At 35.9% G+C, this 144,179-nt stretch overlaps 1 protein-coding gene across 10 annotated transcripts; it reads left to right on the forward strand.

Moving 5' to 3' along the window:
• Positions 1-19,982: 19,982 nt before the first annotated feature.
• Positions 19,983-81,782, forward strand: FOXA2 (forkhead box A2). 10 transcript variants are annotated; one of them, XR_007950387.1, is made up of 5 exons: positions 27,588-28,380; positions 42,550-42,608; positions 70,496-70,539; positions 77,605-77,724; positions 81,464-81,782. XR_007950387.1 is itself a non-coding variant. In XM_051975846.1 (3 exons), the coding sequence occupies exons 2-3, from the start codon at positions 21,903-21,905 to the stop codon at positions 24,587-24,589; spliced, it is 1,383 nt and encodes a 460-aa protein (XP_051831806.1). In that variant the 5' UTR covers positions 19,983-20,664; position 21,902; the 3' UTR covers positions 24,590-25,259. The 10 variants fall into 10 exon arrangements, 2 of the variants coding, with proteins under 2 accessions (XP_051831806.1, XP_051831805.1); XR_007950381.1 differs by having other exon boundaries at positions 27,590-28,380; positions 70,487-70,539; XR_007950386.1 differs by lacking the exon at positions 70,496-70,539 and having other exon boundaries at positions 27,592-28,380.
• The last annotated feature ends 62,397 nt before the right edge of the window (positions 81,783-144,179 follow it).

Consider the following 144,179-nt stretch of genomic DNA (forward strand, 5'->3'; position numbering starts at 1 on the left):
TATGGTGTTAATGGTGGAAATAGAAAGGAGGGATCATAGGATCACAGAGCTAGAAAAACAACTTTAATAATTATTTAATGTCTTGGTTTTTTAGATAAGTGAACTAAGGTAAAGACAGGTTAAATGATTTGTACAGAGCCACACAAATGACAAAAGACAGAACTAGTGATCTGATTCAATATTCACTGAATGAAGTGAAAGTGTCATATATTGCCAAGTTATAAACAAGAAGACTATACAAGTGATTAAATGTGAGTAGTGAGAAATAGGAAAGAGTCAAAGCTAACTCCTAAATATCCAAAATGGAAACTGAATAAATGTCAATATGTCATTCAGAAATTGTGAAACTAGAAGATTTCATTTTGGGGCATGATTAACTTGAGCTTATATCAAACTGTCCAGGTGAAGATACCGTGGGAAGTTGGAAATATGGGCCCAGAGCTCAGAAAAAAAAATAGACTAAATACATAAATTTAGTAGTTATATGAATGAATTTATTATTGAAGCCCCCCAAAATGTAAATGATTGACAAAAAGGAGAAAATTTAGAGAAAAAAAAGTCAATGACAAAACCTCAGGGAATTCCCTCCTTAAAAGATGTGTAAAGTCAGTCATCCTAAGCCATCAAATTATAGAGAAGAAAAGTCACAGAAGTATAGATCTATAGCTAGAAGGGAACTCAAGCCATCCGGCCCAACCTATTCATTTTATAGCTGAAGAAACTGAGGCACAAGAAATCTAAATTTCTCAGAGTCACGCAAAAAATAAGTATAAGGGATTTTCTTCCTCAAGTGATAGAATTCTTAATAATCTCATTGCCTCCCTTCAGTGTCCTGTGCATGAAATTAAAATATTGTGAATTTTTTAACCATTATGTATTCAACAAGCCCTATACCAAAATGAAACAAGAACTTATAGTTTTATTCTTCTCAACTGGGTCCTTCTGATCATTTCCATTTGATCCTTTTGCTCAAAATTAAAAGAGAATACAGAAATAGTGATTTAAATGAATTCCAAGTCACCACTCCAGAACCCCTGGAGAATACATTATTTGGGTTTGTTCCCTGGAAGTACTATTTTAAGCATGCAAATCCTGTCAATGTTTCTGTATTTGTGATTGAATTGAATATGAATCAAAGGCTTAGGCCATCTTTTTCATTCTTCTCAGATTATAAAGTCTGAAACGGCTAAAAATGTTTTACCCCATGGAAGTTTAGACTTTGCTTATATTCATCACTGTCACAAATGAGCTCAGGGAAAGAGAAAGTCCTGGCCCATCAGATGCTATCTAGATCTGGAAATTAGAAATTAAAATGATTAATGTCTAGAACATAAAACTCAATTATAGAAGAGGTCATTGGGGTAGTGATAACACACAGTGAGGATGATGGGATTATATACAAATTCTGAAGCTTCTTGTGACTGGTTTTTTAGTCATTTTATCCTCATGGGCAACTAATCAAAGAATTTTTCTTTTTAAAAAGCTCCTTTGACTCTTAGTTGAGATTTCTTGCATTGTTAGAAGAAATTCTATCAGTGCATTGTTGAGATGACTTGGTGTCCTGTGGAGAGCTCTTATCACACTTCATCTGAATCATCATCCTCACTAAGTCATTTTACACAATATTGTGGGACACATTATTAAATTTCCACCTCTCTAAACCAGGCTGGCTCCTCCTTTAAGTACCCTACTCTTTTGTTTCCTGGTTTCTGTTGTCCCTAGAGCACAGCATTCTAACATTCTTCTATGTTTGTCCCTTGAAACTCATTTAATGTGGGGGTTTTCATGACTTAAGATTTTATCCACAGTGTCCATTCATTGTAAGTGAGTCACCTTACCTGGAATCTAAAAACCCTCCCTCTATCCAAGAAGAGAACAGAAGTAATTTATCTTTTGTTTAATAGGGAACAAAGTTCATCTCTCAGACTTAATTTGTTTAAGTATTTGGAATACATAGGATCCAAAATGTTTTTATCTGCCATTTTGAAAGTATTATGAATATAATTCTGGCCAAATAGGCAAAGGAATGGATCTTCAAATTCTTTTCATCCTCTGTTGGTCTTGAGTTGATTAGTAATGTCTCGTACTTCATGATCCTGTTTAGGGCTTTTCTTGGTAAAGATATAGGAAAGGTTTGTCGTTTCCTTCTCCAGTTTCTGAGGAAACCAAGACAAACAGGGTTAAGTGATATGGCCACAACTACACAGCTAAGAATTGTCTGGGGCCAGATTTGAACTCAGGAAGAGGAGTATTCCTGACTCTAGGGATCAGTGCTCTATTAACTGAGCCACCTAGCTACCCTTCCATCCTCTTTCTATGAGTAATTTAGTGAGTGATATACACTTCAATATACCTTTCTATATCAATCAATCAATAAAATAAGGGACTATATAAATGAATTATGTTGAGTCTGTGATAAATCATTATAAAATAAAAAGGTTTTAAAGCATTTCAAGAAAAAAAAATCCCTGTAAAATAATAAACTTGATTGGCTCATGAAGGGGCATTCTTTCCTTTGGGGAAATGCAATCTTACTGTCATATAGCAGACAAATCAGGGACCTGAAAATCCAATGTGGAACAATAAAAAGGACATTTGCTATGCAATGAGAAGAACTAGGTTTCAAGTACCATTTTGGTCACCTACTACCTGGGTGATTGTTGACAATTCACCTCCATGGACCTCCTTCTGTTTCCAATTCAAACACATGTAGTGAACTTAATTGCATCTACCAATAGCTGCAGGAATGGGGCTGAGGTTATGTACTGACAAAAGGTATTCCGATTGGCTTGCCACCCAGAGAAACCAATAACTCAGGAAGCTCTAAGAAAGAACTGAGTCTGAATACAAAAGTTTAATGTGATTGACCCTCAAGTAACTCTCTCCTGAGCTTTTCCTTCCCTTCAGCAAGTGAAATGGCACTTGAAATCCAAGTAGAAGAATAATAGCTGCCTTATTTTCCACCCAACTACTATGTATACAAATACAGATGCCACCAGGTTTCTATTTCTTTTGTATGTTTTTTTTCCAATCTTAGATGAACACATATGTGGAAATATAATCAACCAGTTTTTATCTTGTTAACTTTGAAAGGTGGAAGGTACCATTAGAAGTCTGATTCAAGGCAATTCCAGTAGACTTGTGATGGAAAGAGCTATCCACATCCAGAGAGAGATCTATGGAGACTAAATGTGGATCAAATATATTTTCACCTTTTTTGGTGTTATTGCTTGTTTGCTCATTTTTTTTTTCTTTCTCGTGGTTTTTTCTACTTTTGATCCAAGTTTTCTTGCATTGCAAGACAAAAATGGAAATATATTCAGAAGAGTTGCATATGTTTAACCCATACCAGATTACTTGTTGTCTAGGGGAGGTGAGGGAGGAGAGAAAATTTGGAACACAAGATTTTGTAAAGGTGAATGTTGAAAACTATCTTTGCAAATATTTGGAAAAATAAAAATGTATTATTTAACAAAAAAAAAAAATAGAAATCTTCCATCCCCTCCTAGCAACTGTAGTTGGAAGCAGTCTACCAGAAATGGTAGTACATCTTAATGTCAGAGGAAGCTCCTGAAGATAAAAGTGGAAAAATAATAATCCAAGGACCACCAGCAGCATCAGAGTTTTGATAAAGAGTTAACTATAGTCTCTCTAATGGTACAGGTAGTTGATTCTCAGTCCTTTCTCCCCCAAGAAGTATACTTAAGGAGACTATAATACATTCTTAAGAAAGGGAGAAAATTGCTCTACTCCAGGGAGTGGAAAATGACTCCCGTGGACCCTGACTCCATATTTGTTACATGTATTTAAGTTTAAGCAAGCATGCTCTCCTCAGGTATCTTATGAATGCAAAGGGAGAATGTGTGCCTCTTGGTTTGGAAGCACTCTTTCTTAGAAGTTAATTGATATTTTATGGTTGATTGATACTCTCAATGTCTAATGGATCCTTATAATAAGCAATATTAGAAGACACAACCACTAAGGTTTACTTTCTAAGATTCAAAGTAGGGAGAAGTAGGAGGCATTTTCCTTCAAGAACCCAACTTATCACTATGATTGGTGAATTGGAAGTATGAACTCAGGAGATGCTATTCTACTACCAAATGAAAACCAAAAATTCCTCTAACATCTCTTGGGGATTATATTTTCTTTTATAAGGTCATTTGACTGGATATTTTGTATAGAGGAGAGATTTTCCCTCACTGTGAGTGAGATTTCAATATTCCTATGGAAATAAGTAGTTACAACCTTCATCAAGAAAGAGACTTTTCAAATTTTCTGAAAGTGATCCAAGAGGAAGTCTTTATCAAAATGAGTGAAACTTGGCAAGAGGACTATCACTTGGGGCAGGTCCACCAAGTTGGACTGAATTCAAGATAGCAAAGTGAAACTAGATGGCAGAAGGAAGATTGGTAAAGCTAGCTCAAAATTTTGAAGTGGATAAGTTGTTTTGAAGACAAATGTGGGTGGACAGAGGGCTGGTGTGTAACCTATATAACATATCTCCCAGGGATAACTATGTAACAGCTAGGAGGAAAAAAATTTAAAAAGTATTTTCAAACTTTACAAATTATTGGGATATTTTGGTTGTGGGAGTTCAAAAGTTTTGAGTCACTGGAAGAGGTTGAGGATCTATTGCCAGTCAGGATACTCAATACAGGAAAAAGACTGAAACAAAAGGAGACCAATTTAGCATATTATCAATGATAGGGAGTAAGGAAGATCCAAAAACTGGAAGAGGTTAAGGTTTATTATCATTAGGAAAGCTGAAATCATGCATTTAGCCTTCAAAGGGTCAGGAAAAAGTAAAGTAGAACATTGAAGTCAAAGTGTTTTCTAAGAAGGACATTGAAGTCAAAGTGTTTTCAAAGAAGGGTGGTAATTGAACAGATCCTTTCAGTTAACTTAGTCTATCTAGTCTTTGTCCTAAAACTACACATGCCTGTAGTGCCTGAGGGTAGCTCTTTGTAGTAAAGAACTTGTTCCATTTATAACACATTTCTTCCAAAAAGACCATGCAAATTAATTATCACCTATTAGAAATATATGGAAAACCACATTGTTCAAATTTAGATTGGGAACAAAAGGAGAGAAAAGAAATTGAGTAAAAATTCAGGATTTTTAGGATTTTCAGGATTCAGGATCTCGCAAGTAGCACTAAGATAATAATCCTACTCTTCCAACTCCCAGTTGTATAATAATCCACTAAACTAGATAACAAAGTAAAAACTCCACATAGGAACTGATTTTTCAGCTTCATGCACAATTAATTTGAAAGGTGGTTTAGCATAGTGAGAAGAAAGGCTTTCCTCAAAGTCAGAAAAACCTAGATATAAGTTTTGCTTCTTATGAACACTTGCTGTTTGATTGTGGACTGACCATTTAATTTCTCAGTGACTCAGACAATTCTGTAAGATTTAAGTTATTGAGAAAAAGCAATATGACTTATGACAAAATCAGGAAGATTAGAATTTGAATCCTGTCACACATTTAACCCATCTATCTTCTTCAATAATTAGTTAGTCCATCTGCAAAATAAGAAAATAATAACACCTGACACAGTTGTTGTGTAAAGCACATAGGATATGATTTGCAAATCTTAAATTGACACATCACTATCACCTTTTATTATGATCTGCTTTGGTGGGGGAAGTTTCCACACACAAGATGTTAACCATCCTAATGAAACTTCAAGTTCATACTAGGGATATGCTGGAGCCAGCTCCTACTGACTTTCTAGAGTATGAGAATTTACACCTTTATACAAATCAGGGCTTGATTTTTTTTATTTGTATATGATGATTTCAAGATGTAAGAAATATTAATAATGCAGATAAAACTTAAAAGTTTGATATGTATACAGTTTGTTTGAAGAGCTATTTGACAAACATTTATCAGAATACTCCTGGTTTCCACTGTATTTTTTTATACATTCATAACCCCAGAACCTGGGGAACTAGGTGGCTCAGTGGAGAAAGTTCCACATCTGAAATCAGGAAGACTCATCATTCTCACCATTCTTAGCCACTTCCTATCCTTGTGGTCCCAAACAGTAACCCTGCATGACTCAGTTTCCTCATCTGCAACATGATCTGGAGAAGGAAATGGCAAACACTCCAGTGTCTTTGTCAAATGGGATCACACAGAGTCTGACTTGAACTGAAAATAACCAAACACCAACAACTTAGTCCCAAAACCCATTGGTATGGGCACTCTCTGTAATAGTATCTATATCATTAGCAAATTAATATTCAGTCACAAGGTCTTGGCAAGCAAAAAGTGCCAAAGAGATGTCCGAAAGTAATAATTCCCTCTTCTCTTTTGGAGATGTTAAGAGTGGGATTTTCATCCAACATTAAGGACTAAAACCAGGAAAGGAAAAGAACTTAAGTTGTAATCAATGGTGAACTCTCACTTCCTGCCTCTGGATATGTCTAAGCCCTTCTAACCAGGTCCACAACCTGTCTGAAATTATACCATTTGCTTTATTAAAACACATACAGCTTGTATTTCAATCCTCAAACTTCATGAAGATTCTAAGTAATTAAGATCTCTCACAATCCAAGAATTAGGATACTTCTTCAATCCTTCAGTCCTTCAATCCTCATGCTCCTGTTTGTTAAATTGGATTAAATCAGGACAATCTTAACATTCTACTGATTTCTAGTGACTTCTAACATGTGATTTTATCTTGAATACCTTGTTTTTTGTGTAAGCTACTAGAGGACAGGAATCACCTCTATGTTTGCAAAAGTACAAAGTAGTACTGATAAGATTGATAGGATAATATAGTGATGGAAGGCATTTTTAAAGCCTTTGAAATCATTAATTTATCCCTCTCATTTTTCACAGAAGTGAAGACTGGATAAGAGATTTGTACAATCACAGTTACTTATAATGCCTGAAGCAAGATTTGAACGAAGGGCTTCCTTTCCCCAAGTCCAGTGCTTTACCACTACACCATAAAATCTCTACTCAAAACTATCTCAATTCAACAAACACTTGTTAATTGCACACCATTTGCAAAGCACTGCCCTCTAGAAGCTCAACAGTAAAAGTGAAATGTCAGTGCTTTCATGAACTTTTCATTCTACTTGAGATATAACATGTACATAAGTAAATAAATATAAAATGTATGCAAATAAACTTTCAAGATCACAGAATTAGAGTAGATGCAAGTTACAAGAAAGGGCATTAAAGGGCATCTAGTTCAACCTCCCCATACACTTTATAATTAAGGGAAATGAGGACTTGGTACAAAATATCCTTGCCTGTATTTCCACAGGTTAAGTCAAAAGGAGTGTTTGAACACCAGCCTCCTGAATGGAGACTGTTCTTATAAGATCCAATGTCTTAAGAGAATGTGTTATCCTTACAGTAGAAAATATTATCTCTCCCCTTTTTTTGGAACTCAAATTTATATAACAATTAAAGGTAGGCAAAACTCTTTCCTTAGCACAATGCTATGGAATAAATAGTGCAATTACAGCTGAAGAAACAGAGGTTTTAGAAATGATTTGTCCATGGCTAAGCAGTTAGTAAGTATCTAGTAGAATTAGAAGCTGGGTCTTCTGATCGATTCCAAGTATGTTGATACTTTTCAGCAGATGATGGCAAAATTTAAACTTTCACTGATGACCTGGACATTTAACCACTAGGCATTTTTTTTTTATCATTACCACCCAAGTCACTTCTTCATCTATCTGTAATTCCTATACCTAATTTTTTTTTTGTTTGTAAGTTAGTAACTGTAATGATAATATGATTTTTAAATGCTAGAATGTATACTTATTAATCAAATTATTTTGATATGTGGACTGTGAGTGGAAAACAAGCTGGGAAATAAGCGATCCAACTTTTTTTTTAGTACTATATTATTTTTCCAAATACATGTAAAGATAGTTTTCAACATTCATTTTTGCAAAACTTGGTATTCTAAGTGGTTCTCTCTCTATCCTTCCCTCCCCAAGACAGCAAGCAATCCAATATAGGTTAAACATGTGCAATTCTTCTAAATATATTTACAATAGAAACTGAGTGGATGCCCATCAATTGGAGAATGACTGAATAAATTATGGTATATGAATGTTATGGAATATTATTGTTTTATAAGAAACTATTTGCAGGATGATTTCAGGGAAAGGTTTAAATGAACTGATGCTAAGTGAAGTGAGTAGAACCAGAACACTGCACACAACAGCAAGATTGTAAAATGATCCATTCTGATGGGTGTGGCTCTTTTCCACAGCAAGGTGATTCTGGCCAGTTCCAATGGTCTTATGATGAAGAGTGCCATCTGCTCCCAGAGAGAGAACTGTGGGGACTGAGTGTGGATCATAACATAGTATTTTCACTTTTTTGTTATTGTTTGCTTGCATTTTGTTTTCTTTCTCATGCAGCATGATAATTGTGGAAATATGTATAGAAGAACTGCACGTGGTTAATATATATTGGATTAGTTGCCATCTAGGGAGGGGTGGAAGGGAGGGAAAATTTTTTGGAACATGTTTTGCAATGGTGCTAAAAATTACCTATTAATTTGTTTTGAAAATAAAAAGCTTTAATTTAAAAAAAAGAAATAAAAATAAATGAACATATTTCCATATTTGTCATGATACACAAGAAAAATTTGACCAAAAGGGGAAAAAAAAACACAAGAAGGAAGAAAAAAACAAGTAAACAAACAACAACAAAAAAAAAGGTAAAAATACTATATTTCAATCACATTTGGTCCCCATAATTCTCTCTCTGGATGCAGGTGGCACAAATCTATTGGAATTGTCTTGGACTACCTCATTGTTCTTCACATAATCTTATTGTTACTGTGTGTAGTTTTGGTTCTTTTGATTCTGATAACTTCGTTTAGTATCTGTTCATGTAAGTCTTTCCAGGCTTTTCTGAAATCAGCCTGCTCATTATTTCTTATAGAACAATAATATTCCATTACATTCATATTCAGCCATTCCTAAAGTGATGGACATACACTCAATTTCCTATTCTTTGTCACTACAAAAAGAATTGCTAAAAACATTTTTATGCATGTGGATCCTTTTCCTTCTTATGATCTCTTTGGGATACAGATCCAATAGTGATACTACTAATAATCCAATCTTTCTTACAGAAGGAAGACTTCTCTCCTCTGAATTCCCCTGTGTTTGACAACTTGGAAGAACAGATTTTTGTTTTAACTCTTAGAAATAGGGTTTGGCCAACAGTTAGTAGCTATTTTAGAAAGACATGTCCATCAATTGGGGAATGGCTGAACAAGTTGTAATATATTATTGTGATGAAATACTACCATGCTATATTATGCTAAGAGAAATTATGAGCTTAATGATCTTAGAAAAACATGGAAAGACCAAAGAAACCAAGAAACCAAGAAAATATTGTATATTGTAACAATAATATTGTTTTAAGAATGACTTTGAATGAATGAGTCATTTTTCTATTATAAATACTTCAATTAACCAAAAAGGACATATGAAGAAAGATACTATATGCATCCAAAGAAAGAACTGATAAATAGATGTACAGAATAATTTTATACAAACACACACATATTTGCAACCAAAATGCGAGGGGAAGAAAAAAAGAAATATATATAATAACCTTATATACTTAAAAGTAATAAGTTTTACACAATTGATTTGCAGTTTCATATGCCATCATCTTTTTATTATACTATGTTATGGAAAAGCCTGTTTTGTTCCACAATTTTTAAAAGACATATGATGTATCTATTCATCTAAGACTATTTATTCTGTGACGTCTTGAGTAAAAAAGATTTTTGTTTTTAAAGAGTTTTTCCCCTCTTTTTCAGGGAAAAGTTCAATATATAAAATATATCTGAAGCACAAAACCTTGATTTTTTTTCATAGACACTAAAAATTCCTTGAGCAATTTTCATTCTATGAAAAGGACCCACATCATATGTTTCAACACTAGGTTCAAGAGAAATAACAATGATGCTAATTTAGTAGTTAATAGAATGTCTTGTAAGAAATCTGACCAGTGTTAAGCTCTGAAAAGTTTAACACTATTACTTTGAGAACATTATTAATTCCCACACAGTTGGGAGAAAATGAATTAGAGAAGCATTCTCTATTTCCTTTAAGGAAGCTAAAGGATGAAAAAAATGACAACAGAACTAGGAAAAATTCAATGTGAGAACCCTTTTTCTTGAAGTGTCTTATTTAAATTTTCCAAAGGAGAAATGAATTGGTATAAATAAGAGAAGCAGCAAAAAAAAAGAAAAAAGGGCTAGGAGGAAGATGAGGGGAATGCTTATTTAAGATTCTAAAAGCTACTATAGCTTTACATAACAATACAAGAAATGATCCAAATTCTTTTCTACAGATGGAATTTTAATGATTTATAGGGAAAATTCTGTAGTGAAAAAAATGAAAGACAGAAGACAGTTGACTCTGTAGTCAAAGATCCTGGGTTTCCTATTACCCAAGTAATCTTGGGCACATTTGACTTCTGTCCTGATGCTAAAATTAGGAGATAGGAATAGATGACTTCTAAGGTCTTTTCCAAACTAAATATATAATTCTATTAAGACAATCATTACTGTTTAAAAACTGTGAAAATTATTTAGATTTCAGGGTGGGGATAGAGAGCATTTTTTTTTCCTCATGGGTCTATATATATATATCTCCTCACTACTATTAAGGATTTCTCTCTTCTCATTGGTTAAAAAGGACTCCCCAATTCAAGGGTTAGATTTGATTATCTCTTCCAGCCTCAGATTCATACCTTAAGATGTCTAAGTTCTCAAAAGGGAAAGTTCAAACTTCATTTGAAATATGAATTCATAACCAAAGAATAAGTTTGTTTGTCTTTTTTCAAATGCACGATGGGATCTATCAAAAGGTATAGGTAGCATTGAGAAGATATGCATTATAGACGCCCTTCATTTGCCAACAAGTTACTATAGTTGCTTTTATGGACCAGCATGAGAATAAATATTAGCACTTTTCCACTCCCAAGAGGACACATCCTTAAGAAACATTTTTGAAAGAACTTGGTTGGACATTTCCTGAAAAATCTGTTTTTCATCCAACATGTTTTTCATTTTCTTAGAAGATAATTAATTTCTGGCTTCTAATTTATATCATTTCAGCAACATACCTTGTTCCCTCCTAAAGTCTGGGAGGTCATAAAATCACTGGAGCACAGAATTAGAAGAGTCCTTAGAGACAGGATTCTTTTTTTTTTTTTTTTTTTTTTTTTTTTTAGAAAAAGTAAAAAGCTATTTCTTATAATCTTGCAAGAAAGGGCATCTCCCATCTGACAAGGTGTTTGTCAGTAAAGGAGTGCAAAGTAAAAACTGCAAAACACAACATTAAGTAACCTGAACACAGAAGACACCTCCCTCCCCCCCAGCTTGACCTTTTCTCCCATTTTTTGAAGGAGTCCGACTTACATTCTACTTGATGTAATGTGGCTTCTAGGGGAGACCCCTGATTTTAGGAGGGCTTCTATTCTAACAATAAGTCAGTAATTCTAAATCTTCTGGCTTTGGAGTCTGACTCAGGGACGTCCCACATCCAGTCTGAGAAGAACAATCTGATTCTGAATAGACCATTCCTTCATTCACTGCTGACTGTCAGATAGCCTCGGGACTCAGGATAGTCCTAAAGACCAAACTCCTGAGATAATCATGATAATTTGTTGGTCAGTGAGAACCAAATTCTGGAGACCACTCCCTGGCCCTATCCCTGGGCCATAGAATTAGCATGTCAATGATAGAAATCTGGATAAAACTGAGAAACAGGATTCTTAATCTGGAGTTCATTCACTTTAAAGATAAGTGAGAGATAAAGAGAGACAGAGAGACAGAGACATAAAGAGAGAGACAGATAGAGACAAAGGGAAAGATAGAAACAGAGAAAGACAGACACAGATAGAGAGAGAGAGAGACAGAGGTAGGCAGAGATACAGAGAAACTATATTTCAATATCATTGGCTTCCTTTGTAATCCTTATTGTATTCCCATCTTTGATACTGACTTTGTACATCTCTGCTTCATTCAAATTCAATTCATTCATAAGTCAAAATATTTCCTTCCCAATGTCATTCGTCTTCTTCAACAGCTAAGGTCAGACAATAACAATATTTTACTTCATACATTTAAAAACATTATTTGTATTAAGATGTCCGTAGGCTTTACTACCAAAGGGGTTCCATGACACAAAACTTGGCTGTAGAATTAGTCTACTTCCAGTAGAGTCCAATCTCCACAAAATTTATTGGTAACAACTTCATTTATGTAAGAATGTTTAGATTTACAAAGATTAAATGACTCACTCTAGAATGCCCAAAGTGATAGAATTAGGACTGGACTCCATGTTTTTAGACATCTAATTATTTTGCATTACTTTCAGCAACTTGATGCTTACTTATATTTTCCCCAACATTGAGTTAGTTTCTTGAGAAGAGGAGTTGTTTCATTATATTGCTATGTCCCCACATCATCTGGTACCTTGCATATAGTAAGCTCTTAACAAATGTTTTCTAAATGGAATTAAATTGAATTTTGACTTATATTCTTATGGTTATCTATCAGACACACAGAGAGAGTGATAATAGCAAAAGAAGGATAGACAGCAAAATACTTGCTAGCTTAAATCTTTAAGCCCAGTTCTTTCATCCATAAAATGGACCAGATAGTCTTTAAAAATCCCCTCCAACTCCATATATCTATGTAATCTTATAATCAGAGATCTATAGAATGAAAGTATTTTGATTTCTATCAGCTTTTAACAGCTGAGAAAAAGATCATAGATATAATGAAAAACTACAGTCAGAAAGGCCAAGCATCCACTCATTTCTGGGAACAAGGTCTGAACCAGAAAATGTGGAGATTTATTTTGAACCTTCACTTAGCCAAAATTAACAAACAGCCCTTGTGACCCTGAAAAAATGAGGATCTTGCTCTCTCAGTTTTTTTCTGACTCTATCCTTCCTTCCATACTAAAAGCCCTACCCTACCTCTCCTTCTTCTCTCTGTGTGTACCTCTGTGTGTGTCTCTTTTTGTCTATCTGTTTCTCTATTTCTGTGGCTTTCTACATGTCTCTCTCTTTTAGTTTCCCTCTCAGTGTCTATCTCCCAGTTCCTGTCTTTGTCTCTCTGTTTCTATCTCTGTCTGCCTGCCTGTGTCTCTCCCTCTCCCTTTTCTTCTCCCCCTCCATTTTTCCTCTTCCTCTCCCTCTTCCTCTCCCACTCACCCTCCCTCTCTTCCTCTCCCTTTCCTTCTCCCTCTCTCCTTCTCCCTTTCCCTGTCTCTCTTCTTCTCCCTCTTTCTCTCTCCTTCTTCCTCTTTCCCTCTCCCCTACTTTCTCCTTTTCTTCCTTTCTCCCTCTCTTCTTCTCTTGCTCCCTCTCTCCCTCTCCCCTTGTCTCTCTCCTTCTATCCCTCTGTTTCCCCTCTCATACCTGTCTCTCTCCTTTTCCTACCGAACTTTCCCCTCCCCCATCCAAACTGCCTTCACTGTAGGACTCTGAATTTCCCCTATCCTCTGCCTCAGTATGGGAATACTGCTTTAGGAATAGCTCCTTAACTCACACAGCTGGAAGCTGGGGCGGGGATTTGAGGTGGTGGTATTGAGAAGGGGAGACAATGATGACTGAGATGCACAAGGTGGCACGTAGCCAAGATACTGAACTGCCCTTAGAGACAATTTACTCCCAACTATACGTAAGAAGAAAGGAGGACTTGTTTGGGGATAAATTGAATATAAGGAGTAAAAGGCAGCTGTGGAAGCATCCCTTAATCCTTAAGAAAAGGGGAAAGGTATAAACACACACACACACACACACATTCATACCAGAGGAGAGGGAAACCCTTCAGTTTTATTTCACTTTAAAATCAGTCCCTTGGAGTTACATGTAGAATGGATTTGACAATCAACAATCCCTGCTTCCTGGCTTAAGATATTCAAAATATATGATATTCCCAAGGAATCTCCTATCAGGATAGTCTGGAAATGATACCTGATTTATTTAGGAACTTCAATAAGTAATCATCTTGAAACTCATCTTATAATAAAATCTGTCTTTTTCTCTTTAAGATACACTCCTGTACTTGAAATCAGAACATTAGAACTCCCTCGGTCTTTGGAATTTGCAAGGGCTAGAAGTATAAGAATATAGTCTGAGAGAATGGACTGCACACTGGACACACATTCAAAAGACCTTAATTCTAATGTTTCACTCTTTGAGAGTCCATAGATCCATAAATGAAGTCTATAAATCACTTGATTCAACAAACATTTATTAAACCTTTGCTGTATACAGGACATTGTGTTAGACCCTAGGGAGAAGACACAAATGAAATGCTGTACATTGTCAAGGAGCTTACAGGTTTTATTTTGAGAATAGGGGAAGAGAATAGCTATTTACTTACTATGCCTACTATATGCAAGGCACTCTATTAAGAGCTTTATAAACATTACCTCATTTTATCCTCACAATAACTCTGAAAAGTAGATGCTACTATGTTCTCCATTTTATAGATGAGGAAACTGAAGCAGAGTTTTTATATGACTAGCTTTGAATCACACAACTAGTGTCTGAGGAGAGATTTGAACTATCTTCCTAACTTTAAACCCAGCACCCTATCCACCTCATTATCTAGCTGCCTAAAATTGTATACATTGTACATATATGGGTGTGTGTGTGTGTGTGTGTGTATATATATATACTCTCCTGGATTAAAAGAAATAATATTCATATCTTTCCTGGATTAAATTAAATACTATTAATAATTTCATAAATGTAATAGCACTATATAAAATGCTTGCTATTATTATTGTTGTTATTTATTATATTGTAAGTATGAACAAAGTTCAAAGGGGAGATATAAAATTAACAAGTAACTGGATGGGATAATGTTTATGGTTAAAGTCTCATTTAGAAGTTGGTATCTGAGCTATGCTTTGAGAGAAGATAAAAATTCTAAAATATTGGGGGGGGATATCCTAGACCAGTTAGACTAGCTGTCCAAAGTCTAGCTGAGCCTCAGTGGTAAGGTATCATTTGTTAAGTAAGGATAAATTAGCAATACTTCTCATATAGTTTTATTATAAGGAACTTGATTTTGAAAGTGCTATATAAATATGAGTTACTTGGAGTTGCAAGGAAACTCAAAGTTTTTTTGGACCTTTAGGCTAGCACCTTAAAAAAGAGAGAGAAAGAAAGGAATCACATCCTATTCTGATCATTTCCCAAAAGTGCAAGAAAATACCTTGTTTTAATTTATTCTTAGACCCTATTTCTCTCCAAGATGAAGAAAAAGAATTAGTCCCTTCCAGCATAAAGTATTCTGAATGATCTAGATACATGAGACATGACACATCCTTTGATATTCAATTAGAATACCTGAATTTCTTATTTGAATTAGAAATCTGCTTTTCAATCAGTCCAGTGTTGAAAAGTAAAGATGCCTCAGGTAAACCTCTAAGGTATCCTGCTTCTGCTATGCATTTTAGATGTCTTAATGAATCCTTCTAACTTGGTGCAATAAAAATAAATAAGTAAAATGAAAGTTGATGGATCTTGGTTTCATATCCCAGTTTTGCCAATTTCTACCTGTGTGACTTTGGTCATGTCTCTTTAGACCTCAGTTTCCCCAAGAAAATGAAGAGTTTAGACTAGATAACTTCCACTTCCATCACCCTCTGGTCTTTAGTAACTTAAGTTTAATGAAAAAAAAAAAAAATCAGTACCTTGTATGTTCCAAGACAACATATTAGGCACTGCGGATGTAAAGGCAAAATGAAAAATAGTAACTTCCCTTAAGGTTTAATATTATATACATATTCATATACACACATACATGCATACATATATGACATAGATATAAATAGATAGATATAGATATAGATTTCCTGTACTTTTCACAATGAATCAATCACATAAATGCAACTACTCTGATCAACATCCTGGGCTCTACTTTACTGACATGAGATAAGGAAATACTTTTAGTTGTTTCTTTTCTAGGAAAAAAAAAAAAAAGCCTTATCAAATGAAGCTTTGTCTATTATGAAACTTTTTTGTTTTGTTTTTCAGTCATTTCAGTCCAGCTCTTCATTTCAGGTTTTCTTGAAAAAAGGTACTAAAGAGATTTTTCAACTCCTTCTTCAGATTATTTTACAGATGAAGAAACTGAGGCAAATAGGATCAAGTGACTTGCCAGGGTTACACAGCTAGGAAGTGTCTGAGGCCAGATTTGAATTCAAGAACTTTGAGTCTTCCTGCCTCTAGATCCAACACTCTACTTTGCTATACAGATATATAATTTGCAATGAAAGGATTTAATAAACACTCAAAACAGACAGAACTACTTGAAAATACCTACAACTATAATTTCATCAGACTTTTTCCAAGAGCCAATTCTAAGTGAATGAAATTGTTTGGTACCACAAGTGAAATCAATAGACGATTTTGATATTTGTATATATATCATGCAACTTAAGCCAAGGCAATTAACATTTTATTATTGCTTCCTTGAGAGTCAGTCAGCAATCATTTATCAAACACCCAGTATATGCTAAGCACTATGCTAAATTCTGGAGATACAAAGAATGGCATAAAGGTCCCTGACCTCAAGGTGATTACAATATTATGTCTACTCCTTGATTTTAACCTTTTCTAATTTTTCTAATTATTTACTACAATTGATCCACATCTCCAATTGTGCACACGACATCATGGAGAGATGGGCACATGTCACAAATATTCCATAAATACTTGCCAGAAAACTAAGTCATGAAAGAATAATATTATGCCATTATTATGTGCAGAAAGGTAGTACTCAAAAAATATTTTCTCTCTTTCTGTTCAAAACCAAACCACATCCTACCTTAAGTGTCTAATTGTTAAACTGAATGTTGATTGGAAAGTTTGAAGGTGTTTTTCATGAGAATTCAGCAAATTATTGTCTTCTTTGCCTAACATCAACTGCAGAAGTGACAACCATAAAAGTGCCTCAGTATCTCAAAAAAAAAAAAAATCATTCTGAAACTTCCAATAACATTTTCTTGAAATGTATATATCAAACATTGATCAACAAAAATTATTTGAACAATGTTTTAAGTAATCATATCCTGCAAAAAGGTTCCAGGAGGAAAGAGATAAAAAAAAGAATGATAGATATTTTTTTATTTACAATGTAGATATAAAATGAGATATGTTATCTCATAACTTCTTTGAATTTATGGCAAAATTAAGATTGAAAACATAAAATCATGAATATAGTCAGTGCAGTGTTTACTCTAAGGTATTGGACATTATAAGACATCTTGGAATTAATTAGAATAGAGAAGAGAAGAAAAAGGAAGGAAGGAAGGAAGGAAGGAAGGAAGGAAGGAAGGAAGGAAGGAAGGAAGGAAAAGAGAAGGAAGGAAGGAGAGGAGAGAGAGAGAAAAGGCAAGTGGAAAGAAAGGAAAGAAAAGAAAGAAAAAAGAAGTAGGTAGACTAGTCTCTGAACAGTAAATAAGGTGGGGTAAATTTGTCTGTTCATTGCTGACTTCCAGAGAAATATTTCCTGGATAGAAAGTCGATGGAGGAAGTCATTTGCAAGTTTCAGACTGAGACTTTCGAGCCAGACACTGAATAAAGCTTCCGAAACCAAAACCAAAGAAAGGGGGAGTAGACTACCGTGAAGAACTGTCGGTTCCAAAAACATAGTGTATTTGGGGAAGAAACAAGGTTCAGAACTTTTTTCTCCTCCCTTTCATTCACACGAGATATTTATTCCCTGAACAGCATTCATTAACCAACAACCTTGTTTTCCTTTAGGAAGAGAGGATATATTTTATTACCTCCCTGCCTGCTCTGCTTGCCGGCGGTAACCCTCAGGACTCACGGTCCCCTCTGCCAATTCCTCCACTGCAGGAGGGTGGAGTAGGGTGGGGTGGGGGGCTGGAATTCCCCTGGCCACAAGAACCGCCAGGAGGGGTTCTGGTTCTGGCCTGCACAGAGTTCCAACAAGCTACAAAGAAGCACCAGGAAATAGCGGATATCTTACGAGCCTACGAAAGAGAGCTGATTATCTTGGGTGGGAGGAGCCGGTGCCCCCACATAAACCTAATCAGTTTCCCTAAACCAGTCTTCAAGCCAGTGGCCAGTGGTGAGTATGAAACACTCTGTGTCCAGAGAGAATGGACGAAAGGGGGCGCTAGACCTCTATTTTTAAGCCTTTTTCTCTGGGGTTGCTGAAAAACATCTACCCTGGGAATTCAACAAGACTCCCAAAGAGCGCCAAACTGGTGGTAGTCTGTTCCTTCACTTGTGAGTTTTCTTTCGTAGTGCCTCTCTTCCTTACTCTTTCTCTTTTCTAACTTATTGTCAATATAGGGTGTAGGAAAGGGGTAGAGGGAAGGGGGAAATCAAAAAGTGTTCCCAAAGAGAGCAGATTGATTTTGATAGGGGTAGGCATTTTTTTTTTAAAACTAGAAGCCAGTAGGAAAAGTTTAGCAAACAAGTTTAGGTAATTATATTTATTTGCTTTTATAAGAGCGATTCTACTACTGTTTCAAGTTTCTGAACACACAAATATAGTGTAACGTAAAGAGAAACTTTGCCTTGGAGTCGAAAAATCCGGAATTGTCTTGATTCTGATTCGTCCAAGCAGCATTATTTTCTCAGTACCGGGAGACAACTCTCTAATTTTGAATTATAGTGGAGTTGCAAGTGTGCATACTTGGAGGGAGTTTCCTCAAGGACAGTTCCCTAAATCAAAGATATCATGTGACAGGAATACACACACACACACACACACATATTAGCACACCTAATTTACTTACTGAGAGCTATGCATATAACACGGCTATGTTTATCTAGGTTTTCGTCATGTGTATAAATATTATGTGATCTCACCATTTTGAGTCCTTAACACACATTGTGACCCATTCCCTTTCAAAATTCTTTGGAGTATGATTCGAGAATAACACAAGGAATCCCCAAAGTGTTAGTGCACCTTTAAGAGCTGGTGGCTCCTAACTGCACTTAAAGACTTTTGAGATGTCCGGTACAGAGCTTTTAAAAGTACACCAAGCTCCTGTATGTGCATTATTTCATTTGCTCCTCACAATCTAATGAGATAATACCATTGTTCCGATCTGACAGAATCGGAAATTAAGACTCAGGGAAATTAAGTGTCTTTTCCCATGATCACATTACTTGCAAGTGTGTAGCAGGCGACATTTGGACCCAACTTTGCCCTGACTGCAATTCCATCATCATTTCCAATAGATCTCCTGGTTTCATTCTTTAACCTCTGGTAACTGAATAGTAGGAGTGTGGCTGTTCCCTTTCTGTTCTCCAGCCATCCACTCTAATGGGTCATCTAGTACCATCCCCTCTGGCACTCCCAGACTCGGGGAAAAATGCCCAGTGCTAAGGCTGCAAGAGAGCACAGTTATCCGCACAGCTTTAGAAGGGACCTTGGACTTTTCTGGGGCCAATGGATTGGCCCTCGTCTAGCAGCTCTCCTAGAAATGTGCGCAGATGTTCAAATATACTGGGCAAACTGAATTTGGTTTAAATATTTTCAACTGCAAACTTGTCCTGTCGCAATGGTGTAGGTCCCAAGTTGACTGGGATCTGTACACTGCAAGCGGGAGAGCGGTTAAGGGTGTGTGGGCTGAGCAGACGAGTATTTGTCCTTCTGCTTTTGCTGGCCACTTGGCTTAAGGGCTTTTCTCCGTGTCGTCCTCTTGTCCATCTTATTTTTTGTTCATCTATATACAGTCTATATCAAACCCTCTTTTTTATCCACCATCTGTCTGACTCTACCTCTGTGTAACCTACTACAGTCTATCTGTCGGTACTAGCTGTACACTTATATCAATGAGATGTCTCCCAGTTCGTCTATCTGCTGGCGTCTGTCTATCTCTTCACTTGTCTATCTCTCAACTGCCTATCACCGATTGATCTCCATTTGTCTTCGACTCTTGGCAGGGACTGCAGAAATTGACCGCGACGACTATAGGCGGATTTTCAGACCTTGGGGTTCTGGGAGGGGTGGATGTGAAAGCAGAGGCTTATCAGGAGTCCCCTCTTCCTCGACTGGACTGTAGTCTGGACTCCAAAGAATGAGTTTCCGTGGACTGGCTGAACTGGGCTGGTTCCTGCTGCTCCAGGGCTGACTGTCTGACCTGGTAAATCTAAAGAATAGTACGTAGTGCCAGGGGTCGACTGGAACAGAAAGCAAAGAAGGCGTGTGTGAGAGAGATCTGGGTGTTTTTTTTTTTTTTTCTTTCACTCTCTCTTTTTAATCTCTGTTGGTTGGGAGGGAGGAGAGAATACCAGAGGGAAGAACATTCCTATGGCCCCAGTCTATTTCCGTGAGATTTGTTTGCTTATTTATTTATTTCTTCCCCTTGTCGGTTTGTTTTAGTTACGAAACTCTTTGGGTACCTTGGTTGTAACTGGGTAGTAACCTTGCAACCGACTTTTCTGAGTGTCAGAGACAATCGAAGATTCCCAAACCCAGGGACTTCTGCCTCTACCCAGCACCAGACCTTTCTCCCTGGCCTTTCGCAGCCGCCGGGTTCGGAGGCAGAAAATGTTCCCACCATGCACCATAAATGGCTGTTTGGGGTCTTAATTGTAATAGGGAGGTCCCTCCAAGGAGCAGCAGCAGGAGAGTTAAAGGTGTGTAAACAGTTTTTCTAAATATGACAGGGCTTTGCAAATTTACTCCTTAGTCGGGTTGTTTTGACAGGGAATGATCGCCCAGAGCAAAGAAACCCGGAATAAATAAATCCAGGGTTTATAAGCCGCTTCGGAGAGAAGCCCGGGAGCCAGTCTGTGTGGCTGGCAAGCGCAAACCAGCCGTGCCAAGTAGCCTAGAGAAGCATGACCGTGGAACTGCTGCCCAGGGACCAGACACTAGCTCCCGGGGGCACTGGCCCCCCTTTTCCTGCTACCTTGTCCCCTTATTCACAGCCAGCGTACAAATGGAGAGGGAAGAAAGAAAATGGGCAGTCAAAATTTCTCTCTCTCTCTCTCTCTCTCTCTCTCTCTCTCTCTCTCTCTCTCTCTCTCTCTCTCTCTCTCTCTCTCTCTCTCTCTCTCTCTCTCTCTCTCTCTCTCTCTCTCTCTCTCTCTCTCTCTCTCTCTCTCTCTTTCCATTTCCTCTTGATTATCTCCTCTCCCCCTCTCTTCTTCCCCTTTCCTGCCTGTGGGATAGTTCCTTGTAGCAGGAATGGAATGGTGTCTGTTCAGGCGGTCCGGTTTTTGCGAAGGGGCAGGTGTAGGGTAGGGGGGTAGAAGCTCTCAGCCTCACGCCTAGGTGTGAGCTGATTATTCAAATAGGCTGCCGGGGACCTGGGGATTGGAGGCCAGCCCCAGCGCGCTGTGCTATATCACCAGGCACTAACGTCACTGCAGCACTCGTCCTCCTCCTCCTCTTTCTACACCTCCTCTTAGTCCTCCTCCTCCTCCTCCTGGTCGTCCTCCCCCTCTTCATGTAGAGGGTTTTCCGTCGCCTTAGGGCATCTTTTCACTGCTAGCCACTGCCACCCACCCAGGCAGCAGCAGCAAGAGCCGGGAGAACAGCAGCAGCCTCTATACCTACAGCAGCACACTCTCTCTCCCCCCCCCGCCCCATTTTCCCCCTCCCCCTCTTCCTCCTCCTCTTCCTCCTCTCCCTCCTCCACCCTCCCTGCTAGCCCACCCCTCCCATCCCCTTCAAACCACCACCTCCGGCAGAGGGAGAAAGAGGGAGTGAACCAGAGAGAGTGTGTGTGTGAGGGAGAGGGAGGGGAGGGTGGCTTGCCTGTTTTTTTTTTTTTTTTTTTTTTTTAGGGGTGGGGTGGGGGTGGGGGGGTGATTGCTCGTCGTTTGTTGTGGCTGTTAAATTTTAAACTGCCATGCACTCTGCTTCCAGTATGCTGGGAGCTGTGAAAATGGAAGGGCACGAGCACTCAGACTGGAGCAGCTACTATGGAGAACCCGAGGTAAGAACTTGTCTCCTTTCTCACACTTTTTTCTTTCTTTATTTTTTCTTCCTTTTTTGGATTCTGTGGGATGGTGGTAGTTGCTAGTGGTTGGTGGCGGTGGCGGTAGTGGTTTCTTTTCCCAATTTAGGCGGCTGCCGCCACCGCCACTACCCCCACCCCCTTTCCAGCCTCCCCCACCCCCAACTTCTCGCTACAGCCTCCTTTTCCTCCCTTCTTAGGCTAAAATGGGTCTCTTTTTTATACGACACTGTGTTAGCCTTGAGATAATATTAACTTTGTGATCAAATATTGACTTGTGGCGCCTCCAAATCCTCTTCCGTGGCTGAGCCACACTATCCTAACAAAGTTGTGTTTGGCAGAGATCGGTTGGGGAGGGGGTGGGAGGGTGAATAAGGGGAGGGGAGGGGAAGGTGGGTAGTTGGAAAAGAAGAGGACTGGAAGAGGAATGGAGAAAGAAAGAAAAAAGAAAGTTTTAAGATTTCTAAGTAGGGAAAGAGTTCGCATTATTCACTGTACCCCGGATTAAGTGCAATTTGATTGTTTTCAGATTTGAATTATCTAGCTTCAGCCCCGGGGGGAGGGGGAGAGGAGGGGAAAGACTTCAGATTGTTTCTAAATCAGGTAACCCCAAATCTGTGCTTGTGGCCCCGGCCAAACGGCGTTTTGCAGGCTTCCGTTGCTGGGTAGCGAAATGTGAATCTTCCCCCTCCCCTCCCCATCTCTTCCTCCCTCCCTCCCCCCCGCCCAATTCAAGTTGGGAGCTGAGTTGCTAGATGCCATTCAGTGAGTTTGGGGCGGCTTTAAGAAGAAGAGGAAATGTTAAAAGACATTTAAGTGGGAAATAAAGAATCTCTGTGCTAAATTTGGGGCGATTGGCCTGACCAACCCGAAGTGTAAAAAGTCTCAGGCCACTGCTCGCGGCTCCCACGCCTCCCTCCACACACCACCCCAGGGCGATCAAGGGACGCTTTGTGGGATTGAAGTTGGAGAAGCAGGTCTGGAGGTGGCTGCCCCAGATAGTCGCCTAGCATTCTTCTGGGCTGGAGGAGAGGGAAGGGAAGGGAACTGAATGCACGGAACGGGGAAGCTCAACTGCCTAGCTGGCACTTTCCTTAGTGACCTGGGGTGGGGAGGGAAGAGGGTCCTTCTAGTGCTTTGGGGGAGAACATCGCTTGTGAAGTCCATTTCTGTGTTAATACTCTGTCCCCTTCTCCCCCTCCCTCATTTTTTCTTCATTCCTCTATTCCTTGTTCTCTTTATCTCCCTCCCTCCCTCCCTGCCTTACCCTGGTGTCTCCACAGGGCTACTCCTCGGTGAGCAATATGAATGCGGGCCTGGGCATGAACGGCATGAACACTTACATGAGTATGTCGGCTGCCATGGGCAGCAGCTCGGCCAACATGAGTGCCAGCTCCATGAATATGTCTTCTTATGTGGGAACTGGCATGAGTCCCTCCCTGGCAGGCATGTCCCCAGGGGCTGGGGCCATGGCAGGTATGGGGGGCACAGCCGCCCCAGGGGTTACTGGTATGGCTCCCCATCTGAGCCCCAGCATGAGTCCACTGGGGGGACAGGCCCCTGGGAGCATGAACAGTCTGGCTCCCTATGCCAACATGAACTCTATGAGTCCCATGTATGGGCAGGCCAGCCTCAACCGATCCAGAGACCCCAAGACTTACCGGCGGAGTTACACACATGCCAAGCCTCCCTATTCCTACATCTCCCTCATCACTATGGCCATTCAGCAGAGTCCCAACAAGATGCTGACACTTAGTGAGATCTACCAGTGGATCATGGACTTGTTCCCCTTCTACCGACAGAACCAGCAGCGCTGGCAGAATTCCATCCGCCACTCACTCTCCTTCAATGACTGTTTTCTGAAGGTGCCTCGCTCACCCGACAAGCCTGGCAAGGGTTCCTTTTGGACTTTGCACCCAGATTCTGGTAACATGTTTGAGAATGGCTGCTACCTGCGTCGGCAGAAGCGCTTCAAGTGCGAGAAACAGTTGGCACTGAAGGAGGGAGGGGGAGGCCCAGGGGGTGGAGGCAAGAAGCCAGGTGGAGGAAGTGGTGGAGCTGGAGGGCAGCAAGCACCATTAGGGGAGGGCAGTGGGGGTTTGCCCCCCACTAGCGGCTCTGACAGTTCTGCTGGCACAGAGTCCCCTCACTCCAGCGCCTCCCCCTGCCAAGAGCACAAACGAGGTGGTTTGGGGGAACTGAAGGGCACCCCAGCAGCCCTGAGTCCTCCTGAACCTGCCCCATCCCCAGTCCAGCAGGCACACCTGCTGGGTCCACCCCACCACCCAGGCCTGCCCCCTGAGGCACACTTGAAGCCGGAACACCACTACGCCTTTAATCACCCCTTCTCCATTAACAATCTCATGTCATCTGAGCAACAGCATCACCACAGCCATCATCACCATCACCACCACCACAAAATGGACCTTAAGGCCTATGAACAGGTGATGCACTACTCTGGCTACAGCTCCCCCATGCCTGGCAGCCTGGCCATGGGCCCCATTACGAACAAAGGGGGCTTAGAATCCACACCCCTGACTGGAGACACAACTTACTATCAAGGGGTATATTCTCGGCCCATTATGAACTCTTCCTAAGAGTTGGGGTTTGGAGGTGGGCAGAAGGACCTCTGCCTATGGAGGTGGGAAAAGAAGAGAAGGGATGACTATGGACTTTTTGGTTGTTTTCTGAGAGGAGAAGGGAGGAATGGGGGAATCAAGGACATGTTGTCCATATCTGCAGAGAACACCAGTTCCTGTCCCCTAGCTTTTGGCTCCCTGGCTCCCCATTATTGTGTAAGGAGGAAAAGGAAAATGTTTTTAAAGTCTCCAGTTTTCCACTACTGTTTAGACGCCCCGTTTCTCCCAGCATCGTTTGAATTTTGATTTTTGTTGTTGTTGCAGGGAAGTCTTACCTTTTTTTTCTTTGTGAGAGAGTGATGATAAAAAAAAAAAAGCAAAAAAAAAAAAACTGATTTTGGTGTAAAAACTTGTAGTTTTAACTAAGAACCAAAAGGTTGTGCCTGTTGTTTTGTTTTTAAAAAAAATAGAGGGAAAAAAAAGCAAATAGAAAAAGTAAGGGTCTGTTGTTGTAATTGACCCACCCCTCATTCATGTTCCTGGGAGAGTGAAATACAGTACTTGGCTCTGATTAATTTATGGTTTCTGTATGCTTTATTTATGGCTTATAAATGTGTATTCTGGTGGTAAAGAGCCAGATTTTTCATAAATCTCTATTAAAGTGTTATTGCCAGTTTTCCCCACTGAATCTTTTCTTCCCCCTCTTCATTACATTAAATAAAATTTAAATGTTGGCATCTAGAAATAAGTTTTTAAAGTGTTGGGAAAGAAATGAGGAGCGCCTTTTTAAGCCTGCACTCATAATCTATGTCAGTGCTCAGGTATACACGATACCCTAGCAGCCCAAAATACTGACAACAGAAAAGAACAACCACATTTATAGAATATTTGCCAGGAAATTGTTGGGGAGGGCATTTGTGTGTGTATGTGTTTTTAACCGGCCAAAGGCTATTTAAACATGTCGAAGCCATTGAGCACTAAATTGTGGGAACCTTTAAAATATTCTCAGATAGAAGGCTCGTTTATTTTTTACTCATCTCAGTACATAAAAGAGAAAGGCTGGAAAGTTTTAGACCATCTTATTTCCCAGTTCATTTATCACAAAGCTGGCTTAGCATATAGGGAGTTTTAAAGGTATGATTGGAAAGTAGACTTCCCTATTTTTCTCCCCCCTCCTCCTTCCCCTCACTATCCAAAAGAGTCCTTTTATTGGGAGTGAAGCTAGTCAGATCTACCGAATGTCCACCAGGTTAAAAAAAAAAAAAATCCAAAGACCTTTGTAAAACCCTGACTCTCAGTCTTGCTGGCGCCAGGCTGAAATTTCGGAGCTTTCTCCATACACATCTCTCCCTTCTTACCCCACCTCCCCAATTCTCCAACTATCACAACCTTGGAAGTATTGCTTAGTCTGGGAGGGGAGAGGTGACTGATGCAAATCCTGTTTTGCAATCCCTCAAACGATTAGCCTTGAGAAACCAAAGTACTGATTAGAGTCATTTCGATTGGAGCACAATGAATTGATGACTTTGGTTTTTAAATAAATTTTGAGAAATATTGATAAAAATCAACTTCCTAATAGTAGATTAAGTGGAAGCGTGGGGAAGAGGTATTAGCCTAAAAACCACCTAAAAGATTACAACAATTGGGCAGTTTCTGGATTTTACTAAAAAATCAGGCATCCCTGAATGTGGGGGTGGGTGGGCGGGGACGATGAGGAGAAGGGGGAGAAGAATTGATTCCAAAGACGATCAGAATTTGGCTTTCCCCTTCAAGACTGGATTACATCAGATACCTGGAATGGGCTTTGGAATCCCCTGACAGAGTGGACTGGCTTGCGAAGATTCGGGAAGATAGTAGGGCATTCTGCGTTCCTGGTTCCAGAAGTCCAAAAGGATCATAATGAACAAATCCTTACAAATATGCTCTGTTATCTCTAGCCCTAGGGGAAAGAAAAAAAAAAGATTGACTATATTTTGAGCTGGAAAATGAGAGGAAACTATGCCCAGAATCCTTTTAGCTGCCACTAGCTCATTTCTGCTAACTTTGGGCTGGTGAAGGAAAAACTAGTCCTAAGAGGTTTTCAGAACCCAATCCCCTTCCTTGTTTCTTGGAAACAGAGAAAAGGTAGGTGTTTCTGTTTCTCTACTGTACCATACACTGGGGCTACCATTCTGGCATTAATTCAGTTAAGGCCAAATCTCAGAACTAGCTTTTATCAAGTCTCAGATGATTGTCCCTGTAACAGACAGGACAGTCAGTAAAAACCTGAGTAAGAAAAAAACCTTTCTCTTTTATGTCCTGAGATGAGCAAAAAATGTGTGGCAATAATCCCATACATCAATCTAATGATAAAAGAACCGAGGCAGCAGGCTTAAAATCAAGACATGGGTTCAAACACACTCTTGTCATTTGCTAGTTGTGTGACCCTAGGCACATCATTTAACTTGGGGGAGTTTCGCTTTCATCTGGAATATGGGAATCAAAATAGCTCTCACGTTCTTACTTTGTTGTGAGACTCAAATAAGATGACAAAGCACTATGTATCCTCCCTTATTAGGATTTGATCCTCTGAGCCAGTTTTAATTGAAAAGAAGCCAAAGACTTAGTAACTTTACTTTCTTAGATTATTCAAAGGTAGGCCTTAGGTCAGTTTCTGAAAAGCTGTGCATCTCAGTTCGTTGGCCCAATTAAGTGTCTACCTCTGTAGTCAGAAAAAGAGAAGACTCCAGCTCTGCGCCCAAACCCCTTCTTATGTTCCCACGCGTTTAGGGGGAGTCCTAGCTTTGCTGTCCCCCAAACCACCTTTAAATCCCTTCTTAACATGCTACATTGTCCTACGAACAAGGAAGGGAAAAAAATGTAAAAAGGAGGCTCTAGCCAGAAATCTGTCCTGTCTCTATATGGCAAGGACACACACGTTGTGAGCCAAAGCATAAAATGTGTTTCATTATCACATAAAAGGCTCCCGTGGCGAAGCAGCAGAGAGGCAGGGAATGGGGCTGATTTGGAAACAATGGGGCCTGAATGCGATGCTCTAACCTGCTATGTTCCATATCACAGGCCCATTGTTGGCTGGCCGTTTTAAACTACTTAGTGTTCTCCCCTCCACTGATCCCAGTAGATAAGATATAGTTCGACCCTAATACATAAAAAGGATGTCATTGGGGATGGCTGCCATAGAAGCCGAGCTCTTTCTGTCCCTGTTGTCTCCTTATTCACATCCCCCCAAGTCCCTACACACCCACATATTCACAAACCCATCTCCTCTTCCGTTTCTTCTCCTAGCTAGAACGCAATCTAAAATAATCTCACAGATCCAAAGACTACAGGAAAATAATTTCAGTGCCCTTCCCCCCAAAATTTTTACTCCATGTATTGTTTGGGGTTGGATTTTCCCCCCTCCAAGTGCTTTCTGCCGCTGCCGGTTTAAGCAACCGTGATCTGTGAATAAACAAAGTCAGTAAACAACGAAAAAAAAAATCTAGATCCGAATTCCAGGAGGGTAAACTTTGCAGCCACGTCACACGTCAGCAAATTTGCACAGATATTATATTGCCTCCCCCCCTTTTTTATTTTTTTTTCGGAGCCCATTGTACTTAACTGAATTTTATAACGCTGATCGATATCTTGGTAAAATATTCATTTTTAAACTAGCGGGCAGTGAAATCTTTGCTTTGTGTGCTAAAGTCAACAGTCGCACAGTTCGGGCTCCAATAAATGCGGCGATGCTGCGGCTTGGAGCAGTCAGGGCGTCTCCCAACGCAAGACAGTCCTCGCCGGGCCGTGGGCTGAGGAGGGCCCCGCACCAGGTAGGGATCGCGCCCACCTGCAGGGCCAGCTGAGAACTCCGACGGGTGGCGCCCTTATTCGGAAACGCGTGTCCCCCACACACCCTCGCCCTTTCCGCCTGTGCGGAGGGCCTGGGCTCTAGGAAGAGTTGAGGGCCTTGAAGAGCTGGGGTTTGTTAAGAGGTTGGGTGTAGGGAGCCCAAGACTGAAAAGTCCCTTGAATTTCGGTGAGAAGAGGGGAAGGAAGAGCGCGCGTGATTGGGGGGGGGGCGGGGAGAAGGGAGCGCGAGAGGAGAGGGAAGAGTTCGAATTTCTTGCTAAGAGAGTGGGGGGAAGGCGATTTGCTTGGTTCCAAAGCTATCTAAAAGCAAAGAGCTTTTATTAGGAGCTAGGAAGGAGCACTATTAGGAGCTGTGAAGGCCAGAACTAGCGTAAGCCGGTCTTTCGGCTGGCTTGGGAAAACTCCAAAAGGGCAAGAAGTCCCTGCAGAACAGGCCCGAGGCTGAGGTCCCAGAGACTTCCCTAGAATGGCACTGCCAGTTAGATTGGGAGGGGCAAGGAGAAGGAACCTGATTTAGTTTCCGAAATCGTCTGGGCAAGTTATACACGGAGCAGGTTAAATCATTTGGGGAAACATAGGCTTGAATTTAGGGACTAGCTGAGAGACAAAGGCGCCCCATCATTCTGCCCAAACCGAGGTCCCTTGCCCCTCCCATCTGTTGCCCAAACTCGAATCTTCGCTGTTGTCTTTGCCCCAGGAGTCCTGGGTCTGTTCGGATCTGCTTCTCAGGGGGCAAGATTGACTAATTTCGGGGAGAGGGGTATAGATCCACTGAAACCCGAACCGAGAGGTTCTGAAACCTAAAATAAACGTGGTGTAACCGAGAGGGTTCTGAAGCCTAAAATAAACGTGGTGTAATGGAAAGAACCTTTTGTTAGGAATTGGGGGGGGGGGGAACGATTGCGCCCTAACAAGATCTTTACGGCTGGGTTGATCGCTTCACTTATCTGTGGACCTCGGTTTTCTCACCTGTTATATGAATAGATCAGACTAGATCATCTTCATCCTCTAACGTTCTAGATTCTTTTTCACCTGGACAAGTTATCAGATTGTGTAAGAGATTGTAGGATTCAGTGCACTCCCACCACTCCCTATTTTTCTCTCTTTATTTTCATTTAGCAAATAAGCTCTGTGTGCAAAATTCCTTTTCCTCCTTTCTGCAGGTTAGTCAGAGCCCTGGGGCTTAAATATAGTTCCGTCATTTTTCTGCAGCCCCCACAAGGTTTGAAGGCACACTTTTTTTTTTTTCTGCATTCTCTTCCAACTAAAATAACACAAAAGGTGATTTCCCTTCTCTCTTCCCTCCACATCTGCAACACTCAGGAGGAGCAACTTAATACTAAAGGATTCTGGGTCTGAATGGGAGCAGGTGCCTGTTTTGTGGTCACAAATGACACCCACAAAGGCACATTGCACAAGAGTTTTGCATAGTCTTGGATACCTCCCAAATGATAAAGAAAAACCCGGCAGGGTGATAGGGAGAACCAGCTACTGGGATAATCCGACTCTGGAATTGTTTCTCATATTAGATTAAGTAAAGGGAAGTATCTTCCCCTCCCCCCTCATCATATCATTATCAGCAGCTCCCTTCACCCCCACCTCCATTCTCTTCTCTCCGACACCACCACTCCCAGAGCCTCAGTTCATAAACAGAATTGGTGACTTTGGGCGGCTGGGACTAGGGCTGGAGTGTAGAGAGGCTGGCTTTTCCTGCGAGCCATTGGTTTGGAGAGAGAATGATCAGTAACAAGAAAGAGAGGGTCTGTTTGTTATATCCCTCTGAAGTATGAGGATACTGTATTTTGTAATTGAAATAGTCTTCTGGTTGGTTTGGTTGCCTCCTTCCAGTAACTGGAAGGTGGGAAAGCAGGATGTTAAAATGTTAGCTTTCTTCCTGGAAGGACATAGTAGAGGCCATATTGTCCAATTCCCTTAAGTTTACAGATAACAAAACTAAGGCGCAGAGGGTTATGTGACTTGTCCAATGTCACACTGGTAGTGAGCAAAGACAGAGATCTGAAACCAACACTTCTGACTCCAGACAGAGCACTGTTACAGTTCAACCAAAGCACTCCTACCCCTTCACTCCCTCGTTATCTCTCTGAGGGTGGGGTAGATGTGCAGGTATGAAAAAAGTTATAGCCCATCATGGGCTCTTGGTCAATGGATCCTGTGTATTTTTTCCTGAGCTCTCAGAAATGGCCATGAACGTGCTCTTGCAGAAGCTAGGGAGGGAGAGAGGACAAACTGCAGGGGTGGCTGGTGGCTGGCCTGGCCACTCAGCTCCCCATCTCTGCTGCCGTGACAGGTTATATGTATTTCCCGAACAAGATGGAATCTGTGCAGGACACACAGAAAGGCTAATCGTTTTTAAATAATTAATACCTTCCTATTCCCCTAGTAATGCGAGGCCGGGATTTGTCAATTACTTGTCATTAAATGAGTGTCTTTCCTTCTAGGCTTTTGATAGGGGTTGGGGTGGGGGTGGGGGAAATAACCTCCGGCAAGTCCACTCCAAGTCTAAATTCAATGCGGATGGCCTTTTGATATCTAAGTTCAGAGTGGCTGGGGGGCCTTGATTCAGTAGGACTTTTGAAAGAAAGCTCGGCGTGTTAGAGAGATGTAATCTGCCAAATGACCAATTTAAACTCCTGATCTTTATCGTTTGGGTGCTCTTTTAGTTTATAAAGAATGCGAGGCGTGGGGACGGAGTTGGGGTGGGGAAGTGGGTGAAGAAAGTCAACCTTTCCTGGCTCACAGCTTTGCAAGATCAAGGAGTGGAAAATGAGTTGAAACGGTGGACCACCTCCTCCAAAGGCTTCTACCTACTCTATGGAGACTTTGGAGTCGCCTGGTGAACTGGCCTTGGGGATTGAGGTTGGATGGCTATAAATTGTGGGCTCTTTTATAGATTATATTAAAAACAACAACAACAAAAACAAACAAAACAAAAAATAACAAAAACCCAAGTATCCGGATGATTGAGGTGTGGTGAATTGGAGTTCAAATGGATGGACCAGGGTTTGGAGGGTCGGTGGGTTCAGTGATTACATTCTTCACTGAGCTAGAAGGAAAAAAAAAATTTCCCAGTGTATCAGCGACACTGCTCTCTCGTCCCCCCCTCCCCATTTTCCCTCTTGTCCTCTCCCAAATAGAAAACAGAATTGTAAACCTGCAATGATTACTCTGGTTTAACAAACTCAAGATGAGACAGCCTGGTTCTCTTTTTACACCCCCCCCCTTACACACACGCACACAACTCCCCCACTCAACTCTACCCCCAATTCCATCCGTCTCCCTCTGCCCCAGCCCCCCACCCACCCAGCCTGAATTAGACAGTGAGTTCACAGGCTGCCGGTGCCGCCTCCGCAACTGCAGAAGAAAAAGGTTTCAAATGTCACCTCGGAGCCCCACATGCCTTTGGTGTGGGTTGGAGTACATCACCCACGGTCGCGTCCCCAGCACCATGGCAACCCAGGCCAGCACTGGACTAGCAGCTACCAGGTTTTTGTTTTGGGGTTTTTGTTTTTGTTTTTGTTTTGTTTTGTTGTTTTGGTTTGATTTTGGGTAGGGTTTTTTATTTTGTTGTTGCTTTTTTTGTTTTGTTTTGCTTTGTTTTTTACTTTGTATCTCAATTTAATTACATTTCTTGCCAAATCCCGCTTCCTCTCTTCTCAAATTTGCATGATCTAGTAAACACAATCTGGACCTCCCCTATCCTTTCTGCCTTTTTTTGGCTGAAACAATGCCGGATATATTTAACCCTGTTTGACTGCAGAGCCATCTCCTTCCATGAGTTCGGTAGGGGCTTCAAAACAAGATTTTGCTTTGCCACCTCCTCTGCCACCCACTCAGAATCTTAACAAGCTCATTTTATTCTTCGAGAAGGGAAAGATTTTTTTTTTTAATTCAGAGAAGTGGGGAAAAGATGGTAGATAAACAAAAGGAAGTAACAGTAAAAGAGAAAAAAATTGAAGTAAGAGGAGGATTTCAGGAAAGGGGGTATTGTGAATGTTATGGTGAGGATATACATCTATCTGAACTAAGCTTTTGGAGCAACCTTAAGTATTAACTTGGTTTGCTAGAAACCCTTTTGGTTCCTATACATTTTGGTGATTAGTAATCTTTGAAAGATGCCCCAATTAATAACTTCCCGTTATCATCTAGAAAAACATCAAAGAAATAGGATGTGATCCCTCTACCTGTGGTGGAGTAGAAAAATGGTCAGAGAATCCCCCTTTTTAGGTCTGATTGTCACAACCTAGTACAGAAGGAAGAGGCAAGTCATATTTCTCTGGGTTTACATTACTAATATATAAGATAAGGGGGGGTGCTGATGGAATAAATGATCTTTATGTGAGCTAAAGCTCCTATTATTATAAGATGACACCTCATCTCCTATCCTCAGTAGACCTAACCTTGCCTCTTCTGCCTTGAACAAAATTGGCATCATCATTATACTCTGTGTTTATCTAGTACTTTGTGTTAAGCAATTGCCTCCCCCTTTCCTTCATCATCTTCCTGCCTACTGTTTTATCCTTCCCCCCTTTCTTCCTTAAAACAATCATATGGAGGGAGAGAATGCATGTGTTGATGACCTAGCACACAAATGCACACCAAATACACCCCCCACATACAAAACCAACAACAACTTGGGGAGGGAGGGGAGACTAATTATTACTGCTGCTAACAAGGCCTGGAACACCCAAGTAGATCCGAGCTGTCTCCAGGGAGACTGATGGAGTCCTATTTTACAAGCTGTAATTCTGTCTTAGTCCCTATTGCAAGAATCCAGGCCGTTCACACTCTCCTGATTTAGTCCTCCTCTCCCCCCACCCCATCCCTTTTCAACCTTTCTAATATTCCTAATCCTAAATTTCATTCAGTTGGAGAAGCTGCTACCCAGGAACCAGAAGGCACTTCTAACATACAGGTGGGGGGGAAAAGATCATATCTTAGAGATCCCAAATTTAAAATCACCTTTTCTCTTTTTTCTTTTGGGAACTCTATGATTAACCTTCAGATAAATACTTATTCTGTCAATTTTCTGAAATAATTTATGTGAGCTTGTGGCTCTGTTATTGATTTGACAGTTTCAGGGATGACTTCTCTTCATCCATGCTTCCTGGAAAGGAGGTAGTCAGTTTTGTCGCATTTCACTTCTCCTTTCTCCTCTTCTCCTTTTGACATAAATTCTCTTTGAACCTCAGAGTATAGAAAGATTTGATAAATAAAAAAGAGAAGGAATTATTCTGATCTATATATTTGTATTTTAAATGCCATAAACAAAATACACACACACACACACACACACACACACACACACACACAACTCAACTGAACTCCAGAATTGAGAACCACCTGGATTTTGACTCTTTCTGCCTTTTAGGCCACAATAAAGTAAGAAAATTTCCCACAAAATGTCAGTGGCCAACTCTTCCCTCCTAATCAATTATTGAATTTTATGGTAGGAATGAAATTTTATGCTCATATAAACTTTTTGGAGGAAGGAATACAAAACAAACTATAAATATATATTAATGGGAAATTTTATTTAGTTATTTGATTATAGGAGATATGGGGTCCTTTTATGTTATACTTTCTCCTACACATGAATACTTTTAAATTCACTTACTTTGATAGTTCTACTTGATTAAAATAATTAGTGAACAGAGCACTTTTGTGGGGAAAATAGGCAGAGGGGCTATTCTTTCCCAATACCCTTTCATAGAAAATAGCCACAAAAATAAGCAAAATGAAAGTCTCATTATATTAATCTGGCATATTAATTAGTGAGATCAGATTTGGTAGATTGCTTCTTCACTCGATACATTTTTATTCTGATCTTTCTTTTATGCAACTTAATAATGGGTTTAATTTGATAGAATATTTGGCTTACTGCAGGGGAAGGAGAGAGGGAGAGAAGAAAGGGGGGGTTGGACAGAGAGAGAGAGAGATCAACTATGTTGAAAATACATGAGTTGCAAATATAATTTAGTTCTGATGTCTTCAATATAGGTGAATGTGAGAATACACAAGGTAGGAAAATTAAAAATAAATGAAAAGCTATTGAGAATTTGGGAATTGAGAAATATTTTATTAAATTTCATTGGGGAGGGGCACAAAGCAAGAAGAAATATGGGACAATTGTTGGAAGGTTGAATGTAAGGTAGGATACTAACGCTGAAACAAAAACACTTCACTCCTATTCATTTTATACTTTAAAACCTCATCTTCAGAAACAAATAACAAAAATAACCCCAAGAAAAACACCTTCTTATGCATTTAGCTAAACTCTTTCCCAATGATGATGTCATGCATTTTTATGGATTATCTTTTTCTTTCAAAGGGCTCATATTTTATCATTGTTTACATCCACTTAATATTCATACTCCATTCATCTTAGGATAAAGGTATGTTAGAGTTGAAAGGAGTTTTAGTTGACCTGTCTGAAGGAAGTTGGACCAAATCATCTCTAAAGACCCTCCAGTTTATGATCTTCTGATCTCTAAAAAATTTGTCTAAAGTCATATAAATGTTAAAAAGAAGAGATAGATCTTCCTATTCTAAACCAAGAGCACTTTTTGCTGTAATCTATTGTTTCCCTCCATGTCTCCCCTTACACATACCCAAGAAAGGAGACAATCAAATATTTGGGTTCAGCAATTTATCCCCAAAAAGTGAGTTAAGTTCTCAGAAAACAGGTCATTACTTTCAGGTTTAGATACAGTTCAAATAAGCAGTTATTGAGCACCCAATATTTGTCAAAAATTGTTTAAGACATTAGACAAAAAACAAAAATGGAAGAATTTCTGCCTTTTAAGGAGCTTCCATCATCATGGGGGGATGACAATTTACGTGTATGTACATACATTATATATAGTAATTATGGAAGGGGATGAGTAACAACTGGGAGATGAAGATTCTTAAAAGGAGGAAACATTTGAAATTTATCATGAAGCATGAAGGTATGCTATGAGATGAATTGAATACAGTGAGTATCCTAGATATGGTGGACAGCCCATACAATGACATAGATTTGGAAGATGGAATGATAGATATAGGAAATAGTAAGTAATCTATATTTGGTCAGAATGTTAGGATGTGTGAAGGGTAGTACTGAGATAAATTTAGAAAGATTGGTTGAGGCCAGTTTGTAAAGGGCTTTAAAATGAAAGGGTTTCATTGTATTTAAAAACACCATCATCAACTACAACAATACTTAAAGCCTCTTTTCCTCACGTTTGTTTTTCCTTAGTGCCTTCCCTTTCCATTTTACCTAGCCTGGTTCCAAACTTAGAGGACCAAAGGACCTAGAGCTAGAATTTATCTAATAATTTATTTCAGCCTCTTTATCCAGCTCTCCCCATGAAAAGGAAGCGATGGCTAATAGAGATGGAATGACTTGCTTCATATTTTACACAAGCAGTAAATAGAAAACAGGATTGGAAATAGCAAATCCAGTGCTTTATACTTATCTATTTCTATCCAAGTCAAGAGTTCCTCCAGAAACTGAAATCATCTAAAGAATTGATTTGTTTTGTTTAAAAAGGGAAAAAAAAAAAAAAAAAACAGGTTCCAAAGACAGAAAGCCTAATTTCTTCCAACTAAAAGAACTAGATCTGACAAGCTGATCTAAGCCATGTACTCTAGCTTGAGAAAGTAAGAAAGCATTGCTAAGAGATCTGAAGGGAGACAAGGTGTCATTGTAAGGACAAGTGAATGAATCCCATTCTATAGGATACAAGACAGCATGACTCCTGGCTTCTAAGAAGACTGAGGTAATGTAATAGGCTAGATTATTTCTCTTCACATTTTTTGGCCCTTTCTAGACTGACCCACTACAAATTCTTATGATTGACTCATTTCTGTCTTAAGAATCACATCCTTATTCCTTTGTGAACTTAGCCTTATTTCTGGGGCTACCTAGGAAAAACTCCCAAGTATTCTGGACAGAGTTCTGTCCCTGCTTCTGAGGAGATCTTTGACAATAGAGGGATTGGGGAAGAGATAAATACAAATCCATATTAATAAAATGGCCTCAGAGTGATTTTTGCAACAAAGTATAGGACCAAGGAAAGTTGAAGGAGAGAGGAAAAGATGGTCTTTACTTTTCCTTTGGAGCAGGAACAATCACATTTTAACTATACATGAATGAATTATGTATTCAACACATGCTTTTAATTATTAGGACTAAAGGGAGGTTTTAGGTCAATTTGTTCCTTATATCTAATGGAATTTGTTTTAATAAGTGACATGAAAGAACCTTGCCTCTGAACTCCCCCTGACCTGCACCTGAAGGGCTGGACAAACCGAAGTCATACCTTTTGTTGGAGTTGCTGGAATGAAATCTCCAGCTAACCTGCACTCTCTCCCCCCCCACCCCCCAATCCGACTCTCTGTTAATTCCAAGGTATACACTTTCTCATAGTATATATGCATGTACTTGTCTGTTCATACATTTGTCTGTATGAATATATATATTTATATATGCATTGTATAGACACTAACAACTTGATACAAATCAACAACCAGACTAAAAGAATGATGCGTATACTGGAATAGGGGGGATAACAGTACAAAATAACAAATCAATTTAGCATCTTAAGATTCTAAACCCCATAAAAATGAATTAAGGACAAGTAAGGGCTCTCACTTGCACATCATTCCAGCTGGATTCCTTCAGGCACAGGTTATTCTCAAGGTATTACCTTTTTATTTTCCTCCCAAAATCCTTAAAGAAAAAAACTCCCTAGTCCCTTATTACTACTGTTTCAGTCATGACCATCATTTAAAGTATATAAATTTCTGCAAAAACTAGTCAGTCCCACTATTTCCCCTCACAAGATCAGTGTTTATTTCAGGGACTAAATTCTTAGTATCAAAGATTTGGATAGAATCTTTTTACCTTGATTTGGGAAATCAGTTTGGTAGCTTGAAAAATTATTGATAATTTGATAGTCTAACCCTGGGCTGGAGATGAATTTTTAGAAATAACCTCTTTGGGGTAAGGAGAGAGACTGAGAGTTTTCAAGTATATCAATAATTCTCTTTGTGTTTTGTTTTAAACGGGAGTTTATGCAAGTATTGTCCAGTATATAACTTTCTTTCAAGCTCAGCTTTAATGAACATTTCACTCTTTCTTGCTGTACGGCCCCGACTCCTTCTATTTCTTCTATTTCCTTAGACATATATACAGGGGAAAGGCAATTAAGTCTCCCTTCAACAGCTCCTGTACAAGGCGCTTCCCTATCTCTAAGCATCAAGCCATTTGGAGGAGTTTATCTCAGGTGCCTAACCTGCAGTTATCAGAATGCCAGACTAATTTAGGGAGCTCAGCTCTGTAACCCAAGGCGATCCCTTCATTGATTGTTTAAAGTGCTGTTTAGATTCTGCTCTTCCTTGGTAAACAACTAAAAGTAACTGCCCTTATTTGTGGTCCCTTGCACACAAACCCTATTAAGTCATTCTCATTCTCTCTCTCTCTCTCTCTCTCTCTCTCTCTCTCTCTCTCTCTCTCTCTCTCTCTCTCTCTTTCTTTCTCTCTCTCTCTCTCTTTTTCTCTCTTTCTCTCTCTTTCCCTCCCCCCTCTCGCTTTCTCTCTCCTCATCCCTGATTTCTTTATCCCTCCCTCTCCTTTTCTTCTTTCCTCTCTATTCCTCCCCTATCCTCCCCCCATCTTCACTTTGATAGACTAAGGGAAACTGAGATCTCTCCATGACATCTTCTTGGAATGAGACTGCAGTATTACTAAGAAATTTGAAAATCTGAGTCAGAAATTGGGCCAGTGATTGTCAAGTCCCTAATTCCTCTGTGTGGCCAAGAGATGCTATACCTTATTTAAATCTTTTTTTTTTTTCTTAAAGAGATTGCCATAGCAATCAGTATTATATTACAAAGATCTCTCCTAGAAGAATTACTTTTCCTTTATGATTTCCACAGTTGCAGTGCATTCTTATAGAAGGGCTAATATTATAATTAGTTATACATGGCATGTGGCATTCTGTTTTCTTCTATCCTTTCTTCACCCTACCTTTTTTTTTTTCCCTTTCTGCATCCCAGCCACAAGTGCTCTCACCAACTCTAGCAGGTGACCCCAAAATGAAATGATATTTCTTATTTAAAATTTTATTCTGCTTTCCCCCTATTCGGAAATACAAATAATTTTATTTTTAAACCAGAGTTAAAAGAGAGAGAATGTATACAACCTGTGACTCAATCTAAAGCGACCTACTATTAGGGGAACAAAATCTTGATTAATAAATTATAATGGATATACCAGAATTGGAGGATTCTAGATAGACTAAGGGGCATATTATATTGAGTAGATATTTTATTGAAACATTCTTTTAATGAAGTTTGTAATATTGGATTAAAGAATATATTAATACACATCTTCATGCACACATTTCACGAAATATGTAATATATGCATAATATATACATGTATGCCTTTCAGATATTATGGTTTATTAATTGCTTTATATTTATACAAAACGAAATGTGAAATTATGGTTAACCTGTCTTTTTGTATAAAAATTTTTAAACTAATAATTGTTCATGCTAATTGGAAAAGAGAATATGAATCCCTAATATTTTATACTTAACAAATATAAGCAGTAGCTTATTTAAAACGGTAGGCAGAGGAAGACTAGATTTTACAGAGTGGTATTATTTCTGTTTTTAGAAATCACTTTAAAAAGCAGCTTTTTCTTTTAATGTCTTATTTCAAGTGAAATTTCTTTGTTATTTGTCCTTAGGATTCCATTAGCTAGATAATATTTTGAAACATCATCTCAATTTCTAAATCAATTCCTTATTACCTTTGTCTCTTATCCGTCCATCCTCTCAAGCTAATTCCAGGAGCTTCCTTTACAATTTGATGTCACCTATCTCTCACTCTTGAAAATAAGAAAATGCATCAAAATCGAACGAGTTAAATCTCCGTAGTACTTAGGCGCGAAGGGACTAGAGGTTGAAACTTTTTCTTCTTTTTTGGTGCTGCAGAATCTTCTCTTTTGGGGAAATAAAAAGGAGAAAGCCGGGAAGCTATAGACTAGAGAGGATCTGTTAAACCTCAGGGAAAGAATTGAAGGGTATAAAATGCAATTTGATTATGTAATTTTCCCAACACCAGTTACCAAACATACCAATAAAAACTCACCTGTCGTTTTCCCTTCCTTTTCTAATGTTCTTTTGCAAAGATTTTGTGTACAAAATCACATCTGTCGGAAATATTATATTTATTTTTTACAAATCAATCTACAGATTTGGTGAGAATCATTCATAAGAACAAAGTAAAGATTATATTTTTTATGAAGGATACTGAGAAAAATGTAGAAAAATAATGGTCACGAACATTACATATGGGCTGGTGATTACTATGGATTGTTAATATCAACTAAGATTTATGTACATCATTCTCAATATTATTAGCATTGTTGCTTCAAATATCAAAATGAATGTAAGCAATCCAAAAGCTATGCAAACTTCCACTGTTATTATTTTGTTCATTAAGAGTTTTGCTTTCAACTAAATTATATTTGAATTCCTTCTAATAGAAAGATTCCGGCGGTGGAGAATTAAGGGAATAAGGAATATTGACGTGAAAGTGCCAATTTAAAACGTCTTCCGATTTTGGATTATTTCTCGATATTTCTTAAATTTTGTTGTATATTTTATTTCTAATCATAATATTAATTACTTTAGAAAATCTCTGTCCTAGAGGAAAGTAAAATCTTCTAGTAGGATTTGTATTGTTTTGAAATTGTTAATATGAAGAAGATATTTTTGGGTTCTTGAGAGATTCTACACAGTTTGCACCTGAATTGTTTCTACGTAGAGACGGCATTCATTTAACTCTCCGCCTCTGCCCACATATGGATTAAGTGTGGTTTTATCCTTTTTTTTCCTTTAATATCAAAATCTCATCATTATTGACTAATGAGCAGGGTTAATGCCAGTATGGAGGAGGGTGGGGAAAGTTGGGGACCAATTTGAATGTGTTAAATTTTCAGGTCTAAAGCTAACAATTAGATTCGTGTGTGCCCGTTGTCCCTTAAGCTCAAATCCCCGTGCTCGGGCTCGGGTGCGGGTTCACAATCATACTCACAGGCACGGCCCACGGTAATTCGGGGGCAGGGTGGTGATGGGGGTTAGGTGTGTGTTATATATGAGAGAGGTAGGGGCAGAAAGGTCTGGTGAAGGGAGAAAACGACCTAACGGTATTTACATGTGTATTCAGCCATGAAATTGAATGTTACCAAAGTTGAAAAAAAATCAAATTAAAACCGGTAAATTGTCTTTTGATTTGCAATAGCGTTTGGCCCACAAGTGTTTGCTTAGAACTAGATTTTTTTTTAATTAAAAAAAAATCCAGGGGAGGGGGTGTTGTGTAGATCCAAGGAATAGATACTCGCTCTTTAATTCCAGATTAAAACGTTTCAGGACGGCTCTTCGGCAATTCTCAGGATCAGATGCAGTATAAAAGCAATCATTCCTTTTCATGCATTTCTCCCTTAATTCACCGAAATCAAGAGACCTTTTAAAAATTCTTAAGTTTTTGCGTTTCTCCGGACGCATGGACTGGGCTAAAAATGACTAAACTTTTTTTTTCTAAAAATTATTATTTATTATTATTTTTAAAAATCTAATCCCCTCTCCAATCCGCAGAGTTTTTATCCTTATCCAGTTATTCTAGGAGAAGCTACGAACAGAAAGTTCAACGAAGCCAGCTGTAGCTTGGGGATCTTCCTCTCCCAGAGCCCCAGTTCAGAGCTTGGCTCCGCAAAGGACATTTATGCTTGGAACACGGGGAGAGACGGATCCCAGAGCATTGGTTATTCTTTCACGCAGACAGCCAAGCTCCGGAGAGCCTTAGATCTCTAGGTGCAACAGCCTGGAGGTGGGGGTGGGAAGCAGCGTATAGTTACGCCTGCTTTTCAAAACTGGTTCCTCTTCTAATCTTCTCACTCCCTTTGGTCCTAAACTCCCAGAGTGCGTTTGTGCTCAAAATACAATGATGTATGTCAGGTGATTCACAGGTCTGCAAAGAAGCTGACCCAAATGTGGTCCTACACTACTAACATTCTTCCCTCCCCATGTTACCATAATTTCTATAATTCGGGAAGTGGTAATCGAGGGGGAAAAGGATGCTGTGAAAAAAAACCACGGTATGATTTTTATTTTGTGGTTGGGGAACTCAGACTTATCAAACCCACCACTAAGCTTTCAATGTTAATGGCAACATGTCTGCATTTTAAAGAATCTTCTCCATTCAGTCTTATTTATTCTCCTTCCTTCAGCTCACTACATCGTCCAAATCCAAATCCATCCAAAGCCATCTGTTTTTCCGGATATCAACATTTGTTCGTACTGGAATGGACGACAGGTTTAACCATCCTATCCTTAGGTCTAGACCAATGGGGAAGGGGAAGGAGAGAAGAAAGCCAGTAGAACAAGAAAAAGAAGGAAAAAAAAAAAAAAACAAAACTGTACTCCTTGAGGGAAATAATTTGGTCATGAATGGAATAGGGCAGAATTCTCAGTATAATGTTAGGATCTTAAACTCCTATATTTTGGGGGATTTTATCTTTTCATCCCCATTTTCTTTCCCGATGCTTTGCACATAGTAGGTACTTAATAATAAACATCTGTTGAATGGATCCCAATTGAAATGATAAGAAGCAACCTTAAGGGGGCAATAAAACTCAGCCCAGAAATGTCTGCATCCAAAAAACCCCTAGGTACTTCAGAATATGGAAGGCATCATTCCTCTTTCAAGGAAAGGAACTCCTGTGAAATATATCATCTGCCGAAATTGGTAGGGAGAGTTTGTGTGACTTGGTTGGTTATTAGTTTTTTTTTTTTTTCCTTTGAGTGGATTTCTTGTTCAATTTTTCTATTGCTATTGCTCTTTACTGCCCCCTCCATCCCTTCCTCTCCTCCCTCCCCTCCCCATCTATGGAAAAAGTGAGAAGATGCTGAGGACAAATTTCCTCAGCATTAATCTGTGTTCCTGCCCTGTTAGTTTTCTCAAAGAAGCAATTCAATCACCTTAGCCCAGGATTTTGAAATCCAGCAGAAAGAAAATCACTTTTTGACTCTCCTTTCCCCATTTTTCTTTTCCAGGAACCTACTGGTAAGGAGCAACCTATTCACTAGTCGGAGAATTGTGGCAGCAAAACAAGGTGTGCTGTAATTTTCATATTCCACCTTGGGCAACATGGGGTGTAAGTTTTTATCTCAGAACAAGGTTTCATATGTTCAGAGAAAAGACTGGGGCATTGTGTGTGCGCGTGTGTGTGTGTATGTGTGTGTGTGTGTGTGTGTGTGTGAGAGAGAGAGAGAGAGAGAGAGAGAGAGAGAGAGAGAGAGAGAGAGAGAGAGAGAGAGAGAGAGTTCTGCTGCTGTTTTAGCTGTTTAAACTGTTGATTGTTAAATGCAAAGAAAAACAGCAGCAAATTAAAATGAAATATAAAATATACTTCTTCACTTACCATGTTGTCTGTGATTTCTTGAACAGGCTCCCTGGGGACCCACAATTTTCCCAAGCCTGTTAACGGGTGACAATGAATGAGTGCCTGGTTTAATTTAATTTTCCTGTCAGACTAAATAGAGCTACTTTGTAAACCTTAGATCTACTCCAGCAGATAGGATCTCCTTGTTTTGCCATTTGCACCATAAAGACCCCCCAAAAGGGACACTGTATTGTGACCTCTGGTCTTGCATAATTCAAGAACTTAATGACATTTTCCATTTAAAAAAGGGAACTAATTGCTACTGATGCATAGCTTGTGACCTTATTCCAATCCAGTATGAGAATGTAACCATCTGCAGAGGAATAAAGGCTTCAGGGAAAGTAGGTAAAAATAGCCAAGTGGAAAGGAAATGGGTGATACCACAGTGAACATTGCACCATACATCTGGTATTCAAATAGAGCAAACATTATGAAAAGTTTCTTGGAGTTTCTCTTTCCTCCAACCTACAATCCATATTCCAGATAGCAATCCCTTTTTTTTTTAATCACATAGTCCACTTTGTAAAACAAGAAAACAATTTGAAATTGTGGCATCTGATAACCTCTTTTTTTCCAAAGTTATGAAAAAATATTAATGACATGGCAAGCAGAATAATTTATGAGAGCTTCATTTTTTCCCTTCTTTGGTAAAATTGATCACTTTCTTTGGGGGGGGGGGGTAGACAGGAAATCACATAGCAGAGAAACATCACTTCAGTGTTTGCTATTTGAATCAGTCCGATTTTCCAGGAAGGTGATGTTGACATTTGTTCCCTACCAGCATTCTCACTCTTCAAATTAGTTGAAAATTGAAGCTTATCAGGTGTTTTTATTTTTCCCAAGTAAAAATAGTCAGCAGCAAAGACATTGTTGCTTCATCGCTTAGAGCTCAGCAGTATCTCTAAGAAGAAAATAGAAAAAGAAATTAGGGAGAATAAAAACAATCACCACTTTCCATGATAAACACAAAGATCTTAGTCCTTGATGCTCTCATCATATTTCCTAAACTTTCTGAATGAATCCACAACCAATTTGCACCCTTTAAAGAGCGTGAATGAAGTTAGGAAGTTAGGGAACACAACAATTTCCTGTCCTGTAGGTTCAAGATATTTCCTCTGCATCTCCTAAATGATACTTGGTGGCAGGGAGCCTCATCTCAGCAGAGAATTTGTTCATTTAAATGACATCCATAACAGACATACTTGTGCTTAATGAATTCATTAAACATCTCTGTGTATTAGGCTGGAAAACTAGTCAGTCCTGACTTGGGAAACATCTAGAAAACAAAATACAGGATATTGAAATACAACTCTTTCTAAAGACTTTCTCATTATATGAACAATTTTGGCAAAATTATAAAAACATTTCTGAATTACTGAATAATGTGCAAGTGAAAATGGAAATCACATTTGGTGTAATTTGATCATATTTAAGAGAAGATTTTAAGAAGAATCATAAAATGTTCAGATGTAAGGAAACAAAACTTCGTTGCTCTAAATTTTTTGGAAAAGAATCTCCTTTTCCCATTTTGACTTGTGAAAATTAACATGACAGAAAAAAGAGTAATGAAACATCATGCATCTTCTTTTAAACATTCCTTTAGCACATATGTGCAAAAGAAATCAAAATTGAAATGATATATTCTTACTGAGAAATATATTTTTAGGATGAGAGAAAAAGCCCAAAACTATATTTGGCAGATAGTTAAAAATATTGATATATACATATTTATACAGAAACATATGCAGAGAAGTGAAATCAATCCTATTACAGATTTTTATATGAACAATGTCTTCTAAATAAATTGTCATATTTAGTTTTTTTTGTTTCTGCTCATACTTACATGAAAATAGTTTAGATGGAAAGCAAAAGATTCTGAAAAAAGAATACCAACTCCTGCCATTGAATGTCTGCTATTTATCAATTTTATTTTCTTTCCTATTTAAATATAACATTTCTTGCTGCTTTCCTCTGTTATTTTGGCCAATTAAATTTCTCCCCCTTTCTCTCTCTCTCTCTCTCTCTCTCTCTCTCTCTCTCTCTCTCTCTCTCTCTCTCTCTCTCTCTCTCTTTCTCTCTCTCTCCCTTTTTCTTTGCATAACAAATCTAGGTCAATAAATAAGACTATATTGAGTTTGCTCCAAATTGTTAGTTATTTTTCACAATTCTTGCTGGAAAAATAAATATTTAAGGTAGTTAGTAGCAGTGACTTAAAAGATGGAAAGAGTTATACTTTCAACATTGCTCTCTAATCATTACACTTAAACTGCTACCATGGACAGGACTTTGTCTTCTCTCTCTCTCTCTCTCTCTCTCTCTCTCTCTCTCTCTCTCTCTCTCTCTCTCTCTCTCTTTTATTTCACCTTTTTCACCTCTTGGGGAAATTTTTATTTTAATTCATATGGAAAATTTTAAGATTATTTGCTGGCAAGGGACTAATGCCTTCCTCCTTTCAAAGATGCTGCAGCTAAAGTATCTGAACTGATTTCCTTTGCAATTTTTGAGATATGGGGAGGGAGAGTAAAAGAAGTTATAATAAACCCTGTTCTAGATTTTTCTGTCATATTCACACTGTTAATATTCACACACTATAAATAAAATATCATTTTGCTCAATTTTTCTGTATTATTTAAATGCAAAATATTTTGAGGAAGATATAAAAAAGAACAATGTACAAACTCTACTCATAGGATGATTAGGGTATTGAATAATATTTTCTTAACTTATGAGACACAGGTTTCAGAAATGTGAAGTAAGTTTCGATTTATAATCAAAGTAAAGATCTATCTCACATTTTTATTGGGTTTGTATTTTTAGATTGATCTGACAGTGGGATTGTTCTGAAAGTCACAGAAAACTCTCATGATACCTAGTTATTGGGTCTACTCTCTTTCCCAAAATAGAAAATTAAGACAATGTAACAGAAGAACAAAGAAAACAATATCATCCCCCCAAAAATAATCCAAATAAAGTAAGCAAGCTTAAAATTATGCTTCTCAAATATATAGGTAAATGAATCAATATTTTACTTCTTACATATGAACATAACCTGGGAGACATGGAGCAGGGAAAATGATAGATGCTTTGCTTTTCATCCGTTCCTTGGTGGCTATTGGGAGAAATTTTGCACCAAATGAGACCCTACAAAGACTTGTAAAATTGTAACTGGAAAAGGGTGGATTTCTATTTGGGACTCCAGAGTGTCCAAAGACAACATCCTCCAAAACATCAATATGGATACAAATCTGCCCATATTATATCTAGTGATGTGTGCATGTATCCTCCTTTTCTTTCTGCCCCTTTAAAAATTTATTTTCTTTCTCTCCCTTAAAAATTTTACCTCATGGATACACTTCAAATGGGAGAGCTAATGAAAGTCTCAACACATTTTTGTTCATTAGTTTCCCTACACAATTAGAGGGTTGTTTTCTAAACTTCCATTGTCTCCCATGGAAGTTGCAATAAAATATGTTCACACTGGATCAAAATAAAGTTTGTTAGGGATGTGTATAGAAGAGTCATTCTGCTTTTAGCCCTGGCTAGATTTATGTCACTCCTCTGATAGCTGAGTGTTTCGGTGTGAAAATCTCAGACTAGATCACCTGGAGCAGAGATGAAGTTTTTAGGAAAGAGGTTGGAAAAGGAAGGGTGGGAGAAGGAAAGGGAGAGAGGAGGGAGATGGAGAAGAGAGAGAAACACATCAATGAATATATGCTGGCATAAATATTGACCTCATTTACCTGTACCATATTCCCCTTCCTACATGTTAAAACTGACAAATACTTTCCAAGACCTATTTAATATCCTTGTGTAAAGAAGGTAAATGATATCTGGATATCTCTCTGGATATCTACCTGATGTCCACTTCTTTGCCACGAATTTTAACAGCATTCAAGAAGTATTTTGGTTTTTCTGGGCACGGAACTGGATTGGGAGGAGAGCCAATGATATCTTGAGGACAGCTGGTTTAAAAATTTGGATAGGCAATGGACTATATTTGCTTTGTGTGTAAAGAATCTTCAATTAGGTATCTGAACATTTCTTACCAAGCATTGCTGAAAAACAGCATGATAGCTTCTTTCATCTTAACCTAAATATCTGAGAGAGACAGTAGGATTATGCTTAGCCTATATGTGGTTATTCATATCTTTAACCAAGTAGATGTTAAAAGACAAGAAAATTTTTTCTCCCAAAGTTTCAGATAACTATTAAAAACACAGGGGCTTGTCTAGAAATATGTAGATGGAATGGACCTCAAAGGCTAATGGATACAAATCAAACTTGGCTGAAACATTCTTTTCCAACAAGTGGTCTCTCCTACATTGAACTTTAACCACAAAAAGGCTGCTCTCTCAAGAATGAGCTCCACAGAACAAGACAGATTTTGGAAGTTTTTGCATTGGAATAAGAAGGGGAGTTACCTGAACAATAACTGCAAGATGGTGAGAGACAAAGTCAGCTCAGTAAAAGATAGGGAATATGTTTGAATGGACACTGTGCATGCAGTAATGACATTCATGATAAGATAAAAGATCTATCTGATAATGTATCATTTAGAAATTCAGATTTGCTGATGATTGGTGGAGAGAGCTGCTAAAAAATCAATTAGGGTTCATAATTAATAAGAGACAATATTTGACTTATCCTATAAAATTTGTTTACCAAGTTATTTGAATAAACAATTAACTTCCTTACAAAGTTATAAAACTATATTGATGAACAACCAAGACCCAGTGATGCACCAACCCCAGATAACAGACTTAGCAATCTTTATAACTAACAAGCAAATAGAACTTACAAATGACCTGAAAAAGTTAATGGACCCAGAGAATTAGAATAAAGTAGCTCTCAGCAGCCAAAAAATACATGTTTCAGTTTATCAATATGAGAAAATGTCCAGAAATGTGTGTGTGTGTGTGTGTGTGTGTGTGTGTGTGTGTGTGTGTGTGAGAGAGAGAGAGAGAGAGAGAGAGAGAGAGAGAGAGAGAGAGAGAGAGAGAGAGATTGTTTCCTAAGCAGGACTGTTTTTCCTATTGCTGTGACTCTATCAGAATCTCACCACTTTGTGAGCCTTATTTTTCTCACTCAAAAAATGCAGAGATACACCAGCCTCCCTCCCAGACCCATGACAAATCTAATACATTTGTGCCCCCTGAACACCAGAGCAGAGTTTGTGGGAAGGAGCCATTCATTCAGTTGTAGAGTATGAAATGCCTATGGATCGTACCAACCTGGGGCAGGGCAATAGTGAGGAGTATACTTCGTGATTATAGCACTCATTTACAAATGGAGGAATATATTTAATTAAAATTTACACCAATTTAGGAGATATTTATATATTTTAAAATGTTTAAATTATAAATAAATTTATGGAAAAATGTGACTGTACAAATGATTGGTTTTGTTGTTTTAAATGAACCACTAAATACTCCCAATCTATCATGTTTTTCCTCTAAATTGGTTGGCGTTGGGGGAGGGGGAACACAGAGTGGGGAGTGAGTATTATTCATAAACTTTGCATTTCCTGATTGGGTTTTTGTTGCTTCTTTTCAGTAGTGCCCAACTCTTTGTGACTCCATTTGGGGTTTTCTTGGCAAAAAATACTGGTTGTATCTAAGCTATAATGTGCTTTTTACAGGCTGCTTTGTATCTGTGAATATAATTTCAGGAGACACTTGAGCAGCTTTGCCTTTCAACCAATGTTAACAGGGGAAGTTCTATAGGAAGAGAAAAGGGAAAAATAGACAGACATTGACCCAGACTGCAGGATGGAAAACTAGGGCAAAAGAGCTGATATCTCTTTCCAGTTACTTATTAACCACTGTTCATTTGAGGGAATCGATATTTCCAGCAAAGGAATAAACATTTAGGATACAGAGCTCTCTCCCTCTCTTTCCTTTACAAAATGATTGATTTTATAAATGCATCTGCCTGAGAAGAACAGAGAAAATGAAGCATAGTGTCTTTTATCTTGGGGATATGCAAAGCACATCTATTTTCAGCTTTTATCTCCTGAATTGTATGTTGATCCCATACATATAGATTGATTTTGTTCAGGTAGATAATGAAAAGTCAAGTGGAAAATTTACACAATGGCACTCACGATCCTAGCCTTATAGCGGTATATAAATTGGTTTATTATTTCATTCTATTAAGAAGGCTCTTTTGCACTAAGGAAACCATCAAATATCCAATGTTCAAAACCCAATGTACCTTGGCTGCATTTTCTTGGGGGTGGGGGGAGTAGAGAAGGGAGCAAAAGTACTGGAGAAGTAATGGGGAGGATATGTTTGCTAATTATAGCAATTAAATTAATTTTCAAACTGATTGTTGTGTTACCTTTTCTGTTTCCCTAGTCTCCCTTTTCAGAAGCTTACCACATGAGCTATGTAACCCAAGAATCTCTTCTGCACTAGGATGGATGTACATATTTCTCATATAACATAGGCAGGTATTATTTTACCATAAGCAATCATCATTTTGCTATTGTGACCCAGAGGGGTATGTTGCTTAATCAGCAAGCAAGAGGCACAAGGGCATGTGGGTGGCAGGAGAAGCAAGCACTATCAGTAGGAGAATAGTAAAGGAACAGCTTGGAACCAAAATACCGGAGGCAACATTATTAATAAACATCTTCTGGACATTTGGTGGCAAATCGAGCCTGCTCCGGCTTAAAGCAATTAATTCAGGGTACTGACATAAACTCTCCAGTTCTTTGACAGCTTGGGGCTGAAATAAAAATGCTAGTTCTCCAGGGAAAAGAAGAGGATAGTTGGCTCTTTTCTGGACTGTTTGCTTATAGGCCCAGAGAGCAATCTTCCTTGCAGAATGAAATGCAAGGACACAAACAATGTACCAGGGAGAGAATAGAAGATGGGAATGAACAGTTTGAACTATTTGCTCAGCAGAAGGGCAGCCACAATGGTCGGCCAATGGCTTTCCCATGCATCAACTGGGGCTTCTTAGGCCCTTTTGTTGTTCATCTTCTTCCTCTGGACAGATAAGAGCACAGCTGCAGCAGGGCAGCTAAGTAAGGTCTTCTACTTATTCCCCTAAATCTCAGACCACATTTACTGTAAGGTTTTTAAAGTTGTATTGGGCTTTTAACTAGAGGGGGAAAAAGGAGGGGGAAGGGATTCTTAAAAACTGATTTATATAAAGCAGGATTTTTCTTAAATCAAAGCTGTGTTCAGATATAGTCTTTATAGGGCATTTACCCTGAAGGGGTACACAGGATTTGTACTGGTTGCCAGGCCAAAATGCTAGCTCCCCTTTTTGCGGGGGTGCACTTTGATCTGAATAAGCAGACCAAGCTGGTGGAAGAAGTGGGATAGCAAGCTGCTTCATTTTAAATGTGTACTCAGATGCATGTTTTTACTTTTGAAAACATATTTTTCCTACTACCCCAATCATAGATCTACCTCTGTTCACAAGTCTCAGAAATGAGAAGCATAAGAGATAATCAAGATAAAGGCTAAGATTTAGGTTTTAACAAAATCTATCATTACTTCCATAACTAATAAATACAAGGAAGTATCTCTTTAAATGCCATTCTCATGTATTTTCAAATATCTGATGTGAATAAGATTGGCTTAAAATTCTGTAAAAGATAGAAGATATGCTAATTATAGAATTTTAAAGAATTCAGTCAGGTTAAACTGTTAACAAAAAGTTGGTCCTAAAGTTATAATCTCCCCTAAACAATCGGAATATTCAGTATCTGTTTTTGACACCTCATGTTATGCCCCATGTAGTTTTTGGGAGCCAAGACACCATGCTTAATTCCATTGTAATAAGGTTTATTTAGCCTGAACGGTTTTATGAGGTGAAAAGGCAGAAAGTTTAACACTGAAGAAAATTAATGGTTTACTAAGATTACATTAAACATTCACAGACAGGAAGCACACCTGCGGTAAATACAAAGTTTAAACACTCCTTTGCTCTCAGACAAAAATCTCAGCAACCTTAGTATGTTTTTCCTACTGGGTGGTCAGAAGGAAAATCTCAAAAGCAAAAGGACTCCCATTGTTTCTATGCTGTCTTAAGAACTGACCTCACGTGTCTCTATAGAAGACAAACACCTGTTTATCTCTAGTGAGCTCCTGCATGTGTGCATGTGTGTGTGTGTGCACATGTACAATACACATGTAATCGACTGTCCCATATGGTCCTCTGCCATTATACAGAAAAGATGGATCTTAGGGCAGATAAGAAAGCAATGCTTCTCATTCTCAAAATCTACTTTGTTTTTTAAAACAGTTAACATTTTCTATGTTTTCTTTCCACTCTGTCAATCAATTATTCCATCTAGTATATCTATGTAATTTTAATATTTCTTTATTCTAATTTGGGAAGATTATTCACTAGCCCACCCCCACCCCCATCAGACATATACAAATAATTAATGATGGAAAGGGGGGGAACAACAACAATGATTACTAATGAGATTATGCCTTGTCTTATTGTGGTGTCTGATGTAGTTTATAAATATACTAACTGATTAGATAATCTTTCCTAAAGGAAAAGAAATGTCTAAAAGATATCTTGGATTTTTTTTAATCACAAAACATCATGTTTCCTATTTAATATAACCTTTCCATCATACAATAAATTAATCCAGTCCTGATCAACTTGTGCCTTTATGAAAACTGGGTCCTCTATTTAGAATCTCCATAACTTGTTTAGCTCTAGGTGGATTTGCTACTTTTTAACTATATGTATTGGGTATATGTGCACGATAGCATTTTGAGTCAGAAAAATCATCTTGAATCAATGAACTAAGTGAAAATCTGATTTTATTTTTTTTTTTCACTTTTAAAACCTGGATTATTTGCAGGAAAAGAAACACATCAGGTTATTTTGTGTTTTTATGAACCAGACACATTGAACTGGTGAATGGTAAGAAATATCTGCTCGTGTTTCAGCTTTTCTGGCTTAGAAGGAGACAAAGGTCACTCTCTGCAAAACAATGCACCCAAATTTAAAAGTGGGTTGGAGAAACACCAGGAGCAAGGGATACCAAACTTCCTTGTAACTCAGCTCTGGACATCACACCAGCTGCCAAGACAGGTTAATTAATGAGACATTAAAGAGACTGAATGACACTTACAACTAGTTACTTATGGTGCTAATTTCAAAACACTTTGCAATAGACAAAGAGACTCGGCTGTTAATGCAAAGTAATTTGGGATGTGTTCTTGCTGAATACATTTAGGGAAGCAAATATAGTTATGCAGAATTTAAATTAAGGTTGACACTAATGTAAACATTGCAATGCAGCCGCATGGCCAAGAAATATGATGAGGATATGGGTTTTAATCAGGCCTCTTCCACCAAAATAGCATTTTAAATCCCCACCGTTTAAACTGGATAAAACACTTAAGCTATGGCTGGCTGAAAATGAATTTACTAGAGAAAAAAAGAAACACAAACATTTTATTTTATCAAAAGATCTCTGGGGACATTATAACAATATTCTGAGCTAAGGAAAGAAAAGGTAAATGGCCTTAAATATTAGTTTTATTTTTTTACTTCAGACGCCAGATCATATGATCATAGATTTTGAGCTGGAAGGAACCTTAGAGATGATTAAACCAGGGAATTTTTAAGTGAAATTCATGAGCTGGAAAAAAAGAAGAACTCTATTTCAGTGTAACTGATTTCCTTTGAAATCCATTATAATTTTTATTTAAGTGAAAAAAATGTGATTTTGAAAAGGGTCTTTGCCAAAATGACAAAAGAGTAACTGTCCCCAAAAGGCTAAGAAGTGATCTATGACAATCCCCTCATCTTACAGATGGAAAAAAACTGGAGGTAAGAGAGGTCATATGCTTTGCCCAAGGCCAATAGGTAGTGGCCAGCAAGGATTTGAATGCAGGTCCTCTTACTCTAAAGCCATTACTCTTCTGATTTGATTTAAACTGATTTATTAGCAGCATATTTTGGAAAGTCACAATCAGTTTTTGCTATTTTATCATTTAGAATCATTTAGCATTTTTGCATAGTATAGTTAATTGCTATCACTGAACCCACTAGACAGAAAAGGAAAATAGAGATGAACTCATTTTGCCAAAAGTCATTGAAGGTTGGAGTCTATGATCTCTTTATGTTGTCTCATCTGTATTAGTAGATGAATGATAAAAATTCCTTTTATTATTTACAAAAAAAAAAATCCCAAAGTGATTATTATATTACCAGACTCTAAGGGGCTAGCCTTTAGATAGACTGTATATGTGTATGCATATATATGTGTGAATGTGTGTGTGTAAAATTATAGTATTATTGAGGAAGAATTATTCCCAAGTGTTTATCCAGAGGAAGTTTATTTTTCAATTTGTAAATATTTCAGAGTTTTAGGAAAGTTTCAGAAAGTTTCAATCGTTTACTTCCTGGGGCTACTGTAGATCAATAAATGGGTAGGTCTGGACATTAATATTAATTGAAATGCTAGCAATTTGGGGTGAGGTGATGGGAGAAGAAGTTACAGTAGGCAAGATTTACTGTTATTACTCCACTCCTGTTTTTTGCCTTCTTTTGCCCTAATTGTCTCTGTGCCTGAAAGGAACTTCCTCATTTCTTTTAGCTCTTTAGATTTGTTTCTTCAAAGCTCTGTTTAAATGATCTCTATTACAAAATGTTTTTTGTGGTTATTGTTGTTCTCTTTCAGGTACTACTTCTAGCCTCTCCCAGGTCCAGTTGGTTCTCTCTCTTTTCTCTTTGTCTCTCTACCTTACTGCTTCTCTCTCTCTCTCTCTCTCTCTCTCTCTCTCTCTCTCTCTCTCTCTCTCTCTCTCTCTCTCTCTCTCTCTCTTTCTCTCTCTCTTTTTTTCTCTCTCTCTCTCTCTTTCTCTCTCTCTCTCTCTCTCTTCTTTCTCTCTGTCTCTCTGTCTCTGTCTCTCTCTCTCTCTCTCTCTCTCTCTCTCTCTCTCTCTCTCTCTCTCTCTCTCTCTCTCTCTCTGTCTCTCTGTCTCTCTCTCTGTCTCTCTCTCTGTCTGTCTCTCTCTCTCTCTCTCTCTCTCTCTCTCTCTCTCTCTCTCTCTCTCTCTCTCTCTCTGTCTGTCTGTCTATCTGTCTATCTGTCTGTCTGTAATATAGATCCTGGCATTGAGTTCAAGATTTGTTGATTGTGGAAAAGGTTCAGCTTCCTGTTGTAGAGATTCTCATTTTAGTGCACATACTAATGAGAATTCTAAGGAAATTAACCAGAACATCTGAGATGAGGGTGGAGGATGCATATTATTCACAGCTGCAGAACACAAGTTCTTTTCTAGGGGAAAAAAGTTAAATACATACTTATTGAACTGTGATGGTAACATTTATAGATTTTCTACCTTCTTGTTAGGTTAGCAATGGCATACAAGGTTAAAAACAAACTAAAGGCTTCATGAAATCACCTTCCCAGTGCAAAATGCAATATGACTTCCTTATTTCAGCTAAGTCTTTAATGTATGTGGTTTTAAGTGTAAACATTAGAAGCCACTTTTCGGGAAATTTAATTTTAGGCATACTTCCTAGTAAAGAAATGAAATCTCTAATTTCTCTTTTTTTGTATGGTAGGAAAAGATGCCAGTATCTGAGTCAAGAGAAACTTGTTTCAATCCCAATCCTGAAATTTACTAGCTATGTAACCCTAGGTATATTAACTTCTCTTAATCTCAGTTTCTCGTTTGTGAAATGAGGCTTATAACACCAATAGTATCTTCCATATAGAGTTGTAAAGACCAAATGAAATAAAAGTATGTTTTGTAAAATGTAAGTACTATATAAATTTCAGCTGAGATTATACCTCTCATTATTAATTCATAAAAAGGACAGAGACTGAAAATGCGTGATTACATAAACATATATACATATATATGTATTTTTTGTTCACTTGTTTTCACTCATATCCATCTCTTAACGACTCCATTTAGATTTCTTTATCAAAGACACTAGAGTGGTTTCATGAAAAGCTGAGCCAAACAGGGTTCAATGACTTGACTAGGGTCATATAGCTAGTATGTAAGACCAGATTTGAACTCAGGAAAATGAATCTTCCTGACTCCAGATCCTGTATTCTAGCCACACTATACCATTTAGCTTCATACATACAGATGCATGTATTTCTATGCTTAGATATACATACATTATATGTATATACTATTATGTGTACATGTGTGTTTATGACTATACAAATGTGTGAATATGTATGCATCCCTCTTCCCCCTCTCTTCCCCCTCTCTTTTTTTCTCTCTTTCTTTCTCTCTCTCTCTCTCTCTCTCTCTCTCTCTCTCTCTCTCTCTCTCTCTCTCGATAATGTGATAGATCCTATTCCTTATGACTGGAAGTTCCATAAGTTGGGTGCTTAGAATCAAGCATACACTCTTGTAAGATACCTCAGGGGCCTGTTTACATAATAAGGAATAATTTAATTAGATTTCTATTCCTTTTAAATGAAAATGTAACTACAGAATAGTGTTAAGAGAGGTAGCTAAATGGGGTGAGTAGGCATCAGAGTATGGAATGATAAAGCCAATGTAATGGGGGATTAGGTAACTCAGCTGTCACTGTTGAAAGAATATCATTTCTCGTGGTATTGTAGGAAATGTTTTGCCTACTGCTTTATTCCTAGGATCTTTCCTCTGATTTCTATGCTAATTTACTTAATTAAAGACTGCTGTTATAACTCATTCTCAATTCCTGCTTAGGCAATGAATTGTAACTAGGTTATGAGCATTACCTTGACATCAACTAACCAACTATTTCCCTTCCCAGAATTCAACTTGAAGTATACCTTCTCAGCTCAGGAAGTTTACCCACCCCATCTTAATATCTGTGAACTGCCCTTTGTCACAAAAAACATGAATCATTAATATTAGGATGGACACATCCAATAGTCATAATTAGGTTTGGGGGTTGAATAATTACATTAATAAATTGCCTCAAATGTAGATTATCATTGTTATCTTCAAAGATCACTATGTTAAATCAAGAAGCATTTATTAAACACTTTATGTACTGGGCACTGTGCTAAATGTCTCTGATTTAAAGAAAATTGTAAACATGGCTCCTTCCCCAAAAGGAACTCATTCTAAGGGGGGGAGCTCACATTCCAATAGCCTCAGCTTTCATTCAGATATTTTTCAGGAAGCTAGTGTTTTCTTTTTTATTTCCTATTTGTGTATGATTTCTTGATTTCTTCTATAATAGTTCATACCTGGTCATTTGAGAGCAATTTAATCATCTCCTTTCTTGTGGTATTTTTTGTTTTGTTTTAGTAATTTATAAAGCAATTTTAAACTTTAGTGGAACTAAAAAATGTATCTTAAAAGCCAAGAATTTCTGTTATTGGGAGGTGTTAAGTCAGAGAATAATCTATTCTGGTCATACCCAATGGAAAGGCAGGTGGTATTGGAGGGCAGCGGGATGCTCCATTGTTCAGTTATTTCATTAGTATTTTTGGTCACCTCATCTGGAATTTTCTTGACAAAAATACTGGAGTAGCTTGCCCTTTCCTTCTCCAATTCAATTTACATAAGAGAAAAGTGAGACAAATAGGGTTAAATGACTTGATTAGGGTCATACAGTTAATAAGCATGTGAGGTCAGATTTGAAAACAGAAGAGTCTTTCTGACTCCAGGGCTGGTACTTTATTCACTTCACTGTCTAGCTGGGAGAGGGGGATTTAGACCCAGTAAAAACAACAGAATACCAGAAAACTGTGCTACCCTCATATGGGGATAAAACAATGGCTTGTATACTACAGTAATGATTCTCAGTACATTCATGAAAAATTAAAGGAGAAAGAAAAACAAAACAAAGCAAAATATGAATTCCAATCTTAGGTGACTCCTAACTTGGTGAATGACTTTGAAGCATGCAACCTCATATCTCTATGCCTCAGTTTCCTCTTCTGGAAAAAAATAAGTAAAAATACTTAAAAGAGCCATCGCAAAAAAAAAAAATATTAAAAGTGTATACCATACAATGTGTCTTAGAAATGAATGATGGCAGTGATGACAAGCATATATTCAGGGCTCGTTTTTTCTTGCTATAGAAACATAGCCAAACATGTGATTTGAACAAATCAAAAGAACAGTCTTGAGTTGGCTCTTGTGATCAACTGAAACTTTCACATTCTTTTGCCTACTCTTTGAATGACATTCAAACCTGTTTCTCCTGCCCCACCTCTTAATCCTGAATTTCATTTTGAATCCCAACATAAACAATGTTGCTATGGCTTTTTATGATTATCTTAAGAATTCCTCTCAAGTGAGACTCAAGGACCTTCTCAAGAAGGTGCTGCGATCTTGATTTCTTTCTCTGCAGCTCAGCTTAGCTCATATAACATGCCTTCTTTCTTGCCTTTCTGTCTCTCTAGCTCTTGGTTCTTTCAATAGCAGCAATAGCAGCAGCAGCAGCAGCAGCAGCACCAACAGCTTGGTCAAAACATAGCATGTATGCTTCCAGGAACTCAGAGATTTGATCATATTATCCTGGTCCTTGGAGACCTTCACTTATTCTCTATTAAACAGAAAAAATCACAAAGTTCTCCTTCTCACCTATAAAGCTTTATTTGTTTATAGGAATTATTAACACCTTAAACTACAGAACTCATTTTGCTATATAGAGGAAATTTCTGGTTTCTAACAGAGCAGATGAGGCAGAGTTGGTGAAGGCCTTTTCCTTTGGTTCTGCTCTTTGTTAGAGTGATAATGAGGGAGTATTTTCAGAGATTCTGTCTAATACGCTTATTTGGAACTTCACAGGTAAAATATAGTTATCTGTAGTTGGTCAACTATTGAATTAAGGTTATAAATACTTTGAGTGATGGTGGTAAAGAAGCAGTGGTTGTTAAGGACAACTTTTGGTTTGGGCTGACTCACAAACTAGGTGAATACAGATGGGGGAAGGGAGGAGATTTATTATCTCATACTGATTTATTGAAGCAGGTTCCTACTTGCCAACAAAAGACATTAGCATTACAATGGTATGCCCAATTCCGTTTTTAGATGGCTCCTCAGGAATGCCCCACATCTCTGCTCTTAGTCTACCCTCTTGGATTTTGGTTTCCTTATGCCATGCTTGATAGATGAAAGAAGAAAGATGTTTCTTTTCTATCCTCTCCTTGCTTTCGTAATCATCAATTTTCAGTCATTTTTCAGTCATGTCCGACTCTAGATGGCCCTATTTTTTCTTGGCAGAGATACTGAAGTGTTTTGCCATTTCCTTCTTCAGCTCATTTTACAGATGAGGAAACTGAAGCAAACAGAATTAAGTAAATTTTTCAGAGTCACACAGCTTATGAGTGTCTGAGATCAGATTTGAACTTAAGAAGGTGGCTGTTCCTGACTCCTGGCCTGGCATTCTATTTACTGCTACAACTAGCTGCCCTGAAATCAGCAATAATAATACAAAATCAAAGAAAGTTAGAGAAAGGACCTTAGAAATTTTAATCTTGCATACTAGTAAAAATGTTTATACATGCACCTCCAACATGCTTATACTTCTATTTATATGTTTTAAGCATACAAAAAGAAATTAAAAAAAGAATGAGATAAAGATAAAATAAGCATTTCTAGAATCAATAGAAAGCTATTATAGTCTACTGATTAAGAGAATGTGATGGTCAGATAATCTCTGGCAAATCACATTGGCAACTGTATAGAAGATGAATTAAAGAGAAGAGAAACAACTGAATTGTAATTGTGAATAGAAAGAAGAAAGTAGAAACAAGATTTGACTACCGATTGGACACATATAGGGAGGGATCGTAAAATCAAGATGATACAGATTCTTATGTACTTGAGTGACTGAAAGGACAGTGGTACTCTTGACAGTAGGGAAGTTTAGAAGGTATGTAGTAGTTTGGGAATAAAGGAGACATGTAATCTTTGTAACACATCCATGCCCCTTTATCCTGTCCCACTTAAAACAAATGGAGGTCTGCTCTTATTCACCTGTCATTACCTCAGCGTTACAATGGGGTACATACTCTGAAGGATGCTTGATGTTGAGTTGATCTTGAGGACAGGGATGCCCATCCTAGAGGACATTCAGTTTTTCAATGGCATATGCATAATTACTGTTGTGAGTACCTGGGTATTACCTAAATTAGAATTGTCTTAGAAGAAGTTGGAGTTGTAGGGAAGTTGGGAGTTTTTAAATAAAAGGAAAGGGAATATTGAGATATAAAGGTGGGTTGGTTATCCTGGAAAAGAGCTCCATAATTGGCTATCATTGAAAAGGTGGGATGTGATCTGATTTTCCTATTCTTTGATTAATTGATGATACAACTTTTGAGGATCATGTGCCCTCCAGTGTGGCTCTAGTCCTCACTTTGGGAAACCACTGATTCACTCTGTTTTTCAGATGAAAAAATGGAACCTGGAAGACCCTTGTTCTGGGTCATCAGGGGCAGGGTCAAGCCTGGAAGTCAGATCATTTGCATCTCAGACTAGTGAATTTTCTATAATCCTATTACACACCATCCCTATCAGTGTTTGATTGTACTTGCAGTTTTATTCTTTAGCATTTTTTCTTCATTCAGAGTTGTTTTTTAGCCAAGTTGAGAGCCAAGAACTGGTTATTCAATCTGTCTGTTTTCCAGACAGTCTATTATCCTTGTTCTATCTGGCAATCTCTGTTTGGGGGCTATTTTTTTCAGTTTGTTAGTACAAGTACAAAGGTGAAGAAAGAGTGGCTGAAAAGTAACTGTCTGCTTTGTACTTAATAATAACTGGCATTTATTTTGTACTTTATATACTTATTTTTAACCTCACAACAATCTTTTGAGGCTCTGAAACTTAAAGTATCATTACCTTTATTTTAAAAGATAAAGACATAAAGGCTCAGACAGTGGGCATTAAAAGAAGAAATTAGAAATAGCTAGGTAGCCCAGCGGATAGAATGCTAGCCTTGGAGCCAGGAGGACCTGGGATTAAATGCAGCCTCAGGCATTTGATATGTACTAGCTGTGTGATCCTGGACATATAATTTAACCCCAATTGCCTCACTAAAAAACAAAGCAAAAAAAGTAATCCCAGGTCTTCTTGACTATATTTGAAAAGAGCCATCAGTAAAGAAAGTTGAAAATTATGACATGTGAAATAAACATTTACAAAACACCTATTATATGCTAGATGTACTTTACAATTATTATCTCACTTGATTTCTATAATTCTGGAAGATAGATACTATTATTTTTGTTATTATTCCCATTTTACACATGAGGAAACTGAGGCAAAGATTAGGTGATTTGCCCCAAGTCACACAGTTAGTAAGCAATTTTAGACCAGAGGTCAACTCAGCTTTTCGTAAGGACAGGGCCAGAGACTGGATCAAATACCTCATAGTCTAACCAAAAGTCTATTTTTTCAGCTTCCCATTATCCCTTCATTATAAGATAACTGTACATTTTAAACTACATATATTTATTTTAAATCGAATTTAACAACATATACTTATTTTGAGTTGAATGAGGGCAGAGACTTCAAAAAGGAAACATTTTTTAAAAGCTTAGCTAGATGGTTTCAAATGTTTTCCTGTTTCTGTTCTGCTCCTTAGAATTGCTGAGGAACCGTGCAGAACTCAGCTACTTTGACCCATTACAAATCAAATGCTATTTAATTTTAAATGGGCCCTCAATGGGCCAGAGACATTCTTTATTCATCCCTTGTTGATTCCCAATCTCACTCTCCACAAAGCGTTCTCAGCTACATTCACTTTTTTCAAGCACCGACTCCCATTCCCTGCTCCTTCACTCTCAGCTGATGGCCTTGATTCCCACTGGGCTGAGAAGTTTGAGGCGGTCAGGTGTGAGCTCCCTCATTTCCTCCCTTTGCATCTCAAAAATCTTCATCTCTCTGTACCTACTCCCTCTTCCTTCTCTCTTGAATCAGAGAAAAAGGAATCCTTTCTTTTTTTAAAAACTCTGTTCTATGTCCAAAGGGCTATCAAACTGTGCATATCCTTTGATCCAACAGTGTATCTACTGGGCTTGTATCCCAAAGAAATCATAAAGGAGGGAAAGGGACCCACATGTACAAAAATGTTTGTGACATTCCTTTTTCTAGTGGCAAGAAACTGGAAATTGAGTGGATGCTCATCATCTGAAGAATGGCTGAATAAGTTACGGTATATGAATGTTGTGGAATATTATTGTTCTATAAGAAATGATCAGCAGGATGATTTCAGAGAGGCCTGGAGAAATTTACATGAACTGATGCTAAGGCAAGTGAGTAGAACCAGAAGATCTTGCAACAGCAAGATTGTACAATGATCAATTCTAATGGACATGACTCTTTTCAACAATGAGATGATTCAGGAGAGTTCCAAAGGTCCTGTGATGAAGAGAGCCATCTGCACCCAGAGAGAGGACCTGAGTATGGATCACAACATAGTATTGTCACTCTTTTTGTTATTGTTTGCTTGCATTTTGTTTTCTTTCTCATTTTTTTCCCCTTTTTGATATGATTTTTCTTATGCAGCATAATAATTGTGAAAATATGTACAGAAGAACTACACATGGTTTTTTTTTTAATAACTTTTTATTGATAGAACCCATGCCAGGGTATTTTTTTTTTTACAGCATTATCCCTTGCATTCACTTTTGTTCCGATTTTTCTCCTCCCTCCCTCCACCCCCTCCCCCAGATGGCAAGCAGTCCTTTACATGTTGAATAGGTTACAGTATATCCTAGATACAATATATGTGTGCAGAACCAAACAGTTTTCTTGTTGCACAGGGAGAATTGAATTCAGAAGGTATAAATAACCCGGGAAGAAAAACAAAAATGCAAGCAGTTTATATTCATTTCCCAGTGTTCTTTCTTTGGGTGTAGCTGCTTCTGCCCATCCTTGATCAATTGAAACTGAATTAGCTCTCTTTATCGAAGAGATCCACTTCCATCAGAATACATCCTCAAACAGTATCATTGTTGAGATATATAATGATCTCCTGGTTCTGCTCATTTCACTTAGCATCAGTTCATGTAAGTCTCTCCAAGCCTCTCTGTATTCATCCTGCTGGTCATTCCTTACAGAACAATAATATTCCATAATGTTCATATACCACAATTTACTCAACCATTCTCCAACTGATGGGCATCCATTCATTTTCCAGCTTCTAGCCACTACAGACAGGGCTGCCACAAACATTTTGGCACATACAGGTCCCTTTCCCTTCTTTAGTATCTCTTTGGGGTATAAGCCCAGTAGAAACACTGCTGGATCAAAGGGTATGCACAGTTTAATAACTTTTTGAGCATAAGAACTAGACATGTTTAACATATATTGGATTGCTTGCCTTTTAGGGAGGGAGTGGGAGAAGGGAGGGAAAAAATTTGGAACACAAGATGCAGAAGTGAATGTTGAAAATTATTTATGCATATATTTTGAAAATAAAAAGCTTTGACAATAAAAATGTAAAAAAAAAAAAGAAAAGAAAACTTAGTTCTGTTGGTTCCTATCTATTATTCTAGATATGTCAAATATCTTCTCTTCAAACACTCTACATTCCAGCTAAACTGGCCTACCAGCTTTTCCCTGAACTCTACATTCTGCTTCCTGTCTCTTTTCCTTATCATAGGATATCTCTTGGAGGTATCTTCCCTTCACCTAAACCTCTTGAAATCCGTGGCTTTTTTCAAGAGTTCGGGTTCCATCATAAGAGCCTTTCCCTATTTATATTCTTCCTGCCTAGTTCATGATCTTCATCTTCTCAGATTACATTGCCTTTACTTAGTTGCTCATATGTTGTAACCCCCAATAGAATGGAAACTTCTTGAGGAACAGGTACCACGTGATCTTTGTATCTCCGGGGTGCAATCAGTAGGTGCTTAATACATATTCACTGAATTCATTCAAATTTGATCCTATAATTTCATTTCTCTAGAATCTTCTCTATTCAAATATTTGATATATCTCCAGCACTTTGTTTTGCAATCCCATGTCTTTTGACATTCAATTAAAAAAAAAATCTTTCTTCATGGCCCATAAATAGGCATAGATCTGGGCCATATTCGGAAAACCTTCATGGTGCTATCTGTGATGTCTGATGATTGCCTTTTTATGTCCTTTGCTTTCCTACTAAACTTTTCAAATGAGTAGTCTAAATATGTTGCCTCCATATCCTTACCACGCACTTTCTCACACACTTGTAATCTTGCTTCTGAACCACTTTCCACTCTATAGAAACTTTACCCCAAAATGCCATCAATGACTGTCACTATCAAATTATCTTTTCTCATTCTTTCTTCTTGTCTTCTCTGGAGCATATAATACTGATGTCTACACAACGTACTCAGGAAGTCTAATTTTATCTTTAAAGACAAACATTTGTTAAATTTTCATCATAAAAGACTTTATTTTCATCAAAGAAAACAAAACAAATTTTTAAAAATGATGAAACACGCCCAGAAAGGAAAAGCATTTTACCAGAAGTTTCTGGGCAAGTTCATAGAACAATGAAGTCTAGAACCAGGTCTCTTTATACTCAATCCAATACTCTTTTCACTGTACCATGCTGATTTAATAATGTTTATCATCTGCTTTGGGTACTCTAAAAATGCACAGTAACATATTTTGTAAACTTGGTTCACCTGACCTTAATAATAGTTTATTTAAGTTTGCTTAAAATACCATCTCTTATGTTCATTCTAATACAGGAATTACAAGCATATAAAAATTCCTGCTATGCAAAAGACACCTACTGTGAGCCAGGGGAAAAATAACAAAATGAAAAAAGGGACTTCAAAGTAGAAACATTAAAAAAAAAAACATAGCTAGATAGTTCCATATGTTTTCCTTTTTCTGTTCTTCTGCTCCCTAGAATTGCTGAGAAAATGTGCAGAACTTGGCTGCTTTGACCCACTACAAATCAAATGCTATCTAATTTTAAATTCCCTTCAAGGAAATTATTTTACTGGGTGGTGAGAACAAATGTCAACATATATGCCAAATAGTTTGGGGGACTCGTGAGCAACAACAACAAATGTCAACATATATACTAAATAATTTGGGGGATAGCAATAATAAGTGGAGGAGATAATGGCCCTATATGGAAGGTGATACTAGAACTGAGCTTTGAAGAGAGTTCAGGATTCCAATAGATATGTTAAAAGGAGAGCATCAATTTAGCAAAAGGATGGAAGGCACAAATGGCAAATAAGGCTTGTGTGGATGAAGTGTAGATTGTGGGGATGGAGAGAGAAAAGATATGAATCAATCTGTGAACTTTAAATGCTAAACAGAGAAGTTTGTATTATAGAAGAAGCAAACCACTGAAGTTTCTTAAGGAAGAGAATGACATTGATGATGATGATGATAATGATAAGAATTTATAAAAATAATTAAGGATTTCAACGTGATTTACAAATATTATCTCATGTTAAGAACAACTAGGTAGTTCAGTGGATAGAGCACTGGGTTTGGAATCAGGAAGATTCATCTTCCCAAGTTCAAATCTAAGCTCTGACATGTGTGACCCCTAGCAAGTCACCTGTTTGCCTCAGTTCTTACTATATAAAATTGAGCTGGAGAAGGAAATAGCAAACTCTCCAGGATTTTTGTCAAGAAAACCTTCAATTATGGAATTATGAAGAGTTGGCAATGACTGAATGTCTCATTTCATCCTCCTACAATAACAATTGTCCTTGTTTTTATAGAAGATGACATTGAAGCAAACAGAGGTTAAGTGAATTGACATAGTTACTAAGTATCTAAGGTCAAATCTGAACTCTTCTTCCTGATTACAGGTCCAGTGTTCTATCCACTGTGCCTGCTGTTCTGATCTGTTTTTAAGGAGTAACAATTTGGCACTATGTGAAGGATAAATTAAAGAGGAGAGGCTAGAGACAGGGAGACAAATTAGTATCCCATTGTAAAGGTCCAGCTGAAAGATAATGAGGTATGAACTAGGGAAATAACTGTGAGCCAAGAGGAGGGAATGGATGTGAAGGAGTGATAAGTATATAGATTTTCATACCATAGTAGCTTACTTTTACATAAAGCATTCGTATTTATAAAATGAGTTCAGATTGGTGCAAAGTAGACTAAATAGTTGACTGAGAGTCAAGAAGATTCATCTTCATAAGTTCCAGTGTAGTCCCAGACTCTGCGACCCTGGACAAATCACTTAATGTTTGCCTCAGTTTCCTCATCTGTAAAATTAACTGGAGAAGGAAATGACAAACCATTTCAGTATCTCACAATTCACACATCATACACAACATTCGTCCCTTATTTGGGACTTTGCACAGGCTCAAATGCACTCCCTTTCCATCCCAGCTCCTTAGAATCTTAAGCTTCCTTTAAAACTCAAATCAGAAGCCATTTCTGAAACATCAAGCCTGTCCTAATTTCCCCAGCTACTACTGTAATCCCATAGAAATTACTTCATTATATACACACACACACACACACAACACACACACACACTCGTATTTATTTATAAATTGTTTTTAATTATTTATAATTGTTTATAAATTGTTTATAAATTTATAAATTTGTTGTTTTCCCTGATAGAATTTAAGTTCTCTGAGGGCAGAGAGAGTATTTTTTTCTTTTTACCCTTGTAATCTAACACAATAACTGACAAATAGTAGATGGTTAATAAGGGCTTGTTACATAATCAATTGCATGATAGGTCACTTAAAATGGACAACAAAGTCATTGCAGCACCCAACTCCTCCCCCCACCCCCCATTCTATAGTGCCTTATAGGTTCCTGTTCAAAAGGATTCAATCACCAGGATAGCTCATATGGTGAATGATATAAATTTAGGATTTTATACCTCATTACAATCTGCAGTTTTATTTTTTCCTTAGATGCAGGGATTCTCCCTGGCTTCAGCACTGGACTATCAGACTCTTTTATGTGTAGTCATTCTTATAGGTTTGTTGTTTTGTTTTGTTTGCTTGCTTTTTTGTTTTTGGTTTGTTGTTTTGGGTTTTTTGGCATGCCCTGCTGTTTATTCTTGATTCCTCCATACTATAGTAATATAATTCCTTTTTAAATTTAATAGTGTTTTGTTTTTTCAATTACATATAAAGATAGTTTTCAACATTCATTTTTGTAAGATTTTGAGTTCCACATTTTTTTCTCCTTCCCTTCCTTCCCAATCCCCTCCCCAAGACAGCAAGCAATCTTATATAGACTATTTCAGACTTAGTTGATTATCACATAATCTTGCAATTACTGTGTTCCTGGGTTCTTCCTGCTCAACAAAGGATACTGCCATCACCCTGAATTTTCCTGCTGAGCCCTTCTTCACTTGTGCCTACCCTTCTGAGTACAGGTCTCCAAAGCAGGACCAAGTTTGATGAAAGTGAAACAATATCTTGTGATTTTTGCTATGTAGTCTCACCATATAATTTTTCTTCAAAAACTGAAACAATGTTTTATTTTGTTTTCAAACATTAAGGAGATGTCCCTAAGACTTTATTTATTGGTCCAGGGCCTTAGGATTTGTAGGTCAATTCTTCTTCCCAGGTGCCTAGAGTATAAAAAACCCAAAATATGAGGACAGTGGTGAGAGGAATATTAGAACACCCACCTACCCCTACTCCTGTACAATGTAAGCTGAGCTTGTTTTTTCCTTAAAAGTTATTGAAACCATCCTTAAGACTTGAACTCACTGTACAATTGATATCACTTGATATAATTGATATCACTTCCTAGTTGCCTAAGTAAAAAAGCAGGTATGAGGAATAATATACTTCCACTGATGCTTGGCTGGCAGAATATGGAACTTGGAGACAGAGGAGCTTTACTTTCTTAATCAACCTGAGATGTCCTCAATGTCTATCCTTATTAAATATCCTTCTTCTGCTTCGACTGAGTAAATCTCTTTTTGTTAAGTGTTGAAAGGCCTGTACTTGTCTCATTTCATTCCAATATCAAACATAAACTATCAAGGGACTGGCATGAGTCAAGTCCAGATCAGAAAAAAAGGAGTTAGCACCATTCATATTTAATGGATGTCCCACTGTGCTGTGAGTCGACATATTTTTCTGACCAAACATTTGCAAGTAAAGATGAGGAGGAAAGAAATATATCTGAATCAGTTCAATAGCTTTGTTGAATATCCATAAACTTCCTTTTTGTTAAATGTTGGGTGGTCCATGAATGTCTCATTTCATTCCAATACTGAGCCTCATCATCAAACCAGAGCTGAATTAGACCTGACCCAGAACATATGGGATTCTGACACGCTGGAATTCCTTGAGGGAAGAAAGTATCACCCTTAATATATTTATAGGCCATAGCACATTGAAATCAGTCAAAATGGTCATTGAGATTGAATGGAACATGTAATTTAGTCTTCCCGTTACCTATAAAATGATGGTGGGGAGAGAGTGTGAACTAAACAAGTTCTAAATTCAATGGTTACCTGATGCTCTATAATCTTTCCAAATGCTAGAAGTACCCACCTTATTTCCTTATTATTTTTATTAAGTTCACCTATGGTTTTTTTCTTCTTCCTTTCCTTATTGTTTGCCTGGTGTTTGCAGGGAAGGGACCTTTTGGTAACTTTATCATTTGCCTTCATCATTGAAGACTTAATGCTCCTCTATTGTAAAGAACGCTTCCATCTCTTATTAGAACTAATGCATCCCCACTACTTCCCAGAAACCATTAGTTAAGTACTTTAGCATGAAGTCAAGGTGTTCATTTTCAAAACCACTAAGTTTAAGACATCTACATACTATCTCTCCTACATCTTCATGTAGTGATCATTTTTATGAGACTGTAGGAAACTATTCACTTGCACAGAAATATATAGGAAAAGATATGTGAGGATCAAGAATCTCTCTTTATTCATGGCTGTTGACATTTATATTTTGATAATTTTTTTTTCTTTTCTTCACAGGAAATACTGAGCTTGAATATTAGAAACAAAATAACAGGTAGTTTTCAGTGGTGAAAATAACCTAGGACTAGTAATCTGACAGCCTTTTTCTTTCATTATCTAACTCTGTGACTTTAGACTTCATTTCATGTCTCCCACATATTATAGAACAGAAAATGGAGAGAGAATTACAGTGAATTATCCAAGCTTATATAGGAAGTAGTAAAGCTGAAATTTAACAGGTACCTTTATCTTCTCTATTGCTTTCTCACTCAACTATACTGTACTTTCTTTTGTTGAAACCATAGTTTAAAGGTCTGTTTATCTGGAAAATCATCAAGAAAATAATGAATGCAGCTGTATTATTTTTTATACAAGATTCTAACTTGAAAAATAAACAACCCCTCTCACTACCTACCAAATCTTACAAGCAATATTTTTCAAATATTGTCAGATTTCTTTTCCCTTAACAGCAAAGTCATCCATGCCATATACATCTGATTTGTTATGTAATTTAAAAAAGTTTAATAAATCATCTGACATTGTTCTTTTCTCCACTCTGTTATATCAGTTTTTTTCACCATGAACACAGAAATATGAACATTTTTTTTTTTTAGGATCAGGACATCCTGATGAGAAAGATTTTTCTATTAAGTCTGATTGCAACCCATCTATGGATTAGTAAATAAGTTTGTCGCATAGCTAATAACTGTTGGAAGAATGCTTTGAACTCCTCATTATAATTTTAAGCCTAGCACTCTATCCGCCATACCATTATGTATTTCTAGAAATCATATCTTTAAGACCCTGATATTAGTTAAGGAAGTATATGCAGCAAGAATAACCTAAGATGAAAGTAGAGAATTTTGAACAATATGATAGTCTAAGATACATAGTGGATTTAAAAATCAAATTATCTGAATTAAAATCTTAGGTCTTAAAAGTGAGACGGTTGATTTGACATAGGGTCCAGGAAGTAACAGGAAGCTATTGGTATTCATTGAATTGGGAATTGTCTGATGTACCCCAGAAATATCACTTTGGCAGCTGAAGAGAGGACAGACTGGAATAGGGAAAGATTTCAGGCAGAGAGACCAATAAAGCTATTGTAATAGTGTAAGTGAAAGATAACAAGAGTCTAATGTAGGACTGTGGCTGTGTGGCTGGAGAGAAGATATATACAAAAGATGTTAGGATAGTAGGAAAGCCAAGATTTAACAGTGCCTAAATGAACAATTGGATATGTTGGATGGGGGAGAGCCAGGAGTTAAGGAAGACACTGAGATTGAGAATCTGGATGACTGGGGAGGATGGTAATACTTTCAAAAGGAATAAGGAAGATCAGAAGAAAAATAAGTGTGAAAAATAATGACCACAGTTTTAAACAAGTTGAATTTGAGATGTCTATAGTCAAGCAAATTTGGAAAGTTTAGATTACAGTGGTTCTCAAACTTTTGTTTACAGTATCTTTATCCTATTAAAAATTATTGAGGATCTCTCCAGAGCATTTTTGTTTATCTGGGTTATATTTATAGACATTTAATATATTGGAAATAAAAACTATTTTTGAATTTGTAGACTCTCTAAAAGGGTTTCAGAGATCCCCAGCATTCTCGAGACCATACTTTGAGAACCACTGTAATTTAGACTCTAGAAGGTAGCTGGTGATATATGTTTGCAGGTCAGAGTAGAAAGTGGTGCTATATACATGTAAATCTAGAAATCATTTACATAGAGATAATTAAATCTATGAAAGCTGATGAGATCACCAACTGAGATATAATAGAGTGAAAAGAGAAGAAGGCAAAGGACAGAATCTTGAGGAGCATCCTTGTTTAGGGTATATGACATTTATTAAAGAACAAGCAAGAGGGTTAGAATGATTGGTTGGAAATGAAGACTAGAAGAACAGTTGTAGTTTAAAATCATTTAACCCAGAAAAAAGGAAAAACCTGTGTACACCTGCTTATTCTCAATGCCTAACATCAGAGACATTCCAAGGGCTCTCAGGTTCTGGGCCACCTATTGATGCCAGGTGTTTCCCCCTTCCTTACCTCTAACAGTGTACTTTCAGTTTTCCCTACTTAAAAAATGCTATATAAGGTGAAGGGGAAGGCTACCCTACCGGATACCAATTAACACCTCAGTAGGAGGCTCTTTGAACTTCCAGTAACAATCTTCATCTCCTTCCCTCCCACATTACTTCCAGCCATGTGCAAATGCCTGAGTATTCACCGAATAATGAAAATGAGTTTTATATATGTATATGTGAATCCATATATAAAATGCATTTTCATCATATATACATATATTATCATTTAATGTTTATTAAGTACCTATTATGTGTCAGTCACTCTGCTAAACTTTAGTGATACAAAAGGAGGCAACACACAGCCCATGCCCTTGAGGAGTTAACAATGTGTTGACAATAATAACAACAACAACAAAAATCCTAACTATATACAATATAAATATGAAATAATTAACAGAAGTTCCACTTTCTTTAAATTACAATTTCCTCCAGGACTCAAGAGGAAATCAATTGTAATGATAATAATTCAAAAAATAAGAGGACAATATATACATGTGAACCAGTTTAAAACAATAACAATGCTTATGTTGCACATATACCCATAATAAACATATTTCTAACTGATATTCTTAAATTATCTCTTACTTATACTCTTCTAATATAATTCTCTTTTCTTTTTGATTCATAGTGGTTATAGAGGTGGAAGAAAGGTCCAAGATCACAACTGAGTAAGCAACAAAGGTGGGATTTTAAAGTCCAGTTTCCATACTTCAGCCAAGAAGAAATCTGATGAAAAATTATAATAAATGAATTCACCTACTCTACAACTGTATTGGACATCAGATAGAAGACCGAAAGGCAAAACAAAAGATAAACCCAGACTGGAGTGGTCTCTTAGCATGACCAGAGACCAATAGGAACATCTCTAGAATGCCAGACTCTGTGTCCAAAGGCAGCCAAAAGAGAAGGTTACCTTAAGAAAGATCTCAGTGTGTTCCATCTGGGGACCTTGGAAATGCTGGAGAATGATACTAATATCTAGCATGTTGTGCAAAGATTGGGATTATCCAAGGCCAGTGATTCTGAGGTCTCTAGCATAGTGTTTTGAGACCATAGAAAAGGGCCTGGTGGTCCAATGTTCTAAACTTCAAAGTTTCAGAATTTCCTACCTCAGGATGGTAGAAGTCAGTAAAAGATATCAGCATACCCAAGGTGGAACCAAGTAGAGCCAACTACCTCACCCAAATGTAGTAGCAAGTGGGTAAAATAAGGCCCTGACCTAAAACCCCAATTTTACAACTAAAATCAGAGAGATGAGGAAATTAAAGAAAACAGTGACCAGTGTCAAAAATTATTGGAAGTTGAAAGATCCTCCAAAAGTAAAAAAAAAAAAAAGTCTCTATAAAAACTGTAAGCAGAGACTTAAAGGAAAAAAATGACTCTCCACAAATGGCATATTATGAAATGAGGAATTAAAAAATGAAGTACAGTAAAAAAATTTAAGGAAATAATTAGTTGGAGAATAAATAAATTAGAAGGGAATGTGATAAATCTTATTCAAGTAATGAATTTCTTAAAAACTAGACCAAACAGAAATCAGTAGCTCCATGAAATAAACGACATGTTAGAACAAAATTAAGGATTAAAAAATATAAGAAAATGTAAGATATGCGATATAAAAACTAATCTGGAAAATAGATTGAGAAGGAATTTAAGAATTACTAAACACTGAAAAACCGTAATTTAAAAAAAGATGCTATATTTCAAGAAATCATAAATTTAAACAATCTATATCTTTTACAATAAAAAGTAAATGATAAAGGCAATATACCAATTACTTCCTGGAAGACCCTATCCCCTCCTCACCCCAAAAGTCCTTTAGAGCTCCCACATCAAAGAAATGTCTGTATTGAAAGAAGTTCAAGTACCAAGTGATAGGAGTTCAGAATCACATAAAACCTGGCGACTTCTACCAAAAACAAGAGTTCTTAAATACAATATTTTAAAAGGCTTACAACTATGAATAAATACCTTGCCAAATTGGGTTTAATCCTATGAGGGGATTGATCTTTAATAGAATAGAGCATTTTTCAAGTATTTTGTTTGAAAAGACCAGAATTGAGTAGGAACTTTGAAATCCAAATATAAGAATAAAGATAAAACTAGAAAAAACTGTGATCTCCTCAGCATGGGGTATTACTGGCAAAGAAAACTCATTCTACCAATAAGAGTTAGCATCTATTATGGATTTAGAGCCTCAGAGTTGCTTGGAAACATCGAGTGGTTAAATGATTTCCCTAGAGTCATAGACAGTGTATGTGGAGGACAGGACTTAAATAGTGGTCTTCCCAATTCCAAGTTCATTTCTCTTTTGAGTGCTTGGCACAATTCCTGGTACACAGAACTGATTGAATAAAAGAAAGAAATGAAGAAAAGAAAAGGAAGGAAAGAAAAAAGGGTAAATGATTGTTAACATGTTTTCTACCAGTTAATCTACTGTGCAAAATAGTCACAAAGATCAAAGAATGCATAACTTGCAATAAAATGTAATTTAATAATTATAGGTAAAAGAACTTTGAAAATATACATGGAAGGAAGAAACAATATTGACAAGGAGAATACTGAAATCTTTGGAGAAGTCAAAGCAAATGGAAAGTTGGATAAAACAAATTTGAATAAAAAGCAATTTAAAATATTTCTTAAATTACAAAGAATTTATTTGCTTTTGTTTGTTTCTTTGGAAAAAACATATTGACTTAATTGAGGAATAGCTAAAAAAGTTTTAATACATTAATGTAATGAAATATTATTTCTCATAAAAGAGGATGAATATGATGACCATGGAAAAGCAGGAAGGACAAAACAGAATAAGAACAAGGAAAATAATATATACAGTGACTCCAACAATGAAATGGAAAAAACAACACATTCAAAACTGAATGCTGCAAAAATTGAACAAGCATGGTCATACATTTATCCATATATATCCATATACACATACATATAGAATGCATATATATGTATATGTATATATATATATATATATATATATATATATACACAGCCTATTTCTATCTCTGACATAGAAAAGTCAGACTTTTTAATATAATATTATACCATAATATAATATGATAATATAGGTACCCTAAAGACAAAAAATATCAACCAATTTTTAAAAATAATAAAATTCAGGTATTAAGACACCAGAAGCACTACTTTATTTATTATAAAGAACAATCACACAATATTACTTTGCCTTGTGATGAACTCTGGCTGTTGTCAGTGGAAAAGTGCTTCTGGTCCTCCTTCCTCTTTTTATACCACTTATTCTAGATACTTTATTTGCATTTAGTTTTGCTTCATATTTTTAGGTACAAATCTTAGTTCTTCTGTTCTGCTATAAACTCCTTGGGAACAAGATACTGTGTTTTTTTCATCATACTTCCATCCCCAATATCATATATTGAAGTATTTGATAAATGTATAATTGAATTGTGGATCATTTTTTCCAAATTTAAAAATTATAATCCCATATATGACTCAGGGAAATGTATGTCACCTGGTGCTATAAGGATGATAGTAAGGTCTTCATGGCCTCTGACTCATGAACATATGGTGCTCCTAAGTATTATATTTGTTTACTGTACCCTGATAGATTAGTCAACCCTAGTTTTAGAATGGGTCTATATGCCACCTGGCCCTTTACTACTTAAAGTTAGGATTTAAAATCAGCTGAATATACCATGATAGCTAGAGAAGGAGTATGATTATTGGTAGAGGGTATTTCAAATTGAAGCCAATTGTCTGCAGACCAAAGACATACATGCCTTTCCTATACTCCTCCCATGTAAAATTAAATAAGGATGTCTCCTTTTTTCAGCATACCCAGCACCATAAGAGAATTGAACCTAGGATTCATACTTTATCATTCAGGATAAGGTGTAGAAAATGTTTCAGGGTTCAAATTTTCCCAACTCTCATTTTTTTAATACCCAAGATTATTAAATAAAAGTTAATATATTTTATATATCTTCTATGCCAAGAAGTCTTGACTTGAAAGGTACACATATGAGAGATATTCTAGATTTATGCAAAGATGAAATCAACAGTCATTTATTAAGCATTTAACATACCAGGGACTGTCCTAAGAGCTTGGAAAATAAAGAAAATGAAAAGGCAAAAAATTTACATTGTATTAGGAGAGAGAATATGTATTGATGGTCAGTCTTTTTATTTTCTTTTAATCGTTCCTGATACTTTGTGACCCCATTTGGGGTTTTCTTGGCAAAGATATTGAAGTGGTTTGCCATTTCCTCCTTCAATTCATTTTTACAGATGAAGAAACCAAGACAAACAGAATAAAGTGATTTGTCTAATGTTTTACAGCTAATAAATATCTGAGTCAGGATTTGAACTCATGGAGATGAGTCTTCTTGATTGTAATCCCAGGGCTCTATCCACTAGACCATCTAACTGCCCCATATATTCATATTAATAAATATATACAAGTCAGATAAAACTGGATTAGAAGTGGATTGATTTACCTATTCTCCATTAAGGAGTCTCTACTCTGGACCTAGGTATATGATCTATAAGAAATATCAAGTTCAAATGGAAAAGGAAGGTCAGTAAATGGTATAAAAGAATTTGGTGGGTACATATTGACTCTAAAAATCACATATTAATATTATGTTTTATTGTATTTTTATTTATTTTGTTAAATATTTACCAATTATATTTTAATCTGGTTCTGGTCTAATTTGTAACTGTTGTAAACTGCAATGATTAAAATTTAATTTGGAAATAACTAACAAAATAAAAAAAGATATAGATAATAGATGTCTATTTTTTTTAGGTTTCACATTCTTACTTTCTGATACTCTTTACTACTCAAGATCACTAAATAAAGATTAATACCCTCTATTCATCCTCTGTGTCAAGGAGTATTAACCTCTGATCTATATCATGTTTGATTTTGAAGGAAACTACCCTCTAATGATCTAAATCCAGCCTCTGACACTAATTGTATGATTCTAGGAAAGTCACTTAACTTCTATTTGTCTCAGGTTCATTATTTGTAAAATGAGGATAATATTACCACTACCTCCCTGAGTTGTTATGAGAATCCATGAGATAATTGTAAAGTATATTTCCTGGCAAATAATAAGCTAATAAGTGCTATTTAAATGTTAGCTATTATTATTGTTATTATTATAACTTTTATTATAAGTAAGGTTTGTATGTTTTCTCATACTCTTCAATTCATTAAATTTCTAATCTTTTGATTTTATTGAGATAGGTGATAGAGATCCTGAGACCACATATGGGCCACCAAGCAAAATCGATAAGGGCTAGAAACGCTGCATTTGTTTTAGTCTTCTTATGCTCAAACGAATATTTTCAGGTTTAAGGAACTGACTGTTCCAAAAATCAAACCCATTGATTTTTCTAAAGGGTAAGTGTATGCAGATAGTTACAGTAAACATGACAGTCCTAAGCTAGAATCTTTATATTTCAACTAGGAAAAACACCAACTCTGCCAGAAGCTAAACAAGGTTTAGAAATGAAATCTGAAAAAATTATGTCTTGAGGTGGGCTCCTAAGGTTGGCAGGCTACAGGTATTTCCTAGGGAATTTTGGGAAGTGAAACCTGGATATGGGAGTGGGAGGGAAGGCACATAAGGGGTGGCAGTACAAGCATGTCATCAGGATAAATTGATTAGTGCTCAAGCTGTTTAGTTATAGCTAAATATCTCTACGCTTACGACCTCTGCTTCTGATTTTGATCTGAAATCATCATCTTGGTCCTTATATTGTAAAGGCTTCCAGTTACTTTAGAAGGAAAGCTTATTAAGGGTAAAAGCATGGTGTCACAGATGTCAGTGCTGTACAACAAGATGAAAAGAGCCAGGGTTTGAATCCTGCCTCTATTAACAGCTGTGAAAGGAATAGCAAATTATTGAAGCTGTCTCAATATTCTCATCTATAAAATGATAATAGGAATAACTATCTCACAAGCTAAAGTTCTTTGTAAACTTCACAGTATGATAGAATGTATAAGCTCTTTTTCTATAAGAATATGTGTTTATATAGATTAGAGATTTGGAATTATGTCATGGAAGAAAGAGGTGACCAAGGGAACAGCTTGGACAAGTAGAGTTTTTTTTTTTTAATTTTTATTTAATAATTACTTTATATTGACACTCGTTTCTGTTCTGATTTTTTTTCCCTCCCTCCCTCCACCCCCTCCCCTAGATGGCAAGCAGTCCTTTATATGTTGGATATGTTGCAGTATATCCTAGATACAATATATGTTTGCAGAACCGAACAGTTCTCTTGTTGCATAGAGAGAATTGGATTCAGAAGGTATAAATAACCCGGGAAGAAATACAAAAATGCAGATAGTTCACATTCGTTTCCCAGTGTTCTTTCTTTGGGTGTAGCTGCTTTTGTCCATCGTTTATCAATTGAAACTCAGGTTTCTTTGTCAAAGAAATCCACTTCCATCAAAATCCTCATACAATATCGTTGTTGAAGTGTATAATGATCTCCTGGTTCTGCTCATTTCACTTAGCATCAGTTCATGTAAGTCTCGCCAGTCCTCTCTGTATTCATCCTGCTGGTCATTTCTTACAGAACAATAGTATTCCATAACATTCATATACCACAATTTACCCAGCCATTCTCCAATTGATGGGCATCCATTCATTTTCCAGTTTCTAGCCACTACAAACAGGGCTGCTACAAACATTTTGGCACATGCAGGTCCCTTTCCCTTCTTTAGTATTTCTTTGGGATATAAGTCCAATAGAAACACTGCTGGATCAAAGGGTATGCACAATTTGATAATTTTTTGGGCATAATTCCAGATTGCTCTCCAGAATGGTTGGATTCGTTCACAGCTCCACCAACAATGCATTAGTGTCCCAGTTTTCCCGCATCCCCTCCAACATTCATCATTATTTTTTCCTGTCATCTTAGACAATCTGACAGGTGTGTAGTGGTATCTCAGAGTTGTCTTAATTTGTATTTCTCTGATCAATAATGATTTGGAACACTCTTTCATATGAGTGGTAATAGTTTCAATTTCATCCTCTGAAAATTGTCTGTTCATATCCTTTGACCATTTATCAATTGGAGAATGGCTTGATTTCTTATAAATTTGAGTCAGTTCTCTATATATTTTGGAAATGAGGCCTTTATCAGAACCTTTAACTGTGAAGATGTTTTCCCAGTTTGTTGCTTCCCTTCTAATCGACAAGTAGAGTTTTATAAAATATTTCTCCTCCCTTTGGAATAGGCTCTTCAAGGTTAAGCTTTGAGCCCTTGGGCCCCTTAGTATCTGAAGCATGAGTTCCCTAAGAAAAATGTCCAAGTAAGTAACTTAAGGCTGATTTTAAAATGACCAATTAAAAAGGAGAAGATTGTTGTCCTTTTCTTATTCACTTATTACTATCTGGAATGAATCCCAAAATTCTCAAAGTGAGTTCATCCTTATACTTCTTGAGCATTGTGGCTAAATACTGTACTTTAAGTTTGCTTTTCTATTGTAAAATACTATGAAAGTCTTTTCATGGAAAGAGTTTGGAGGTCTGTTACTGAACAGCAAGCAATAATTTAGAGGTTCACTTAGCAGCTATTGTGACTGCCTTTGTTTTTAGTTCCATATAACAAAACTAAAACACCTTCTCATTTTCCTGTTGTAGCTTTCTTCTACTTGCAAAATGAGAACTACCTTCAAAACACATGAAGTGTTTCTCTAACACTAATGGTATAATAACTATTTTCTCTATGAATCAACTCCAGATGGAATTGACAATGGAGATATTCTTCACGGGAGAAAGAGAAGTGGACCTGAAGTCAAAAAGGCTGGAGAGCAATTCTTCACTCTGGTCTTTAAAGCCAGTGGGACCATGGAAAAGTCATGTAAGCTCTCTGAGCCTTGATTTTTCTTATCTGTAAAATAGGGAGAAGAATTCTATTGCTACCTTCCTTATAGGCATGTTGTGATAAACACATTTTAGGAACTATAAAGTACCATGGCAATGTAATCTGGTGGTAGTAGGGCAAGGATAGGGATTATTCCTATTATTAAATTAGTACAGTGAATTAGGGTGAGAAAACTATAGCAGTCTGCTTTTCTCTCATTTATAGTCCTGGAGAGTTGGCTAGAGCACAAGAAGATCTGCTTAGGATTTACATTTAGGTTTCCTTGACTTTGAGATTAGATTTCTATTCCCTCAACCATGTTACTTTTTTTTTTTAATAATAATGAAAAAAATACATTTACAATCAACTCATGGGGTCACAGAATGTTAGAAGTGGAAGATAGTTATGAGCTATAACAATAATAATGATTATTAAAGGTCACATTCATAGGGTTGATAGATCATTTTCCTTCCAACAATCAAATGAGCACACAGTGCAGATTTCATCTCCTTTTCCCAGAAAAGGAAAACAAAATTATAGAAGTTGAATGACTTGCCTATTTATATAATGAATAAGTAAAAATGATGGTGAAAAGCAGGTTTTCTGATTCTGAATCCAATGTTTTTTCCATTGCATCAAGCTGTCTAAAATGTCTGTTAAATTAAATTCAAACTTTATAAAGTGCTTTCTGAATACAGGGCATTGGGAAAACAGATAAATTGAAATAGTCCTTGCCTTTATTTACAAGTGAAGAAGCAGATTTAGAACGGTAAACTACAATGGCACTTCCTTTGAGATGGATGGGAAAAGTTAAGGAAGGCAACAATAGAACCCTCTGGAATTGAGGAACTCCCTATAGGAGATAGTATGTTGTTATAGCAAAAAGAGCAAAAAACACTGTTTTCTTCAGTGGGAATCTCAAAATCTGAGTTCTAATTTCATCCAGCTCTGCCACCAACTACCTATGGAACAATGATCAAGGTATTTCACCTTCCTTTCCCCCATCTTTGAAGTGAGATTCATATCTGCTCTGCTTGCTCCACAGGGTTGCTGACAATCAGTTGAGATAATAGATCTGATATCTTGGCTTGTAATGCTAAAACCTAGATTCAAAGCCAGACAGTGATATCTACTACCTCAATGATTCAGAGCAATTCCCTTAACCTCACTCAGTCTTAGTTTCCTCACTTGTAGAAGGAAAGGAGCTAGACAACATGATTTTTGGACTCCCTTCCAATTCTAAATCTGTAATCTACTGTGCAAACACTTTATTATTCCAACTGTAAGAAACAATATTTATGGCTACCCTTGTATGTATGTTATTTCTATGGGGCAATAGGAAGAAAAAAAACTCTTTTAGCTCTTTTCTGATAAGACTTGAATTTGAATCCAGACTGACTTAGATAAGTAACTGGATAAATCACTTTTTCTCTCTGGGTCTCATTTTTTTTTTTTCATCCATAAAATGGGAAGAGTGAGCTAGATAATCTTGAGTTCATCCCATCCTGCTTCAAATCCCATGAGTCTATGGCTATCAAAGATCTATTAGACCCCTGATTAAATGCTGCCTTGAGCCTGGAAAGACCAATGTGGGTCATTTCTTCATCCAAGTCCTCAATTAGACACATTTGGCAAGACCTAAATTACTTTAGAAGACTAATGACTTGAATTGTCAGATGTATTGTTTAGGTGCCCGAAGAGCAATGACTTTGTTCATAAGAGGTGCCAGGTTAAGGAGCTCCAGTTAAGTAGCCCCTGCTGGGCTGCAGTTAATACCCATTGTATTACTGACAGTCACTATAGGGCCAGTCCCTATCACCTGGCTTTGAAGTGGGTTAAACAAGGCTTTCTTCTTTCCTCTGAACCGGAAGCTGTGTTGGAGTTGGGGTCAGATGGAGGAGGGGTGGAGGGAAGACACCACTCCCAAAAGCAAAGAACCTCAGAGGACCATAGGAAGAATGAAGGAATCAAAGGATGATTTTTAAAAACCCCTCCATCCCATCCCCCATTTTTGGAAGCACATTTAAAACTGGGAAACTTGAGCTGGGCTTTCTCAGCCTTTATAGAAACAACCTTTTCCTTCACTTTAAACAACCTCTTACAAAAGGGCCATAAATTGCACTTTGTTCTTAGGGCAGAAAAAGTCAGGGTCAAATCTCCCAATGACCACATCTAAAGCTTCTAGTTTTCCAAACCAAGAGGGAGTGGAGCAGGAGTGAATGAAAAGTCTTTCCTTTTTAAATTCCAGGAAAGGCTGTTCAATATTCTTTGCCTGTTATGTACTCTGTAGACTGCTAACCTGAGGGTTCAAAATAGAAACGCTGCCTCTGAAACTTTCCACTTTAAATTCCATACATCATAGTACTGGCCCTCAAACTGCAGTATAGCTTTCTCAGTGTTTTACCAAAGACAGGACTTTGGTTTTTATCATGGAGTTTCTTAATCTCTGATATTCAGCTCCACACTAAAGGTCAGAAGTCATTTGAAATATTTTTCAGGAGAATGACTGAAGACTAGGGACAAATTTCTGTACTCATTTAAAACCTCCTTTCCTCCTTTCTCCCCAACATTCAAAAGTGTATTGTTGTGGTCATATTAGTTATATCTCTAGGAGAGTCTATCTGGTATTTATTCTGGATATTAGCATACTAACATGCTTTGATTGATAAAGTTTGATTGCTAGAATGAAGAAGTGCAAATCTAATTAGGTTTCTAAAAATCATGTTAGAATATGTAGAATATGAAATGGATTTGCACATATAACATGCATTAAAGGAGCTTAATATACAAAGTATGAGATAGGATTCATTCATTCACTTATTCATTCAGCAAACATTTATTTAGTTTCTACCTGGTGCAGAGTTTGAACTTCACCAACTACTGGGCCCATCTAGAAGGTCAAACTTCCCAGTCTAGAGATAGGGAATCTTAGAAGAGTTATTGAAATACAAATTTATCATTTAGTTTGAGAGGCAGGGGATTATCAGTGTAGCATGTAGCATACATGTGTAGCAAGTATAGTCACTGGGTTAAGGTGAATTCATCTACTCTAACTATTGGTGTTCCAGTCTCCCTGAGAAGTATGACTATGAGCTAATTGATGGGGGTAAGAAGAAGTGACATGTGCTCCACATTCTTGTGGGAAAGTTCATGATCCCCTTACAGTAAGGGCAACCCAACACTATCTGCATGCACTTTGTGGTCTGTTAACCAGGAAATTCTAAAATCCTGAACTTGCACTTGAAACCCCAACTTTAAATCTCAGGAGTTTTAGGACAGATTCTCAATCTGCAGTGAGGGGATAGAGACTTCCTCATACTCGCTACAATATGAGGCAAAGGTCACTAGCTCCTCCCTGTCCTTCCATTTCCTTCTTGAGGATTTTTGAGGTTTTAAAGTAATTTTCATGGTTCTGATTCCAACAACAAGGGGTACAACAATTATACTTTAAAAAAAAATCCTCACCCTATCAAGAAGGCTAAGGGGATTTTTTTCCTTAAGGTTGGAGAATGAAATGGTACAAAAGTCACCTGAGAAACTCATATATATGCTGCCAAGTGATTGTGCCCTGATTAACCAATTAACCAAGTAATTGAAAATACGTTCATTAGTTGTATAGGCATGTTGCTCATACAATCTCTCTGTCTCTCTTTCTCTCTCTCTTTGTCCCCTCAACCCCACCCTCCCTCCCTTCCTCTCCCTCACCCCTCCTCCTCACCCCACCATGTACCCACAGAGTTGAAAGAAACCTAAATATTAGATGACAATTCTAAGCAATGGTAGCAACAGCTTACAGACAATCAGCCAATTTATATATGGAATTGCAGCAAAACAACAGTGACATATAGAAGCTGCTAATGGAGCCTGGAAGATTGTTCAAGCCAAGCCATGAAGAAAAAGCAAAAGTGTGAGATGACTATAAGGTGTACCTTCTTATATTCACATGGGAAACTGTGGGAAATTATTTTTCTTTGGCATGAAAATAAAATTATTCGATGAGATTATCCTTTGTTATCTAGTATTCTGAACTAATTAAAAGTAATATATTTGATACATTTTGAAATTCCTGACTATTTTGTTAATAAAGAATGTAACAATTGGAGTTTAGGTCACATTTATCTAATTATTCTGAGTACTTTTAAAATAGCTTGGGGTTCCAGATCACTTAAGATCCATGTAACAAATAGATGCTCTTTCATGTATTCTAAGCCATTACATAAATCACACATTATGATTGAGAGTTGTAGTAAAATAAGTTTGTTGCCTTGATATTAACTGGTACTATTTTATATTAGGCTTCTGTCTGTTTTATGATGGAGAATTTGATGTTTGTTTTTTATAACATGTTTTCCAATATAATGATAAATATTATGTAAAATAGATAATGTAATATTCACTAGAAGAGAATTGATGGATCTTATGGATTCTACCCTGCTCACCCCATCTGAAAAAAGTATGCTCCATTCAAAATATCACATCTTGGAAAGGAAATTGATAAATTGGAGCCTTTCTATTCATTAGAAGATGGTGAGGATGATGAAGGGTTTCAAGGATCACTTGAAGGAACCAGGGAAAAAGGGAATAAAAGATTTAGGAATGACATAATATAGATTGGTAAGCAGCACACATAAATTCCTAAACATATGGAATCCTTACACTAATAAGTAAATTTGGTAAATATCATCATCTTTACCTTATGCCCTCATGTATCAATCCAATTAATTGGTAAACTAATGAAATGGCTGGCCACCAGTCAAAATTTTAGTGTAATTAGACAATACCCATAAATATAACTATTAAAAAACCACCAGAAGTTCCTATCTTTACATTTTGATTGGGACTAAATCCTATCTTTCTTTCCTTCCATTCTCAACTGAAACTGAAGTGTTACTTTGCTTGAGAGCCGTGATCAATTGACAGCATTCAACTTTCCAGATGCTCCAACTTAGAGAGTCATATAAGCCTATGAATTGTCAGAAAGGGAGTGCTGCCCTTAAGTACTAGTTGGAAATAGATTTATTAGGAAGCAGGAAAGCAGGTTGGTTGGTTGTTCCTAGAGAGATGTATTGTCAAATAGATAATTACCTAATTAACGTTAGTATGATTAATAAAGTTTGACTGCTAGCAGTAAAACATATAAATCTAATTGGTTTCTATTGCACTCATTGACATCTGTAACAGTAAATTGGATTTGTACATGAACTATGCATTATAGAGTTTAATTTCTTACCAAGCCTATTATCCAAAAATATGTGAAGAACTTGAGCTAAATTTGTTCAGATTTCATCTCTACCTCTATCAGAACAATCTTGTGCATAGATGGAAAGTTGCGCCTTCTGTAGTGATTTGAATATGTTATCACAACTTGGACACTTATTATCTGGGCACATGGTGGGGAAGTCAATAACAGGATCATTGAATTGGAAATGAAGGAATGTAATATCTTAAAGGCAAGGATTTTACCTTTCCAAAATGGGGAAATGTTGAAGTATTCAGTTTGGAGGTAAGAAATGGTTCCAGGTTCTTCTTGCTTTCTCTTATTATATAGTTTAGTTCTTTGATTACCTGAGTGTAACCTTTAAAGTAATAAACTGCTAGAAAAAAAGAAATGTAGGAGAAACAAGAAGATGAGCATTATCTATTACATTTGTTTTTGTTCAGTTATATCTGACACTTTGTGACCTATTTGGGGAAGTTTTCTTGGTAAAGATATTGGAGTAGTTTTGCTATTCTCTTCTCCAGCTCAGTTTATGGGATGAGGACACTGAATCAAACAATTAAAAAAAAAAAACTTGCCTAGAGGGTCATTTGCCCAGTAAGTGTCTGAGAACAGATTTGGATTGACGAAGATGAGTTTTCATGATTCTAAACCCAGTGCTCTATCTACTGTACCACTTAGCTGCCCTATCAGTCATCATTACTGATCTCCAATACCAAGTTCTTTCCTATGAGTAGGTAATTAATCACCTGCTGTGGTGTGCTTTGAAGGATTCTGAGTTTATAAACTCACTGTATTACAAACTTAAATGTAAAATGGTGTATTAGCAAATACGAGGAGGGATGGAAGGCTACTGGGGGCTGAGGTGAGCTCCTGTATAGTCTGCTTTTTAATGTACTATAAAATTCTTTTCTTTCACCCTTCAGTTGTTCTAATACCACTTATCTGAACTCTGTGAATCAGTATTACTCCCCCCACTCTTTTCAATTTATACTTGTTCTCCTCACTTCAGAACCTACTTCCTGGGTCCTAGGAACCAATCAGCTCTGACCTCCACCCAAGGATTTATCCAATTTTCACAACTGTCACACTTGCTTAGAAAAGAATATGATACTTTGATAACTCTCTAAAATATTCTTCACAAAGTTGCTAAAGGATCTGAAATTTCACCCTTAGAAATGAATTTCTTTGGGTTAAACACAATTTTTCTTTAAGATGTACCTTCAGAAAACAAATAACCAGAGTTTCTAATACTTTTATATGTCAGTTAAGTAAAATCTCTTTCTGAAGATAAAACAGTTCCTAAGAGAATACTAAGTTGTTTGGTTGGTAAGTGAGGGAGATGCAAAGGTCATAGAAATGTGAAGGGAGGAGGATGCCAAAAGCAAACCACCTACTTCACAGTTTTGCCAAGAATAGATCTTGTCTACCAAAAAGAAGGATGATATCCCTCTGTACTAAAACCAGCCTCGGTAATCCTAAAGCTTGAATGCATAAACTCAAAGCATTCTGGGCCTGTCATCTTCTAACCTTCTCCAATTACATAGTTGAGGTTTTATGATTAGCTAATTGTCATCATAAAAACAACAGATCTCTGGCTGGGGAGAGGCACCCAGACAGGAGAAACAGGAAGATGAGGGAGAAACAAGGAAGAGGAGTAATTTATGTGGGAATTCAACGTAGACAAGTGAAGAAGGGAGTGGGGGATGGAAGGAACAGTGAAGCAGTATTTCAAAGGTTTATTGCCAGCATTAATTCAAATCATAAAAAAAAAAATAAAAAAAACTTTTTAGATATTTACTGTTTTTTACAAGGCACCATGCTAGGTGAGGAGGACACAGTGATACAAATAATAATAATGTTTTTCCAAAGAAACTAATATTCTATTAGGGATATGGAGTGCAGTTTACATATGACATTATATAAATATATAAATAAATATTCTTATAGAATGTAAGATTTTGGGTGAAGCAGTAGGATGAAAGGTGGGACTTGAACAAAATTAGGAGACAGGGTAAAAGGGGAAGGGAATTCCAGAAATGGGGGACAGCAGTGAAAAACCCTAGTTGGAAGTTGGAATATTTTGTTGGAGGAATAGCATGACATGGAAGCCCATGTCACTAAGTTGCAAAGTATGCAGGAAATAAGTAAAGTGTGAATATTCTAGAAAGGTAGAAGACCAGGCCATGAAAGGCTTTGAATGTCAAGAGATTTTATGTTTTATTCTGCAGGTAATAGGGAACCACTGGTGTTTATTGAGAATATGGGGGAGTAGTGTAGAAAAGAATATGGTTAGATATGTGCTTTAGGAAGATCACTTTTGAATAGGGGGTAAGGAATGAGCAGGGGGGAGACCTATGGAAGGCAGACCAACAAAAAGGATTTTATATTTAATTCTAGTAATAACAGGGAATCACTGTAATTTATTGAATGGGAGAAGTAGAGTTGGCATTCAAAGCCTTTCATAACCTTTTTTCATTCATTGCTTTGTTTTGTCAGTGTAGACCCAATTCAGATTGTTGTCACAATCATGAAATCCACCCCACTTGAGAATTTAAAATTAATCAACTAAAAAGCTAATGGGTTGCATAATGAGAGAGATGTAATATTCATGATCAGTGAATAGATGGATCTAATGGAATCTGCCCTGGTCACCCATCTGAAGAAGTATGTTCCATTCAAAATACTGCATCTTGGAAATGAAATTGATAAGCATCACTTTAAGAAACTAGGGGGAAAAGGAGCAAAAAAAAAAAAGATTTAGGAATGATTTAATAGTCTTTTTTCTATATTTGACTAGCTGTTTTGGAGAGATTCTACTTTTATTTACTCCAGTAGGCAGAAGTAGGAACAATTCTTAAAAGTAGCAAGCAGATAGATTAAATGATGTAATAAAATTTTCTTAACAGAATTGTCTAAAAGTACTGCCTCACAAGAAAATGGGCATCTTTCCACTACAAGTCTGAATAGTGAATAATCATTTGTTCGAGATGTCAAAGAAAGGATTCTAGGACAGTTATGGATGGGATTACATAAATTATGGATCTCTGAGATCTACTAAAACTCAAAGATTCTGTGAAACAAGTTGAAGCCTGAGATAAATCCATCTGGGAATTAGATATTAGATCTCAATAAAATGTGAAATTTTCTGTTCCATATTAAGATTTTTATGACTTCACATGACCAAAGAACTCGTAAGGACAAAGAGTTCAAGAGAAATGTTAATCTAGGTTCAACTGCCAAGTGTAGTACACTTCCATCTACATAACTAGCTAATTTTGAAGTTATTGCTAATAAAGTCATTGGTTCCAGACTAAGCTTTCTTAACTATTTTATGTGTGTCATGGACCCCTTTATTAATCTGACAAATGCTGTAGATCCCATATCTGAATAATATTTTTTCTTTCCATATTCACCATTGAAGGAAAGGTTAAATTTCTTTTAGAGCTTAGTGAAAATAAAGATGTATTTTTCCCACTTAAATTCACAGTTCCTCTGAAATCTACCAATGAATCTCAGGTTAGGACTCCCTGTTCTAGATTCAGAGGCTAGTAACTTTGGAAGAAAACAAATGTGAAAAAATGTGCCATTTGCTTTTCACAGAAAAGAAAAAAAAAGACTAGAATAGTATGGATGAATGAGTCCATAAATCACTACTACAGGAAAAACAACTAAAAGTAATCATTTGTAACCTTGGATGATATGGGTTGGGGATTGGCATTTGAATCACAGAATTTTGTTTATATGATGCTAGTTGGGAAATGGACTTAGAAAAATTTTGGGTAGAAAATGTCACCCCCACTTCACCCCCCTCTACCTCAACTCACATACATGCACCCTATCTTCCAATTATCAAATCCCCTAGAAGAAAGACCTAAGTCCCAGCCCCCACACCAACTAGGCTGTTGAGTGCTGTGCCAATTGTTAGTGCTCCCTAACTTTGGAGTCTGCTAATTAACCTTTGAGTTGAAGTAGTTCTGTGAATTAACAAAGGAAGGGGTGAAAATAGAACCTTCTTCAACTATTTGAGGTAATTTTTTAGACTTTTCCACTTAGAAAACAGAGATTGGAGAGACATTCAAAAAAGAGCCATCACTTTTTTGAAATTCCAGCTTTTAATGTATAGGCTTTTATATAAAAGTTCCCTAAACCATTGACTAAAGCAATTCTACATAGCCTTTCTGGAGTAAAAGATACCATTCTCTCCAAAATAATTCCCCATATCCTCTTCCAGTATCAATGTATGTACCGTGACTTTCTTATCTGAAATATCATGCAATTGGTTGAATTGAGATAATCTCTAACTTACTTTCTAACTCTGCTTTGACTTCCAGGCTCAATCAACATCATGTTACTTGGTATCAAAATGAAAAGAAATAAATGATAGTTCAGTTTCATGACCTAATAGGGGCTTAAAACTATATTAATTTTATTCATATATTTATTTATATGCATATACCTTCATATTCAAATATCCTTTCCTCTCCTCTCCTCTCCTTTCCTCTTCTCTCCTCTCCTTTCTTTCTTTCTTTCTTTCTTTCTTTCTTTCTTTCTTTCTTTCTTTCTTTCTTTCTTTCTTTCTTTCTTTCTTTCTTTCTTTCTTTCTTTCTTTCTTTCTTTCTTTCTTTCTTTCTTTCTTTCTTTCTTTCTTTCTTTCTTTCTTTCTTTCTTTCTTTCTTTCTTTCTTTCTTTCTTTCTTTCTTTTCTTCTTTCTTTCTTTCTCTCTTTCTTTCTTTCTTTCTTCTTTCTTTCTTTCTTTCTTTCTTTCTTTGTCTCTCTCTCTTTCTTTCTTTCTTTTCTTTTTTTCTTTCCCCTAAAGACAACACCCCATACCCACTTCTTAGAACTTCAGTTATCAAGACATCCAGGGCAAATTCCTTTGTCTTATTCTTTCATTTCCTAGCCATATAATGGAAAATTCAAAAATGTGGAATATCCTTTTCCTCACTTTCTTCCCAGCATTTTTGATGATCATTCAATTCCAGCTATTCCTTGAGTAAAGGAAAGGTAAACTGTGATCATATATCAGCCTTCCAGACTGGCCAGTAATATTGATTGGATATCTTTAATCATGAAAAGAAGCCTGAAAACATTATCCATTCCACATCATCACCTTGGTAACTTCTTTCCTTGACATATAGCTTGGGATTTACTTTCTGGTTTACAATTTGGGTAACTCTGTGACTGTGTAAGTATACTCCTACTTCCTTCTCATTTGTTATTGATTCTTTCCATTACTTTGTAACTTCTTAATCCTTCCTTTTGAAGATCTCTCTCTAGGTTTCATTCCCTAGTGTACTTGACAGTATATCACATAAGGATAAACATATTCATGAATTATAGAGAACATACTTTTAGCTTTCCCCTCCCAGAGCAGGAATTCTTTAAATAATATTTCTAATATAAAGTCATCGCTCTCTGCTTATGAACAGTGATGGAGGACTGAATAAGTAGTCTGCTCCATTATTGGATGGCTCTAATAGTTAAAAATGTTCTTACATATATTGAAATAAAAACTATTTCTTTTAAACTTTTGTGAGTCCTAATTATGTATATATCATCTTCTATGCAATCTCTCTTCAAATACTTGAAGAGAGCATTAATTTCATCCCTTTTCCACCCAAGTCTTCTCTTTTCCTGAATTAATGTCCCTAGTTTCCTCAAATGCTCTTGGCATAACATGTTATTCAGACTCTTTGATATCATTTGTATATCCTCCGACCTATGAGTATTCCTCTAACATCTGAATAGATGTGTCCAGATCAGTATAGAAGGCAGGTAAAATTTTTCTTTGTCTTACACTAGATTTTTTAAAATTAATAAATTCATTTCATTCATTCATGAATGAATTAAAAGATTGAATTATATTTTCTTCTGTTCTTAGCAGGTTCACCAACAGTACTGGTTCAAATTGAGCACATGGTTGATTAATGCCACATGGTCTTTTTCCTATGAAAGACGGTCAAATCAGGTCTCCTTGAATCCAGGCCCTGATCTAAATAATGAAGAGATTGGGGTTAAGGATAGAGACCTGTTCTACCAAATTGTGCATATCCTTTGATCCAGCAGTGTCTCTATTGGGTCTATGTAACGATCCCAGCATCCAGGACACCCCAGAATCAGCTGGAGTCAGGATAAGCAAAAGTCCTTAATCTTTATTCTTGGTCTTAGATGCAGAATTGAACAGGATGGAAGCAGAATCTCTGCAACCGCCTTCTCCCTCCTCTACTGCCAAAGAGTGACCCTGGCTAGTCTTACTCCACCCCCTAGTCCCTCCTACAATCCTCTGTATACACCAATCATCGAGCCAGCACAGGATAGTGGGAAGGACCATTTTCCAAGCATATGCCCATAGAGTATTGTCCAATCAGTAGTTAACCTCAAGTGCTCCACAGTCCTGACTCAGGGCATTGACTCAATAGTTTCAGCCTCTACAGGTCTATACCCCAAAGAGATCATAAAAAAGAAGAAAAGGACCCATCTGTGCAAAAATGTTTGTAGTAGCCCTTTTTGTGGTGACAAAGAACTGGAAAGTGAGGAGCTGTCTATCAGTTGGGAATGACTGAATAAGTTATAATATATGAATGTTATGGAATATTATTGTTCTATAAGAAATGATCAGCAGGATGATTTCTTTTTTATTAAGCCTTTTTATTTTCAAAACATATGCTTGGACAACTTTTCAACATTGATTCTTGCAAAACATGGTGTTACAATTTACCCTCCTTTGCTCCATTCCCTCCCCCAGAGAGCAAATAATTCAATATATGTTAAAACATGATAAAATATATGTTAAATCTAATATATGCATACATATTTATACAATTATCTTGCTGTCCAAGAAAAATCCGATCAAAAAGGGAAAAAAAATATAAGCAAACAACAATAAAAAGAATGACAGTTCTGTGTTGTGATTCATATCCAATTCCCACAGTCCTTTCTCTGAATGTGGATGGCTCTCTTCATCACAAGATCATTGAAACTGGTATGAATCATCTCATTGCTGAAAAGAGCCATGTCCATCAGAATTAATTATCATATAATCTTGTTGCCATGTATCTCCTGGTTCTGCTCATTTCACTTAGCATCAGTTCATGTAAGTCTCTTCCGGCCTCTCTAAAATCATCCTGCTGATCATTTCTTAGAGAACAATAATATTTCATAATATTCATATCCATAAACTTATTCAACTGTTCTCCAACTGATAGACACCCACTCAGTTTCCAGTTCCTTGCTACTACAAAAAGGGCTGCCACAAACATTTTTGCATATGTGGGTCCCTTTGGGATCTCTTTGGGATATAAGCCCAGTAGAAATACCAGCAGAATTATTTCAGGAAGGCTTGATGCTTACATGAACTAATGCTAAGTGAAGTGAGTGGAATCAAGAGAATATTGTATACAGCAACAATTCCGGTGGACATTTCCAACAATGAGATGACTCAAGTTAATTCCAATAGATTTGTGATGGAAAGAATGTGAGTCACAATATAGTATTTTCACTTTTTTTTGTTGTTTGTTTGTTTTTGTATTTTTTCTCATTTTTTTCCCTTTTTGAGCTGATTTTTCTTATATAGCATGATAAATGTGGAAATATGTATACAAGAATTGTATATGTTTAACATATATTTGAGTACCTGCTGTCTAAGGGAGGGATAAGGAAGGGAGGAAGAAAATTTGGAACACAAAGTTTTGCAAGGGAGAATTTTGAAAACTATCTTTGCATATAAAATAAAAAAGCAATTACTTAAAAAATAAAAGGAAAGAGCTGTGTCGAATTAAAAAAAAAAACTTTACTCTAGCTTGGTCAGCATTTTGAGCCACCTATGAATCCATTTAAATGTTCTAAATGTTTTCTACTTGATAAATAAAGATATCCTTTCCCTCAAAATAACTAAAGATAAGTTATTAGGATTCTACTGTGTACCAGTTAAAACTCTAACCACTGGGAAGTTGAAGATTATTTGGTAAGAAATGATTCCTACCTAGGAGATTACCCTAAACTAAAAAGGCTAAAATATACAAAAAGTAAACAAAACTATAAGGCTAAGGGCAATAAGGAAGACTAGAAAATGCTATAACTTAGAAGAAGGAAATGTACAATTCTATTCAACTTTAACAAACTGGATTCAATTAAAAAAATATTAAGAACCTGCTCTATGTCTGGCATTGAACTCCATATTGAAGAATAAAAAATGTTGTTGAAAAAGTGATAAGGTGAGCTACCTCTCACAGAACTTTTCATCTAGGCAGAGGACAAGATATATATACAAAAAAAGATGAAACCAAAATCAATCAATAAGTATTTATTAAAAACCTACTATGTGTCAGGTATTTTTCTAGGTGCTGAAGATTAAAAGTTAAAAATCAAATAATTTCTGATCTTACATTCTTCAGAAGGAAACAGCATGTACATAAAAGAAATATATCTAGAGTATATATATCATAAATATAAGGTAATTTTCAAGTAAGATATGTGCTAAGTGCTGAAGAATCAGGAAATGTTTTAGGTAGAAAAAGATGCTTGATCTAAATCTTAAAGGAAAAAAAGATTACAAGTGATAGAGACCTAAAAGGTTTCAAGCAACTCAAGCATGAAGAACAGGCAATTAAAAGGGTTGGTGATGGAAGATATAAAGTTATATGGGAGAAACAGTAAAAAGAGTAGGTGAGAGACGTAAGAAAGAGACTAATTAGGAAGTTATTGCAATAGTTTGAGTAAATGTTAATGAGAGTTTGAACAATGGAGGTGGATATGTGAGTAGAGATAGGAGCCAGATAGAAGAAATGGTCTAGAGGCAGAAAGAATCCAGTTTGACTAATGAATTGATAAATGCAGTGAAGGAGAATGAAGAGTCAAGAATAAAGTATGAGGTTCTCTTTGCCCCAGAGAAAAATGGGTAAGTTTGGTAGAGAGATCAGTTTGGGAGAAAGGATAATAAGTTTTATTTAGACATGTTTGATTTTGAAATCTCTTGGTGTCCCAGTTTTAAATGTCCCATTTAAACAGTTGTTTAATTGTTAGAGTTCAAGAGAGAGATTAGAGCTATCTGTATATCTGAGCGTTATATGGATATAAATTATAATAATGCCTGATATATACACTGTATGAGCTGAGAAGGCAAAGAACCACATTACTTCTGGGGATGAAAAAGCTGTTTCAGTGGTAGACTTTCTGGAGGGGAGATGGTATTCAAGAATGATGGTAATCAAAGAATGACATGACAAAGCGATGGACTTGGAGTCTAGAAGACCTGGATTTGAATCCTAACTCAGACTTTTGTTAACTTTGTGCATTTGATTTTTGTTGTTGTTATTGTTATTGTTCATTCAAGTCTAACTCTTCATGAACCCATGGACATGCAAATACTGTCCATGAGATTTTCTTGGCTATCGAACAATACTGAAATGATTTACATTTCCTTCTTCAGTAGATCAAGACAAACAGAGGTTGTGTCTTGTTAGTACGAATCTGAGGTCAAATTTGAACTCGGATCTTTTTGATTACAGGTTTAGAGCTCTATTCACTGTGCTATCTGGCCTCCATGTGAATCTGAGCAAGTTAATTCCTAATTACCTCAGTTTCCTCTTCTCTAAAGTGAAGAAGTTGGATTCCATAGCCTCTAATACTCCTTCCACCTATAAACATATGAGACTAAGAAAGGAATGAGAGGAATGGAGGAAAGGAGGGAGAAGGGTAGGAGGAGTTCAAAAATAGCAACATGAGCAGTCACAAAGAAAAAGGAGGAAAAGATATCTGTGGGACAGAAAATAAGGCAATTTTACTAGAATGTACAGTTTTTTAAAGGGAATAATGAGATTAAAATACCATTCACAAAAACATGATCCTTAGATCTAGAGATGCAAAGTCAGATTAGGAAATAGCCCCTTTCCTCAATGAATTTACATTTTACTGGGAGAAGCAACATAGAAATAGAGAAGTAAATTCAATGTATTTTAAAGAGAAAGAGATAATTTAGGGATCAGGAAAAGCTTTCCTTGGGAAGTGAAACCTGATTTGAACCTTGAAGGAAGTAGCAGCTTCTAAGTGATGGAAGTAAGAAGGGAGTGCATTTTAATGACAGTAAACAACCTCTGGAAGGTCACAGAGGCACGAGATGGAATGTTGAGTTTGATGAATAGAAAGTAGTACAGTTTGTCTGGAACATAGAATGGATGAAGAGGAAAGCTATAAAATGTTTGAAATGTTAGACTGGAGCCAGGTTGTGTAGAGTTTTAAATAACAAGTTTGTGTTTTATTATGGAGGAAATAGAAAGTCCCTGATGATTCTTGAAGTTTGGAATGATAATTTTTAGGCTATGTTTTAGGAAATTTAGTCTGGCAGCTATGTGACAGTTGGTACAATGGAGAGAAAAGGAAATGGAAGTAGATCTATATTATAACTGGTGATTAAGTAAATATAATTTTTTTCAGGTTTGGAATATATTATATGTCTATTAAACTCCCTTCCAACTCTGAAATTTGGTGATCTTGTCAACTGAATAATAATCTGTTTGATAGTCTCTAAGTTTCTGATCCTTTTCCTCTTTTCTGCTATTTCAAAATATTCTTGACAATAGTTTTATGACCTTACTTGCAAATCGTATTTTTTGTCCCAGGCACACGTCTGGGTCTAGGAACTTAAATTCAATCCATCTTTCTAATTGTGCTACTGTTTTGTCCTCTGAAATTTGCAGCCTTGAGTCTCTTGTTAACATTGTTTAATATTTTCTTACTAGTTTGAAGAACTTTCTTAGTAATGGAGACAAAAGATATAAATCAATATCATCTTTTGAATTCATTAAAATTAAGTCATCTTCACTTCTTCCCCTCTCCCATGTTCAATTCTGTGTCAAGTCCCATAAAGTCTACTCCATAAAACTCCCATCTCTATTTTTACTCTTCACTTCTTAATAAGCAGATTTCTTAGATTGGAATTCAAGTTCTTCCACACTGACACTGACCTATTTTTAATTTTTGAACTACATTTTACACTACTCTCCTTTCATTCTTCTTTGCCACCAAATTAGACAACTCCATTTCCTTCCCTCTCCAGTTCTGACACTATTATTGGTATATTCAATTCTACACAGTCTTCTACTCTTTAATCTTTTGCTTCATTGCCCTATCAATACATAACTCTTTCTGGACTTCAGCTTTAGGTTACTCTCATGATTTAATTCCTCTGCTCCTACTATATACTGCTCATTGAAACTGGAGAAAGTTACATGATGATACTGAATGAGTACGCTATAGACTCATGTTATCCAACTTTGACTGTGTCCTCACAGTGATGAATCAATTTTTATTTATTCTTCCCTAATTTAGTCACCATATCACTGCCTACAAAAGCTTTTCTAAACCCTTTCTTCTCTCCTCAAGTTTTCCACACTTCTCTACCCACTCTTTATCTTGTCTCTTCCTTTTAGTTAAGGACCTTGACTCTTACTCTACTGAGAAAATTGAGGCTATTCAATATAAGATAGATATTCTAAGTACTGGGAATACAAAGAAAAATAAAAGACGTTCCTACTTATACCAGTAATTTTTTCATAAGAACATATTATTATACAATAAACCAGGCATTGCAATAGTTAGAGCATTGAGCTTGGAATCAGGAATCAGTATCTTTGCCAAGAAAACCCCCAAATAGGGTCATGAAGAGTCAGACAAGACTGAGAGTAACTGAACAACAACATTATTGTATGGTTTTTTTTTTTTTTTGTATTTTTCAATATATGTTCACTTACATTTCTTATTTAATCCCCAGAACAACACTTTGGAGAAGTGTTATTTCTATTCCATGGAAAAACAAGCTAAGATCAGGTTTAAGTGACTTGTCTAAATTCATACAACTTATGTCTACTGTCTTTTTGATAAATGCTCTAATATGCCACAGGGCCTGTGAAAGTGTTCATTTAGGTACTTCCCTGGGAATGTCATGAACTAAAGGACTGAGCTAAAGAACAATGGATGTCTTTTTGATATTCTAAAAGCTTCACAGCAACAACTGAGAATACTGCTGATTACGTTTTTCTTTTCAAAGACACACACACACACACACACACACATACACACACACACACACACACACACATATATATATATATTAAAAAGGGTTTATGAGAAGTGCATGGTAATGAGACACAGGCATGCTGTGGCATGTTGGAGCCAGCTCTTACTGTTGAGCTAATTGCTAAATTTTCAGTGTCAGAATTTACATTCAAAAACAGGAAAATGGGAACTTCCAGTATTGTTTCTAAGTGGGGAACACTCAGGAAGTACCTTGAAATGAGCCTGATGTTTTAGAGATTCATCTCAACAATCCTGTGAGGTAGATGCTATCATCATCCTCATTTTAGAGAGAAGAAACTAAAAGAACAAATGAATGACTTACTCAGGATCATATAGTTAAAAATATCTTTAAAGAAACCTTCAAATTCAAGTTTTGGTCATTCCAAGTCCTGTTCCAGCTACTGCTTCATCCTATAATAGTAGCTGGCATTTATCTAACAGTGTCTGGAGCTTTATCAAATAGGTCACAGGAAGAATTTTGTAAAGAGGTAGGAACAGATAGAATGGGGAATGATCTTGATTTTCAGAGAACCAAATAGTGTTACTGATCATAAGGGACCTTGGGGATCATGGAGTCTAATTCCCTAATTTTTAATTTCATTTTAAATTTTAAAAAAATTATTAAAATTTTTTCCCCTTTTAACTTTCCTTATTTCCCCATCCCTTCTCCCCCCTTTCCCTCTTTCCCTAAGTTTGTAGATGAAGAAGGCAAGGTCTAGAGAGATGGAGGTGAATAATTATTATTGTCTAAAGGCTTATAGTAAATTAGCTGGTTTTCCCCTACTTCTCTATTTTGTTTTTATAGACTCAGATTAAAAGACTGATTTCCAGAGGGGTACTGCTAAGTTTCTTTTGACTAAAAACTACACAAACATTGGATATGGAAGGGCCTTCAAAAATTATCAGGTCCAATCCTGATTTGGTCAAGGACCTTCTCCACAGCAACCCCCAAAATGGGTCATCCAGTCTCCGCTGAGACCTCCAGGGCTGGGAGCCTGCCGCCTCATAAAGCCACCTCCCCCACCATTAGATTGACTCACATTCTCTTCTGTGATTAAATCTGGAAAAGTTCACATTTAGGTGAAAGGAACTCTGACTTAAGTAAATAAAATGCTTGTTGACTGAGCCTGCATCCCCACAAACAAAGCAAAGTGGGGCATTGACACAACAGTCTAGGTAATTCAGTTTAAGAGAATTTCACCCGAAATATGTGGCTCCTTAAAGCATTGTTTTTCTTGTGAAATACCTGGACAATTGCTTCCCTTCTCAGCTTACTTGGGCTTTGGTGGTATAGCCAATGGGTCAGGTTCCTGCTCGCTCAGCATAAGCCACAACACCCTCTCCATTTCCAAGTAAACAAACAAGGAAGAGGGGGCTAGCATTGGAAACAGGACTGGTATGGAACAGACTCAGCAACTGACAATAGCAGGGGCTTTTTCATTGGCTGAAAGGGACAACAGAATAGGCCTCGGCTCCATTTTTCTTCTGTACATAAAGATAAGCAGATGGCCCCCTTCCAAGAGCAAACACCTTTAATTTGAAGCACATCTTCATCATGATCCACTGGACAGAATTCACAATTGTGTTTATCTGCCTGGGCCATGGTGGTCGCTGGTTGGGGAGGAGTCTTAATAGCAGGTATAAATCTGCAGCAAATTTGACTATGGTTGGGCTGTGGGATGGGGCAGGTTTCATCTTAGAGACTATTGTGACTTGGTCATTTCGAGCACACAATTAAAAACAGCGCCGATCCCAAGCTCCAGAAGCCAGGGGAGACACTGCAAGTTATTGCATGTGGAGTTCTGCTTTACGGTTTGCTGTGTGCACATCAGGAGACCCTCAGGAATGCATAGCAGGGCAGCTTCGGTGCATTCAAAACAGAGAGACTGCCTTAATCTTTGCAAAACTAACAAAGATAAGCAGCTATAGCATTGAGTTGGCTGAAATTAGCAAATGGGGCTGCTACACAATGCCCTTGTTACCATTAGCCAGGCAGTGACCGCTGAATGGCACTGCTCAAGTATGCTGGCAATGTTTAACAAACCATCTGTCTTTTTTACCTGTTCTTACTAAACAGGAACCTTTGTTTGAACCGAGGGACCCATCCAGCAGGGCTGTTATCTGCTTATCGGCAAGATTAATCTGCTACCCATCATCCTGTTAATTTTAGAGTTGCCTTTATTATTCCATGGCATTTTACAGGATGGCTCATGTTGGGTACAAGTTTGGAAGGAGAATGGAGGTGTTTTGCTTTCTAATTGTAACCTCTATATCTAATTCTGAGTTACAAAGGACAAAACAAGGAAAAATCTAGTCAAAACTTTCCTGGATGCATATGGTATTTTAATATCTGCTTGATTAATGATTCTAATGCCATTTCCCTTAATTTGCATCTCTTTCCCTCCCTCCCTCCTTCCTTCCTTCTTTCCCTCCTTCCTTCCTTCTTAACCTCCTTCTTTCCTTCTTTTCCTCCCTCCCTCATTCCCTCCCTCCCTCCCTCCCTCTTTCCCTCTTTCCCTCTTTCCCTCCTTCCCTCTTTCCCTCCCTCCCTCCTTCCTTCCTTCCTTCCTTCCTTCCTTCCTTCCTTCCTTCCTTCCTTCCTTCCTTCCTTCCTTCCTTCCTTCCTTCCTTCCTTCCTTCCTTCCTTCCTTCCTTCTTCTCTCCCTTCCTCTCTCCCTTCTTTTCTCTTTCCCTTTCTCCCTCCTTCCCTCTTTTTCATGTTCAAACCTCAAAGGAAAGTAAATGGTTGTATCCAAGTAGCAGATTTCCTACTTCCAAAACAAACAAATAAAAACTCTTCAGAGATTAATTTTTATGATTATTTGGTAATCAAAACCAGTTGTTTTAATTATTTTAAAAAAGGATTTTGAGAAGGGGAATGTGATTATTCACAAACATTATTTATGAGGGACACTGCATTTGATGGGAGGAAAGACCTATCAAAATTCCTTTAGTAAGAAATCATTCTACCTCATTTCTCCACCAACGATTGTCTTCTTTCTATAGAATGAAAAAAAAAAAAGTTCACCATTTTCTTTTTTGATGTGAAAGAAAACAAAACTTTTCATTCACTCATGTATTGTCTTAAGCTTACCTTTGCAATGACTATAGCAGAGTTAGGCTTTGAACTCAAGGTTCTTTGTACTTGTTATGAATGCCCAGATTGGCTTTTGGATTTACTAGCAGCACTCTGTGAGCAGCCAGCTGGTACAGTAGATGGAATCCTAGGTCTTGAGGCAGGAAGACCTGAGTTCAAATCCAGCTTCAAATATTTATTAGCCATGTGAACCTGGACAAATCATTTAACTCTGCCTCAGTTACCTCATCTGTAAGAATATCTGGAGAAAGGGAAAACCACTCTTAGTAACTTTGCCAAAAAAATTCCAAATGGGGTCACAAAGAATAGGTCATGGCTGAACAACAGCAATCTTGTAGAAAGAATATTTGACTAAGAATTAGGAGACCTGGGATATAGTTTCAGGACTATGGCCTACTAGTTGAGGAAAAAGCATTCCAAAAACATTACTGGGCCTCAAAGTTTCCTACGTATAAAATGAGAATATTAGATTACATGGTTTCCCATCTCTCCACAGAAATGCAAATATCCTCATGTTTCTCTAAATATCTTCTATTCATAATGTCTTAACAGTAAAAGAATATTCTATCATATTTCTATGCCATAATTTACTAATCATTCTGCATTTGATAGACACCCAATTTATTTACACTTATTTGCTATTCTTAAAAATACTATTATGAATATTTTACTTAATAAAGGACAATGTATTTTTTTTCCCTGAGAGCACATTTCTTAGTAATCAGTGGAAATTCCAGAAAATAGAGGGCAACATCCATCAGAATTGTTATTATAAAAGAATGGACTTTGTTGACCACATCTCTAAATATATAAGTGGATAACCCTTTAAATCCCCTATTTGTTTTATTTTTTTATCAATTACTGCATGCTTTTTTGAACATTTGCTATATACAAAACATTATGCTAACTTCTAAGAGGACACAAAGAATATAATATTTGATTTCTTCTCTCAAGAAAGATGAAGTGATATTTCAACATTAGGCAGTCTGTCTCTATGTTAGAGTGATTACTGACTCTTTCTGAATATAATTTTGTTTTTACAAAATGTACAATTAGATAGGAGATATTTCAATATACTTTCTTTTAATCCAATTTAAAACAACCTGAGAAATAGAATGAACTTTTCAATACACACTAATATCAATAAGGTTTTTCAATTTCTATCAAGACAAAACTCCTCAGTTACAAAAAAGAATAGAAAAGAAAAGAAAAGAAAAAAAGCGAAATCTCTTGAGATGTTATCTATTCTTGGTAACATGTATTACTAGCTCTGACACTTACTAGCTGTATAAGGGTAAGGCATTTGCTTTCTCTCTGGGCAGGATAGAAGAGGCTGCATAATGCCTAAGATTCCTTATAGGTTTCATATTCTATTAGTATGAGGTTTAGTGACACCTAAAAGGCTGTGGTGACACCTAAAAGGCTAAACTAATTAGCCCAGCTTTAGCTTAGTTTAACTATTTAGTTACCCTGGACAAGTCACTTAATTCAGTATTCTGACCTGGCAAATGGAAACAACAACCCATATTACCATTCTGGGGAGGCTAATGCAGTAATAATAGTCTCTGAGAATCCCAATTAGGAGGCATCAGACACGCATATTTGGAGGACTACAAAGAGAGTCATTGTTGAGGATCTAAATTAGATTTATAAGCAGAGACACAGAATATTGTCAAAAAAATTGAAGATACCATCTTGGATCTATTATGGGATGTTATATCCATGTCACTGAGTTATGATGATTTCTGATCACAAAAAAATCTAAGATTATTTTGGCTTTACTTATTCCCTGTTTTTTGAGGGGAAAGAGTTCATATGAAAGTTCATAGAATGAGGCAGGATGTTTCTTAGTACAGATTGCTGAACAGACAGACTAGGTCATTTTAGAAAGTCCTTAGAGATATAACACTTTACAACATGAGTAATTATTCCCTTCCCCCTCTAGTTCATTAGAAGTATATGATCTTTTATTAAGTTAGAAGAAATCTGATGTCTCCTACACAAATCTCTCTTTTTTAAACAAATGAGAAAACTGAGGTTCAAAGTTTTGGAATGAGTTGTTCATTTCCCTCAGACATTAACGAGCAAAGCTTGATTTTGAACAAGGATTCGTTGATCACAAATCTAGGACTCTTTCCACTATGACACAATGAGAGGCTTCTAGGTGATTGATATTCTACTCTCCAAATGGCAAAAAAATTAGAAAGAAATGGATTAGAAGGCCAAAGAACATTATTTCTAAGAAGTTGACAATATGCACTTTGGAGGAGGGTTCTAGGTCCCCAATTAAGCATCAGAATCCAAACTATTGGAACCAGACACTATCCATTCCAATCCCATTGTTTACTAATAGGCAAGTCTGTTAACTTCCATTAGATTCAATTTCCTCTCCATGTAAAAAGAGAGAATTGGACCAGAAGGTTCCTTCTATCTCTGAAACTATAATCCTATGAAATAATGGAATTAGTTCCCAGAGATGGGGAATGGCTATCCCAGAATCACAAAGTTGTTTAGTGAATGAGCTGAGACCACTTGAACTCTCCTTCCAGCCTCTCTTTTTAGAAATAATGTGCCTCACTCTAGGAAGGTATCCTCAAGATATCAAAAAGTAATTGTTAGAATCTTATCTTACTTACAACTTTTAAAAGGTAGCTGTTCCCTCTTAGGAGTTATCTTTGAATAACAAGTGCCATTTATCTGTATATTCCCATTACTTCTATGGCTTATATATGACTTTCAGATCCTTCAAGATGGAAAATTTCTGGCACTTGGTTTAGCAGTGAACATGCAAACCATCAAGTCAAATTAACATGTATTTATTAAGCTTCTGCCTTGTGTCCAGTATGGTTCAAAGTGCCATGGGGGAGAGGGGAAAAAGTGTGCTGCACAATCTCTGTCTTTGAAGAGCTGACAATGTCTAATTTGAATCCATATTACAGTAATAATAAATTCATAATGATGGCAGTATATTGTTGATCTCTGCCTGCCTGTGCATGTACAGGTACATGCTTGTGCACATGCACGTGTGTTAAACGTGCTAACGAACCCAGGAAAACTCGAAGAGTCTTTCTCTGGCCACCAGGGTGGCTCTTTCTTATCTTTATTAATACTGTGGAATGTAACTGTCATGTCACTTCTGTCACTTCCTTACTAAAAAACATCTAAAAGGAATAATCAGAAAGTAAATAAGGCAGGTTGCCTAGTGTTACCCAGACTCTACAGAGTGATCACAAGGAAAGCAGGGAATGAACAACCTCTCTGCTGTGTACTCAGTCAGTTTACAAAAACCCTCCAAGCTTAGGAGCCCAAGGGGAGATTTGAAACTATTTAATCTCTAAAGTGAAGTGGAAAGAGCACTAGTCTAGGCCTCTAAAGGATTGGAGTTGTTCTGGCACTGTCCCTTGGGTAGTTCTGTGACCTTAAGCTACCTCTCACAATCTTAGTTTCTTCTTTTGTTACATGGGGATAATAATACACCCATAAGATTGTTGGAAGGATCAAATAAGGCAATTTATAAAATGCAAATAAAAATTACCAATTATATTTATTACTATGATCAATATTAGCACTGTTTGTTGCTAGCCATTTTCCTTAATTTAGAGTTTTGAAGGCACTGATACATAATACTAAGAGACAGAGCATTTTGCATTTTACATGACATTACATGACATTACACATCTGGTTTCTTGACTAGAATCTATAATTGAACTCTGTGATGTTGGGCAAATCATTTGCTCTGTTTCTTTTTTTCCCCACTTATAAAATGGAGACAGAAATACCTTCCCTGCCTTCTACCTTGTGTTATTATAAGGATGAAATTTGGTAAGGTATGGGAATCAACTTTAAAAAAGTTTTTTTTTTTAATTTCAGAATTGAAAAAGAAGAAGATAAAAGGGGATTATATTTGGAAACTGCATATAGCATTGATCTTAAGCAGCTCTGTGACACAAAATCCCACATTTTTAGTACCAATCATTTCCCAGGGATGATAAGTCACTTTAAGTCTCAGAACGCCACATTCTCCAAGGAATCAAAATTTCAGATCTTTCTAAATAAAGTGGAAAGAAGCATCAGTGTAAGAACATTGGTTTCATGTTTCCAGCGATATCTTTCCTGAAAGATGTGGCAAAAAATCTAAGTTTATGGATGGAAAAAAACTTCAGTCTGATCATACAATGAGATACTTTAGGGGGATGATAGATGAACAGCCTAATGTTGTTCTATTATTACCTCATTTGATCCTCAGAACAATCCTGCAAGGTTGATGTTATTATCCTCATATTACAGTTGAGGAAACAGAAGTAAAATGGTTTGCCCAAGGAAAAAAAAGATAGTAAATATCTGAGGCTGGACTTGCACTCCGATTTTTTTGACTTAAGGGCCCCATGCTCTATCCACTATGCCACCTCCCTGACTATGAGGAGTACATAGATGAAAATGGCATAAATTGAAAGGGTATGGATTCATGTAATTTGCATGTAAATATTCATAAAATTCATCAAAAGATTGAAATATTGTTCCAAAGGGACAGCAAGTATCTTTTTTCTATTACTGGAATTTAAACTCTTCCTCTCCCATTGTCTTCTTATACCTTTTTCATTCCTCTCTGTAGGTCTAATATCCTTTTCTCCATTTCTCTTAGGGTGCTTAGGCTGTCTTGTTTCTTTGAGCTCTTGGGCAAAGTTCACTTTGGATTACTCAAGTTTGCACAATGATGGAACTGGGACATAGCTTATGTCCCCTGACTCTCAGCCTTGCTTTCATTCCATTAGATTACACTGCCTGTCTGTGACAAGCTGTTGACTTTGAATTCATTGAATCATCACCAATCCTTCAGTTTCCTTTGTGCTGGGTGTACACAGAATTAGGCACAGAGAGTGTGGTCAGAGTCACACAGCATAAGACTTGCCTGGTAGCTGGAATCTCAATTTCCCATTTCTTATCAATTGCTAAACCTTTTTTATAGCCATTTTGCATTTAGTGTCTGTTGCCTTACATATAATAGCTATTAAAAATACAGAGTTATTGGTCTTTAGGTTTTAAGCAACTGAATCTATTTTAAAATATACTAAACATTTGCATATATTTTAAACCCTTGAAAAATTAAATTGCTAGAATAAATGATATGTAACATATTGGGCAGAAAAAAAAGCAACAAATAGGCATTAAAATTAGTACCTTGATTTTAATATTAATTAACTGTGAATGTTACAAGACTCTCCAAGTGTTTAGATATGTAACTATATATGTGAACCAGGACTACTCAGGTGCCATTTTCTGTTAATTTTTCCTTGATTCCCACTTTCATTAGTGTTCTTTGTTCAATTTCCTCTGTGTCCCACAAGGATGAGTTGACTGATTGGAATGCTTGGAATCCACACTCTCATCTGAATTGATTAGAGGAAGCAAAAATATATACATTTGGCTACATAATTTCATCTTATCCACAAGAGAATTAGGAGGGAAGGGGATAATAGAGAGGGGATAAAAAACAGTAGATTAAGGTTGGTAGTATTCAAAAATAAAATAGACTTCTGAGGAGGGTACAGAGTAATATAAGGCAGGAGCAAGAGAAATATATAGTCAGCAATCATGTAAATGTGCATGGGATAAACTCTTACTTAAAAATGAAGAAGACAGCAGAACAAATTAGAAACCAGAATCCCACAATATGGTAGTAAGAGATATACTTGAAATAGAAAAATATACATGGAGTTAAATAATAGGCTAATTCGAAATCTATTATGCTTCAGCTAAGACTAAAATAAAATACATAGTAACCATCATGATTTCAGACAAGGTACAAACAAAAATAGACCTAATTAAATAGTCAGAAAACTACATTTTGTTAAAAAATACTATAAGTAATGAATCACAATCAGCATCTATATATATATGCACCAAATAACATAGCTTTCAAATTCTTTCAAAAACGTAAATGTTATAGGAAAAAGTATGGGAAGTTTCAATTTACGCCTCTCAGCTCTACATAAATCTAATAATAAAATAAACAAAATAGAAGGAAAAAAGAAGTATGACATTTTTATAAAAGCTAGATATGATAGAGCTTTGGAGAATATTAAATGGGCATACAAAGGACTATACTTAATATTTGCTATGTATTGTATCTCCACAAAAATTGAGCAAGTATTAGGACATAAAATACTTATATATAAAATGAGAAAGAATAAATATTAAATTCTACCTTTATCTGATGACAGTGAACTAAAATTACATTCAATAAACACATTTTAAAGCCCAAATTGAAAATTAACTGGAAACATTTAATAATCTAAATGATTTAATCTTAAAGAATGAGTGAATCAAAGAACAAATCAGATAAGTAATCAATAATTTCATTTAAGATAATTACGAGACAACATAACAAAATTTGTGGGATGCAGGCAAAGGAAAATTTGTATCTCTAAACCCTAAAACTCTCAACCACACATCAGTAAAAGAGAAAAAAAAGGCAGATCAGTAAATTGGGCATGCAACTAAAAAAAAGAAAAAAGTAGGAAAACAACAAATTAAAACCTCAAACTAAAGATTATAACAGAAACTCTTAAAAATTAAAAAAAGATTAATAAATTGACAATCAAAATTAAAATTAATATCTAGTTTTATTAAAAAATAGCTAATATGATTTTTTAAAGAAGATAATCAAATTGCCCAAATAAAAAACGAAAAGGGAAAATTTGCAAAGCAAACGAAGTTGAAATAAAGCCAGTTATTAGGAGTCACTTTGGCCAATTACAAGTCTATAAAACTGACAATGTAAACCAAATGTATGACTATTTACAAAAATATAAATTACTCAGAAATAAAATATTTGAGTGATTCTAACAAGCCAAATACAAATTCCTTGAGGAAAAAAAGACAAAACAAAAACCTAGGAACAGATAGATTTACAAGTGAATACTATCAAACATTTAAAGAACAATTAATGCCAATACTATATAGAGTATTAGAAAAGGTATATAAAGGAGGAGTCCTACCTAATTCCTTCAATGACACCAATATGATTTCTATACCTAAATCAGAAAGAACAAAAACAGAGAAAGAAAACTATAGGCTGATATCTCTAATGAATTTTGATGTAAATTTCTCAGGAAAATACTAGCAAAGATATTATCACAACATGTCACAAAGCAAATACAAGAAATTCCATGTCAGATTTTTGGATAGGAAAGAGTTCATGATCAAATAAGAGACATATTAATAAGAGGTTAAAAGGAAAATTTTGATTATCTAAAATTAATGAGTTGTTCTTCCAACTAAATCAAAGTTAAAATTAGAAGAAAAGCAGAAAACATGGGAAATTTTTTTAACAAGTTTCATTGATCAAATTATTTTTTCTTAAATGTGTAAGAAATTGAGCCAAATTTATAAGAATAAGAGTCATTCTCCAACTGATAGTCAAGGGATATGATTTCTTTCTTTGTTTCTTTCTTTCTTTCTTTGTTTCTTTGTTTCTTTCTTTCTTTCTTTCTTTTTTTCTTCCTTTCTATATATTCACATTATATTTGTAATAATTGGAAAAATACAAATTAAAAAAACTCTTAGTCACCATTTCACAATGATTAATTGACTAAGACAACAGAAAAGGAAAATGACAAATGCTGAGGAGGATGTGTGTAAAGAGGTATACCAATGCATAGTTAGTAGAATATGAATTGATGCAGCCATTCTGGAAAACAATTTGGAAGTATATAAAAGAAGCTATTAAATTGTGTATACATTTTGATCTAAAGGTACCAGAAAGGTCCATGGATCAAAGAAAGAGGAAAAAGAAACAAAGAAATGAAAATATTCATAATGGCTTTTTTCATGATGGTAAGGGATTGCAAACTGAGTGGTTACTCATTAATTGAGGAATGGCTAGACAAATTGTAGTATATGAATATAATGGAATACTATTTTGTTAAAATGATAAAATGGATGGTTTTAGGAAAATCTGGGAGGATGTATAAAATGATTCAGTGAAATGAGTAAATAAAGAACAATTTAGAAAAGCATAGTAATATTGTAAAGTAATTAACTAATAAATACTTAGTAACTCTCATCAATACAATGATCCACTACAGCTCCAAAGGATTCATGATAAAAAATGCTACCCATCTTCAGATAGAGAATTGATGGACTCAGAATGTAAATTGAACCATGTCTTTTTTTTTTCTCAGAAAACGATTAGTGTAGAAGTAAACTTTCCATGAATTTATATGTATATGTATAATGGATGTTGTAATTCATATCTCCTTTATGGATGGGTGAGTGAATAGAGGGAAGAAGATTATTTGGAAATGAAAACAAAAAAAAAAACTAAAGAAAACTCCCCAAATTTCTCCAATTGATTCATCTATATACATTTCTTTTCTCATGGCTTGTTGCCCTCCTCCACACCTCCCAAGAAGAACTTAAGCTCTTTGTAAGAAGGGGCTTTTTTCCCTTTTGTCTCTGTATTTCCACCCTTCCCCCACCTATCATAGTAAAATCAGTGAGTTTTAAATTGTAGTCATTTAATAAAGGTTCAATGAATTGAATTAAATGTGTCTTTCTCACACACATAACCATAAGTTCTTGAAAACGGAAATTGTCTCTTAGACATACCTTTATTTTCCATAGTATCCAGCATAATACTTCGCGGATATTTGTTGGATGTTAAATATTGCTGAAGATCGTGTGCTAGCCTTTATTTTTTCTTGTTTATACTACATAACAACAATTCACATTTAGCCCTTTGTTTTCTATATCACTTTTTTTTTTCAGAAAAATTAGTCATGACGGTATAGCAGGTATTGAAACCATAACCAAGTTGTGGCCAAAGGCAAAGGAGGAAGGCTTTCAGGTACACTTCAGAGAGTTTAGTAAAGATTCTGTCTCCATCATATAAGTAACAAGAAATGTCATTAGGTACTTCTCTGTTTATCGGTCTTTCAGTAATCAGCAGAGAATAAAGAAATCCTTTACCTTGAATGTAATTGTAATTTATATGTAGTAGTTACAAAAGATAAAGAACAGAGAACATACTGTTGCAAAGAAACCAAAAGACAAACAAACAAATAAAAGCTTCATTGGAATCTTCAAAATTCAAGAAAAAGACTAATACAAAGATTTCATTGTGAAAGTGAGTTTGAAGGAGACTGATAAAAACACAGTTGGAAAAATGGAAATTAGAATATATAAGATGAAAAACTCCTGACCCCTACGGAAAGCTATGAAGGGCAAATAATAGTAAAAGTTAATACCTTATAGTACTTTGAAATTTGTAAAATATTTTAACACATTTTATTTGGCTCTCACAATCCCTGTGTAACCAGTTCTACAGGGGGTACTACTATTCTCATTTTTTAGGTAAGAAAACTTAGGGAGATGATTGACTTGCTCATATCACACATCAAACATTATCCAAAGTCACATTTGAACTCAAATCTCTCTAACTTCAAGTCCAGCACTTACTCTCTCCCTCATACTGCCTTTCTGAGGGAAAGAAAGGTACAGTTTTAGACATGATTAAAGGATCACCTGTTTATGGATTTGTGTTGTAAGAGACCTTAAAGGTCATCTAATCCAGTGGTTTTCAAAGTGTGGTCCAGAGAATCCTTTTGTAACCTTTTCAGAGGGTCTACAAATGCAACATTAGTTTTTATTTCTAATATGGTAAATACTATAAATATAATACACGCAAAATTTTCTTTGCATAGATCCGCAATGATTTTTTTTTAAGTACAAAGTTAATATGTTGAGGATGTGAACTAAAGTCCCTAAAATAGAATCTGTTCTGGGTGAATCCAAAAGAGATAGTCAGCCTGGGTAACCTTCAACAATCTGAATCAAAATGGAAAAAAAACAAACTTCATGTTTTATCTTTATTTTTAACATTTGTTTAAAACATATTTGTGTTCCAAATAGTTTCTCTTCTAATCCTTCTACACCTATTGAGAAAGCAAGCAATATAATATAAATTATATATATGAAGTTATGCAAAACATATTTCCATATGGATCATGTTACAAAAAATTATAAAAAGAACATAATTTTTTAATGTCTTCATTTTGAATAGCATTTTTATCCTTGATTCTTTGGAATTGTCTTAGATCATTGCCTTGATTACAGTAGCTAAATCTTACGTAAATCAAATTTCAATATTGCTATTACTGTGTAAAAAGTTCTCATGGTTCTGCTCAGTTCACTTTGCATCACTTCTTACCGGTATTCCCAAGTTATTCTCAATATTTTTTGCTTCTCATTTATTATAACACAATAGTATTTCATCAAGTTATGCACCCAAACTTGTTTAATTATTTGGCAATTGATGGGCATCCCCTCATTTTCCAATTCTTCGTCAGTACAAAAAAGAACTTTTATAACTATTTTTGTACATATGGTTTCTTTCCCTTTTCTTTGATCACTTTGATATAGACATAATAATGGTATTGCTGGGTCAAAGAGTATATGCACAATTTTGTATCCTTTTGTGCAAAGTTCCAAATATTTTTCCAGAGTATTTGGACCAATTCACAACTCCACCTACAATGCACTTGTATACCTATTTCCCCCCCCATAGCTACCCCTCAAGTATTTATCATTTTGCTTTTGCTATCATGTCAATCCGTTTAATGATGTGAGATGGTACTGTTATTATTTTAATTTGCATTTCTCTAATCAATAGAGATTTAGAGAAATTTATCATATAGTAATTGATAATTTTGGTGCCTACTTATTGAAACTGCCTATTTATATTCTTTGTATAACTTGAGAGGATGGCTCTTATTTCAAAATTTTGGCTCAGTTATCTATATATGTTTGAGAAATGAGACCTTTTATTAGAGAAATATCTTGTAAAATTTTTCCTAGCTTTGCTCTTTCTGTCTAATTTTGGCTTTAATGAATTATATCATGCAAAAATATTTTAATTTAATGTTATCAAAATTATCTATTTTATTTCTTATAATACAAAGATATATCTTTGGTTTGATCATAAATTCTTTTTTATTCATATATTTGATAGGCAAAATTACATGCTTTCATAATTGAATTATGATATTACCCATTTTGACTTTATCTTAGCATATGATCTGAGATGTGGATCTATGCCTAGTTTCTGACTTACTAATCTCCAGTTTTCCTATTAATCTTTTTTTTTTTTTTCAGTTAGTCAGTTATGGTTCCAAAAGTTTGAATCTTAGGATATGTCAAACCTTAAATTATTATTGTAATTTACTACTGTGCATTATATCTGTAATCTATTCTACTGATCCATTGCTCTATTTCTTAGCCATTAATAGATTGTTTTTGATGATTTTCACTTTATATGATAGTTTGAAATTTGTTACTGCAAGGTCACCTTCTTTCACATTTTTCCATCAATTACTTTTGAACTTTTGTTTTTCCAGACAATTTTGTTATTTTTTTCAAACTCCATAATTATTCTTTGGTAATTCAACTGGTTATGAATGGTTATGAATAAGTAAATTGATTTAGGTAAAATTATTATTTTGTTGGCTCAGCCTACCTACCCATGTGTGAACAATACCATTTCTCCAATTGTTTATATGTCTTTATTTATGTGAAAAGTGCTTTTTTATTGTGCTTATATATAAGTCCATAGGTTTGTTTGAGGAGGTATATTCCAAAGTATTGTATATTTTCTGCAGTTATTTTAAATGGGATTTCTTATTTCTTCCTGCTGGATTTTGTTGGAAATAAATAGACATAGTGATGACATAGATGTCCTACTTTATGTCTTTCAACTTTACTAAAACTGTTAATTCTTTCAATTAGTTTTTGGTTCATTCTCTAGGGTTCTCTATGTATGTCATTATATTGTCTGCAAAGTATGATAGTTTTGCTGCCTTACTGATTATTTTTATTCTTCTAATTATTTTTTAAAATTTCATTATAATAGCATTTCTAATCCAATATTGAGTAATAATGGTGATTTTGGACATCCTTACTTCAAACCTAATCTTATTGGAAAAAATTTCTTATTTCCATCAGAGATAGTGCTTGCTCTTGGTTTTAGATAATTACTAGGTATCATGTTAATTCTATTTTTTTCCTAGTATTTTTAAGAAGAATGAAGTATATTTTAGCAAAGGTTTTTTTCTTTATCTATTGATATAATCATCTGAATTTTGTTGTTTATGTTATTTGTATGGTCAATTATGCTTAAAGTTTGCCTAATTTTGAACTAATTTTTCATTCCTGTTATAACTCCCACCTGATTATAGTATATTATATTTGCAATATATTGCTGTTACTAGTATTATATTTAAAATTTTGTATCAATATTCATGAAAGAATTTGGTCTACAATTTTATTTCTGTTTTTGTTCACTGGCTTAGATATTAAAATTGTATACTTATGTGATAAAAAGAATTAGAAATCCTTTACCTATTTTTTTCAAATAACTTATTTTGCATTGGGATTAATAATTCCTTAAATGTTTAGTAGAATTTACTTGTAAATCCATTTGGTTCTGGGGAATTTTTTTCTTAGAAAACTCAGATGACTGATTCAATTACTTTTTCTAAGAGAGGATGATTTAAGTATATTATATCCTCTACTATTAACCAGAGCAAATTATATCTTTGTAAATATTTATCCATTTCACTTACATAGTCAGCTTTACTGGTATATGATAGGATAAAACATCTCCAAATAATTGCTTTTATTTCATCTACATTGGAAGTATATTCACTCCTTTTATTTTTAATATTGGTAATTTTTTCCCCTGACTGCTTGAAGTATTTTTTCTTAGACAAAGGAGTTTTGAAATTTGGCTATAATATTCCTGGGAGTTTTCACTTTGGAGTCTCTTTTAAGAGATAATCACTGTGTTCTCTCAATTTTTGTTTTACCTTCTTGTTCTAGGATACCAGGGTTTTTTGTTTGTTTGTTTGTTTGTTTTGTTTTGTTTTGTTTTTTTATAATTTATTGAAATATGCTATCTAGACTCTTTGTGTGATATTTACTTTTAGGTAGGTCTATAATTATAATTTAAAATAAATTATAAAATTAAAAATTAAAAAATCTATAAAAAATAAAATTTAAAATAATAAAAAAATCAATATAAAATTTAAAATTATCTCTCCTACATCTCTTTTCCAGGTTAATTGCTCTTCCAATTAAATATTTCATGTTTTCTTCTTTTTTCATTCTTTTGTCTTTGTTTTTACTATTTCTTTTTGTTGTTATAGCTTTTTATAGCTAAAACATATGCATGGATAATTTTTCAACATTTACCCAAGCAAAAACTTTTGTTCCAACTTTTCTCCTCCTTCCCTCCACTCCCTCCCCCAGATGGCAGGTAGTCTGATACATGTTAAATATATTAAAGTTTATGTTAAATACAATATATGTATACACATTTATACATATAACAAATAATTATATAGTTATATACAATTATATCAGTTATAAATTGTATTTATACAATTATCTAAATTGGATTTAGAAAGAAGGTAAAAATAACATGGGAAGAAAAACAAAAATGCAAGCAAACAATAACAGAAAGAGTGTAAATGCTATGTTGTAATCCCAACTCATTTCCCAGTGTTCTTTCATTAGGTGTATCTGGTTCTGTTCATTACTGATCAATTGGAACTGATTTGGATTCTCTCTTTATTGAAGATAGCCACTTCCATCAGAATTGATCCTCATATAGTATTGTTGTTGAAGTATATAATGATCTCCTGGTTCTGCTCATTTCACTTAGTATCAGCTCATGTAAGTCTCTCCAAGCCTCTCTGTCTTTACCTTGCTAGTCATTTCTTACAGAATATTCTATATTCTATAACCTTCATATACCACAATTTATTCAGCCATTCTCCAATTGATGGGCATCCATTCAATTTCCAGTTTCTAGCGACTACAAAAGGGACTGCCACAAACATTTTGGCACATACAGGTCCCTTTCCCTTCTTTAAGATCTCTTTGAGATATAAGCCCAGTAGTAACACTGCTGGATCAAAGGGTATGCACAGTTTAATAACTTTTTGAGTATAGTTCCAAATTGCTCTCCAGAATGGTTGGATCTGTTCACAACTCCACTAACAATGTATCAGTGTCCTAGTTTTCCCCCATCCCCTCAAACAGTCGACATTATCTTTTTTCTGTCATCTTAGCCAATCTGAGAGGTATATAGTGGTATCTCAGATTGTCTTAATTTGCATTTCTCTGATTATAATGACTTGGAGCATCTTTTCATATGGCTAGAAATAGTTTCAATTTCAAAATTTGAAAATTTTCTGTTCATATCCTTTGACCATTTATCAATTGGAGAATGGCTTGATTTCTTATAAATTAGAGTCAATTCTTTATGTAATTTGGAAATGAGGCCTTTATCAGAACCTTTAACTGTAAAAAATGTTTTCCCAGTTTATCGCTTCCCTTCTAATCTTGTCTGCATTGGTTTTGTTTGTACAAAAGCTTTTAAACTTGATATAATCAAAATTTTCTATTTTGTGATCAATAATGATCTCTAGTTCTTCTTTGGTCACAAATTCCTTCCTCCTCCATAGGTCTGAGAGGTAAACTATCCTATGTTCTTCTAATTTATTTATAATCTTATTCTTTATGCCTAGATCATGAACCCATTTTGACCTTGGTATATGGTGTTAAGTGTGGGTCAGTGCCTAGTTTCTGTCATACAAATTTCCATTTTTCCCAGCAGTTTTTGTCCAACAGTGAATTCTTATGCCAAAAGTTGGAGTCTTTGGATTTGTCAAACATTAGATTGCTATAGTTGTTGATTATTTTTTCCTGTGACCCTAACCTATTCCACTGATCAACTAGTCTATTTCTTAGCTAAAACCAAATGGTTTTGGTGTCTGCTGCTTTATAATATAGTTTGGATAAGGTACAGCTAGGCTACCTTCATCTGATTATTTTTCATTAGTTCCCTTGAAATTCTTGACCTTTTGTTCTTCCAGATAAATTTTGTTGTTATTTTTTCCAGGTAATATTTTAAGTTTCTTGGGACTCTGATTGGTATAACATTAAATAGATTAGTTTAGGTAGTACTGTCATCTTTATTATATTCTCTCAACTTATCCAAAAGCATTTAATATTTTCCCAATTGTTTAGATATGACTTTATTTGTGTGGAAAGTGATTTGTAGTTTTGCTCATATAGTTCCTGACTTTCTCTTGGCAGATAGATTACCAAATATTTTATACTATCTACAATTATTTTAAATGGAATTTCTCTTTGTATCTCTTGCTGTTGGATTTTGTTAGTGATGTATAAAAATGCTGATGATTTATGTGCATTTATTTTGTATCCTGCAACTTTGTTAAAATTATGGGTTATTTCTTATAGTTTTTTAGTAGAATCTCTGGGGTTCTCTAGATATACCATCATATCTTCAGCAAAGAGTAATAATTTGGTTTCCTCATTACCTACCCTAATTCCTTTAATCTCTTTTTTTCATTTCTTATTGTTGAAGCTAACATTTCTAATACAATATTGAATAGTAATGGTGATAGTGGGCAACCTTGTTTCACTCTTGATCTTATTGGGAATGGTTGCAGTTTGTCCCCATTACATATGATGCTTACTGATGGTTTTAAATAGATGCTACTGATTATTTTAAGGAAAAGTTCATTTATTCCTATACTTTCACTTGTTTTTAATAGGAATGGATGTTGAATTTTATCATATGCTTTTTCTGCATCTATTGAGATGATCATATGGTTTTTGTTAATTTGGTTATTAATATGGTCAATTATACTAATAGTTTTCCTAATATTGAACCAGCCCTGCATTCCTGGTATAAATCCTATTTGATCATGGTGTATTATCCTGGGGATGATTTTCTGTAATCTCTTTGCTAATATTTTATTTAAGATTTTAGCATCAATGTTCATTAGGGAGATTGGTCTATAATTTTCTTTTTCTGTTTTTGTCCTACCTGGTTTAGATATCAGTACCATGTCTGTGTCAGTTTTTATTTCTTGATTTCACATAGAGTCACTAGTTTCCACTTGTCCCATTTTAATCAAGAAATTATTTTCTCCTGTGAGATTTTGTAACTTTTTTCCTGTTTGGCCAATTCTGTTTTTTTTTTTTTAACTATTGTTTTCTTCAATATTTTTGTGCCATTTTAAAACAAATTTTTGGTTGTCAACTATAATTGTCTTTCATTGCTATCATTTCTTTTTCCATTTTTTTCTTTGCCACTCATTTAATTTTTAAAATAATTTTAAGGGCTTCTAGGAATTCTTGTTGGGCTTGTGTTGAGTAAATAATTTTATTTGAGGTTTTGCTTGTAGCTATTTTGACAATATTGTCTTCTGAGTTTGTCTTAATCTTCTCAGTCACCACAGCAGCTTTCTATGGTTAGATCCTTTCGTTTATTGTTTGCTCATTTTCCCAGCTTATGTCTTCACAGCAAATTTCATATTAAAGTTGGGTTATGTTTATAGGGTAGAGTTTGAGAGGATACCATATAAAGCTTCAAGCTTTTTGCATTGCTGTTTTCAGAACTATTTCTTGGGAGCTGAAAGTTTTTGGTTTCCAGGGTGGTGTGACATAGGGTGAGGTATGACTATTATTTTCTTGTGATTGGAACCTATGCTCTTGTTCCCTTGTACTTAAGAATGACATTGTTTCTCAGGTTTCCTGCTCCCTTGGGACATCAAGTACTCTGCTCTGGAACTATGACATGGAAATGGGTATAGACAGTTAACTTGCCAAGTAGTGCTATGCCTTGAAACCAATATTAGTTCAACAGTCCTGTATAGTCTCTTTTTGATAATTTTGATAAATTACTACTTTCCTCATAATATCTTATCTGAAACCTCCTAAAACTGCTGCTGTTGCCACTTCCAAGTTTATAACTGGTGATGTTGTCATATAAGCCAATCCTTACTCCAAGGTCACACTCCTAAATTATCTTGCTCCTCCTTTTTTCAAGAAAAAGTCTTGTTTTGACTTTTTATTTTCTGCTATTCCAGAATTTGATTTAAGGTAAATTTCATATATTATTCATAAGGGAATGTTGGAAGAACTTGGCTGCTTTCTTCCACCATATTGGCTCTGCCTCCAGAAATCCAATCTTTTGTTATATAAACATACAGAAAAATGACTGACTTTCTAGCTGTGTGACCCTGGGCAAGTCACTTAACCTCAATTGCCTCAGGGAAAAAAAAAAGAAAAGAAAAATGACTGGTCATTTAGAAGCATCCAGTTGATGAATTCATTTACCATATGTTTGGTATTCTGTAGTCAGCGCTTTCATGATATTGTTTTTGGTAAGATTATCTCCCCACCCTGTCAAGATACAATTTTGAAAGGCAGAAGTCATTATCATATCCCCTCTCTTTAGTCATTACTAAAGAAGAAAAGAGGGAAACTATGATTGCAGCAACAAATGGCATTTATTTTGGTGTCTCAGAGCAGCATGTGGAATCTCTTAAAACACACAGCAGTGGCTGTCATTGGTGATTTCCCCCCCTTTCTTCCTGTTAATGCTGAATTGTTGGTATTTTTATTCCCAATCCTTTGGAACAAAGGGAATCATGCCAGTTTGTAGCCTTCTTTCTCAAGAGGGGTAGGATAAATCCTCTCTCTTCTTTGCCTAGAGTGGAACTCTCAAAGAGAGGGAATAATTTACCACTCTGCTTAGACTCTACCTGCAATTTTATCTTTTGCTAAAGTTACACGAAAGGATAGTTAAAGATCAATAACATGGATGTACTTTTGGTTCTCTCAGCAATCATCAGTAAGACTGATGAAATTGATAAGTTTTAGCCAACAATTGACAATGCAATTGTTCATTGCATTGAAATAGACAGAGTTTAGATTTAAGTTTTCAAAAGACTTTATGATTATACCAATTATATTACTATTTTGCATTTAACAATTAAAAATATTGCATTGTTCTCAGCTGCCGACTATGGACTGATTAAATGAAATTATGCTATGGTATTTTAATGTTCCTAACATTATCTTTTTCATCATATTTCTAGTTTACAGTAGAAAATATCAGATGACCCTATATTTATGCACTAGATTTACTAAATTTCTTTGCAAATGGCAGTACTGGTACCTGTCACTACCAGTTCCACAAAGATGCTATAAAGAGAAATGAGACAATATATGCCATCATGCTCACAAACACTTAGGAGAAAAGATGCTCTTTAAATGCAATGAGAGAGTATGAGATTTCATAATATTGAAATGAAATTACGTGTAGGAGAATAGAAAATGTGTAGGAGATACAGATATTTGAAAAATATATCATTTCTTTTATTCTTCTTATGTGCATATAGTTTCAACTTAACTCTCATTTATGCACACACACCCCCTTCATCACTTAATGAGAGAAGAATAATCACTTTGTCTTTGCTAGAGATCCTTAAACTTTTTTTTGAAGTCCTGCCCAGACTGCCTCGCCCTCCCTCCCCCATAAATTGCTTATCTTCATTGTGACTGGTAGGAGACATTTTACTTCCTTCCTGTTTGCTGTATGCTCCCTGGAGGTATCATCTTCACTCCCCTACATCTCCCTAGTATATTGAGTAATTACTACCTTGTCCAAGCCTATCTGGCATCTGGTTTATTATCTTTATGACCTTACTGGTCAGACTAGCCACTGAGACAGAAGTTGCAGGTGTATCTGACTCCATTCCCTTAATGTGACATGGTAGGGAAAACATTTAAATTAGATTTTGAAAGATTCCTTCCTTGCTACATCTTTTCTGTGATATATTAGTCCCTTCTCTGGACCTCAAGTTCCTCAATTACAGAATGAAATATTTGGACTACCTGATCTCCAAGTTCTCCTCCATCTTCTACATACTTGTCAGTCTTTAAGATATGCAAAGTTTCTCACAAAGATGTCATATAGATGCAACATAGGACAGTACAAAGAATGTTAGCTTTGGAGTCAGGGAACCTCACTTAAAATCTTAACTGTAAGTAACTACCTATATGATAGGAACTCATATTACTTTTTTGAGCCTTAGTTTTCTTCTCTATAAAATTCTTTCCACCCTCTTGGAACAAAGGGTATCATGTCAGTTGGTGGTCTACTTAACCTGCAATTTATCTTTTTAGCACTAAATATATTGCCCTAAATAAATAGTTTTATTTTTATTATCCCCATTATAAAGGTGAGGAAACTTAGGCACCAGGAGGTGAAATGATTTGCAGTTGGTCACATATTAATTTATATATCTGAAGTAAGATATGAATACTAGTATCCTGACTCTAGGTCCAATGCACATTATGCCACATGGACTCAAATCTTGTCATATTTCTGCTACTCAGTTTTTTTTTTTTTTTTTTTTTTTTTTTTTTTTTTTTTAGCATTCAGTCAATCAGTTCAAATCCCTCTGAAACTGAGACATCCTTTTGTGTTTTAAAAGGACATAAATTCTTGGTTCTTCCTTCCCACTCTTGATATTTGCAATGCTATATTATACATTATATATCTATTTATTTTGTATGTATATATATGTATCTTACACATATTAACATAATTGCATATGTGCATGTGCATATATGAATATGTATGGATATCCAGAAAAACATGCATAAATTTAAAGCAACTCTATCTAAATCAATCAAGTATTGATAATTTTGAAATACCTCTTGAGATTATTGCATCTTTGTACATATTAAAATCATGGGTGAATACCAGTCCTGAAGTCAGGAGGACCTGAGTTTAAATGTGACTGCAGACATTTATACTTACTAGCTGTGTGATGCTGAGCAAGTCACTTAACCCCAATTGCCTTAGCAAAAAAAAAAAAAATCATGGATGGAAATCGCCAATTTTAGGCATTGACAAACTTCCATCTCTTTCTTCTACAGAGCTTTCTTCCTGAAAGTTCTTAAAAACTCTCCTAAAAGAAACTGCACTTAGATTCCAAGAGGCTCTAAAAGGTTCTCTTTTTAAAAATAACTCATTTTAATATTTTATTTTATGTAATTTTAATTTCAGAATATATTTTTACCCTCACTCTACCTAGCAAGTCACTTTGTGTATCAAAATAAAAAGAAAAAGGGAAAAATGTAGGCCAAACTAATCAGCACAATAGCTAAATCTGAAATCATATACAATGTTCCAAATCCGTAATCCCCACATGTGAAAAGAAGGGAAAGGAGTGAATTTTTTCTGGAAAACATTTTAAGCTTTCTTTTCTTAAAAATAATTAGCCTTAGTCCTGGTTTTTTAAATATGTTTATTTGATATATCTATATATATCTATAGATCTATATCTGTATATCTATTTTGTACACTTATTGCTTTTGTATAGATGCCCCTTAATAAGGATTGCCACTAGTGTCAGTCAAACATATGACACTTTATGGGTAGGTTTACTGAATAAATGTTTGGTATAATTCATCTCTCCTTAGGGGAGGCCAGACTAGTTGAATATCACAGTGAATACTAAGGGCTTTGACTCTGCAAGTATGTCTTGGATTAAAAATGTCAATCATAGTGAATACAAAGAGCACTGAAAGAGTGAGTTGTTGACTGGGCACGGAGGTTAAGGATTTCATTTTGGATTAGTAAACTGGTTGGCTACTTTGCTTGATTTCTCAGTGTTGATAGAGATGGATAGGAACACAGCTTCAAAGGATATATATGACATGTGATATCATAGATTTGACTAATGATTCTGACCATGATATCCCTACTCAGACAAAAGATGCTAGGATCTTCCTCCTAACATACGTGAATTTATTGCTCCACAGGATTGGGTGATTCTATCATATGACTATTCTAAATTCTCCTTGTTCTGTGTTCAGTACTATGGGCCACTTTTTACAAAAGACAAAAACTTGGAAAGAATTCTCAGAATTGGGGAAAGTCATCAAGATTATTCCATATGAATATCATTTGAAGGCAGTTGATATATTTAGTCTAAGAAAAGAAGTCATGATAATGTATACAAGTATCTAAGAAGTTCTTACTGAAAAGAGGGTGGAGCTCAATTCTTGACTTCAGCCATCAAATAGTAATACAGAGTCTTTGGTATTTAGGTGAAAGTTACAAGTGAAGGAGATTTAAACATGATATATAGAAAACATTTCTGGCTAAGATGACAGCAAAACTCTCTTCTAAACAACTTTTAAATAATTCATCAAATCAAATTTTAGAATGATAGAATGAGCAAAAAGTCACAGAGAGACATTTTTCCAGTCTAAGACAATTTAGGAGATACACAGGAAGGGTCTGTAACACCAGGGTAGACTGAAGTCCTGAGCACAGAAGGAGCATCAATAGTGTGCTTTAGGGGAAAGAGAGCTTTGAGAGCTTTCAGTCCAGAGATGATAAGAGATTAAGAAAACTTGCCAGAAAGATATTTCAGCAGACTTTTTGTTGGCACTAGGTACAACTGATCACTGATTGCATCTCTATTGCCCATAAGCAGTTCTGAGTTATAGTTCCAGGATGGAGAGGGGACTTAGATTTTTAATAAGGAAGTTGGAGCTAAGAGGAACACTAGAATTTGATGCAGCGAAGCACTGAAACTTCTTGATTAAAGATCAGAGCCCAGTCAGGAGAACAGTGATCATCCCACATCAGACCACCTTGAGAACATGGAAATCTTGCAAAATCCTAGAACTAGTTTTTATAATAGCAATGAGAAAGTCTAAAGCTTGGCATAGTAGCTCCCTGATCCCAGGTGAGCAGAGCTCAATTAACATAAAATTCAAAGTGAATAAAAATTAGGTTAGGAAAATGAGCAAACAACAAAAAAAGAATATGACCATAAAAAGCTATTACAGTGGTAGGGAAGAACAAGACATAAATATATAAGATGTTTATAAGAAAATAGTTACAAGCAAAATCCCAAAGAAAAATGCTAACTGGATCCAAGGCCAGCAAAAAGTCCTAGAAGAATTAAAGAAAAACATAAGACTGATAGAGAAAAATTGGGAAAAGAAAGGAGAGTAATGAAAGAAAATTACAAAAAGAGAATTAACAGGCTGGTAAAAGATGCACAAAAATATTGAAAAAATAACACCTTAAAAATAAAATTGGCCTAATATAAAAGAGGTACAAAATCTTATTAAGCAAAACAATTCCTTAAAGTTAGAATCGATAAATGGAAAAAGACCCACGTGTGCAAAAAATATTTGTAGCACCTCTTTTTGTGATGGCAAGGAATTCCCCATCAATTGGGGAAAGGCTGAATAAGTTGTAGTTTTTGAATGTAAATGGTATACTATTGTTCTATAAGAAATGATAAGCAGTCTGATTTTAGAAAAATCTAGAAAAAATTTCATGAACTGGTGCTGAGTAAAATGAGTAGAACCAGGAGAATATTGTACACAATAATAGCAAAGTTGTATAATGGTCAACTATGACAGATTTACATATTCTCAATAATATAGTAATCCAAGACAGTTCCAATAATTTTGGGATAGAAAATGCCATCCATATCCACAGAAAGAACAATGGATACTGCAGATCAAAGCATATTTTTTTCACTTTTGTCATTGTTGTTTTTCTTGTTCCCCTCCCCTTTTGGTTCTGATTTTTTTCACAACATGACTAATGTGGAAATATGATTAAATGATTGTATATAATTGCTTGCTTTCTTGGTGATGGAGGAGGCAAGGGTGGGAAAGGAAAAATTTAGAAATCAAAATCTTACAAAAATGAATATTGAAAACTATCTTTACATGTAATTGGAAAAAGATACTACTAAGTGAAAAAAAGTATTTTATAAAATTTAGAATTGGTCAAGTAGAAACTAATGATTCCATGAGACATCAAGATACAATAAAACAAAGTTTAAAAAGGAAAAACTAGAATAAAATGTGATATGTTTCACTGGAAAATTATTGACTTGGAAAACAGATCGAGGAGAGATAATTTAAAAATTATTGGACCAAATGAAAGCATTGTTAAAAAAGGGATCCTAGACATCATATTTCAAGAAGTTATACAAAAAATTATGGTGGTATCTTAGATCCAGAGGGAAAAATAGAAATGGAAAGTATACCCCAATCATTTCCTGAAAGAGATCCCCAAATGAAAATGTTCAGAATATTGTAGTCAAATTCCAGAGCTCTCAGGTCAAGAAGAAAATATTAAAAGCAGCTGTTAGCAAAAAAAATCAAGCCTTGGTTAGGGTCATACAATGTTTAGTAGCAACCATGTTAAAAGAATGGAAGGCTTGGAATATGATTTCCTAAAAGACAAAGGACCTAAGATTACAAGGAAGAATAGCCTACCTAGCAAACCAAGAATAATTGATATTTAATGAAATAAAGGATTTCAAGCATTCTTGTGGAAACCACCAGAATTTAATAGAAAATTTAATATTCAAGCAAAAGATTCAAGAGAAATGTCAAAAGGTAATCATAACTCAATGGACTTAAACTGTTTACATTCCTATATTGAAAGATAATCTGGGGTAGCTAGGTAGCTGCAGTGAATAGAGCACTAGCCCTGAAATTAGGAGGACCTGAGTTCAAATTTGGCCTCAGACACTTAATATTTCCTAGCTTTGTGTCCCTGCGCAAGTCACTTAACCCCAATTGTCTCAGCAAAAAAAAAAAAAAAAAAAAAAAAAAAAGAAAGAAAAAGAAAAAAAAGAAAGCTAATCCATGGAATTCCTAAGAACTTATTACTAGGGCAATTTGAAGTTTGTTTAAACTGATAGGCACAGATGGACATCAATTACATTGAAATGATTTCTAAAAAAGAATGTAAGAATGAGAAGAGTGAACTGATGAAAATGGGGAGGGAGAGATGAAATGCAAATTTTTTTTTTAAAAAGAGAACTTTTATAATGAAGGAAAATTGAGTGGCTGGTGAATAATGTTTGAACCTCACTCTCATTGGAATTGGTTCAGAAGAAAGAAGATTAATAAATATTTATTTGGATATAAACATTTATCTTACCCATCAGGGAGATATGAGAGATGTGGCTCGGAGAATGACAGATGAGGGGCTATTTGGGGAAGCACTGGTTTGAAAAAAGTATAAACTTTTGAGGTAGGACTAGATCAAGAAAGAGTCAAAGATAAACAGAGGAAAATGGGATAAAGGGAAACTCACAATCAGAGATAATAACTATGGATGTGAATGAGATAAACTAACCTATAGAATGGACGGGGATCGCAGAACAGATTAGAAACCAGAATTCAACAACATAATGTATACAAAAAATATACTTAGGACAAAAAGGCACACACAGAATTGAAATGAAGGGTTGGACTTAAAGTCTTCAGTCTCTGAAGTTATGCTTTAGATGAAATGAACAGGGCAGAAGTGACAACCATAATGTCAGAAAAAAAATTGACCTAATTGAAAGAGATAATCAGAGAAATTACATTTTGTTAAAAAAGATCTCACAGACAATGAAATATCATAAAAGAATTTTATAATAAGCTTCATTGATAAAGGCCTCATTTCTCAAATAAACATAGAACTGAGTCAAATTTATAAAACTAAGAGGCATTCCCCAATTAACAAGTGGCAAAATTATATAAATAGAAAGATTTTAGAAGAAGAAATCAAAGCTATCTGTAGTCATATGAAAAAATGCTCAAAATCAGTATTGAGTAGAGAAAGAAAACAACTCTGTAGTACCAACTCACACTTCTCAGAAATGACAAATGTTGGAAAAGATTAGGGAAAATAGGTACATTAATAAATTGGTGGAGTAATAAATTGGTCCAATTATTCTGGAGAAAAATCTGGAACTATATCCCAAAGATTATAAAACTGTGCATACTCTTTATTCCAAAATACCATTATTGGGCCTATATCAAAGAAAAAAAGAAAATGACCTATATTTACAAAAATATTTATAGCAAATATTTTTGTGGTGGCAAAAAATTAGGAATCGGGGCATGTTCATCAATTAGAGAATGATTCAACAAATTGTGACATCTGATTGTGATGGAACATTATTATGCTACAAGAAATGTTGAAGTGGTGATTTCTGGAAAAAATATGGCAAGAACTGTATAAACTGATGCAAAGTGAAGTGAGAAGAACCAGATGATCACTGTGTAATACAAAGATTGATATAATTCCTACTTGCTTAGACATGGGATAGATAATATTTCCAGGTAAATATATATAGAATAAATATAAGTAAATCTACGTATAGAAGGATGCATACTTCCTAAAAGTTATTGAAGTTGGAAGGGAATTCTTGGGGAGACAGGGTGAACTGGGCTGACCTTGGACAAAACTGTAAAGTAAAATGGGCATACCAGATTTCCAGGTCTACTAATATGTACTTCTTAACTGTTTTCTACTAAGTAACCCTTCCCATTCCAAGTGCCCAGTGCTCTAAGTTCACCTTGTTCCTTTTTATCAAAGAAAAATGAATCTGATAAACTCATTCCAACTAAAGTCTTAGTGACTGATAAGAATTTTATGTTTACTTTTTCATTTAAAGCATTTTATTCACTTAAAGATAGGATACCTGAACAAGGTAATTTTTAATTCCAAAAGAATCCCTATTGGTTTAACTACAGTCATTTTAGCACTTGGACAAGAGATTTTTTTTCCCTTTTCTTTTCTTGTTTTTTTTTTTTTTTTTTTTTTTAATTTTTTAACTAAGGTGCCTTTCAAATCACATCATATGGACATTTGCTTATTCCACCCAAGTATGGCTAAGGTTAGTTGTGGGAGTGAGAGGTATAATATTAGAGATGGTAATCTCTACTGTCCTTCATAGTGGTATAATGGGAATTAGAAGGAGAGAACCCCCAAGTGGGATAGGTGATTTTCTTCATAATATAGGAGCACATACGGCCAGAAAAGCTGGGAGTCCAAAGGACACAGGGGTTTGGGAGGCAAGAGGTCTGGGTCCTAGTTAACTTCAGCTGAATGAGAATTGTGTGAATTTTGGTAGGCCACATAACTTCCCTAGCTGTCAGTTTCCTCATCAGGAAACAAGGAGATTGTGCTAGGTTGCCTTTTAATTGTGAAATGCTCTGATTTTATGACAATATAAAAAGGAACCTCAGCTCATTAAGTTGAAAACCTTTTCTGGCTGAGAGGGAAGACCCAGTAGGGTCAAAAGAAATGGAATCTACCTGAGCAGAAGCAGGCCTCTGAATTCTTGTTCCGTCTGTCACTGTCCAGGTTCTTCTTAGTTTATGTCAGTGTCTGAGATTGTTCTCAGTTATCTGACTCCTGAATCAAGGAGAGAGTGCTTGTTTATCTGGAACCTCTGCTCAAGCTCCACACAGGCAGGGAACTGAAGGTCACAGCTGAGCTTCAATTAAGCTGCAGAACTTGGCCATCACTAGAACAGTACCCTCAGCCTCATTGCCTCTCCTTCTCTCCAGAGGAAGCCTTTGGCAAGAAAAGAAGATATTGGGGGAGGGGAGGGGGAGGAAAAATCTGAGGGCAGCACCAGATGCAAGCTGTTGTTTGCAGAGGAAATGTGTTCCTAGGAAGGAAGGAGCCCATTGAGCAGCTGCTCCATGAAGCCAGTGATAAAAAAATAAAAAAATAAAATAAACTTTGCATGTGAAAACAGCATTAGAACAACATCTGCAAAGCACCCAGCAGACCCCCTTGTCCTAACGCAGGGAAAAGACATTCTAACCAGAAGGGAGCCACTTCACGTAGGTGGATGCAAGCTGCCAATCCTTTTGCCTAGTCACACTACTCATTCAGTAAGCCAAGAGGAAGAAAGCAACTTGAGAAGGGCAGCTGGTGAAATTGGGAGGGCCTTCAGGCACAGTGCCCATCAGATTATCCAAATGTACCAAGAAAGGAAGGTTTCAGTGGGAAATGGTGAGCAGAACCTTGGAGTCACCATCATTGTGACATTTCCTATAAAGTCAAACTGAACTCCAGTATCTTGATATTGGGTTTGGAAACAGCTAGCTGTGGAAGATCAGGTCATTAGCCTAAAACAGGTGTTTCTTAGAGATGTTCAAGTGTTTCATGGTTACTAACAGACACATATAAAAGAACTATCCATTGTTTTATTTCTTTAATTTTTTAAAATAAAATTTGAATAATTAAATAATTAAATTTAAATAAATATTTTAAATAAAATAAGCATGGTCAGAAGGGAAGGATCTTTCATAAGACAATAAATTTCTATTATATTGTGCTTCCTGTTCTTTTAAAAAGTATTCCACATAATCTTTCATAGCTTCCCTGATTATTTTCAGTAAGACAGTTAACTAGCATTTATTTACTATGTGCCAGTCACTGAGCTAAACTTTGGGAGTACAAATATATATAGAAAGAAAGAGTTCCTGACCTCAAGGAGCTTAAATTCTAATAAGAAAAGACAAAACATAAAAGGAAATGAAGAGGGAACAGTGGGTGGTACAAGTGTAAGGGCATATGAGAGAAAATTCAGAGTGTTGTTTGGAGAAGAATGAGGCATGGTTTGCCTGGGTGCCCTTCTGAAATGTAGTCTCAGAGGTGTCATTAAATGAGACAGAGAGAAAAAGACAGAGACATACAGACAGAGACAGAGAGAAAGAGACAAAGAGGCAAAGAGAGACATAGAGAGAGAGACAGAAAGACAGAGACAGAGATGGTGACAAAGAAACAGAGACAAAGAGAGACAAAGATTGAGACAGAGAGAGAGAAAGCAAGATAGAGACATAAAGAAAGAGAGAAACAGAGAGACAGGCAGAGAAATAGAAAGGAAGAAGGAGAGGGAGACAGAGACAGAGATGGAGAGATATAAAGACAAAAGCAAAAACATTCACAGGAAGGGAGAGGAGGAGGGAAGGGGAGAGAGAGAGAGAGAGAGAGAGAGAGAGAGAGAGAGAGAGAGAGAGAGAGAGAGAGAGAGAGAGAGAGAGAGAGAGAGATGAAATATAGTAGAGAAAGTCTGAAGAAATATGACCTATTTTACTGTAGCAAATGATGTATACAATCAAGTAAAGCAAATCTCCACTTTGGTCATTTTCTCAGAATGTGTATTTCATTTTATATCTTGAATCTATCACCTTTTTATTAGGTTTGGGGTAGCATACTTCATTACTAATAGTCTGAAACTGTGGGGTAATTATTATATTGATCAGAGTTATTCAGTCTTTCAAAAGTATTTTTTACTTAAAAAAAAAAACTGTTTTATTGTGTATTCTCCTGATTCTGTTCACATACTGAATCAGTTTATACAATTCTTCCTAAATTTCTGAAACCATTCCCTTTATTCTTTAAAGATGGGATCGGACCACCCCATCTTATTCTAATCAGATATCTTATGAGGTAAGAACATATCTCATTCAATCACAGGATCTTAGACTGTCTGAAAAATCTTGAAAACATTTGTATGAAGTGAATGCATTGATTAGGAAGGATATCCTAATAGGCTGGGAAACTTGCCTGCACCTCTATTGATGGTCAGCCTATCTGATTAATAAAATTAAAAAAGATAGACTCTGACAGTTTTTAAAGATAATCTCTTTTAGTCATGTCTGACTCTGTGATCCCATTTGGAGTTTTCTTGGAGCTTTCTTGGCAGAGATACTTAAAAAGTTTGCCATTTTCTTCTCCAGCTCATTTTACATATGAGGAAACTGAAGCAAACAAAAGTGTCTGAGTTTGAATTTAGACTGTCTTCCAGACAACTGACTTTCTGACTCCAGGCCTAGTCCTCTAGCTCTTCTGCTATCGACTTGTCTCCATATATCTAGGGACTGTCAACAAATTATCAGTTGAGTTGAAAAGGGAAATAAATCATAAACATTGGAGTTTGTGATTTTCAAGGATGTTTTTGAGGAATAAGATAAAACATAGCTATAATAGAGGAGGTAGTTATTATAGCATGTCATTGGCTCCCTAGGCATAACAGAAACCTCAGACTAGGGAAAGTCCCAAAAAAAGGTTGGCTCTTCCTGCTTGGCTCCTATACCTGTTTCTCTCTAGAGAGACCATAATATCATCTGCTTTATATTACTTAAACTTTTTCAGTAAACTAAAATTTGTATCAACCAAAGAAGCCAGGAGTTAACTACATATATATCTCTATCTATCTATCCATCCATCCATCTATCTATCTATCTGTCTATCTATCTATCTATAGATTTATCGCTACTGTTTGCCTCAATTTCCTCATCATGAGCTGCAGAAGGAAATGGAAAACCACTCTAATATCTTTGCCAAGAAAACCCCAAATGGAATCAGCAAAGAGTTGAATACAACTGAATTACTTCTACTACAGCTAGCTCTTGCTGACTTTCTAAACTTATTTATTATATATTATTATATATTATTTTATGTCTGTCATATTCATGTAAATTGTGTAAGATGTTGGTTTATATCTAATTTCTGCCAGACTGCTTTTTAATTTTTCCAGAAATTTCTGCTGAATAACGAATAGAGTATTGGTATTGGCCAACACTACGCTATGTGTTCTGCTTCTACATATTATGAATGTAATCTGCTCCATCTATCCATTTCTCCATTTTAACAGTGTCAAATTTAACTGATGATTACTGCTTTGTAGTAAAGTTTCTTGCTAGATTTTGTTTATAACATATACACAGAGACTTCTGGACACTATGTGTGTATATTTAAGTTTATATACACACACATACTTCAACATGTATGGATATATATCTAGCTAGCTGTGTATATTTGTGTGCATGTATCTATGTGTGTATGATGTATGTGTATATATACATATATATATACACACACATATATATGTATATATATAAATATATATACATATATATGAATATAGACACACCCATACCGTAAGTGTATGTGTATGTATACTATATATTTATGAGGGTTTATTTTATAACTTGTAAATTGCTATTATAATTAATTTTTTATAGTTAACTCCTTAGGGTTCTTTAAACCATCATGTCATCTACAAAAAACATTAAAAAAAATATTTTCTCTGTTCCTATTCTTATTCTCTCAGTTATTCTTCCTTATCTAATTGCTATGATTAGTATTTCTAGTATTATATACAAAAAATTACAGTGATAACAGATATCCTTGTTTTGCTTTTGATATTACTAGAAAGACCTCTAGCTTATCTATATTTCATATAATGATGGTTCTTGATTTTAGACAGATGTTACTTATCATACTAAAGAAAGTCCTATTTATTCCTATACTTTTTGTTTAGTTTAGTTTTTAAAAAGAAAAAACAGATATTAAATTTTATCAAAGACTTAAAAATGTCTATTGGTAAAATTACACAACTTTCTTGGTAATATTATTATTCTATATTATATTAGTATTTCTTAATAATTAATCAATCCTTTAGTTCTGGTATAGATCCAAAATAATTATTGTGTTTCAATATATGTTTGTAATTCCTTGCTAACATTTTATTTAACATTTTAAATTTTCATATTCATTAAATATATTGATCAACAATTTTCTTTCTCTTACTTATCTCTGTTTACTTATCAAGACCATATTTTATTATAGTAAGAATTTGATTGGATCCATTTTATTCTTGTTTCTGCAAAAAATTGTCTATTTGAATGAACTATTGTTTATATATTTTGTAAATTTCCCCTCCCAAATCATGTAGAAATTCATTTATGAATTTCCTCAATTTCTTTTTCTGAGCTTCAGTTATTTAGGATCTTTAATTTTTATTCTCTTCATCTAGATATTTTATATTTTATAAACATTCATCTATTTTATTAAGTTGTCAATTTTTATAATTGTTTAGAGTCATTTTTGAAGGCATTTGGAAAGGTTTGGGGAGAGCTTGGGAGGATCTCTGCCTTCACTCAACTATCATGGCTCTGCCCTTAAGTTGTCAATTTTTGGCCTATATTTGGGCAAATAATTTGTAATGATATAAGTTCTTTTTCATTTGTTATGAATTTTTATAAATTTTTAATATGGAAAACTTTTTCTTTATTTTTCTTTTTCTTTCTTTCTTTGTTTGTTTTTTGCTAAGGTAAATGGAGTTAAGTGACTTGCCCAGGGTCACATAGCTAGGAAGTGTTAAGTGTCTGAGATCAAATTTGAACTCAAGTCCTCTTGATTTCAGAGTTAGTGCTCTATTCACTATGCCACCTAGCTGCGAGCTGTACCTTCTTTATTTTTAAAAATCTAATTAATGGCTTATGTAATTTATTGGTATTTTTAAAAGTTCCTAGTTTTATTTATTAATTCATTGTTGTTATTTGATTTCAATTGTGCTAATATTATCTTTGATTTTTTAAAACAATTTTTATTTTGATGCTTGTTATTATACTTTTTATATTGCTTTTTAATTGACAGAACATATGCATGGGTAATTTTTCAACATTGATTCTTGCAAAAACTTCTGTTCCAACTTTTCCCCTCCTTCCCTCCACCCCCTCTCCTAGATAGCAGGTAGTCCCATGCATGTTAAATATGTTAAAGTATATGTTAAATACAATACACATATACTTATTTACACACTTATCTTGTTGCACAAGAAAAATTGGATTTAGAAAGAAGGTAAAAATAACCTGGGAAGAAAAACAAAAATGCATGCAATAACAGAAAGAGTGTAAATGCTATGTTGTGGTTCACACTCATTTCCCAGTGTTCTTTCGTTGGATGTAGCTGGTTCTGTTCATTACTGATCATACTGATTTGGATCCTCTCATTGTTGAAGATAACCACTTCCATCAGAATTGATTCTCATATATAGTATTGTTGTTGAAGTGTATAATGATCTCCTGGTTCTGCTCATTTCACTTAGCATCAGTTCATGTAAATTTCTCCCCTCTGTATTCACCTTGCTGGTCATTTCTTACAGAACAATAATATTTCATAACATTCATATACCACAATTTACTCAACCATTCTCCAATTGATGGCATCCATTCAATTTCCAGTTTCTAGCTACTATGAAAAGGGCTGCCACAAACATTTTGTCACATACATGTCCTTTTCCCTTCTTTAAGATCTCTTTGGGATATAAGCCCAGTAGTAGCACTGCTGGATCAAAGAGTATGCACAATTTGATAACTTTTTGAATATAGTTTCAAATCGCTCTTCAGAATGGTTAGATCTGTTCACAATTCCACCAACAATGCATAAGTGTCCCAGTTTTCTCACATCTCTTTCAACATTATCATTATCTTTTCCTGTCATCTTAGCCAATCTGAGAGGTACCTCAGAGTTGTCTTAATTTGCATTTCTCTGATCAATAATGATTTGGAACACCTTTTCATATGAGCAGAAATAGTTTTAATTTCATCATCTGAAAATTGTTCGTATCCTTTGACCATTTATCAATTAGAGAATGGCTTGATTTCTTATAAATTGGAGCCAATTCTCTATATATTTTGGAAATGAGGCCTTTATCAGAACCTTTAACTGTAAACATTTTTTCCCAGTTTATTTTGATGCTTGTTTTTTAAAAATCTGTTTTATTTTTAATTAAATGCCCAAATAATTAAATTTATCTTTCTTTTATTTTTGAAAATGTTTAAAGCTATAAACTGCCCAAGGACTGCTTTAACTCCATCATACAATTTTTTTTTGTTATCTCATTATTTTTTGATGACATTGTTTCTATAATTTGTTCTTTGACCCATCAGTTTTTTAAGAACTGCAATTTAATATTCTAAAAATTATATTAATTTACTTAATTTTGACCCTCTCTTTAATAGAATTTTTACTGCATTATCATCATCAAACAGTGTTAGAGTATTTCCAATCTATCTCCATAATTCTCTCTAGGAAAGTAAAGAAGAGAAATTATTATCCTCTTTTGTAGCTGGGAAAAAAGGAAAAAAAAAAACCTTCTGCCATATCTACAATCTTCAGAAATAATCAGGTTTTGTGTGTGTGTGTGTGTGTGTGTGTGTGTGAGAGAGAGGGGGACAGTGCTACATTAACTAGTCAAAAAAAAAACCCAACCTAAATAATAAATCATGTTTTATAGACCTGTTATAGACTTTAGTATTCATGTATTACAATGCTCTCATTTTTCCCTTAAGGAAGTTGAATCTCAGAATATTTAAGTGACTTGTTCAGGACCATAAATGTTGTAAGCAGTAAAGCATGGATTTGAAATTTTCATTTTTCCGTGGATTACCCATTGTCATTGACCACCAACATATCCCAGGCCAAACCCCATTTGGTTATTGTTTGGGTCCTGATTGACTCACTGAATATAAATAACAATCCTTTCTGCTTTGGCCAGAAATCCCCTTTCAGATTTATTTATTTAGATTTTTTGGACTAGGTGAAAGAGAAGATTCTTTGCCTCAATTGCTACATAGTTGTAATCACTGAATGGGTATGGTTTCAGTCAAATTGAGACCTGTTGAAGACTTTAACTTAAACAGGCCTCCCATTTCATCCCAGGCCATATCCAATCATCTTGATCTATATTTGACCACGGGATTCAGATAGCTCTGGAGAAAAACATGTGGCACGTGACCTTGAACAGCTCTCCCTCACTTAAATTCAATTCACTTGCATGTTACAGCTTTACTTCCCTGATGTCACTGTCCTATTCCAGAAGAAAGGACAAACAACAATTAATATGGAGAAACCGAGTGATTTCCTAATGCCCATTTCTTAATAGAAAAGTTTTCCTAGTTTTCAATATACTTTAGTGCTTTGGAGCTAACTAGAGACAAGGGAAGAAGAAAAGTTTTCTATTCTGAAAAAAGCACAAGAAGTTATTTCCTATACTTCTTTCCCATCAAATAAAGTGTTCAGGCATAAGATGAATGACTACATTTCAGGAATACCATAGTTTAGATTTATTTTTTTGGTAGAGGTTAGAATTGATGACCTGTAGCACCACATCCAGTTCAAACAGTCCATTAGCTTATTTTAGGCTCTTGCATGAAACATAATCAATTATATCTGATTCAAGGACAGCAGTAGTGGGATTTGATTGGTAGGATTTATTCACTCAACAGATTTTAATTAAGCATTTATAGTACTTAAATATTTAAAATATGTGTATTTAGAAATATCAATAGTTGTTTCCTAAGAAATGGGACTGAAAGATGAATTATAAAGAGATGTTGAATACAGATCATACTATGAAATTGAATAGTATAGATATAATACAAACACATTTCTTGGGATCTTCTTATCTTGGTTGGTCTTTCTCAAGTATACTGCTAACTTAAGATAGGTTCAAGAAAAATTTCTCCTATGTAGTTGTCTCCTGAAATACTTTATCCCTTTTCCTTGAGTAACCTACACTGAAGTACTTCTAATATCTTACCATGGCACAGAGGTTATCATGGGATTTTGAAAGTCATGTCGATAGAGAGTAAACTATGTTATATTCTAGAAAGCTGGAAAATTTATGAGTAGAAGACTAAAGATTGACTTTGTAACTTTTCTGATGGTTAGCTTAACTTTTTTTCTCCCACTTATTTGTTCAATAAGCTTTTATTAATGGGCTACTCTATGTTAAATAGTGCTAGATTTGGGTGATACAAAACAGAAACCAAATAGTCCCGGCTCTCAAACAGTTTATGTTCAGGGAAATAACATGTATACAGATACATAGTTATCAAATATATAATATAACTTCAGAGTGGTTGAGGCATTAGCAACTGAGGGGATCAGATTATTTTATTAGGAGTGATATGAGCTGAATTTTGAGGGAAGATAGAAATAATAATAAAGATGCATTTAGAGAGATTCAATTTCCTCAATTGCAGCAATTTCTTAGTGTACTAAGGTTTTCAAGGAAGTAATTACAGCTTTTATGTCAGTGAAGGAAGAACCCACATAGATGAGATCACAAATCCTTGAAGTCTTCTAAATAAGCATAGATTACATGGTTAGAATTCTCTTTGGTCTGATTTGGAGGTAGGATAGCAGTTTCCTTTTCCCTTTCTTCATCACCCCAGAATATGTTTCCCAAAAAATTGGGTTTTTCCCATGTGTTAAATCAGTTTAGACTAATTTAAATAATCATGAATTGCTGGCATGAATGCTGCATTTGGCATTATAGGACTTGGATACTTTTTATCTATGTAATTATGGGTAACAAGTCTATATCTTAGTTTCTTTATAAAATGCAGGGATCTGGCTGGATCTAGATGACATCTAATGTCTTTTCCTTTTTTAAATCTGAGCTTTACCTAATAATCTTCCAAATAAAACAGATATAAAATGAAATTTGGAATGTAAAAATGCCTATTTCTTTTTTGCATACAATTAATTCTGGTTGTTTATGGTTATTTATTTCTACTATTTACCATTTGCCAGGAAATCTTTTTTTCCCCAAAGCCCAAGTTGTGCCTAAGTTTTTTAGTGTATGTTTAACTGATGTGTAATCTAAATCTAACCTCTCCCTCACCAAACCTTGCCTCCATTAGAAAGCGCCATGCTATAAAGACCATCTATTAATGCTAGAAGAAGCATAACATGCTTCCCTGTAGGATAGTAGAGTAACCTATGTCTGTCTTACAAGAATCAAAAGCAAATAATCAGATTTAATGTGTGGTCTAGAGTATTTATTATCCCAGTGAATTGTCAGTGTGAAAAAGAGAATTTCTATGAAGGCTGATGAACCTAAATGTCCTGTGCATTTTGTTGGAACTGATAACATTATTTGGATTGTAATCCTCCCACACTGTGACGTCAATTCTTTCTGAAATGACTAACTTTTGCCCTTTTGTGAGCCTTTTTTCAGCTGGATGTCACAAGGTACTTCCAAATCACAGATTCACCTAAGCCCTAGGTGAGATAGGAATGGATGCCCTTCTTCATTTAGCAGATATAGTAGGATGATGGCAAACTGCCTTAGACTAGAGCTATGTATATCTTATCTCTCCTATTAGATTGTAAATTCCCTGAGAGCCCAAGCTATGTCCTTGATCTTTGTAACTACCTCACTTTGTTCCCTATTGCCTAAAACAGTTCTTTGAGCATAGTAGGTATTCAGCAAATTTTTGACAAAGGAATTTGAGCTCATATCAGGCACTTAAGTAGCTGGATATCCTAGGAAGTTACTCACCCTCTCTAATCCTGGGTTTTTCATCTGCAGAGTAGGGAAAATAATACATGTGGCACTTATCTCATAGATTGTTCTAAGGATCAAAAATATGTAAACCTCTATAAATTTCACTTAATATTGTCATTATTTGTACAAGTGAGTAACTAGTCACAATAAGGTTGGGTTTTCTGTAAATGGATTCAATCTCCTCCTTTAGCTTTTTCTTTGCATGGATGGGAACCTTCCTCACTTCTGACTGAGGAATCCACTCTGATCTAGGGCCCCCTCCTATGAGAAAATTTGTATAATTCTTTTACTTGTTAGTACTCTTAATTCATCAACAATTTTTTTTGCATATACTTTATATTTATATAATTTTCTACATGTTGATTTTTTCCCAGAGAATGTAAATCCTTAGGCACTAGGCCAGTTTCAATTTTGTCTTTGTGCCTTCAGCACACAGCCTAGTGCATGGTACATAGTGGATCCTTAGTAAATGCTTGTTGGATTGGATTGAATAATTGAGTACATTAAGTAAATCTTTCCTAGTGAAGCAGCCTCTACATAGTTTCAGTCTTCTCTGGGGGGGGGGGGGAAGGGGGAGGGAATAAAGTACTGGTCAACTCAAGTCAAATCTTTATAAAGGCTCTACTAGATTTAATCCCACCTGGATTTGCTTGTCCACCTTGGGCAGGCCAAGCTGATGTTACTTCCTCATCTATAAAAAAGGATATTAATAATTTGCCAAACTTCTGGTCCCGTATGTGATTAGGATGTGGTGAAGATCAATTAGATTAACTCTGAAAGTCTTTTGTCTCTTTCAAAAGGTGATAGGCAAGTACAAGAAACTTCTTAAATTTCTGATTTAATTTTTTTTGTTACAGTTACGAGACTCTCCTGTTCTGGACGCTATTTGTCAATGTCTACTGAGAAAGCTGATAGAAAAAAAAAAAAAAATATGTGTTCAGTCTGTAGAGAATGTTTTACTACTTCACTGTCCCTTCACAAGTGCCTTGTGCTGACAGTCTAGGCCAAGTTTTGAGGATGCCCAGTGTTCTTGCTTGTTTGTATCTCTTCTCAAAAGAACATGAGATAATATTCTTTTGACATCAACACAGCAGTTTTATATGTTTTGAAGGGGAGGAGGAAGGAGATAGGAGATGGGCCCTAGTTTGGCAACCCCCAACCAAAATCATTGGCTTTACCCTGGAGACAAAAGAATAAGAATAGAGGCAGAGAGAATTTAGGTGATTTGTATTGGTAACTATGGAGCTTGGATGTACAAGAAATTAGGGATTTGATGGAATTCTGATAAAAACAACCAGGTAGCAAAGGAAGTTTTAATGTGGTTCTCATTTATCCTAACTCAAGTCATGTTTACATAGGAGCTCCCCACTGTTAAGGCAGTTCAGCTGCGATTTTCCATACAAAATTGGCAGGAGACACCTGTATTTTATTTGCGGAGGGGAGAAAGAGCAGAACACTCCATATGAGACACTGGGATTAGATTTCTGAATAAGAAAGCCCCTAAATGACCACACCCCGTACTAAGTAACAGCATAAAAGAGGCTATTTCATGTTCTACCCAAAGAAAGAAGGAAAAAGAAATGGAACATTTTCATTTGGAATACTGATAGGTCACTTTTCTGGTTTGGGAGAAAGATAACACTATAGTGGGGAGGAGGAGGATATTGACTTTTCATAATCATGCACCATTCCTATTCCAGGGTCAGAAAGTTGTTAGCCCCAACCCATGAAGATAATATATGTAAAGTAGGTAGGGGGAGTTATAGCTGCGTGCCTAAATGGAAGGACGGGAGGGTGGGATTGTGTATGTGGGAGTGGGAGGGGTGTGTGTATGTGTGTATTGGGGGAAAGATTGGGGAGGGGTGGTAGTGGCCCAAAGGGTAAATTGAAGGCAGGTGGAAATGAAATCGACAAGCCCCACGTGGCCCCCCATGCTGGCCCGGAAAGTCGAGAGCTGGGCCCATGTGTTCATCGGTACCTGGTTATGACTGCAACGGACCTGATGGCAAATATGAAATATCAAAGCGCTTGTCAGCACTCCTGAATGGGACAAAGAAAAGGCGCATTAATGATTAACTCGGCTAAAAGCTCCGGCTTTTGTATTCCCATGGTGCTCCGACTATCTGGCTGCCATGTGACAGCTCAGGCCATTTTCTAGCAGATTGGGGAAAGCTAGTGAGCAAACACAGGTGCTTCAGAGTCAGCAGCGCTGTCAGGGACAACCACAAACAGCACCAGCTATGCTTGGCGAAATTAGCTGCTCTGTTTGCCTCCATTTTTGCTTCCTGGAGATCTTACTTTCTACATCCACTGTCTTTTTCTGCTGTCGGTTTTCAACTATTCACACGAGGTGTTTAAAAAATTAAAAAAAAAAAAAAAAAAAAAAAAACAACTTTACACACACACACAAAAAGAGTTATACAGACAAACGGTTGTTTGAATTCTAGAGCAGCATTTGCTGGCCAAATATAAAGAGCAAATCAAGTAATTAAAATTGCTTAGGTCTTTAGCAACAAAATAAAATGAGTTACTCTCTCTCAGTGTGTTGTTTTTTTTTCTTTGAAAAGTGAGCCTAACACACCAGCGGACTACAAGAGTCAGGCCATTAAACACAGAAGGGTGCCCTGGTCTGCACATTTGGGATCTGAATATTTCATGAATGAGACTGAAAGTGTATGATTTTTAAAAAATGCTAATAAAATTGTAGCTTGAAGAGAAGAAGTGTATTTTATGGGCAGCCAAAAGTCCTGGGTATAAATTCTGACTGCTCCTTTATTCCCTGTGTCTTCTCAAGCAAGTTAATTCTCCTGGCCTCAGTTTCCTTATCTGTAAATTGGGAGGGAGAGAGAATGGAGTTTGAGCAGAATGATCTGTAGGACCCTTCTAGTTTTAAATCTATGCCTCTATGATCCATTCATTCTCTTTCTGTATTTCTTGGCAGCATGAGTAAATTGGTAGGGTCCTTTGCAGGATCCTGACCTCTCTAGGAAGCTAGTTCAGAGTCAAGGTCCCTCTAGTGGTATTATTAGTTTAAATTTATTCCTTTCCAAGCCCAAATCAGACAGACTTTCTTTCCCTGTTCAAATATTTATATATGTGTATTATTGTACTGTGCTTAAACTGCTCACAATCACACCAAGGGCAATAAAGTGGAGACTATCAGCACCAGATGATAAAGGTGCTTAGAGTAAACATGAGAAATGAACAGAAAATGAAATAAAGTTATAAAAGGAGGACAGCATGAATGTCTACAAATAGTCAGTATATCAGTCTGTAGATATTCAGGCAATTAGCTACAACAGGAAAGAAATTTTATCCAAACAATATCATGCAATGATTATTGATGTTTGATATTTAAATATGACATTCTACTGGATCCTTCATTTAAAAAAAAAAGAAAAGAAAAAAAGCTAACCTCAGCGTAGAGCCTTCTTGGATGTGGTTCTCAGTTGCTGAATGCCAGCCAGCCCAAGCACAGCTGCGCTATGTTGTGTTACTGTCTTTTCCCAGTTGATGCAGACTGAAGAAGGAAAAGCTCCAGCATCATTTGACACCAAATGGGATACAGGCTACTTCCATCTATTATGGTTGTTTGTTTGAGATTTATGTATCTGCCCATCTCAGGTTCTGCAACTTTCCAATGTGTAGATGGAGACAGTTTTTATTACTGGTTTGAAAGGTTAGTCTCTATGGAGACCCTGATTTCATCCCATGTTTACATATCATTCATATTGATGCTCTAACGCACCTCTGTGTCCAAAGAAAAATCTCATCTCCCAAAGAACAGCCAGCTACAGACTGGCTGTAGAAATTGAACTAAAATCAACTGGGCTGGTTGAATTCTGTGATTCTTGTTTCAAATTCATGGAGAGGGTGGCCTCCCTATTGCCCAGAAGGCTTCACAGATGATGATCAAATTCACAAATCTCCCATAGCCAAAGCAGATATGAGAAGAGATTAATGAGGGGAGCCAATCTGAAAACCTGAGATATGGAAACTATCTTCCATGGACAAGTGAACTGGAAACTGATCAATAGTGCTTTCCTTTTATCTCTGGGTTTTTTGGTAAGAAAAAAAAAAACAGTGTATATGGTCTTATTTGATTTACAAAATTGCTGAGGGAATTATATTTACAAATAAAGTTGCTGGAAGAACACTGTGTTAAAGGATGATTGGACACCTAATGAGAGAGCAACATATTTAGGGAATTGTCAGAAAGTTACTCTTTGATGTACCATATTTGTTGGCAAAAGTTAATGTTTCATTTGGAGAAGCTGAACTTTAAATCGTTCATAGCAGGTAGGTGGCAAAATAGATAGCCTGCTGGCCTGGAATCAGGAAGATTTGAGGAAAATTCTGGCCTCAGACATTTCTTACCTATGTGATTCTGGGAAAGTTATTTAATGTGTCCCAGTTTTCCCAACTGTAAAATGGGGATAATAATAGCATCTACAACCCCAGGGTTGCTATGAGAATTAATGTGATAATATTTATAAAAATAACTTAGCATAATACCTAGCTCATAGTAGGCACTTTATAAATGGTTTTTTCTCTTCTCTCTCTTTCCTTTGTGAATTTAAGGGACTAGTATTTTAAAACTATTACCCTCAAGCCTAGAAAGATAGTGCTGTAATGGATACCAAGTCATTCTTGGAGTTGGTAAGATTGAAGTTCAATTCAAGTCTTAACTCTGACACATTATTGTCTGAGAGACCCTGGACAAATCACAATTTCTCAATGCTTACTGGTACTATACAGCCTATAAGGGTACAGGTTTCAGAATATATGTACTGGTAGACAAAGTTCCCTTATTGGCAACTCCTTATGAAAACATGAGTCTAGCACAAACTTCAAGTTGTGAGAGGCATATTAAGGGATATGATGGTCTACTCTCTAATGGGAAGAGAGAGAGAGAAAGAGAGAGAGAGAGAGAGAGAGAGAGAGAGAGAGAGAGAGAGAGAGAGAGAGAGAGAGAGAGAGAGAGAGAGCGCCACAGGCTCTTTCTAAGATCATATGGTGATACTCCAAACTAATAGTTGGAAAGACTATTTCTTTTATCTAGGGAGGGGGTAAGTTAAGCCAGGTATGTGGCTCAAACCTATAATTCAACCTCCTAAGGAGTTGGACAGAGGGAGTTCAGGCAGATATATCTCTTAACCTTAGGAGTTCTGAGCTGAGTGTTCTAAAGCAATCAATCCATACTAAGTCTGATGTCATTATAGTAGCCCTCCTGGGATAAGGAGACAACAAGTGATCTAAGGAGGGATAAATTAGTCCAGGTGGAAAGTGGAATAAACCCATGCTCTTGAATCCATCAGTAGCTCCTGTCCTTATAGTCTGGGGAAAGATAAGGAGATCCAGACTTTAAATAAAAGTTAAGGCAAGTTGAATTCTGTTTTGGGGGAGGGTAGAAAAGTATTTATGGTAATAAATGGGTTTTAATGACATTTTCTTTAGGTAAACCTTCCAGGTTCAGTTAAAATGGAGTTCATCTTGAGGGTCAGAAATGAGAGAACTGTCAAAAGATTAGAATGCACAGGAAGAGGTCTCAGTTCAGCAGCAGCAGGCACTGACAAATGCTGACAAGAACCCAGCATCAAGATCAGGATGAACTAAGATCAAGGGAAATTGCTGTGGATGAGGAGAGAGCAGACAAAGAGGAAAAATTTCACATACGAAAAAATTAAAATCTGTGTATTTAGCAAGATTATGCCTGGAACCCATAAGTGCCAATTTATTTTTTCTCTATTGAGCTACAGCCAATTCTTTCCTCTGTACAATGATGGATAAATATCATTAAAATAGTTCGAGATGGAAGCGACTGATGCCCTTGCATTAGCTGAAATGAGATCATGTGCACAAGAGGGAAGGGACAAAATGGGAGAGATTTGGATGTAAATCACTCAAATGAGACAGATTAAGAACACCTGGATAAAGGCAAATGGGACCAAGCAAGTGAAGTACTAGAGAAAGAATGGTTTAGCTGAAGTCAGACAAATTGTGATCCTTATTGAAGAGCAGCTTCAGAAAAATAAAAATTTACCTGCCTGTAATTGCTGGGAGAGTTACCCTAAAAGGAAAATCTCCAACTGATGCTGTGTATCAAATATGACCAAAATTTAAGAGGCTGTGTTTAAAGAAGGAAAAAAAAAGATTTTGCCCATCCAAATGAGCAGTGTCATTCAAAATTACTGCCTTACAATGCTACACGTTCATGTCAATGGTAGTCCATCTTTTAAAACTTTAGTCAAAAGGTGCCATTGCTCAAAACTATTGGTCTTGAGGAGTATAAAAAAAGCTAAGCTTGGAATCAAAGGACCTGGATTCAAGTCCTAATTCTGTTCCCTATGACCTGAATGATATTGGACAAATCACTTCAGCTCTGTGGATCTCAGTTTTCTTATCTGTAAAATCAGTGGGTTGAATCAGATGATGTCTAAGTTTCTTTCTTGTTTTAAATCTATTATTCCATGAAGTCTTTTTGGGGAAATAGCTCTTAGACCTAGACTGGGCCAACCCAGAATGATAATTCACATTTCTATAACATGGCAAGTTTTATAATTAAGCTTTCTTAATGATAACTTTGTCTAATTATCTCCTTGTTTCATTATCACTTACCTTGTTTTTTTTTTTTTTTTTTAATAAGATCATTTATTAGCTAGCTTGATAGACTGTATGATTCACAGATTTAGCCCTGGATAACTTTTGACTATTTTCAAAATTCATATAAATTCTCTGAGTACAAAGATTTGCTATTATTGAGGATAATTTTAATGTTGTAGGTTGTAAAACTAGAAAGGATCTTAGGGATGATTGAGTCCAACCTTCTAATTTCACAGATGAAGAAATTTGGGAGATTAAAAGAAACCAAATGACTTATGCAAAGCCAAAGTTTTATAAGCAGCAGAGTTGAGATTTGAAGCCAGATTCTTATTACTCTAGTTTCAAAGGTTCTGAAGATAGTTGCTCATGGGGAATTTCAAAATAATATTTAGTACTTTTCCCAATGGGTCTCTTTGAAGAAGACAAAAGTCATCCCAATTTCTGTTCTTGTATTTTCCTTGGAAGGAGTGAAATCCTGTTATCAACTTCATTGCATGGACTTCAAGATATCCCATGAGTTTGAATCTTTGACACTTGTCAATCACTTAAGTTCATTCTATCTCAGTTTTCTCATTTATAAAAAAGAGGATAATGACAGCACCTACCTCATATATACTATGATGCTACTTTCTTTTTTTCTTTTTCTTTTTAAAGCTTTTTATTTTCAAAACATATGCACAAATAATTTTTCAACACTGACCCTTGCATAGCCTTGTGTTTCAGATTTTCCCCTTTCCCCCCACTCCCTCCCTTAGATGACTAGCAATCCAATATATGTTATACATCTTAAAATATATGTTAAATCCAATATGTGTAAACATATTTATAGTATTCTCTTGCTGCACAAGAAATATTAGATAAAAAAGGAAAGAAAATGAATAAGAACACAAAATGCAAGCCAACAACAAAAAGAATGAGAATGTTATGTTGTGATCCACATTCAGTTTCTACAGTCCTCTCTTTGGGTGTAGATGGCTCTTTTCATCAAAAGATCATTGGAACTGGCCTCAATCATCTCTTTGTTGGAAAGAGCCACATTCATCAGAATTGATTATCCTATAATACTGATATTGCCATGTATGATGATCTCCTGCTTCTGTTCATTTCACTCAGCATCAGTTCGTGTAAGTCTCTCCAAGCCTCTCTGAAATCATCCTGCTGGTCGTTTCTTACGGAACAATAATATTCCATAGCATTCATATACCATAACTTATTCAGCCATTCTCCATTTGATGGGGGTCCATTCAGTTTCCAGTTTCTTGCCACTATGAAAAGGGCTGCTACAAACTGATGCCACTTTCTTAGGAAGCTTTTCCTCATGTCCTACCACCATTATCAATGCTTCTTCCTCAAATTACATTCTGTTTACTTACATATATATTGTTGTATTCCAATGTAGTAACTGATCATTTTGAGAACAGGCATGAATTTTTTGTTTTTTTCCTACATTTTTTGTCTTCTTTATTAGTAGACAATTTATAAATATACAATTTTTGGATGTATTTTGTTTAATTACATCCAATTTATTATTTTCAAGATGAGAAAATATGTGAAATATTTAATGGACATTTAAATAGTGTTTAAAGAAGAAAGATATATGTTATCTGGAAAATTTATCACTGATTCTTTAAGAATTCTGAATAATAGAGGTTTTCTTGTGTTTTGAAAATAATAGATGAATAACTTATTAGTAGGTATTTTAATTGTTAAACAATAGTAATGAGCTGTCATACAATAAGGGCAAAGATAGAATCCAACTTTTCCTGATTCTAATTCCAACACTCTGTGCACTCAATCACTCTACCTGAGCATATTCAGTGCTGGTTCTAGAATCAGCAAGACTTGTGTTCAAATTCTATTTCTAATAGTTAATAGTTATGGATTTATGAGAAATTCATTTAGGCTTTTAATCTCAAAACTTAAACAAAGCAAAACTCTATGAAATATTTAAGTTATGGATAGGTTTCAGGATAAAGGGAGTTACCACATCAAAATTAATTCAAAATTAAGTAAATTAATTCAAAATAAATAAAAAAAAGAAATACAAGATTCTCTGTGTAGATAGTTAAAAAACAAACGTTTCATTCATGCATGAATAAATGGGAAAATCCTATTTACTTCAATAATTCTAGCACCTGGAACAGTACCCTACCAAGAAGATTCATAAACCTTTGTTGAATTTGTTAAATGGAATCATCCATGGCAGGTGTACACTATTTTCATAATACTGAAAATCAGAATTGCATTTTATTCCATGAATGAATGACATTTAAAGTACAAAGCATTATGCTAGTGGTTGGGAATTCAGACTTATTGAGGGACTAAAGTTGGTGGTTTCGGTGGTTCAGTATATAGAGTTCTGTTCAAATACAGCCTTATTCACTCACTAGCTTTGTGAGTCTGGTCAAATTACTTAACCTGTCTGCCTTAATTTCCTCATTTGTAGAATGGGAACAACAGTAATAAAATCTATTCCCCAAGATTATTGTGATGATAAATTGGGTTATTTGTAAAATGTTATGAAATTTTAAAAGTAGTATGTAAATGTTAGTTATTATTATTATTATTTTAAAATTTTAAAAATTTATATTCTTCTGGGGGAATACAGTATATACACAAATAAGTAGTTACAAGGTAATTCCAAGAGGAAAAGAACATGCAGTTGTGGGGTAGGAAACAGTACTTAACAAAGGCCTAATATAATAGGAAATAGAAGCCAAACCTTATTATCAATAAGCTAGATGTTTGAACAGGTGGAGGTGAAGACAGTGTGCATTCCATATACAGACTACATATAGTAAGGCAAGAGATGCAAGTCATGTGCAGAAAACAGCTGGCAGGTCGATTTGACTCCAGTGGACTATGGTAAGTAGAGTAATATGAAATGACTATAAAGATAATTGGGATGTAGATTGTTAAGGACCTTAAATGACAGGTTAAGGATTTCATAATTTATCCCAGGAAACAGGGAACTACTGGAAATCTTTGAGTAAAGGACTGCCAGAGTCAGATCTCTGTGTTAGAAATGTCTGAAATAATTCTCAAAGAAAAAAAAAAGAATTGGAAAAAGAGGTGGAGGAAGAATAAAACTGGAATATTTTTGAAGCATATTTATATTGGAATATACCTACTGCAAATAGCAAATTAAACCAGCAATATTTATTTTTCTCTGTTTGGGGTGTTGTCTGCCTGCATGCATGTGTGTGTGTGTGTGTGTGTGTGTGTGTGTGTGTGTGTATGTGTGAGTTTCCAGTGATGAAAACATTTGCTTATGGACAATTTTGTTGTGTCCATCAACATCATACTAACAAGGCAAAAACTCTCAACTCTTTTTGGCATTTTTTTCCCCAGGGCTCCAGAAAGTTTTCCAGTGGACTTTGCAGTGGCCCTTAGCTTGCTATTACATAGTAAGAAAGACAAAATCTGTCCCTGAGTCATTAAAAGCTCTGTCTATCTCTTGCACACCATTAGTTTCTTACTGGACAGCAGAAAGTACCCAACTTTCTCTTTACCCCTATCTCTTTTCAGTATATGGTGATAGTTGGGGGCTCCCTCCCTTCTACCTCCACCAAATATTGAG

Source organism: Antechinus flavipes, chromosome 2 (genome assembly GCF_016432865.1).
Source record: "Antechinus flavipes isolate AdamAnt ecotype Samford, QLD, Australia chromosome 2, AdamAnt_v2, whole genome shotgun sequence".
Lineage (NCBI taxonomy): Eukaryota > Metazoa > Chordata > Mammalia > Dasyuromorphia > Dasyuridae > Antechinus > Antechinus flavipes.

Excerpts from the sequence above, each read along its gene's own strand:
- FOXA2 (XM_051975845.1), top strand. The coding sequence starts at position 21,885 with ATGCACTCTGCTTCCAGTATGCTGGGAGCTGTGAAAATGGAAGGGCAC. Across the intron at positions 21,972-23,275 it reads GCTACTATGGAGAACCCGAG|GGCTACTCCTCGGTGAGCAA; the intron begins GTAAGAACTTGT and ends GTGTCTCCACAG.